Below are 133,419 nucleotides of genomic sequence, written 5' to 3'. Positions count from 1 at the left end.
AGATAAAGCTATTTTATTCTGTATTTTTAAAACTGTTCCGTACAAATAAAAGCTCTCCTGGATGCAGCTCTGCTGTTCACTCGCCTCCTTCTTTGGCTGTTCTTTAAGAAACTTGTCTTTAAAACAGGTCATCACCTAGGGGAGGGAAATCGACTGATAAAAAATGCAGTTTATCAGGTTCACAGACGGTGTTGTTGGGTGCCTGGGAGATGCTTGGAGAAAACCACAGCAGGCTCCTTGGGAGGATGCCTGAGGGACACTGAGACCGCAGAGGATGCTGGACTTACGAATCTCTCATTAAGGCAGCAACATCTGGAGATTGGGGATCTTTCAGGGACTGGTGATCAGAAAGGCTATCTGTCCGCACAGTGGAATCAAAGGCTCTGAGAGCAGCCTGGGCCACACCAGGCGCACTGAGTGTTTAGGTGGGTGGGAAATGCCGAGAGCTGAGCCTAAGAGCAGCCGGTGTGAGCAGTCAGAGGTATGGGTGGGGTATGAAGGTGAGTCCAGAGGAGCTTCGGTGTCCTTAATTTAGAGGAGACTTCGAGCTCCCCATTCCCATCTCCATCCCTGATTCGTCTCTGGCAGTTTGGGCCATGAGTGACCACCACAGATACTCCCATGTTCCCAATATCCCTACCTGTGAGCCATTGCTAGACAACCAATCACAAAGTGAAATGTTTATTTTAAAGTATTTTTAGAATAAGAAGACCCATGTTCCCACCTCCACCTGGGACAACGGCACATCACCAATACCTCAGACACCCTCCACCCCATCCCATGGGCCTCTCCTGTTGCATCCCATCCCGCACAAAGAGCCACTACCTGGATTTTGGTCCATCTTTTCCTCGCTTCACAATTGTGCCATATACATATCCCTAAACAATTTACTGTTTCATTTTGGTTTTGCATGTTTTTGAACGTTATGGAAAAGGCACGATACAGTGTATGTGTGGTCACGTTCCACTCACTTGTGAGGTTCATGTTGCTACACACCTAGATGTAGTTCATCCAGCTTCACTGCTGGGTAGTGAAATTTGAGGTTAACGAAGATGAAGATCACTCCGAAAGCCCCCGGAGAGAGGACGCAATGGACGGCAGGGTTTCCAGCAGCAGCCCTGTCTGTGGAGCTACATGTTTGAGGACTGAAGGGACAGAACTCTGAATTAGAATTTTATGTCCAGCCACTCAAAAGCCCCTATTTACATACTTTGGATGAAGTACTTAAATAGGAGAAACAAACCTGGGAAGTGTTGTAGGAGATACTGAGGGAAAGGTGAGCAAGAAATACCTCGGTAACCCTGGTTCTTGGTCTGTTCTGTTGCTATCACAGAAAACCATAGACTGGGTGGCTTAGAATCAACAAACATTTCTCAGTTCCTGAGGCTGGAAGCCCAGGCACTGGCAGATTCGGTGTCTGGTGAGGACCTGCTTCCTGGCTCATAGATGGCCATCTTGAAGTGTCTTCACATGGTGGAAGGGGTCAAGGACCCATCTCTTTGGGGCCTCTCATGAGGACTAGACCCATTAATGAGGGCTCTGACCTTATGACAGAGTCACCTCCCAAAGTCTCTACCTGCAGATTCCATCACATTAGCAATTAGGTTTCAACATATGAATCCTGGGGGACGGTCAGTAGCACCTGGTCATAAAGAAGGGAGGGCCAAAGGAAAGAAGAAAGTCCACGGGGAGTGGGTGCGGGATGGGAGGGGCCAATGGGGAAAAAAGGGGACATCTGTAATATTTTCAACAATAAAAGATTTTTTAAAAATCCATAATCTCAAATTATAATCCAAGGCCATATCACCTTGGTGATGGGGAAGGAGAGGAGATTTAGAGATGAGAGCAGGACCAAGTGTGCCAAGTGAAAGATAGATTGTTAGAGCAGGTGGCAGAACAAAATCCTGGTATGTGGTGTTTACAACACTGGTGTTCAAAAGTGTGGCTGTGATTGTTGAAAGCTGTAACACCTATGAAGTTGGTGATCGTGTCTTAGAAATGTTATAAAAGTTTATGAAATTTTCTAAGCAATTTGACAATTATATATATTGAATCTAATACTAAACTATCTGGCTTGTACTTTAATTGTAGCAAAATAAAATTCCATAATTTTATTATTTAAAAAAATATTTTATAGAAGTCTTAGAGCCTATAATGGATTGGAAAAAGCAGAAACAATTCACCCTTCACCACAGGTGTGTTTAGAAGCGCTGCTCACGTAAGGATAGGTCAAACAAAGTGAAAAGGGTGGGGGGAAATCACATGGGGCAAATTCTATCACATTTTCAGACAAAATATATCCTAAGACAAAAGGCATTGTTAGGGATCAGGAGGTTCATGATGTAATGCTAGAAAGGTTCAATTTTCAAAGAGGAGTCAGTTTTTAAATCCATGTACCCCATTAGATGGCCTCGAAATTCATACCGTATAAATGGATAGAACCATGGGAAGAAATGGATAGATCCCCTGCCAGTGGGAGGTTCTGACACCCCCCTTTTGGTGTCAGGCAGGCAGAAACTAAGCAAGGTTTAGAAGGGAGCGAGGGCACGTTCGGAATTCTGCATCCAGCAATTAGGACACATCCTTCGCAAGCCTTGGAAAGCTCCTAAAAGCTGTTCCTGGTGTAAGCCGTAGAGCAAGCCTCAAAAGTTTTCGAAAATTGGTGCCATACGGAACATGTTCCCTAGCTATACACAATTAAGTTGGAAGTTAATAATAAAAAATTAAAAAATCTCGGCATATTCGGATGTATAAACTATTGCTGAACGACTCAGTTGAAGAAAAGAAACCAGAATGGAAATGTTCTTTAGGGGGGACTTTTGCTTATCCTGTTGCTTTGCTCACGCCTCCTGGAATTCTGATTTTACGCTCACGCTGCGTCTCCTGTCTTAGTCTAAGTCTCATACAGTTTCACTCATACTGTCTTTTCCCACTTCCTCTAAGGTCTGGGAGAATTCCTTGAGCAATAATCTTAACTCACCGACTGGTTTTCTAGAATATCCAACCTCTTGCTCATGTCATCTAGTGCAATTTTAAAAAATTTATTTTCGAACACACGCAAAAGTAGAATAGTGTGATAGCCCCCCAGGTGCCCATCACCCAGCCTCACAGGTATCCACTCCTGGCCAATCTTGTTTTATCTTCACCCCTCAACTTTCCCTCCCCCATTGTTTTTGATCAAATCCCTGGCATCTTGCTTCATCTATAAATATTTCAATAGTTACCACTAAAATATATCTTTAAAAAAAATTATCATATCTTAAAATTTCGACAGTATTCGGAGACGCCGTATCTTTGCCCGAATCCGGGGTGGGGAAGCACTCCTGTAAGTGGCTGTGGCTGTGTGTCCCTCCGTCAGGCAGCACATGCTCACGCGCTCTGCTGTGCTGCTTACAGCCAGGGATGCTGAATTCCCAGATCTAGTAGTTTATTGGGGACATTGCTTTGTAAAATTTGTCTTGGTAACTATGTTTCAAATCGTAATCTCCCACAATGAGATCTTTTCAAAGATGCAATACCTCTCAAGTCCCGCTGAAAATATATCTCAGGGACGTTGATTAAAAGTTTTCTCCCATTTCATATTTTTGTTTCATGGGGGAGTGTTTTTTCCAGTTCCTCAGAATAAACCCTTCTTTTGGACTATTGAATCTTTTCGCATATTTGGTGATTTTTTAAAACTGCTTATACTAAAGAAGGTCTGTGTTGGTTCACTAATAGGATTTCCTGTGGATCTGAGTGAGCACTTTCCCCGCAAAGCTCACGAGTTGAAATGAAAATCCTGTAGGCCTTTGAGTTGGCCTCTCCTTGGACTCTCCTCAGTTTGGTTTCGTCTGCATCCATTTACCGGACTCTCATTTATTCAGCAATAACTCATCAGAGATATTCTTCTGACAATTCAATTGTATTACAAATGCCTTCGTAGTTATATGAATGTGTGCTTAAAAGGAAGTAATGGAAATGTCCTCCACAACCTTTGATTATTACCTTTGGGGAGTGGGGTTATAGATTACATTTATTTTTTTCTATCTTTTTACTTTTCTGTATTTTCTAACTACTTTAAATACAAATTACTTACATAAATGTTTTTTCAAAGCTGAAAATTGTATCAGAAATTTTCCATAGTAGTACAGTTTAAGAAATAAGAAAGCCCCTGGTCTTCTTTAATACTAAAATAAAGCATTGTACTTCCTCAAATTATGCTTGACCTTAAAATAACAGTTGTAGCCAAATATATCTCAGCAAGACTATGAAAGTGCTAAAACTACCACACATGTGTTTGCTACCTTTTGTCCTGTATAGGAAGGTTTTGCCTAATAAATGACATAGCTTGGTGGGTGAAATTTTCCAAAACATTCTATCCTGGGCTTGGGGGCTGGGGGAACACAGTAGGGAGTGACTCTTAGGTGGAGAGATTTAGGCACCTGCTCCTGAGCTGTGCCCAGAAGTCTATAGTGACCACCCCTGCACCACCCCCCGCCTCCCACACAGGCATGCCAAGGCAGCCATCCAGACATATGCCTGGGCAAAGGGGACAACTCTTGTTAGAGCCCCAATCTTCCAAACTGCGGAGACGGTGAGCCTCAAAATCCCAATCCATATCACCTACGAAGCAACTGTATTTGGAGACTCGAAGATGTCAGAGGGCCGTGTGTGTGTGTGTGTGTGTGTGTGTGTTTTTACACATGCACCCATGTACCATTGATTTGTTTTGGGCAGTAAGTGATCTGTTGTGGCCTTGGGGAAATTGTGGGAAGGAGTTTGAGCAGGAAGAATGACCTTCAGAGAGCTCCTTGGAATGCTCAGAGAGATGACGGGTGATAGGTATCTACATGGTTATAGGAGTACAGAGAAATGCATGAATGACAGAGCATGTAGCTAACATGGATTAGTAGAACAGTGCAGGAGGATGGGCAGAGAGAAAGGTAAGTGAAAGTGAGAAGCAAGCAAACAGAAAATATGGAAACAAGAATGCACTAAAAAGAAATCTTGTGTGTCAGATCTTGTTTATGATAAATTATATCTTGGTGCATAAAATATTAGAAGGTAGACCTGCATCTTCCCAGCTGTAGGAATGCTGATGTTATGTCGTAAAGTGAAAAAAGCAAGTTACAAAGTGTAGTCTGCTATTACTCTATTTCGATAAAAACAAAAAGGCATACCCTTGGGTATGTGTATTTATGATTGTGTAAGTCTGTGGAACAAGGAGATCACTATGAAAGGACACACCAGCTGGGTAACAATGGTTACTGCATGGTGGTGGGAGTGGGTTGGGGATAGCTTTTAGCCCAACAGAAAAATAAAAATACTTTACCTCAGGTAGCATCCTAACCATGTTTGTGGTTCAGTGATTAGATACGAGCTTTGCAGGTAGACAAAGCCACGCTCAGGTCTCGGAAAGCTCTGGGAAAGCCCTCTTCCCACTGTGGCAGAGACCGCCAAGTGTCCCCAGGATCTAGTCTGCCGTTCTTCCAAGGTCGTGGAATTTCAGAAGGGCAAAGACTGCACTTCCCAGCCTTGCTTGCTGCTGAGTGTGATCGTGTGACCAGGCTCTGGCCAGTGAGATGTAAACAAGGCTGAAGGTGCAACTTCTGGGTTGTGTTCTTAACGGCAGATGTTTACCTGCACCCTTGCCCTTCTCCCTTCCCGTTGCTGGGAAGCAGAGGTGGCAGCCAACCGGCTTGGTCCATTTAGACAAGGGCAACACTTGAGGTGTGGGAGGGAAATACGAAAGCAAGAGTCTGAACTTCGGATGGCAGACAGCAGCCCAAACTTTGATGTGAGGAAGAAATACTCTTGTTTGAACCACTATTACCTGGGTTTCTGTTGTAACAGTGAAAACCATGTCCTAACTATTAGAGATTTTGTAGATCAAGAACAATCTAAAATTAGACCAGCAATTTATATGTTTCAACCTAACAACTGACCAGCTATATAGGCCTCAGCATGTTACTTAACTTCTGGTCATCTGTTTTCTTCTCTATAAACTGAGGGTAATACTCACCCAGAGTATTAGAACGGATTATAGGGGTTAAAGTAATGAGCCTCAGCAAGCTAGTTTACATTCCTCCTCAGTTCCTTGCCAGGCCTTGTAGGCACATGTAGTTATTTTTATAGAACCACAATCAGTGTATGTGCTTTGACTAGAAGAATTGTGTTGAGGTTTACACTGATTAATAAATATATGAAGAAAAAATTTTTTAAGCCTTCAATGGCATCCCAGTGCAATTTTTTAAAGATCAAGTAAAGTATTTTTAATGATATAGTCATTAAAGGGTTTAAGTGTGCAGATTGCAAAATGATAAAAGACAGATGCACTTACCAAGTAAAGAAGGAATTCAATAAAAATCGAGACAAAAAAATCCTATTCCATCACTTCTACAAATACGAGTTTTAAAAACAGCATTCAGAAACAATGCTAAGTTTATACAAGTGCATTTGGAATATTAAACAAAATCAGCATTGGAAAAAGCTCTTCATGTATGCTACACCCAGGTCTCTGTTTGGGACTCTATGGGAGCTTGTGCTGTCAACCAAGCTAAGCTGGAGTTACATTCCTCAGAATTCCCTTCACAGTACAGTCCAGGTCTGGGTTGGCCACAGAGAAACTTGTGCAAGATTTGGAAAGGGACATCAAGCAGTAGCAGCAAATGTTACTTTCAGAAGATGGGTCCAGGTGCCACTGCAGCTGCTCCCGTCCTGGTCCCTGATCTGCCGGATGGCCTCAGTGGTGGCGTGAGGCCAGCCAGGCCTCCAGCTCCTCCTCACGCTGGATTCCCCACACGTGCAGCTCTGAGGTTAGTGCTCCAGGTTCTGCAGGTCACCCGCAGACTGCGAAAGACAGATGCAGGTTCCGGTTTGTCCCCATGGGTTCTGATGTGTCTTTGGGTTCCCATTCGTCCCTGCTGTCCCCCACTTCCGTCCAGCTTTTCTTTTCAGCCTGCACCGGCTGACCCCCTGAACACAGAGGCAGCAGCCTCCTGTAGATTTCTTCATCATTGCCCTGCTTTGTGGTTCTGGTTTGTGACTTCTTTCTTATGTCCAACAGTCTTCTTCCAAATGTTACCTCACCGGCTTCTCCCACAAGGGAGTAAGGTCTGATCGCTTTAACAAATCCATTATAAGGGCATCCCATTGCTATAAAATGCAGCCCCAAACTCCTCACCGTGGCCTACAATGAAAGGCGTGGCCTGCCTCTCCCGCCTCACCTTGTGCCCATCTCCCCATGCCCTCCTCCCTGCTTGCCTGGGTACTATTTGCACCCGAACAAGAGCCAGTTGGCTGGATATGGAAAGTTACATTCTCTGTCTAGTCACTCAGCTGCTTCAAGATGGCCTGGGTCTGGAGAGGAAGCGGTTAAGGCTGTTGGGAGGCCTGGACAGCCCAGGCCTGTTCCCAATCAGGGGCACAGCAAGGAGGCGCGGGGCTGCTTGCTGCATCTGGGGAGGCTCCATAGCAGAGCGATTAGGTAGAGTGTGGGAGGGAACATGCTGAACTTCCATCTCTGTGCACGGAGAGGCTGGGGTGTGCCCAGACCGGGAAGGAGGGGTCGTCAAGGTCTCAAAGTGGTGACATTGGGTGACAGCCCTGAACATTGGCTTTGCAACTGCAGAGATTTGGCCAGCTCTGGGCGGAGGGCAGTGTCTCACGAGGCCTGGAAGAAGCCTGTGGACCGGTCCCGCTGGCTTGGCTGTCCTGCCCTCCCCTCTTTGGCTCCTTCCAGAGGTTTCTTGGCCCAGGAATCATGTCTGTCCTCCAAGAAACTTCCCCCAGCTGGCTCCTCTTAGCCGGGCTGTTTCTCCATGAGGGAGGTGGTATTGGCTCCCTCTCGGGCCTGCAGCTTGGACAGCCTCCACGCGTAGGGAGGGGCAGGACAGCTGTGTTCCTGAAACACCACAGGAACCGGGGACCTCCACTGGTCTTGCATTTTGTTTTTTGGCTGCAAAAGTGGAACAGAAAACACCTCTCACCTCCCACCTTCTGTTCCAGCCACACTGGACCACACGCTGTTCTCTGATGGGCCAGGCTTTTCATGGCTTTGAACTTGCTGTAGCTCTGCCTGGAATGTCCTTCTCCGTCTAAGCAACTCCTGCCCAGTCTCTGAGACTCAACCCAGATGTCACCTCCTTGCTGAGGGCTCTCCCTGTACACCTGGTCCTGCCTTCCTAGGTGCTCCTGTGTAGCACGTGAAACTATTAAAGCAGGGGGTCTCTGCCATTAGCATGCACACAGAGCACTTGGCCTTCTTATTAAACTTGAATGTGGCCTGAGACCTGGTTCTGTATTTATAGCCAACTCTTAGATGATGTCGATGCCCCTGATCCATGGACCACACTAAGCAGCAAAGATTTAAAGCATTTCTCTCATTCTCTTACCTGAATTTTTAAGTCAGATTCTCTGATATACTACACATGAAATTTAAAAACAAACATTAATCTCTACTCGCTACCTTCATTTGTCTAGAAGCAGAAAACATTTTGGTTAATTTGTGGTAAACTTCATCATTTTAGGTTAAATTAAGTTAATTCTGAAATGTTCCTTTCTGCCTGCCCATCCCCACCTTCTCCCTGGGGTCTCATTGCAGTTTTGCTGCTGCTGGTGGTGGCGGTTCTGAATGATGGTTGTTCTCCCATTAAGCTGTAATTTTGATGTGGTGTGGGATGCGAGTACAGCGTCTACCTACGCCACCATCTTGACTGGAGGTCCCAAAGTGGACTCTTAATTAAGATAGTCCTTCCCCAGGAAAGATAAACTTGAGGTCAGTGACAAAAATCTTTGTTACTCAAATTTTCTTAGATCTCTCCATTTTATGAGAACAAGTGGGGTCACATTAATAGCCATAAATATAAATTGCATGAGCTTACTGAGACTTCAGCTGTCTGAAAATACCTCTACACTGCTTTGGGAGGTGGGGTGTATTGGGGGGTGGTTCCCAGAGGCATCTCTCAGAAGCTGATAAACAAATCCAGGAGGCTCTAGAGTTGTGTCCACCAATACTGCTCATGTCAGCCATGGTTACTTTATCCTGTTAGGTTTCTTTTTGCCCTTTGTATTAAAGGTTTATATATATATTTTTGTGTGTGTTTCTTCCCCCCCCCCCCATTTTATTGAGGTATTGTTGACATATAACATTAAGTAAATTTAAGGTATACAACATGAGTAGAATCACAATTTTACCTCTCTTTTGTCAACTAAAGCTTTGTTACTGGACCAAAATTGCTTTCTTCTTTCCTTAGAGTATAAATGCTCTCCCAGGAGGGCCTTTCTTCCACTTCTCAAACAAATACATTTTTAGCCAGCCCACCATTCTAATGTGCCAGACATACCCAGATGTTTTCGAGTCCCAGTGGCAGATCTCACTTATGTTTCCTTATTTCTCTATAACTCATTAGATCTTCCTTATATAGCAGAGGAAAAAAAGGACCTGATGCACTAATATAAACCGTCCTGCTGGTGTACTAATTCTCTCGAGTTCTTCCTTTCTTCCCAGCTCTCTCTGATATGACTCTTTGGGGGGGTTCTGTCTTCTGTTCTCTTGTGTTGGCATGCAAAGATGGTGTCTCTGGGTCACCCTGGACCCCACTGCAGAGGGCCTGCTCCGGACCATCCCTTGAAAGCAGGATGCTGAGGGGTGATGGCTGCCTGTGTATACTGCGGATGCCTGCAGCTTGTGTACCTCATGTTCTGGGTGCTCCATGCTCCTTCAGAGCTCCGCAGGGCTCCCTGGCTCCTTGACTTTAACTGGGTCCTCGCCAACGTTCCCTCTGAGTCCCCATCATGTCTTCCTGCCAGCGCCTGACCTAGTCTCCATGGTCAACATGCCCTCTCCATGCTGGATCTTAGAGCCAATGATTTGTGTCTTCTGTGTCACATCTCAGCCCACTTCTCATCCCAGCATAGCCCTGGTGGGAGGCTCCATGCACAACGACTAGCCCAACCTCAAGTGCCAATGACAGGGGCTCCTGGAGGCCAAAGACGTCCACACAGCCAGCCGTAAGAAGAGGTAAGTAAGCATTCCCAGGAGTAATCCCCAGCTGGCGAGGGATGAGAGTCAGTGGGTAAATGCCCCAGCCCCCTGACCTTCAGAGAGGACAATTCTGAGGCTCCTTTTACACAGTTCCTCAGAGGGGCCTCAGAGGGTCCCCAGAGAGATGGAGCCCCAGTTGCACACCCTTTATTAGCCGCCTTTCCTTGCCTGTCTCACTCTCTTGCTTTCTGTGATTAACTCTTAAGTAAATGACCTGCACCCAGGTCTTTGTCTCAAGTTCTGCTTTTGAGGGAACCCAAACTAAGACAGGCCCCGTGCAAGGCCCATGCTTCACAATCTAGTTTCCTTCTGAGGTCCCTGGTCCTTCAGAGGAAGGGGGAACTTCTGCATCATGTCTGTGCCATGCAGGAACTGTGAAGTGACCCCAGAAAGCTAAACCCAGACCCTCCCTCTGTGTAGCCATGGTGATCCACTAAGTTGACTTTAGTGAGGCTGCCCCTCCCCTTGGTCAGTGCCTGAGAACAGGATAGAGCAGCCAGTGTGGCAGTCTTCTCCCTTCTCTCCCCAGAACTCCCTTCACCCCTCAACATACATTGTCACTCTGGTCAAAGGTCACAGACCGGGTAGATGTGGCATTTCCAACTGTGTCTCCTGCTTCCTCCCTTCTCTCAGAATCTGCTGGGAACAGAAGAGTGGCTTTGATACCCACTTCTCTGCATAGCCTGCTTCTACTCAGGCATAAAGCAGAACTCAGATCTACTTGCAAAACCTGCCTCTTGAGATGTTATAGGGGGACATAAACAGTGATGTCCTTGCTCCCTAAATTTGTGCTGGCCCAATATGGTAGCCACTTAGCCACATGTGCTGTTGAGCACTTGAAATGTGACTAGTGGAATGGAATTTTAAGTTTATGTAATCTTAATTAAAATTAAATTTAAAAAACTAATACTCAATTCAGATATTGAGAAACTTCTTTTTCAAGTAGAAATTTTATAAACCTAAATACAGGTCAAGTATTTTTGATGAAAATTTAATTGTCCAAATTGAGATGTGTGTAAATTCACACCTGATTTTAGCCTTGGTAGGAAAATAGAATATAAGATACCTCATGAATAATTTCTTTATATTGTTTACACGTTGAAATGGTAATATTTTGGATACTTTGGTTTAAACACAATACGTTAAAATTAATTTCACTTGTTTCTTTTTACTTTTTAAAATGCAGCTGGAAAGTTTTCAGGTACTCCTATGGTTTGCATTGCATTTCTATTGGAGGACTGGTTCTAGGCAATGCTTCCCTGCTGCTTCCCTGAGGCCATGTGCCTCCTGGTCCAGTCCCTGGGGGTGGAAGTTTACAAGAAACAGGGTTTAAGTGTGTGTGTGTGGGGGGGTTAGGGGTGTCTTTAATATGTCAGTTTGGGAAATATTATGCCTATTACACATGTATTGTCCCTATACTGCCTTGAAGGATAAGGGCCTATTCCTTTCTCTCCTGTGGCTCCCATATGGGGAAATTGATGAAAAGACAGTTTCTGGTGTCTTGAACTAATCAATCAATCAATTTATTCACGACCGTGGGGAGTACACGTGGAGAGGAGTGGATTTTGTTTTAAGCAGGGTATATGGTTAGGGTTCTTGGCAATCTATTTAGGACAAGGTAAGCCTGCCCCTTGCCCCAGTTGATTGGGCATAGGATGGTCACCTGACTCAAGCTGGACCAATGAGTTGCTCTTCTGGGAGACTGGAATAGAGACTCAGGAATTCTAGCTTCACCTGGTGGCTTTTTTCCATAGGGGAGCTCTAAGCCCCAGTGATGCAAGCAATTGCCACCCTTTGTCACGTGTCTGCGTGCAGGAAAGGCCAGTCTATGATGAAAGGGAAGAGTTGGCCCCTAACAGAAGACTTCCTGTGGTGCTGGAGGCTGTCCAGGCTCTTGATTTGCCTCTTACTGAGCTTTTCCTGCAGTTCTGACTCTCAGGCTATACAGAACCCTCCATGTCCTCAGAACACATTCCTCTGAGGGTGCTCATGTTACCTGCAAAGAAGCCTAACTCATACATAGTAGTGGCTCTAGGGGGGAATTCATGGGAGAGCGTGGTGTTCATAGCTCAAGGGGAAAGAACCAGAAGATAATTTTTTTTTTTTTTCCTGTAGAAAAAACTGGTCAGTGGCCTCCTTGTTCCTGGGTAGCTGACACAGTTTTCAGCACCACCCTACAGCTGCTTTGGGTTCAAAAGACTTTTGTGGCTGGCCCGGGAAGCAGATCACCATTTATAACATTGTTTCTAAGGGAGACACATTCCAAGATCCAAACAATGAATTTAGTGAAGAATGTTTGGCTTTTAGGAGGGATGAGCTTTTCCTGCCGTATCTTCGGGGTTGGCTACCCATTTACTGTTAGGTCCCCTTCCCTTTCGGCGTGGGGACTGGCTCTTCAGAATTGGGGTACGTACGTGGGAGGAGCATTCTGAGAACAGGGAGGAAAGCAGGTGACCCCCGCCGCTGGGGTGCTCTGGGGCTTCCCGTGCACCGAGAGCCCCTGGAGGTCCAGGGATGGATAAGAGGGGGAGGCGAGGGGTGGACAAAGACTCTCGGCCGCGTTCACATTACTGTCACGTCTGCCAGCCCGGGAAGTCCAGGGGGCCTGGCTTCGTTCCCGCTCAGCGCAAACCCTTTTTGGAGTCAGCCTGTGTGTTAGGATGAAAAAAAATATCCTACATCGTCTCCCTGGGAAATCCGGGGTGCTGGAGGTGGCTCCCGGGCGGCGTGGCTGTTCCCTGGGAGTGGCTGTCGCCACGAGGGGCGAGCCGAGGGGCTTGGGCCCGGACTGCACGGCTCCCGCAGAGGGCAGAGGAACGGGGTGAGGGAGCCAGCCCCCCCCCCCCCCCCGCACTCTTACCCCTCCCCGCACTCGCCCGCCCCGCCGGGCCCGGAAGGGGCTCTGACAGTTCGCGCCGGGACCGGGGGCCGGGAAGGAGGCGCGGCTGGGCCCCAGCTTTGTCTGCGGGCGGGGAGGAGCTCCGCCCCGGGGAGGGGGAGGGGGAGGGGGAGGGGGAGGGGGAGGGGGAGGGGGAGAGGCGCGGCGAAGAAAGGGAAGGGGAGAGGGTGTGGGGAGAGGGGGAGAGCTAGAGAAAGCGGGGGAGGAGACGGTCAGGCCGGATAGGGGAAGATAGAGGCTTCGGGGCGGGCACGGGTGCGCGGAGGGGCGGAGGGGAGCGGGGAGGGCGGAGCGTCCAACCCCCAATCTCGCGGCCGCGGCCAGCCCGACGCGGCGGGATTGGATCCGGACCCGCCGGCCGCGGACCCAGGCGCAGGCTGGAGCCGCCCGCGGCCGCGGCGCCCCGCTTTCCATCTCCACGGTCCCCGCGGCGCGCGCGAGATGCAGCCGGCTTGGAGCGCAGGCAAGGCGCGGGGCGCGGGCGCGGGGCGCGGGGGGCAAGGCTCCAGACACGGCGTGCGGGACGCAAGGTGCGGGGCCCCGGCGGTCCTCTCTCCCGAACCTACCTCCCGCCTCGCCGAAAGTTCTCCCGCAGTCCCCTGCCCGGTCCAAGGCAGCCTCTCTCTCCTCGCCCCGCTGGGGTTCCCACGGGGTTCGGGGGATGCCGACTCGCCGGGGGCTGCGTGGGCGTGGAGCCGCAGGCCACCTGCCCTCCGGCCGGAGAAAGTTGTGGCTCCAAAGTTGGTCCTCCCGCCCCGAGCCCTGGGGGTCCTCCCTTCTCTCCGCGCCCGGGGCGGAGGCAGGAAGGCTCCCCCATCCCATCCCGGGGTTCCGGGGGCTCCCTGGCGAGGCGGGGCAGGGCGGCAGGTGCAGGATGGCGGGTCCCGACAGCCCTGGTGAGTGCCCGGACTCCAATCCGGTCTCTCCTTCCCGCCCAGGGAACAGTTCCCCAGAGGCGGGTTCCAGCCCCCCCCTCGGGCCCCCCCTGCCTCCACAAGGGCTCAGGGCGCCCGGGGGCCCCTGGTCCTCGGGTCACTTCCCCTTTGCGGTCTTCCCGGCCGCCTCCGGAGCTAGTTTGAGGTAGTTGGGGACCTCGGCTTTTCGTGCTCTGAGCCCGAGAGAGGCAGGTGTCTTGGGCGCACGCGGCCCCTTCTGCATTTCGAGCGGCTGCTTTGCATTCAGCTTCTAAGCTGGGAGGACCTGGGGCCCGCACAGAGGCGCAGTGGCCTGACCGCGAGGCCGAGGGCCCCGCCTTGCCCTGGGGCGCTCGGAGGGCCCTGGGTTGTTCCCAGCACCTTGCGCCCCCGTGGCTGGGGGAACTGAGCGGGATGCTTCTCAACGCTGCCATGAACTTTATTCCCAGGGGATCGGAACCTGGGTCCCTAGAGCCTGTGCTCCCAGGGGACAGAGGCTGTGTCTAGAGCCGGTCAGGTTTATAGTGAGTACCTTACCTGCAATGAATGAATGTTTGAACCAGTGAGCTGACTAGTAACAATTTGTCCTGAAGCGGGACTCAGTTCCTGCCACAGTTCATCTTGCTACAATGGGAGGAAAGAATTAGAAACAATGATTGTTTTAAACAGCTGCCTGTGAGCCAGAGCCAGGAGGCTTCTTTCCAGAATATCTGGATGAGGAATCTGGGGTTGGAGTTATTTTACTTACCAATCCACATTTATTTACTGGGAACATCTTCTGCAGGTGGTCTGAAAAGTTAAAGACGCTTCTCATATTGGGTGGTTTGAGGAGAGTTCATTCTTTTTAGCTTGTGTCCAAAATGCAGTGTCCTAGGGACTAAGTGTGGAGTTGGCCTGGGAGGTGCCCATTTGGGATCAGAGACCCTGGAGTGGGGCCATGAGTCTGCGCACCAGCTGTGCTTTCTCTTCTAGGCCGGTCAGCTGACGCCTGGGAGCTGGGGCAGGCCGGGGAGCCTGTGGGGGTGGGGCGTGGATAGAAGAGGGCCTCAGATGATGGCTGAGCTCAGGCAGGTGCGGTAGTTTTGGAAAGCGAATAGTTCCTGCCCTGGTAGAAGGAGGCACAGCAAGCAGCCTGTGGGGCGCCTGGGAGTCTGGGCAGGTACAATTTTGGGTTCCCTGCGCTGGGGAGGCTGGAGGTGACTCCTGCTCCTCCTTCAGAAGATGGGAAAACAGGTGGAGTATTGGGGAGACCAGATCATCTTTTGGTACAGCCGAGACAGATCCCACGCGCCTCTGCCCTCATTTTTATGCTGGTGAAATTGGTTGGAATGATGAGGAGCACCTTTGGGGAGCCTGGCTGAGAGGAGGCCGGGGGACCTGGGGCCCCAAGTCGCACCCTCCTCCTAGGAAAGGTAGGGGTGCACCTTCTACACCCCGCTGAGTGGGCCAGGGCATGTGCAGTACCTGCACCTGCTGCACCTCCAGCTGGCAGCGTCCCCGCTTTCCTGAGGGTGGTCTCCCTCTGCCCTTGGGGCTCCAGAACCCACCTCTCAGCATTCCTGATGGCTTCTGTTTGGGGGTTCAGGCCTCTTCTCCAGTTTGTGTTATCTTAGGAGTCGGGAGTGGTAAGCGACCCTGCACTTGTTTTTGATCCCTCAGTCCTCACTCTCTGGTGCACTGGCCCACCTGGGACTTTTCAGTCATCTGCCGGTTTTGCCTTGATTTCTTGTTCTATTTCCTCTTGCCCTGGAGCCAAGCTTTGTGCCTGCCTTCTGTGTGTGAACTGCTTGGGAATGGCCGAGAGAGTGGGCTAGAGAGATGCCCAGGGGCACACACCCTGGCGTCTCTGCTGGAGTGCCAAGGGCGGGACTGTGGAGCTTGCTAGAAAGGGGTCCTGTCACCAAAGCACAAGAGAACCTTGGCCTGATTATTGCTTTCAGCCCTCTCTGGGATACTTTGGCAGGCAGTGTGCTCACTGGGAGGTGGAGTGTGGAATCGGGACCAGATTGCCAGAGAATCCCATGGAGAGAATGGAATTCGAACTGGGTGATCCGAGGGCAGTTCCAGGACTTGCCTTCTCTCCCTCAGCGTGAAAAACGGGGCAGTTCTCCACTGCGCAGTTGGAATAGGGCAAGACATCCAGTCTCTTTTTTTATTTTTATTTTTTTAATCTTCACCTGAGGATATTTTTTTCCATTGCTTTTTTAGAGAGAGTGGAAGGGGGCGGGCGGGGAGAGAGAGACACTTTCACACGTTGATGTGAGAGACACATCGATTGGTTGCCTCCCACACGTGGCCCAGCCACGGCATGTGCCCTTGGCCGGAATCGAACCTGGGACCCTTCAGTCTGAGGGCCAGTGCTAACCACTGGGCAAACGGGCTAGGGCTCCAGTCTCTGTCTTTAAGCCATAGTTGCTGAGAACTGCTACAGCTGGTTTATAAGGCCAGGGCAATGGTCCCCTCCCACCACTGTTCACAGTATGGTGCAGTGATTTACCCCAATGACACACTGTCCTGTTTAAATACCCCCCTGCCTCTCCAGAAGAACTTTAAATAAATCCTTAAGGTGGGGTTAGCTCCCACAGATCTGTGATTGTGGTTTTATTTATTTGGCCTGCTTACGGGTTCCCACGGAAGACATCGAGGGGAGGGGAGGGGGCAGAAGGCAGAGGGAGAGCAGGGCACCGTAAACGGACAGTCTTCAGACTCGGCCAGCTGAGTAACCAGGAGGTCATTTTTGGCCATTCCTGGGATGGCAGACTCTAGAGCCTGTAATCACAGATTGATGCAGCTGCTTGGGATGACAGCTTGGGGCTGCAGGATCCTGCCCAAGGCAACTGTGGCTGAACCAGAGAGGGCAGCCTCTCGCAGGGGACGGGGCAGGGAAGCGTATTTGGCTAATTCCTGTGGGATGAGCAAAGTAACTGAGAAGGGCTTTTTCCATTATTTCTATTGATAAAAATTGTTAAAAAGATACTTTGTGCTTTCCTTGGACATGTCAACCCAAAGTGACTTGACAGAGTAGGTTTACTTCACCAGCATCGTGCTTTACCCATAAATGGCACTCATTTAAGTGTTTGATTAATGGCTCATTTCTTTAAGAGTAATGAAAACAGTATTGAATCTGGAGTTTGAATCGTATCCTATTTTCTAGCTGCGTGACACTGAGCAATGTCAGCAGGCCTCAAGCAATGAGTGATGGGGGAATGGTGCATAAATACTCCAGCCCTCTCATCTTTGTTGGGGTAACTGTGGGGAGTGTTCTCTGCTGTCTCAGAGGTAACTGGCTCCCGTCACTGGCTGCCTCCCCTTCCCCGTTCACTTTCCCACTGCCTTCCACAGGCACTTGAACCCTTCTGTCAGGGTCAGCCTCTGGGGGTACCACCCTAAGAGAGGCTTTAGTCCATAATTAAAAAGTCATTTGAAGTCTCTTGAGTTTCACTTTCCCCAGCTGTAAGACGGACCTGGTAACTCCCTCACGGGACGTTGTGCTGTGTGCTCAGCCGGGGCCTGGCAGGCAGCAAGCATCCAGGCAAACATTTGCTGGCTCGTTGATCAGTACAGAGGGGCTGTGATGATTTGGGGGTGAAAATTGTGATAGACCGTGGAGAATTATAATGCTGTCCTTAGGTCAGGTGAGGAAACTGAGGTTACCTCTTATGATTTTCACATCTAGATTGTGACCTGTGATGTGCTAATAAATGTTTAACAGCTGGCTCTGCAGGGAGGGAAAAAAGCCCTGTTTTGTAGCGTTTGCTGGTTTCTGTAGCTTAAATTTACCCACCGTGGCAGATTTCAAGCTACTAACGTGGCATCGCTCAACACGGGGTTGGAATGAGATGTGCCCGAGAGCCCTTGGGAGCCGGTAGGAGCCAGCCTCGGCCCACACCTGGCCGTGCCCGAGCTGGGATGTGACCTCAGATCTTGATTTCCAGTTTTGTGCACAGGGTGAGGAGAATAAGAATTGTACTAGGCGTCAAAATTTGGGGCATGTCCGGCCCTGTCCTGGTGGCTCAGTTGGTTGGAACGTCATCCCATACGCCCAAAGGTTGTGGGTTCGATCCCCGGTCAGGGAACATAACTAGGTTACGGATTCGATCGTACAGGAGGCAACCGATGGATGTTTCTCTCACACTGATGTTTCCCTCTCTCTCCCTCTTCCTCTCTCTCTAAAATCAATTATAAAGAACAAAACAAATCCTCAGGTAAGGATGAAAAAAAATTCGGGGCGTGTTCAACTCTGCCCTGAACTGGCTGATCCGCTGTGTGTGAGACACTTCTGGGTTCATTTAAAGATTATTGGAATGTTTATGCTGTGAGTCTTTCTGGGCCTCAGTTTGCCTATCTCCAGGGCACGGGGTTAGGTGATTCCACAAGTCCCTTCTAGCCCTTGGTCTCTTTAGGAAGAGTCCATTGCCTTCTTCCTTTGTCCACACAAGAGCAAAACCTTGCACAAAAGAAAACCTCTCATGTGTCCACACGTATGTTGCCCACCATGGGGCACCCAGCTGGGCCATCCTAGAGTTTTGCTTTAGTCTTTTCCTGCTGGCACAGTGAGTTCAGTGGGCATTAACCCAGTAAAATCCAGCCTTCCTTGTGTACCAGTTTCACATCATGATAAAGGCATGGTGTGTCCCCAGAGGAAGCCTGGGGGTTGGGGAGGGAGGAGATGATTTCTCATGGAAAGGACAGTCCCTACTTCCTCGAACCAGCCAAGTGGAATTCAAGAATAGTTCACCTGGCGGGCCGGTGTGGCTCAGCGGTTGAGCGTGGACCTAGGATCCAGGAGGTCTCAGTTCTATTCCCAGTCAGAGCACACGCCTGGGTTGTGGGCTCAGTCCCCAGCAGGGGGCGTGCAGGAGGCAGCCAATCAATGACTCTCTCATCATTGATATTTCTCTCTCTCCCTCTCCCTTTCTCTAAAATCAAGAAAGATATATTTAAAAAAAAGAAAAAATAAAGAATAGCCCACCTGGAGAAATAGGCTTTTATATGACAGAATTCAATATCTCTGCTTTGGTTTTTTGTTGACAGTCCTCCCAAGGGAGTCCCGGGCTCAGCAATTCCTCCTGTAGAGATTCTTATCCTAAGGATACAACTGGACAAGTGCAGAAGAAAATGTGCACAGGGACGTCCTTTGCAGCATTATTTATAATCACCACCACAACGAAAATGGAGACAGAATGTCCAATAATAGTAAAATTGTTAGTTACGGTAGATCTATATACTTTGGAATACCATGTGGCTACAAAAAATATAGGCCAGACATGTATATATATTAACATGTAAAAATATATATTTCTAAAGAGCTGGTTCTCAAATAGTACTCTATTTTTATAAAATGTACCATACTATCCATTTATGTTTGCCTCTGAAAGGATATGTGGCAAAATGTTATTCCTGTGGAATGTCTGATCCCAGGGTTTGTGTGTGGTGGGGGGAGAGAGTGTGCTTGGGGCTCACAGCTGTCCAGCAGTGAGTCAGGTCCAAACGAGGTGAAGTGGGTGGTTGAGACCATCCTGCAGACTGAAAACGAGAACCTCAACTTTCTATTTCTATTTGTGTGTTTCAAACTCTGCTAAATACCCGCATGCTGACTGTGGGTGTAGGTGCTGAACATTTCGTGCACAGGCAGGGTCCATCTGGCTGGGGTGCGGGGAGGACTTCAGTTGGTGGGGCCTGGGGGACCCCCAGTACTCCAGGCAGATGGGTAGTAGCCTCAGATAATGGGTGCACTCTTCTTAAAGCTCACGTAGGACCTCACAGTTGATCATATGGATGTTTGGGACAAGGATTGCTGTTCTTGTGCATGTGATGGGTTGTGTATGTGACGGGGCAGTCGGACACCTGCTGCAGTGGGGCTGGGGGGGAGGTAGGCAGGGCGGGTGGTGTGTACACTTCAGGTCGAGTCTGAAGTGAGAGAGGGTTGGGGAGCTTCTGAACCCAGAACCAGGAAACCAGGCCATGTGGCTCTGTTCAGGGGTCATGGGTGTGGGCCAAGTAGCTTTGCTCTGGGGCACCTAGTTCTGTGGAAGATGCTTTAAGTTCCTCATTAAGTGAGGGCCTGCGGGCCTCCACTGAGCTGATGAGAGTGGAGGTCTGGGAGGGACACACCCACCCCTTGGCTCTCCAGAGCTTTCTTTGCCAGGCTCTGCCTGGTTTCTGTCTGCCCAGCAGGAGCTGCTCTTTCACCCCCAGAAAGTTAGGGAAATGTAGAGTTTCCAGAGCCCGGCTGGGCGTGGCTCAGCAGCTGAGCATTGACCTAGGATCCGGGAGATCGAGGTTCGATTCCTGGTCAGGGCACATGCCCGGGTTGTGGACTCGATCCCCAGTCAGAGGTGTGCAGGAGGCAGCCGATCAATGACTCTCTCATCATTGATGTTTCAACTGCCTCTCTCCCTTCCTCTTTCTGAAATCAATAAAATATATTTAAAAAAAGTTTCCAGAGATGGCCTCTGAAGGCCATTTTGAGGAGAAGTTCTGTTTTTTGTGGTGCTGGTTTTCTGTTACAGTTAGTCAGCTGGGTACAGGGCAGGCAGGGGAGGGTGTAAATGTGATTTTGTGGGAAACTTCCCCTCAGCCTCCTGGAAGTGTTCTGGAAACCCCCAGATGTGCCATCTGTCCTGACAGTACCAGGAGGTAAAGGATCTGCTGCGAGGGTGAATTGCCCTGTGCAGCTGTAGGGTGTACACGAGGTTAAGGGGGCTGGTGTAAGATGCCCCCCAGTGGCTGCCCAGGGGAGGGCTCAGCACATGGGGACCCCTCCTTCGCCCTTCCCTCCCGGCTGCTTCTCAAGTGCAAGGAACCTCCGCTCTGGGCCGGAGGAGGCCAGCGGCCTTGGCTCTTGGGTTTCCAAATCTGGCCCCGGGTAGCAAGGAGGGGAAACCCCCAAGATCTCAGCACACAAAGTCAGTGTCAGCCTATAGCACCAAAAAAGGAAGAACTGCTGGGGTTCCCTGAGGAAGGGGATGTGAGGTCAGAGATGAGTCTCAGAGAAAGCGCTCAGTAAACAGGAAGTGTGGGCAGAGACACCTGTGCTGGTAGGAAGGGGGAGCCCCCCCCCCCGCGGCCCCTCCACACCTGCCCCATAGGTCTGCGGGGTTCCTGCAGAGCTGCGACTCTAACCCACAGGCCGCCGGCTGGGGTTTGGAGCACATGGGGTGATACAGGCCTCTGGCCCGGTCAGATGGGGCTTCTCTTAAAACCCAAAATTACTGGGCTGGAGAAAAGCTTAATGTGCCCTTCCCGAGTTAGGACATGACACTGCCCAATAAAACAGCCCTCAGTTTTGAGAGATGCGGGTCAAGGACCGCTTAGCCTTATTTGCCCCATTAGGGCCAGTGTTGCCTCCCCCAGCCTCCCATTCTTGCCTCTCCATCTCACGGAATTTCACACTTTGTCGTTGGCTTTTGGCCCAGGCGTACATCTTGGCAGGGCCCCTCTGGTTGAAGGTGATGTAGGTGCTGCTTTAGGGAGGCAGCTGTGACCATGCCCTTCCCTGGGGCTCTGTAGATATTATTAGAGAGTTGGCTTTCTAGGTCTTTGGTTTCTCTGAGCCAGAGTCTAAATTGCACACACGGGCACACACACGCACGCTCTCCATACACTGTCCCGCACACAGTTGTATTTACACATTCATGCACACATGCGCAGCTTTTTCTGTCTGGAGATTTTACTTCCTTTATACATTTTTTTGGTCTCACTCCAACAGCCCAGTTCTCTGACATGAGGCTAAGGGCCTTTGGGTTTCCTTCTAAACATCCATCCGGAAGGTGAAAAGCTTGTGGACGCTGTTGGGACTGCCCTATAAACAAGTAGCTGCTCATCTGGGCCTGTGCCGCAGTTGCTTGGGTGGGTCTCAGTGGTGACTTCCCAGGTCACTCCCCTGGCTACCTGGCCGGCTGGCGCGGGAGTAGGAGGCAGGCCTTCCGGCAGGAATCCCAGGACCATTTCCTCAGATCTCCCCAGTCCCACTGGGAATTCAGACCTGCGTGTGGAGAGCCTGAGCAGGAAACGCCCTAGGAAAGAGCAGGGGCTTCACAGACCAAGCAGGTGGGGGACTCCAGCGGACCCCAGCTCGGCCACCTGTTGAACCGCAGTCCCTCACCTGCCTTTTGAGAGGGGAGTGAGGTTTCCGGGGAGCAGGGGCCTGCCATCAGTCAGGCCCCCAGGCTTTCTCTGGGATGCGGGAAGGTGTAGGGGTGTAGGCCGTGTGCGGGTCCTATGAGTGTGAGGGGTAGCTTGTTCTTTAAGCAGAGGGTGAGACGTGACTGAGGTCCACGGCTCTGTGACATTGTAAGTGCCCCGGTCTCTGAATAGAGTCTCTATCCCTGGCCCCTGAAGGACCTACTTTTCTGACCCCTTGTCCATCCGGCCAGTCACTCGCCTCCCTTCCCCAGGACCTGGGCCTGCTGTGCTGGCGGCTGAAGCTGGCTGCACCTGCCCGTCTTGCATGGAGCCCTCATGTCCAGCACTTAGCTGGACACCGTGGAAGGAGTTCATGCCACGGGTTCATGTCAGCTCTGCGACCTGGGATAAGCCGCCTGACCTCTGGGGTCTTCTGTTTCCTCATCTCTGCCCCTTCCTGGCTGTGTGCTTTGGGCAAGTTACTTCGATTCCTTGTGCCTTAATTGTTCCATCTGCACAATGGGAGTGTTGGGCTTTTGTTCTTCCTGGGGTGGTTTGTGGGGATAGTCGAAGCAGGTAATAGTAGCCCGTAGTAAGCTCGCATTTATGGCAGCTATCTATTAGTCACATTTATTGTCTTATTATGAGCACAGTAATAACACTGTGATTGTTCTGCTCCTGACTTGTGGGGGAAACAGGTGTCCAGGGCCTCCTGCAGCTAGTCTTCTGCTAGATCTCTTGAGCTAAGCCCTTTCTACCCGCCTTCAGGTAAGTGCCGTCTTTTCAGGCAGGGCAAGCCAACTTTTTTCACGGGCCCTTCCCTTCCTTCTTCTATGATGTTTAACATTCTTTAGGGCAGGGAGGGGCAAAGCTTTTTATTCCTAGTCACAGTAAAGCTGAGAAAGTGAGGTATGTACACCCAGCATGCTTGACCTTAACTTTCCCTCCGGTGGAGTTTGGTGCAGACCCTTTCCTGAGCAGAGTGATTGGGAGACTGTGCGGGTGGATTGCGGGGGCCTGGACATCCAGGTTGGGAAAGGGGATGGAGGTACATTTTGGGAAGGAAGATCAGGAATCACCGGAGTGAACAGGTCTCAGGGCGGACAGGGGCCTGGCCAGTAAGTGGGCCCTTTGTTGGATAACGCAGGCAGTCAGGAGGCAGATTGTGTCCTGTTTCCTTCCAAGGCAGCCTGAATTTTGCCCGTGTCCAGGAATCAGGAGGTGGAATCTCTTGTAATCTCTAGATCTTGGCAGGGCCCCAGGCCACAGCTCAAGTCTCACTCCTCGTGTGGCGCAACAGGGCTGGGGTTTCCTGTTTGCCATCTACACTTCTTCCTGCCCCGATACCAGCGGACTGAAGTGCAGGGGGGTCAGCACTATCTCCTCTGTCAAAGCTGCTTGGTTGCAAAGCAGTCTTTTGGGAGACCTGGTGGGGCAGTCTTTAACACTGTAGTATGAAGCACTGTGTCAGATAAGTTTCTTCTCCAACCTGGGAGATATAGATTGTCCCTAGAGGGCAGAGCAGGGTTCAGAGAAGAGGTGGGGACAGGCCCCAAAAGGGGAAGTTTCGGGCCTCCAGCGAGCATTTCCTCTGCATCTGGGCCCGGGGCTGGCTTCCTGGCTTCTGTGGTGTGGGGCCTTGCTTTGCGTGTAGGGCCCTTTGGATTGGCTCTGTGCCTGGGGACACTGGCCCTCTCCATTGTCCCTTTACTCCTTTGAAATATTAGTTATGGGGAAGGGGGCGCTAAAGACCAAACTCAATTTGCTTTTAGAAAATTCTGTTTTCTTCACTCTTGAAAAACTGCTTTGAGAGGCAGGTGTTGGTGTCTCAGTCTCTGTTCCTGTCAGATTTCACACTGGTTCTCTGCCCTGGATGTACATTGGCAGGACCGGGGGAGGCTGTGAAAATGCTCATGCCCGGGCCTCACCCTGAGGGTCTCATGTAATTGGTCCGAGTTACAGCCTGGACGTTGGAATATTAAATCAACCTCTCTTACCATCCTGCCTCCCCCCACTCCCCACTCCACCCTGGGAGAGTCAAAAGAGCATCCAGAATTAGAGCCTCTGAGATGTCTTGTGGTGTCTCAGGCGCAGCTGTTCCTCCTTCCCTTTTGGTTTCAGCTGAGGCCCTGCCAAGTGCACAGCCCTCTCACTGGGCAGGGGGTGGCTCTGTGGGGTGACCCCCTGGATATTTTCTGTGGGAAATAACCCCTCCCCTCCCCGAGCCTGTCTCTTTTCCTAGCTATACTTTGTGAGACACTGGGACTGCTTGCGTCCTATAAATTAGCTGTTGTCCCCACCTTCCTTCCACCCTACACTGGGAGCTGAGGTGGGAGTGGGGAGGGGCCTGGCTCCTGCTATACAACCAGGAAGACAGTTTAGGAAACAAAAAAACAAATAAACCACCAAAGTGAGGGGGGGTGTTTCTTCATCTCACCCTGGACTTTCCTGCCAGGGTTTGCATACCTTTCTGTTCTGCATTTGCCCCCGTCTCTGGGGACTTTCCAGTTGATAAATAAGCTGAGAGACACTTTGTCTCTAGGCTGGAACTATAGAGCTATTAGCCCGAGTCCTGGGATGCTCTGATGCCGTTTAACTGCCCTGTGTTCTCCAGGCTCCCTGCCAGAAAGGGAGTGAGGGCACTGGAGCTTGGAGGAACCAAGAGCTAGGAACACAGGAGATTCTGCTCTCTTTGGAGTGAGCTTTGGATGGCTTTTCCCACCTGCTGGAGCTTCTTGAGGACCTGATATTTGTCCTGGTCACAGGAAGCTGAGCTCGTGAATTTCATTTACTTGGATGGCCTGGAGAGGGAGGCTGGAAGCACCTGCGAGTAGGAGGGTCTGTGAAAAGGAAGGGGAAGGGATCCTTCCTGCAACAGCTTCAGGGTTTTGACTGGTCCAGAGCTTGGGCAAGTCTATTCCCCATTCTTACAGCTGAGCCCTGCACTGCCCCTGGCGATCCTCCCAACCAGAGGGTGGGTGGGAGAAGGTGACAAAGCCAGGAGCTGCCTCAAGCCCAGACATGGGGCAGGTGTAGTGGACGATGCTGGTACCCACCAGGATCCCCTTTATCTATTGTGTGTTACGGGCGTTGACTGTGGGGGGTCTTAGCTGCTCCCTAGTCCTGAGAATTGCTCTTGCAGGGAAACGCCTGGGAGCCCAGCCCTCCTCTGTGGAGTGGCCTGTAGTCAATGACTGATGGGCACAGGGGAACAAAGGCCTGGCCTGCTTGTCTGAAGGTGGGACAACTCTGAGTTATTCACACCCTGCAGCTCCCGTGGGATCAGGCTGCCCGGACTCCAGCTGAGCCCCATCCCTCCCGGTCCTGCTTCCCTCACTCCCTTGGGGGTTCTCCTGAGAGCACGTCCTAGTAAGTCACGTGCACAGAGTCCTCATTTCGGGCTGTGCTTCGAGGAATCCCCTGACCTAAGACCCCCAAGTTAGCTTTTCCTTGGAGGGGCTGTTGAACCCACTCCCTCCCTCAAGGAAATAATGATGAGCGAATAGTATTTGCAGGAGAGAGGCTCAGTCTGGGAGCTGGGGGGTCCAGAGGGAGGAGGCTCCAGGTCCGGGAGGGAGAAGAAAACCAGATGGTTTCTGTGTGGTGGGAAGTGCTGGGAGCATACAGGCTGAGGTGTAAGCTCCTGTCCCCCCCAACACAGCCAGGGGCAGCGGGGACAGTTTGTAGGGAGACCTATGTTTTGCATCAGGGTTCAGAAGACATGTGAGTGTGCTTGGGTGTGAGGCGGAGCGTGGGCACACTCACAGCACGTGAAATGCAGGCCCAGGAAGTTCTCTGGCTGGGATGTCACCATACCCAATGGCTTAGGAGTCTTCCCTTTGTCAAGACATTCTCTTAGGCCTTAGGGAGGGTTGTGGTAAAGGGTCTTTGAAGCAGTCGGGAAGTATGGATGGGCCTCCACGTGGGACATATTAGAGTCCACTGACAGGCTGGACGGCATCACCCAGGCATTTAATGGAGCTGAGCAACATTCTGCCAGGTTGTGAAGTTGGTTCCAGAGACTGACTGGTTGGTGGCCCCAGCGTGTCTCCAGCATGACTAGGGCCTGAGAAGCTCACATTCTGGCTTGGCACTTGGAAATGATTTTTAAAAAAATACGTCTTTATTGATTTCAGAGAGAGGAAGGGAGAGGGAGAGAGAGATAGGAACATCAATGATGAGAGAGTCATTGATCAGCTGCCTCCTGCACGCCCCACACTGGAGATCGAGCCTGCAACCCGGGCATGTGCCCTGACTGGGAATTGAACTGGGACCTCCTGGATCATAGATCAATGCTCAACCGCTGAGCCACACTAGCTGGGCTCTTTGGGCATTTTTAGGTGGTTTACCAATCTTTAGTATGCCCCAGTAGAATCTGAGCCTGCCCTGTCAGATGAGTCTCTATTCTGTGTTGTGAAGGTCCCCTCAGGGAAGACTCACTGGTTATCCTTGGAACCAGGTCGGGTGTCAAAATTCTCTGTGATAGGGCACTTGTTCTGGAGCTGTCCAAGGGTTGTCCCCTTTCCTTTGGGTGTTTTTTTCTCAGAGGCTGTGGCAAGCAAAGGCAGCAGACAGCAGTGTGGCATCTGACTAGCCCCGGGTCACCGCTGTGCTGCCCAAGCTGTGGATCTGGAAAGGGGACAGAGAGCCACGAGGCACTGTCGCCTGGCCCGTTCTGCTCACTCCTAAGGATATAGCCTGACTCTTTTGTCTTCTCCTTTCAAATACAGGTCTCTCCTTCTGATAAAAGGAGAAAAGAAGAATGGACTACAGTCACCAGACTTCCCTAGTCCCGTGTGGAAAAGACAAATACATTTCCAAGTAAGACTTTTGGCTGTAGTGTTGTGTCCCCAGTGGCCTGTCCCATGTGGATGGAAGCCACTGGCAGAGATGCCTCCTCTGTATATGAGAGAGCTGGGCTTCTTGTGTGTGAGAAAGAGCTAAATAAGCAGCTGAGCGTGGACCAGTAAAGCGTCAGCTAGGTTGCTGCTCTAGATCACATGTCCCCAGAGCCTGGCCATAGAGAGGGAACTAAAGGGGGCCTTTAACATATGGCACCTTTGAAAACTCAGAAGAGATGGTGTCCTAGAGGGCTTCCAGGAGGAGTTAGCGGTGGCTGCTCACTGTCCTGTGTGTGGTGTCTCCTGGGGAGTGTCAGCTGAGTTGCATCCCTGTGCTGCTGTGGTTCCGTGAACAGGAGACAATGTCATTGCTTTACGGGCAATAAAATCTCTTGAACTCAGCTTTTTGCTAATGTGACGGGGCTGAGCCCAAATGGACTTTTTTGAATGATAAGTTTCAGGATATATCTTTATATCCACCACAGGGATTTGCACAGTCTGGATGTTCTCTATCTTAACTAAATATTTAATTTTTCTGAGTACAAATTGTATTAATTCTTTTAGACACCCTTGGCCATCTACAGACACATGTTGTGTGAGATATGGATGATTCTTATCACTTCATCGAAGGATTTCCCCAGGGATTTCTACTGACCAGTAATTTTCCATCCTAGTTTCAGATCTGTGTGTTTAAAAGTACCAAACAGTTTTTGTTTTAGGTTATTTGGAATCACATTTTTCACTAATTCATTTTGGCTTGAGTAGAATTACTCCAATTTATCTGGATTTAGCTTGTCAAGAGCTTCTTAGACTTTCCAGCCCCACATATCCCCATTGAGGGGCTGGATTTAGAGGGACCAGACTCCACTGCCCCCGTCTGGGAACAGGCAAAGCACAGAGCAGCCTCCTCCAGCCTCTCTCCCTCCCGGCCCTCGTGTTCTCGCTGCCACACGGTTTAGACAAAACGCCATCAGACTGTTCTCAGGTTTGAGGAGGGCTCTCCCCGATCACAGCGGGATGAAGCCCCGTCACTCTCCCATGTTCAGCAGAGCTGGGCCCCGGGGGGAGCACCTGGAAACCAGTATTTAGCAGCTAAGAAGGCCTGGTACCAGTCTTCAGAGGGGACTTGTAAGTTAAAAAAAATTTTTTTTAAATGAAAAGCACCTAGAATAGAATATTGCCAGGGCCCAGAAGCCCCCGCATGCCTGCTTCTTGTCACTGCTCCCCAGTGGGATAAGGTGAGCCCTACCCTAATTCTAACAGCCACTTCGAAGTTTACAGAAATGGAATCATAGAATATGTGCCCTTTGTGTCTGGCCTTTGCTCGGCCTGTTACCTGTGAGGCCCGTCTGTGTCACATGCAGTTCATTCATATTCTCGCTGCCATCTCACATTCCGTCGTGTGACTGTGGCTGCCTTTATTCATCCATTCCACTGCTGATGGGAGTTTGTAAGGTTTTAAACACATGATAAGGTCATGTCCATGAAATGAAAGTCCCTTTTAACTTTCTCCAAAGCCCGGAAGTTTCTGAGTCTCATGAAAAAAGCCCGTGGTGATTGCCCTCTCCTGACCCCCAGCATGCACAAGGGAGGAGCCCTTTCTGTGGGCTCCGGAGTGTCTGCCTCTGTGAACCTGTGACTATTAAGAACAGGTCACTGAGCTCGGGTTTGAGGAGTGTGGCGAGAGCTGCCCGCCTTCGTCCGCAGACAAGGCCTGCTCTTGATGGTCAGCCTGCTCTAGGTGGGGTTTACTCATACTCTTGATCCTGGGGGAAGATGGTGTGGGAAGGTGGTAGGGGTGTGTGTGTGTGTGTGTGTGTGTGTGTGCGCGCACACTCACACGTGTGGACAAGCCCCCAGACAGGGGTGACTGAGGCCAGGTTAGAGGGGAGAAGAGGAGGGAACGTTATAAGTGGCTTCAGCCAAGAATGATCTACCTCTTGTATTTTCCCCCCAAAGGAATGAACTTCTCCTGCATCTGAAGACCTACAACTTGTACTATGAAGGCCAGAATTTGCAGCTCCGACACCGTGAGGTGAGGAGTCCCCAGGGAAGGCCTGTGAGGTTCCTTCTCTGGTGGGCCAGCCTAGTCTTTGTGTTCATGTGTCTGGGGTCTGAGGGGCACTATGTCCTGGCTCATTGTCCCTCCTGCCAAAGTGACTATCCTGTCATTTAGGATATTAGTGGGAGATCCTGGAGTTCTTTGGCAGGAGACCCCAGGTCCAAAGTTGTTCCAAAAAGGTTAGCTTTTCTGTTCCAGAGACATTCCTTGGATATGTGGCTGGCTAGCACCAGCCTCACTGGGGTGAATCCTCCAAAGGGAGCCTTTTATGAAATGAGCCTTTCAGATGGTTCTCAAGCAGGCTTCTTCACTTTGGGCAATTCAGGTACTTCCCAGCCCTCTATGTTTACACATTTAGGGTCATGTCTTATGTTGTGGCAACCCGGGCAAATCACCCAACGCTCTGGTTGGTGCCCCTCGCCTTTCTCCACAACTGCAGCAGCCTTCCTAGGGTACCTTCCTGGAATGCCATTTGTTATCCACCTATCTTTCCCCAGCCCCCATCCTGCATCTAAGCTTACTCATCCTGTATCCATTTCTGTAAAACCTGCTATCAGATACATGGCGAGTTATATAGGAGCCTGGCAGAGTAATTTATACTCAAGTGTTCTTGACTGATAAGAAGGTATGTGTAATACCCTTCTGAACACATTTTCAGCTTATCAAGCCATGGTGATTTAATCCATAGAAAAAGATATCAGATGGTAGAATTTCAGCTACTAAGGTAGGCTGGTTGGGGGTAGTATGTGGATGCAGTGGCCTTTTCTGTGTCCCTCAAATAAGTCCACTTAGGCAGAGCCTACTTTGGGTTAAATTCTGTCCTATGAGAATGTATTGTAAAGTAATGATGTCAGCCTTGGCCATCTAGAAGGCCATATATATAGCCTGTACTTAAAGCCTTCTTCCCAAGATCCACAAATGTCCTAAAGTTGCTCAGCTCTTCTCCTGCGTTCTTTTATTCCCCCTCCCTCTCAAACGATGATCCTGGGGCTCAGGTTACTTGTCCACTGGACAGGTGTCATTTCCATCCATGGGGCTTGTCCTGAAGTTGTGTCCATGGCTCGGATCTGATGTCTGTGGGCCCTGCCCCCAAAAAGATTTTTCTGAGACTTAGAAGAGAAGACCTGACCCTTTTAGGCACTGATCTCAAAGCTTCTACTAATTAGTGGTTGGGCCATTAACAAAATTTTAGTCCTTAAACAGCTTTTTCAGGGTGTGTCCTATAGAATAAATTCTCAAAATGCTTGGTGATTAAAGAGTTTCATGATCATGAATGAGATCCATTTCTCTGGATCATGCAAATGCCCTTAGAAGGTTTTCACATTTAACTTCCTATTAATGAACAACCCTTGAGTATAAATTTGGAATTCTTGCAAGATTCACTGCTTGGATAGTCAGAATGTCCTACATTAGCTTATTATAGGCTCAGGGAAGTTCTGCTGTTAAGAAATCTGATTAACACAGCATCTCCCAATGCATGATCACGTGTCAGCCTTTTAAAGTTAACAGTTGATCTGCTAGAGGATTCCTTATTCTGCTAGGTATTCTGTATATTCTATAGAATAAACTTGGGGAAATGTTACTTTAAATCTCCTTCAACCAGCAGGTGAGATTGCTAAACATATATTGTAGCTAAAGACATCATTTTCCCTAGTAGGGGAGGGGAAAATAGCTAATTCTGTTAGCAAGGCTAGTCTCACTTTAAGAGATGTATTCTTTCTTTAAAGTTGTTGGTATAAAAGAGCGCCCCATTTTTCTAATTTGCACGTGTGTACTTGAATTTCGAGGCAACTTGAGTGCTGGCCTGCGAGGTCACCTTCAGGGCCTCAGGGTGGGGGAGCCTGGGGGCTGGGGTGTGAGCATGACTCCTGCAGGGCTTTGCTTCTGGACTCACGGTGCCCATTGCTTTGCGCAGGAGGAGGGTGAGTTCATCGTGGAGGGGCTGCTGAACATCTCCTGGGGGCTGCGGCGGCCCATCCGTCTGCAGATGCAAGATGACAACGAGCGCATCCGCCCCCCGCCCTCCTCCTCCTCCTGGCACTCCGGCTGCAACTTGGGGGCTCAGGGGTGAGTGAGGAGAGGCGGGACCTGGGCTGCCTGGGGTGTCCAGGGGTTCTATGTGTTCTTGAGCAGGTAGATGCCACCTTCTTCCAGCCAGCCTTGACCCCCGCTCCCGTTCTTACCTCCTCCACTGCTCAGCTGCTCTGCTCTGGGGCCATGAGAAAGGGGTGACGTTGGTGTGATCAGGCTTCCACGCCTGTCACCACAATTACTGAGTGACAGTCAGAGGGAGGAGGGAGGTGCTGAGTCAGAGAGAAGCGCCAGAGCCTGGGTGAGCAAAGTGTTCTCCCTCATGGACAATTCCTGGGTCTCTGAGAGGTGTTGGCAGTGGCCAGCCAGGCCCCGCCTGCAGATTTCTGATGCCCCAGTGTCCTCCCCACTGGGACCACCTGATAGAGAGACCCTGCTTGAGGACATTTAGGCTTCAAACTTTCTGACCAGAGCTTTCCAGGCCTTGGGGGACCCTGGAAGAGAAAAAGAGCGTCAGACCCTGTGCAAGTCAGCCAAGAGAGGTGGGTGGTGGCGTGACGGTCAGCAGCCTGGGAGGTCCCCTCCTCTGAGCCCCACTGGAAGATCTATGGAGACCGAGCCTGTTCCTCGCCTCCCTCCACCGCCAAATGAGTAGCCAAGTGCATCTAGTAAGGCACACCGTTCTTGCTGTCTTCCTGGGACTTCAGTTTTTAGGGTCAAGTGACCAGCCTTGTTACATCTTGAAACTTGCTGAGGCTGGCTGCCTTCTGGCCAGAGCATGGGTGGAGCATGCCAAGCTCTCGGCCAAAACCACAGTGATGTTTTTTCTATTTTAAATGAGAACCAAGCCCTCTCTGCTGGCCATGTTGAACGTTTTGTTAGACAGCTCAGCTGAAGCTATCTTTCTCTAAAGTTGAGAGGAACCTACATTGTGGCCAAGCCCTGGAGCGGATCTGGTTGTTTTCCAAGGACGTAAGGAGGAAGGTGTTTGCCCGTCCCATCAGATGCTGGGATGTCTGGTCACGGCTCTTCAGTTTCGTCTGATTTTGCTGGTTTACACTCCGCTTTGCATCCAGCACTTTCACTGTGCTTGATTTCCAATGGGCCAAACCCTCTCCACAGCCCCACCCCGACCCCTAGATGAGGTTACATTCCGTTCCCTAAGTGAGATGATTTTTGAAATTCTATCAGACCGTGTGGCCTTTGGCTGGGCCTGCTGAAGCGTCCTTCGCTCGGCACACTTGTTTCTTTTCCTGTCCCTGTGGCATCAAGCTGGTGTTGGCTGGTTCTTCAAACCTGCAGCTATTGTGAAAAAGCTTTAAGGAATGTAAATAATGTTATCCGAGATGCCTGCGATAGTAAAGTGGGTGCCTGGACCACTGTGTTAAGAAGGATGCTGAGGCCAGTTTCTGCTTCAGCAAGGAAGAGGCCTTTGAATGAAGGAGGAGTGGGGGCTGAGTGTTGACCATTCCCGAGAGGCTCTGACCAGTTCCATTCTGGGGTCAGAAGTCCACAAGTTATACTACAATAGGAAGTTCCTTTAAATTTTTAATTTTAATTGGCTTCCCTTAAAACTATCATTCCCTGACATGAGTCCTATCTGTCTACTGGGTCCCAGGGAGTGCACGCTCTTCTCCATGGGATTGTCCTAATTGTTAAATATGATTCTCCTTTCTGACAAAATCCTCTGTTGATTTCGGGCGTGTTTCTTTCAGTTGCTCCCATTTCCCTTTTTGGCTTTGAGGAGTTATTTGCCAGTTATGGCAACACCAGGTCTCAGCTCAGACTTCCTGCTTGTGGCCCTTTCTCCAGTGTGGCTCATGAGCACTACTCAGTCCCTGCAGCCTGGAGAACACTGTCATCAGCGCCCCTTCCAAAGCTGCCCTGACCCTTGTGGCAGCCAGCCTGTTCCTTTTCATTCCTTTTAGATGCCAGAAGCAGTTCCTAAGTTATTCCTCCAACAGAAGTGGATCAGAACTGGAATCTTGTCCCGAGAAATAAATGGCGATTATTGGGGATTTCCAAATAAGCCATGGAACCCACACTTGTTTAGAATAGATACTCAGAACAGGGAACACCCGGATTTTGTTCTTTGCTGTTATGCATTCTGGGCTTGATGAATTGGCTGCTTATGTTGCTGCAGCTGCTGGGAACAAGCATCTTCTCCGTTCAGACCCCCTCCTCCCAGCCTGGAGCTGGGCCAGCCTCATGGGACACTCAGCACAGCCCACCCAAATCCTTTATCACCTGATGTGGGCTGGTCCCCAGCCTGGCACAAGCAGAGTGTTTCCTGTGCAGGGGTGGGGTGGGGTCGGGGTGGCGCATCTCCCCACAGGGGCTAAACCAGCCTCTCTTCTGTTTGTTTTCTGCTCCCAGCACCGCTCTGAAGCCGCCCCTCACCATGCCCAACATTCAGATCACAGAGGTGGATGCTCCGGCTGAGAGTGACCAGACTTCAAGCCCCACAGGTACCTGCATGGTGGGAGGAGCCTCCAGTTTGGGGCCAACTGCGAGAAAACTGATGTGATAGATGTTGCAAACTGTTATTTATTTTTTGAATAATTAAAATCCACATGGTTCAAGATTCAGAAATACTAAAAAGAATTAAAAGTTTTCCATTTCATCTACTCATTATTGCAGTTCCCTCCATAGGAGCAACCTTAAGGCATTCCCCCTGAGATATTTTTTGCAAATATAAGCGAAGACACACCCACAGACCTTTATGGCTGGATGTCATTTCTTTTCTTCCCCTTTTTATATAAGTGGTAGCATTTGTACATCAATGTTTCTGTTTATAAGTTTGTCTTGAGGATTGTTCCATACAAATCCAGAAAGAACTTCTGTGTTCTTCATAGCTCCGCAATATCCCATTGTATGGGAGAATGACCATTTCTGTAATCGTTCCCTATTGATAGACGCTTAAGTCATTTCCAGTCTTTTGTTATGATAAACAAGGTTGCAGTCAGTGGCCTTGTTGATGTGTCATTTCACACATTTGTCTGTGTCTGTGGGATTCTTTCATTGGGATTGCTGGGTGTGAGGCTATGAGCGTTTTAATTTTGATAGTTTGCAGTATCTTGCAAGTCCCTTTATCATTGCTTATCCTATGTCAGGCACTGTTCTAAGTGCTTTACATGAATTGACTCATTTAAACCCTCACAACAATCCCATGAGGTGGGTGTTATTATCCCCATTTTATAGATGTGGAAACTGAGGCAAGAGGGGTTAGTGATACATATAGCAATGGTAGAGCTGGGATTTGAATCTGGGAGTCTGGCTCTGAAGTCTGGGCTCTGAACCTTGTCACTATATTGCATCTCAGTAAGTTATGCATTGTGTTTTCCCCCCAGCAGGAAATACTGATTTTATAAAATATATTTTTGGGGAGGTGGTAGGTGCTGTAGAATTGGCCACCAAGAGCGTACCATGTGCAAACTGCCACATGCTGGGCCCAGGCAGACAGAGCTCATTTCCCCTTCCCCCTCAGACTCCAGGGGCCTGAAGCCCGTGCAGGAGGACACCCCGCAGCTGATGCGCACACGCAGTGATGTGGGGGTGCGTCGCCGCGGCAATGTGAGGACACCCAGCGACCAGCGGCGAATCCGACGCCACCGCTTCTCCATCAATGGCCATTTCTACAACCACAAGGTAGAGGGGACAGGGTGGTGGGGGCAGGGGGCAACCTAAAGGGGGGCGAAACCTCTTCCTAGGCAGCTGCCACCTCAGGGCTATAGACACCGGGGAAGCCAAGTGTTTGCTGTTCAGTCTTTGAGTTGTGTGTGGGCTGCTGGCTCTGTGAGGAACAAGGGATCCCAGATCAGGAGACCCCCCAGGTGGTGGGTGAGATGACCCCGCAGACACCCCTCGTCAGATACCAGCAAGTCCCTGCGTTACCTTCTTCGTGCACCATGTGCCTCCCAGCTGCTGTGTGGTCTGACTTTTCCATGAGCTAAGGGCAGCCCCCGAAGCAGAGCTGTGGGACTCAGATCGAGGGCATTAGGACCCCACCCACCCCACTCCAATTAGCTGGCCCTCCTTCCCTCCTGATGCCTGGTTCAAACCTGGCCCCAGAAACAGTGCATCATGGGAGAGTGGTCAGAGTTCTCGTGTTGAAGTCACAGTGGAGGGGACTTTGTGTGTTTTATTGGGAGAGAGGGCCTCCCTTATCTAGTCTGTTCCCCTCCCCAGCCCTGCCACTTGGAGATTTCAGACCCCTCGAGCTCCTGGGTTAGGCACAGCTGAGGCTCTTTGCTGACAACAATGCTTGTCAGGTTATTTGGGGGCTGTCAGGGAGCACAGGTTGAGTGTGACTGTCCCTGTGCCCTTTAGCCCAGGGAACAGGTGGGACTCCTCAGTTTTAGACCCTGTCCTTGTACCCATTCCCACCCTGAACGGGACCCCTCTTTTGACAGACGTCGGTGTTCACCCCGGCCTATGGCTCCGTCACCAATGTCCGCATCAACAGCACCATGACCACCCCACAGGTCCTGAAGCTGCTGCTCAACAAATTTAAGGCAAGTTCCCTGTGCTGGCTGGCCTCAGATGGCAGCATGTGTGCCTTGGGGACCCCAGAGGTGTAAGGTGGGGGTTGTGGAGAGCGTGGTGAGGGGGGCACCAGGCAGAAGTTTGGGCTCTTTAGACCCCAGGCATCAGCATCACCTGGGAGCTCACTAGAAAAGCAGGTTCTCGGGCCCCACCCCTGAATCGGACTGGCTGAATCTGAAGCCCGGACGTGAGGCCAGGGAATCCGTTCAGCAAGGTCTGCAGGGAATTCTAGGGACACAGAAGCCCAAGAGGCACCAGCCCGCAGGTGCTTTATGGGCCACTGGAAGGGCTGCGGTCCTGACAACTAGTTTGGGGTCCTGTGCACAGATCGATTTCTGGAACATAGTTGGGGAACCTATGTTGAAAATGATCCTTCAGTAGATGTGCAAATTATAGCACATGTGTATTTTTAAATTCCTGTTTCTATATGTTTTCCACAGTCGCCTTATGGTAAATCTTTGGGAGATCAGGTACTCTTATTTTAGTGGAAGCCAGTGTCACCCAGTGGCCTAAGGGCACGGGCTCTGGGTTCAAATTCCTGTCCATCACCTACCTGCTGGTTGGATGAGTTGGGAAAGTTCCTTGAGCTCCTTGTGCTTCTGCTGCCTCATCTGTAAAATGAGGATAACAGGACCCCATTACAGGGTTGTCGTGTTAAGTGAGTTAAAACGTAAAATGTGTAGAAACACCTCACCTGGTCCAATAAATGTTAGGTCTTATCTGTTATTACTTGATAATTAATTACCTGCTGCCCCATTTCCTTATCACTTCTGAAAGCTGCAGATGAATAGCTCTCCCCTCAAAAGAGCCTACAATCGATTTAGCTTTGCAGCGATGAGGCAGGAATGGCTCAGCTTCGATGTGTAATAGTGCTTTTCAGCAGGCATCTTTTGCTCCCCATGCAGATTGAGAATTCCGCGGAGGAGTTTGCTTTGTATGTGGTCCATACCAGCGGTGGTAAGTCCGAAGAACACAGTGTGCTTTAAGACTTTTAATTAACTCAAAATAGCAAGTTTAACAAAAAACAACCACACTCTCTGCCTCACTTGCCTGTTGTTTATCATTTGGAAACTTTCAAATGCTCTTTGCCTCCAAGGCTGGTGGAGTGCCAGGTGTGGTCAGTAGTCAAGCCCTAAACCTAACTGCCTATTAAAAAAGGGACTGGGTTTTCTCGAGAGACAGATAAAAACAGTTCCTCCATTGTGGCATCTTCCAAAGGGTTTGAGGCACGGGAGTATGGTTGGGAGAGGAGAGGAAACACTTGCTTTCAATACTGTTAAATTGTTCATTTGCAAATCAGACCCCTGACTTGTATGGCCGCATCTCCTAAGATGCCTGGTTTATTTGGGCCCCTGAGTTGATCCCTGCTTATGGTGACAAAGGCCTCAGGCCGAACTCAGGGCTGTGTGTGGTTCCAGAAAAACAGAAGCTGAAGAACACCGATTACCCGCTGATTGCCCGAATCCTCCAGGGCCCGTGTGAGCAGGTCTCCAAAGTGTTCCTTATGGAGAAGGACCAGGTGGAGGAAGTCACCTATGACGTGAGTCCCCTGCAGTCTATGGACTGTCCTCAGGAGCGTGGGGGTTTGTTTGGGTTACTGCAGCTGGGGTAGAGCTTGACTTTTTGATCAAGGACCATGCCCCATTTTGTTGCCACTCCTCAATACGAGTCTTTGTTGATGGCCATGGGGCTCGAAGAGTGCATGCGGAGACCAGGTTGAGGGTGTGCCCTGGGGGAGTTGTTGGAGGAATGTTCAGACACAAAGTGATTTCCACAGAAGGAATAAACCCTTGAGCATTTCTGGGGGTACTGTAAGAAGGCGGAAAATTTCTGCAAACCCTCTCTCTTAGCAACTTCAAGAAGTTAGCAGTGATTTTTACCTTATCTTGTGTATTAGTCAGCTTTTGCTACAATAAGAAACATCCCCAAATCTTGGCCACTGACAACAGCAAACATCTACTTTTTGCTTAGGATTCTGCAGACTGGTAGCAGCAGCTCTGCTCTAGGCTGTGCTTTGAGGGTCTGCACTGCATGTCTCATTTAGAGACCCAGGCTCAGGGGCCAGTGGCTCCCTGGGGTATGCTTTTCATGGCTGATGGCTGGGGTGCAAGAGACCAGGCCAAACCATGGAAGCGCATCTGAAGCCTCTACTCAGATTTGCTCTATGTCATGTCCATACACATTCCATTGGCCAAAGCAAGTCACAAAGCAAGTCCGTTGGCCAAAGCAAGTCACAACATGAAGAGGGCAGAGAGATAGACTTCTTCTGTGGAGAAGAGCAGGAAGAGTTGGGTGGGGATTCTGGTGGGGGAGGAAGGAATGGTTGCTTCAGCTTACCTGGGAGCTACCTCATCCCCTCAGCCTCTCAGGATCAAGTTCACATTTGGATGCCTGTTTGAGACCTGAGACACAGTCATCATTCTGAGTCATGGTTCCTTAAATTCTAGGGGAGAGCAGAGGGGTGTGTGAAATGTCATGGGTTCAGGTCTTTCTCTGCATCATGGAATCAGGAGAAAGTGCTGTTCCATGTTTGACATCACCTCAACATGGATTGGTCACATGAGACGAGAAGTGAGAGGTGATATGTGTCAGGTAAATGAAGGGATCTTCACTGCAGGCTCTGTACCAGCCTTGAGAAGAATTAGGCTTGGCTCCTGCCTTGGAGGAAATCCTGGTTAAGCCAGAAATAGACACCCCAAGGCTCTGGGCCTTACGTGAGAGATGCCCAAAGGCCTTGGGATAGAGCTGGGAGGTGCAGGCACCCAGACTTCTTCCTCCCCAGGTGGCCCAGTATATCAAGTTCGAGATGCCTGTCCTTAAAAGCTTCATTCAGAAGCTCCAAGAGGAGGAAGATCGGGAAGTAAAGAAGCTGATGCGCAAGTAAGCTTGGCCCCGGGTGGCTGGGGGGCTTCTCCTGGGGCCTCAGTGGGAGGGCTGTCTGTTCAGGTGCCTTTCACGGGGCCGAGCTGCTGTGTGGGCCGGGGTCTTCTCGACCTTCTTCAGGGGCCTTCCCATCGATGAGTCCACATCTCAGATGGGGACATGAAACTTCAGTGTCTTAGTCTCTCTGCTTCTCAGGCCAGCTTCTCATTTTGATGTGAGACATAAAAATGTTCTGGAGCCCAGCCAGTGTGGCTCAGTGATTGAGCATCAACCTATGATCCAGGAGATCATGATTCAGTCCCAGTCAGGGCACATGCCTGGGTTTCGGGCTCCACCCCCTGCAGGGGGCAGGGGGCAGGGGCCAGGGGCCAGGGGCCAGGGGGCAGGGGGCGTGTAGGAGGCAGCTGATAAATGACTCTTTCATCATTGATGTTTCTATCTCTCTCTCCCTCTCCCTTCCTCTCTCTGAAATCATTAAAAACATATTTAAAAAAATGTTCTAGAGACTTTAGGAAGGTTATCTTAGCAGTGACAAGTAGCCTGAGCAGCCTACCTCTAAAGTCCTTTCTTCATATCCTTCCTCCCTTGTAACATTTCTCCTGTGGAAATTGCATTTGGGTTGACAAGTCCAGGAAAACTTCTCTCTGGAGAGGATTAAATTTATATATATATATATAAAATATATATTTGCTCTGCACTGCCATAAAGTAGAATGTGTTTATGGATGCAGTAGAACAATTGAGTGATTTTTGTCACTAGACAATAAAGCCAATGCCGTATTTGCTGTATCGATGATAATAACAGGTGCAATAGTTAACATTCATTGAACACTTACTATGCACCAGACTTTAAAAATAGCTTTTGCTGTGCAGTGCCAAGCCCTGAACATGAGCAATGTCCCCTTTAGCCCACTGCAGTGTCTGCATTGCCGTAGTTCAGGGAAGGGGTGGGCACACTGCGCTCACCCGCAAGCCATGGACCTCCAGGCCTGGTACTTGCTGTGGCCTTTTCTGCAAAATGCAGGAACCAGTATCAGGTTGAACCACATGAAGTTGTCATTTTCTGTAGCCCCCACCCCCTAATAATAGTCAATAATGGTGATTTCATATGGTCCAGCCTAGGGGAGGGTTATATGCTACTGTGTATAGAAAGGACTACGCACAATGCCTTGGGCCTAGTAAGCGCTCAGCTAATGGGACCCTTACTATTGTTTCTGTTGTTATTTCACCCTCTCATCTTTCTTTGCCAGACATTCTACCTGTAGTAAAATAATCTGGCTTGGAGTTAGCCTCTTCAGTCCCTCTCCTCCTGTTGTGGAAATGAACACAAGCAGCAAAGGGACAGGCCAGCTACCCCCGCGGTGGCCTGGGTTGGGTAGCGGGGTCGAGAGGCGGTGTGTGTTGCTTTCTGCTCTCCACCGCAGCTGTTTCTGTCCCCCAGGTACACTGTGCTCCGGCTGATGATTCGGCAGAGGCTGGAGGAGATAGCCGAGACCCCAGAAACAATCTGAGCCACAGAAGAAGGGGATCCAGACACCACAACAGCCGCCGTTCACCTGAGAAGACCCACCGGAAGCTGGGTGCCTTCCTTCCACACAAGCATTTAAAAACCTCTCCAGCTCCTGACAAGCCACCGTTTGCTGCCTGGATGGAGAAGCCAGCAGACAGCTCCCCATCCTTGGATCCCTGCTCTTCTCCTTTCTTTCATTCACACGGACTTTTGATTTTGTTATAAGGAGGACCCAGAATGTGTGCATGTGCATGGGCATGCACGTCTGCACACACATACATGTCCATGTGCCTACCTGACATAGTCACATGCAATTAAATTCCAAGCAACCAGCACAAGTGCCATGAGGCTGGCGGATGTGCTGCCGTGGGCAGAAAAATCAGGGGAGTCACTAATCTGAGGAAAAAGTTCCTATGCAGAGAAAAAGTTTCTCCCCTCAAGTGCCTGGGAGCAGCCACACATAATCTGCCCATGTTTAGAAGGGGAAGGGGCTCAGCAAGCTCCCATTTTGGGGTATTTATATTAGAGATTCTCCCTATATGCCTAGAAGGATCTGTTAATGTGAGATCCTTGGAAATTAACAAAATGGCAGCCCCATGTACTTGGGGCAGGTCTGGTGGGAAGGGAAAAATAAACCATCAGTGGGGTAGATGCAATAAACCCACAAGTTTTTACACTGGAATCTTGGATTTTAAGTAACAAAGATGTGTGTGATGATCTGTGGATGCCTGTAGAGAAAGGAGCCTGCCTCTGTCCTTGCCTCCATGGCTACCTCTAGGAGATGGGAGGGGAGCCTGATGTCCCCAACTCTTTGGTGCCTCCTTGAGTTGAAGGAAGGATCTCATGAAACAGGCCTCACTGGTTTGCACGTGGCATTGACTGGCGAGTGTGACCCCGGCCTGGGCTTGCTCTGGGGTGGTGGCCAGAAACTGCCTCGACAGGGAAATGGAGAGGCTCCTTGCAGCCATGGCAGGAACCTGTGAGCCCAGCCCATTTCACATCATCAAGGGGTCTTCCTGCACTTGAAGCTGCACTTCTGTGTGTTTGAAGTCAAGGCTTTATTCTTTCCAAGGCTGGATTCTTGCACGCTGCCCTCGCCTTGTAGAGATGGACTCTAAGAAGGAGGACTTGTCCTGCTGCTGACCGAGTGTGGGGTTCCGGGAAGGCGTTTGGGCTGCCCTGTGAAGGTGCAGAGGGGGGGTGGAGCCTCTCTTTCGCTTCTCTGAGCAGCCACCTTGGTGATCTTTAGAGCAGAGACCCCACTGTGGGGGGGAAGGGCAGGCACAGTCTGTTCCCTGTAGCCCCCATTGGGAAGATTGCCGGCAGCTGGACACCAGTGCGACTGATACTGTTTGGAGCGGAACAGGCAGATGCTTGGAGAAGGGTGCCTGGCTGTGGGATCAACCAAGCAAGGCCAGGAGCTCCTGGCAGCAGGCATGTGAGCCTTGCTGGGGTAGGGATGCTCCCATCGCCAGCTGAGGAAAGGAGAGCCACTGATCCGTCCCTGGCAGGAAGGTGGAGCTTTGCAGCAGAGCCGGTCCTGCCCCAGGCACCCTCCTGCTCCCTTCCCACCCCTGTGGCCTTCGAGGCTTCTCTAGATGGCTCACAGCTGTGGTCTTATTGTTGACTTTCAAAAAGATGGCATGCTGCCACCTGGCATTTTGCCAGGGGTCCCTTAGCAAGCCTGCCTCTGTTGGGGCGGCACCACCGGCCCAGTGGGGGTGGACTGGAAATCCGGAGGGCCTTAGTCTCAATCAGACACCTCTGTGGGCTTTGCAAAATGCACAGAATTGGGGAAAAGGGGCGGAGGGGAGGCTTCCTTTGTTACTGATGAGAAAGAGGTTTGGTGAATGCAAACATACCGACTGAGTTTTGCATTTGAGAAAATGAGTTGGGAAACTCCAGTTATTTTTATGTTGAGTGCACAAAGCCTTTGTTGGCCCCAGTAATTCTCAGAGGGCCAGGGAGAAGAATTTCCACCCAGCAAATACTAGCCACTAACTTTTCTTGGACAGCTTTTTCTGGTTTATAAAAGTTCTCTTTTAATTTGCACTAGCACTACGATAGTGTTAAATGTGGAAATGCAAAATGTCAGATTCGCCAGATCACTTTCTAAGAAAGTGCAAATATAGACTTGGCTCTTTAAAGACAGGGGTCCGGATGGAAATGAGGGAAAACCGTATTTTACACAATACATTCCATTTAATGCGGGCGCACATTTTTGTCTTGGGTCAGCCTGTTTCGAGATCCTTTCTCAGGCCCTCGATAACCCGATCAGGAGTTTTGGAAAGGCTCCTTGGAGCAGCAGCAGCTGAAACAGACACTTCTCCCTGGTGTGGAGCTGGATTTTCTCATCGGTATCACATGGCCCTGCAGTTTTGAACTTCTCCCTGATTTGTGTGGGTTTATGTAATTGCGTGCAATGAGCCTGAAATCGTGTGAAGAACAAAGGCCAATTTATAGCGTTTTTTCCTAACTTGTGAAAAGCAGTATAGCCACAACTGCTTTCTTCTGCCAGGGGCTTATGTTACAGGGTGACCAGGTGAAGAAAAACCTGAGTCCATCTGGCTGGGAAGGGGGGTCCTGTTCCCCAGGTGCTGGTGGAGTTAAGCACAAGGCCATATCCTCTGATCACATTAGTGGGAAGGTGATGGGTTACCTGGGGAGGGACTGAAAGGCACAATGGATGGGTGTGGCTGTGCGGTGAGGACTGTGCCCACCGGGCTCCAGGCTGGACAGGCTTGAACTGGGGGTTGAGGCTGAGGTGTGAGGACCTCAGGTTAGCCACCTATCCACGTGAAAAATGCCAAGACCTGAGGTTGAGATTTTGGTCTGAGACTTCAAGGAGAAATATTTTCACCCTTCTCCCTACTGGAAAGAAAACCATACTCCTGGAAGTCTCCAGATAAAGACATTTTATCATCAGGGTAGATAAGACTTTGGCATGAAATGACAAAAAATAATAATAACTGTTCTCTGATGCAAAAATGTCTTGGCAGGAATTCTTTTCTGCGGAGTTGCGAGGTTACCTGAGTGTCAGGAGGGTGGAATGGGCCACAGAAGGGCAAAAAGTTCTTTTAAGAAAAGAGCTGTCTTTAAAAATAAACAAAAACCCCCAGTTATTTCAAAGCTCTGTAGCACAGAGAACGTGGTGTCATAGATGCATCTCCAAGACATAAATTTCTATATGAACAAGGGAATGTCAGTCTCATAGTGACCAAACCATGGTGGAGCTGAGACAGGAGACAGAGATCTTGAGAGCCCCAGATGCAGCAGCATGAATTTTCCAAAATCTTAAATTGTTTTACACAAAGTCTTGCTTGAACCAGATGAGATGGGAAATGATTTTCTGTCGAGGCAGAAGTGAAAAATAATTGTGGCACCCCTTCTTTCAGATGTAACTGAAAGCCTTTACCTTGTCACGGGAGGTTACAGTGCCCCTGTGTTTTAAACAAGCACAAGACATGGACAAGCTGTGAAGGGAAAGCCTCCATTTACTTATGAGTCTTCCCAGCAGATCGCAGACCTGTTTCCCAGGCTGATGGTTTCCCGTGTTTTTGCTAGTGTTTCTGAAGGGTTTCCCACTTGTTTTAGCTTTGTGAAGTGTTCTTTCCTTAATCATAACTTGACTTTTAGCAAAGGTACATGTCCTGGTTTAATGTTTGGTTCTGAACTTATAAATCGATGTGTTTAGGTATCTTAACATAATTTGACAAGGCCTAATAGGGAGCCATGAATTTCTGTAACATTTTGATATGTTTTAATGTACCTGACTTAGAGCTTGTTAAATAAAGCACTTTTCAGAGAGCAGTCCCTGTGGATGGGTCTGTGTGTGTCCGCTGGGTGGGGAGCTCTGTGCTATGGGAGGGTGTGGGAGGGGAATATGAAAGTGCACCCCGGAGAAAAGTTGATTTCCTTGGCCTAGAGTTTATGGTTTGAATGGACTCAGACTTGGCTGTAATATTCCAAATAAGTGAAATGAGAACGCCCCTGTGTAAGTCTTCAGTTCAGCCCTGGTGGAGGCAGGAGTTATGGTGGGAAGAGCTGGGAATGATCATTCAATGAGGCTGGATTTTTGTCCTGGCTTGTTGAGAGGAACTCATTGAATCTTTATCTAGAACTTGGTTTTCTCATCTATAAAATGGCCTTGTGGAGGTGTGGGGACCTGGGCTTGCCTCTGTTGGAGGCAGCCCTCTAAGAGTCACCAAGTGTAAGACCTCCGACTAGGGTGCATGTTCCACCCTATGGCTGGAACCTGTCACCTTGGCTAGGCCATGGTACCCAAGTATTTGGTCAAACACTAGTCTTGTTTTGCTGGGAAGGTATTTGTAAAGATGAGATTAACATGTAAATGAGTAGACTTTGAGTGAAGCGTATTTGCCTGCACAATTTTAAAGGCCTTAAAAGGACTGATCCCCTGAGGGAGAGGGATTCTACCACCAGTCTGCCTTTGGACTTGAGCTGCAACACCAGTTCCTCCCTGAGTCTCCAGCCTGCCAGCCTGCCCTGCTGTGTGAGCCAATTCCTTAAACTAAATTTCTCTATATGTATACACACCCTATTGGTTCTGCTTTTCTGGAAAACTCTGGCAAACAGAGGAGTTACATGGTTGGTCTATAATATTTGAATATGTGATTGACAGTTGTCTTCCCAGGAAACTGGCCATGGAGCATAAACAATGACCCAGATAATTTGATCTCTAGAAAAAGGTAACAACCAAGACAAGATTTTGAACAATGCCTTCAAAAAATGCTTATATGTTTTTTCAAAAGAGAAAAGTTTAGATAAATCACTATTCCCTTTAAGTGTTGTTTTGATTTCCTACATTTAGAGTTTTCACTCTAAGCAGTTGCTTCTTAGTTGCTGAATTAATGAAGCTGTGTGCAACAGAAGGGCAGATGGTTGAATCTTCCAAAGGCAGGGAGATCTTATACGTACAGCATGTAGATGTAGATATCTATGTAGGTGACAAAGACAAAATATGATATATGGTCCATTTGGGGGCCCCACTGAGACCCCTAGTCAGGCAGTAAGTCATGTAGTCATATAGAAGTTAGAGTGTCCAAAACCGTCCAACAAATGCTAAACCAGAAATTCTTGCCTTGCTTTATAGCGACAGATTCCATGAAATAATTTGGTGTTGCTTATTTTAGATAATGAAATTTTTACTGAGTAGAGTTTGCTGTGAGCACAAGACTTTGCCGTGAAGTTTTGAATACATTTGAATAGGTTTGGCTGAGATGCTTAGATGCACACAAACCTACTGAAAATGGAACTTGCTCTTTTTATTTTAAAACCATGCAATATAAAAATTATTACTTACGATTTAAATGAAAGATATGTTATATAAATAGGTAAGTTAACTTTATATAAGTAGGTAAGTTAACTTTAAGAGTTTCAAAACTACGGGCCCAATGGTAGGGGCTGTAAATCTTAGTTTGGCCGGGACAGTTCCAGCTGCCTGTTGTTCTGGTGTAATTGTCAACAGCACCCCGTTGCTCTCAAAACATCCCAGGGTGGGTGATGAACGTGTGCTCTACACACTGGCCAAAACGCAGCTTATTGTAATTTTCCTATGTGAGGTTTTTAAGATGAAGCCATAGGTTGGAAAAAGTTCAAGTTTTATAAAGTATAAAAGTTTATAAGGTTTAAACTTTTTAAAGGGTTAAGTTTAAATCTTAGGATATCTAAACACATGTTTTGATGGAAGGCAGATAATAATATGGATATATTATATGTCAGTGTTTTGATAACGCTGATTTAAACATTCTTGCATTAGAAATTCATTTTTCTTGGTGGAGTTTTAAAATTGGGTACAGTAGTATTAATTTGTGACTTTGAATGTCACCCTGCCCATGCCCGCAGAACCATCTAGGGGTCAATAGCACCCAGGTTTGAGTCTTTTGCAAATATCCGCCACTGAGAGAAACCTGGGCTCCCAGGATGGTAGTTGGTGCCAAATTTGGGGAAGAATGAATGGAACAGCGTGGGTATGTTTTGCCAGCATTATGTCTCAGAGATAGATGTCTGGGGTATAATTTCAGGTTCAAACTGCCGATGAGAACTCCCATGCACAGCAAATATTGAATGTGTGGGATTATGAAAAGTCTGGAATCGAAAGTGTTCCCAAGGAAAGATTCTAAAGGTAGGGGACATAATTACAGAAATGTAATGTATTGTTCACTTATTATGTTCAAGTTCCTTAACCAAATTTTGGCAATAACACGAGTTGTCGCAAAAATAAATAGTTTGGCCAAAAGCTCTTGTGCTAAGCAAAAAGAGCAAATTATAACATCCATGACCCATTAAGAGGAACCGACAAGTAAAACTTGAATTTAAAATGGTCATAGTAATCTAGAGAGAAATGATTAGAAATACTAAGTAAATTGTGCAAGGTTGCTAAAACAATGTGAGTATATACACATTCATGTTATTTGTATGCATCAGCAATAAAATTAGATTAAAAAATAAAATGAAAAAATGAAAAAGCATACCTCATTTGTGGATTACAAAGATAGCAGCTCCCCAAACTGATGTAAGTAATCCTAATAACAAGCCAAGTAGGTATGCCTCAATTAAAACCAAAAAAAAGTAGGACTTTTTCATCTTCTTCCGTCTTTTTCTGATAAGGCTACAGGTAAAATAAAAACCATAATCATGAAGATTATTAAGCCATTAAAAGTATAATATAAAGTTTATTTGAAAACTTAGAAAATATTATTAAAGTGAAAAAAGTTACCTGGGAGTGGGGGGATTATGTTTTCCTTATGTTTCTACCTAGCTTTCTTTTCTTTATGTTTCCACATTGGCTTTTGCATTAAAATTTCCTGCTTAGTACATCCAAAAATATTAAAGTTCCAAAAACACATATATATGCAAAAACACACAAAAAACAAAGATTAAAGCCAGCCAGGCTTTCATTTCACTGTTGGGGCCAATTTCTTTAAGGAAAAGGCATCAACATCCCTGGAGGCCCAACATACAATTGAAATGCAGTCCTTATGTGCCCAAACCATGTGTTTGTGCATGTAATATACAAACACATATGTCACACACACACACACACACACACACACACACACACACACACACACACACACACACACGGATGGGGGGATCACATCCATAGCGCCAGAAAACCAGTCACCCTGACGTCTTGAGTGCCCAGCAGCCTGAAGGATGGAGTCTCCCTGTGAGAAATTGAGAAATTCCTTGTGTTTAGACTCAGTCACCCTGGACACCAAACCCACTTTCTAAATTGTACTCTCAATGCTATCAGGCATTGGACAAAAAAGCTTTCAAAAGGAGAAAAAGTACCTATCATATTCTGGAAACCCGAGGTTAGCCAGAATATGTCGTCAGACTATCCTGCTTTCAGTGTCTTAGACTCTGGAGTTCGCTGGGCTATGAGTTCGGTACCAGACGCGGCGCCTGCGAGGCTAAGCAAGGCCTGGTGCGGAACATTCTGGATGTGTGCTTCACCCTGCCTGGGCACACAGGACACTCACTATTCCCCTTCCCTGCCTCGTGCACCTTAAAAAAGATAAACCCAAATGTACCTGTTTAGTATGTTCCTCATGGGCTCAACTGGAGACAATTTAAAAAACAGAAACCAAACAAAAATGACACCACAGCTTAAGATTCAGAGTCCTGTACAGAAAAGGAAAAACAGGCCACCTAAGGACACGCTGAGACGACACAAGGAGAGAGGCTGGCAGCCCGGGGCGGGGCTCTCGGCTGCAGACCTGCTTTGGGTGGATTTCTTGCAGGCACTTCTTTAAGGCTGTGGGGTTTCTTTCTTTTTCTTTTTTTGGTTTTGAAAACAATGCTCTTTATTTTTATAGAAAAAAGGTGGATACAGAATTACTGAATTTCTTATGAATGTGAAGTTGTCTAATAAGCTCGGGACATATGTAACACGGGACTGTGGGGTTCTTCTAGAGCTAGGTAGCATGTGTGTTCAAAGGGCTGTACCCCTAAATGACCGTAACAATTGAAAAAGACCATAAATAACCTTAAGGACGTCAAGACATAATTAAAAAGCTCTAAATGACACCAAATGCGAAATAACCTTAAAGGGTTCTAAGGAGGAGACCTTGTTCTAGGACTAGGCGGTCAGGTTGGTCCTGAGTCCTGGCAGCATCGGCCCTGGGCCGCCAGTCAGTGGCTTTAGGGCGCCCCCTGGTGGTGCAGACGCTGTGCTGCTCCCACTCTCCCACTTCTGAGCTGTGGCTGCCGCCAAAGTGGGGTGGGAAAAGACTACAACTTCTATTTTAATGAAAATAATTGAATTTTTAAAATCTTAAAAATAGTGACCCTTGACTTTGGCGGCTTGTGTGTCAGCCCCGTATCACATTGCATAAGGCAAAGGGGGAAGGGGAGCCCTGGGGACCCATGAGAGCCTCTTACCTTGGAGAGGCTGGTGGTGGTTTGCACATAATGCTTTAGACACGTTTCTGATGTGCTCTGATGATTTCTGGGCCACCCTGCTCAGGTTCAATTCCTTGTTCCACTGTTGTGAGCCCTGGATTACTCTCTGCCCACCTTCATTTCTTCAACTGTTTAATGGGGAAAATATTAGGACCCATCTCATGGGGCTGCTGCAGGGATTAAATTCCTTTAAAACATTTAGAAAAGTGCTTTGGTGGGGACTATATAAGTGTCAGCAACTACTATTTTTTAGTTTTACTTAGACTAAAACCCTCATAAAAATCCTAAGAAGCTTAACAATTACTGTAAAAATATAGGTAAAAAAATAATGCAAGTGCAAGAGGTAGAGAAGATAGACCAACTAGAACTAATGACATTTAAAAGTACATGTGTATAATTTATAAATATATATCAGCACCTATTAAGGATGCTCACCGAGTGGGTGTCCATCTGAAAAGTTTGAGGACCGCTGGTTCTGAACCTGGATGGGGACAAGTGATCCCCAGTAGAGGTATGGGCTTCGCCCTGTGCACCTCCCTGGATTTGCTCAGCTTTCCCACATGATGAAGGGAGAGGAGTGAGAACAGACAACGCTCCTGAGGCTGGAGAGAACTTGTGTGTCAGGAGCTGACAGAAGATTTGAGTGGCTAAAACAGAGTCAGTCAGGGAGAGAGGGGCCAAGATGAAGTTAGGAGCTTGGGTTTTATTCTTGGTTCAACAGGAAGCTTTTAAAAGGAGAGGGGATGGGGGGAGTTTTATGTTTTGAATAGACCACCTTGTTCCTAAACAGAGGCAGGAATATCAGTTAGGTGTCCGTTGTAGACATCCAGAGGAGATGATGGCAGCCAGGACCAGGTGGTGGCAGAGGCGGGGTCAGTGCTGAGAAGCGAGTGGACTAATAATACATTTTTAGAGTAGATATTATAGGGTCAACATTTCTGGTTTGGGGTATGACAAAAACTATCATCAGCTAGCAATTCCTCTCCTCCACAAAACCGTTCCTGGGAACCGGGAGGAGGGAAAGGAAAGTAGATGGTGAGTGTGCATGTGGCACTGGAGTGAGAGTGCAGAAGCAATAGCAGCACGTAGTCGCTAATGCTTGCTGAGTGCTCCCTGTGTCCTAGGCACTGGCCTAAGCCCTTGGTATTCTCATACGAACCCCAAGAGGTAGGTCATTATCTACACTTTATAGAGGGGGAAACAGAGACACCGCGAGGACCAGTGACTTACTTGCTCAAGGGCACATACAGCTGGTGAGAAGAGCAGAGGGAGCTGGGACTCGGCACAGACTCTGTGCTGGCCAGGCCCCAGAGGAGCACCCCAGGACAATGGGGTTGGAGTTTGCCTTTTAAGGCCTTCAGAGGCCCCTCATTTAGATGGGAGCAATGCTCCCCCTACACTGCGGCACCACAGCTAGGACACCTGGATGCTCCAGGCCCCTGAGCACTTCACACGTCGTCTCATCTCATGTCAGCAGTGTCTCCGGATCCTATATCCCCACCCCCACCCCAACTTGCAGACTCATCTTCGCTCCCATCTCTGGATGGTGGCTAATTCACTCGAGCAACCTCTTTCTTGGCTAGTAATGTGGGTTTGTTTGTGGGGTTTTTTCTTTTTACTGAGTTTTGTTTCAAATACATAAGGAAAAGGTGCAGTTTTTTAAACTATAAGTCTCTTTTGAGACCTGTAAAGTCATATTCTGGTTTAGTGGTGGCAGCACTGGCTCTCCCGGCTTTTGGGCATCTCCAGGGCGGTGGTCTGTTCTCACCCAGGTGGCTCCCGTCCCCTGCAGTGAGCTCCGGGGGGCCAGCTGTAACTTCTCCGCAGGCAGCCTCTGGCTTTCCTCTGGCCTTTGTTCATCGAGCTTCCCTTCCTGCCAGCTCTCCTTCCCCCCAGCAGGAAGAGAGGACAAAACCCGGAGCTGCTTCCTTCAGCTGCCCACGGGGCTCCCGGGACACCCCCGAGCTTGCAGGAACAATGCAGCTCTCGCCGCTCAGGAGCGCCTGCGGCTGCTCCCTCTGGACCATCTTCATGCCTTTGTGCTGGTGAAGCTGTTCAGGTCCATCCTCATGGGACGTTGCCTGTTGGAAGTGCCCTGGGAGTGGGGTGGGGTGGGGGCGAGGTGCCTCTGCATCGTGGCAGGTAAGAGAGGCACAGTGCACTAAAAAAGGGAAGGAAAGTCCGTGAACTTGACTCTCTCAGCTTCTATGGCTCCATGGTTCCTCATTTCCCAAGTGAGAGGGCAGAGCTCAAGGCAAGCCAACTCTTGCTTTCCTCTCACATGTGCCTGCGGACCTCCCTCCCTCCCTGTCTTTTCTCCCTTTCCTTCCTTCCTTCCTTCCTTCCTTCCTTCCTTCCTTCCTTCCTTCCTTCCTTCCTTCCTCCCTCCCTCCCTCCCTCCCTCCCTCCCTCCCTCCCTCCCTCCCTCCCTCCCTTCCTTCCTTCCTTCCTTCCTTCCTTCCTTCCTTCCTTCCTTCCTTCCTTCCTTCCCTCCTTCCAATATATCTTTGTAGATTTCAGAGAAAGGAAGGGAGAGGGAGAGAGAAACATCAATGATGAGAGTTGTCATTGATCAGCTGCCTCCAGCACGCCCCCTGCTGGGGATCGAGCCCAAAACCTGGGCCTGTGCCCTGACCAGGCATCGAACCTCAATCTGCTGGATCCTATGTGGTAAATAGAAACAGGAAAACCAAGGGGCAGAGCAGGGAGAAGTACTGTTCATATGACCCATAAGCAGAAAACCTGATTGCAGACCCCAGGATTTCCAAAGCTTTTGGTGGGACACCTGGGACTAGGAATGCCATCCCCACGTAGTCTTGCTTTGGGGGGGGTATTATGATGATACAGAGCTAGGAGGATGCACCCCACCTCTCCTCCCTCCCCCTACGGGAAAGCCATGACCTTCAGCTAAAACTCCAGCAGCAGAAAATGACCTCTGATCTTGTTTCTGAAACTCTAAAAATACTAAAATTCACTGGAAGGAGGGAACAAGATGTGGAGGTTAGAGTGTGAAGCCAGCCTCTGAAGCCAGGCTGGCTGCCTGGGCTCCCCGCTTACTAGCGATCATGCCAGTCCCTAAGCCTCAGCCTCCCCTTCTGTGAAATGGGCATAATTATCGTGCCCACCTGGGAGGATTGTGCGAGTTAAAGCAGCTGCAGGTGACCTCTTGAAACAGGGCCTGGCACACGCTAAGCACTCCACCAAGTGCTCACCCATGTCTTTGAAATGAAGGAGGAGACAGACACTTTTCCCCCTGGTACTGATAAGGCAACAGAAATGTGCACGCTTCCAGGCGGCTTGCTTACGCGATCTCAGCAACACCTTCAGTAGCCAGAACAGCTGAAGCTGTAACTTTAGAGCCAAAATAACCTGATTTTAGATTCTGTGGATTCAATAATAGCATTTCTTAAGAAACCTGCATTGTGGTGCAAATGGTTAAACACGGAGAATTTGACACTTTCCCAGCCTTAGATAATTCTTTTCATTCATCAGAGAAAGAAATCTATGGAACCTTTAAAATCATGTTTAAAAGACATGTCCAAGCACTCCAATAGGGTAGGAATAAGTGCTTTCTAGAACTCAGAGAGGTTTAGAAACCCACTTGTTTCTGGGGCTGAGGGTGGGGGAAATAGTCGGAGAGGTTGGTTAAAAGGGCACAAACTTTCAACTATAAGATGAATTAAGGTCTGAGGAGCTAATGGAAAGCATGGTGACAAAACTATTGTATAACTGAATTTTGCTAAGGAAGTAGAACTTAAATGTTCTTACCAAAATAAAAATAAACAAGATAAATATGTGAGGCGATGACGTGCTAATTAACTACGCGGGGATCCTTTGACAACGCATACGTGTAGCAAATTACCACTATGCCCGCTTCCAATATCTGACAATTTTATATGGCAATTACCTCAGTAAAGCTGAAAAAAGGAGGCCACTTAGCCCCAGCCTGTTTGGCTCAGTGGTTAGGGCATCGGACTAAAGGGCCCCGGGTTCGATTCTAGCCCAGGGGCTCATACCTTGGTTTCAGGCTGAGAAAGGAGCACACAGTCGGGGTGTGTTTCTCTCACGTTGCTGTTCCTCTTTCCCTCTTTTTCTCTCTCCCTCCACTCTCTCTGAAAAGCAATGGAAAAATATCCTTGAGTGAGGATTTTAAAAAAAGTAACCCATTTGTCTTCATCTCCCAGCTTAAATACAATATTCAACATTCCTACTTTTGCATGTGACAGGCAAAAAAAAAAAAGTCTTGCTGACTCTGATCTGATAACACTGAAAGAAAGCTCCACAATAATTTCTGGTCCATATTTTTTTCTTTTTTTTGGTTAACCCTCACCTGAGGATATTTTTCCATTGATTTTGTAAATAATGCTGCAGTGAACATAGGGGTGCATATATTCTTTCGATTTAGTGTTTCGGGTTTCTTTGGTAACCTAGAAGTGGAAGAGCTGGGTCATAAGGCAGTTCCATTTCACAGAGAGAGAAACCATCAGGGAAGATTGTCCCTGGAAAAGGGCCTAGTTTGTGTTTCTGCACTGCCCCCTGATGGCTGATGCTGGAACATTGATTCCTCCTGTGTCTCTAGGAACACCTAAGAAGGTGCTATATTGTTGCTCTTGAGAGGTAGGGAAGCCTCAAGGCAAGTGTTGAGCCAGAGGCAGTTGGATTTGGCTGAAGCCCTCCCATCAACAAAGGCCAGCCCTGGGACGTGGGTTTGAACAGCAGCAAAGGAACAATTTCTCTAAGGCATGTTAGAGCCTGCTAGTGCTTCCAAGACAGAGGCATAGGATCTTAGTGGAAGAGATTCAAGAGCAGTGGGATTCGGGAGTCAGGCAGAGGGGCATTGAGGACCCCATCCTGAGGGCTCCAGTCCCTGCAGATAGTCTGGGGCAGCTGCTGTGTAGAGGAACACAAGGTGACCAAAACGCATTGTTGGGTTTGGGGGTGCCCGCCGTACGCTATGGGAGATACATATGTAAATGAATAGTTATGTCACAAAGTGGCAAGGAAGCTAGTTATTTCACCCAGAATCTTAAGACAGGTCCTCCGGAGGTCATGTCTGAGCTGGTCTGTAGGTGTGAGCAGGAGATCCGCAGGGTGGGGAAGGGCTTGAGAGGGTTTGGCACTAAGGCATGTGTTGGGGATTATGGAAGGTGAGCTTGGAGAATAAGGCAGGCTGGTGATAAAGGACCACCTGCATTTCATTGAGGTGTGATGAGTTTCTGGGCATGGCCGAATACGCTTAAAGGATTTTGAACTGATTTGGAGGACCCTCAGAAACAAGAAACAGCAGATGCAAAACAGACCACAGGGAGCAATTTATTCTGCTTTCCTCGTAGAATCAGAAGTGTTTGCAACCTGGATTGTTTCTGATGCATCTGAAGGATGTTCTCACTAATCTGCCATACCTCCTTTCAACAATTTTGTTCTTTGCCTTTTTTATGGTGCAGGTAAACTCTGTAGTTCTTGGACTTTTGTAGGGGTGGGAAGAAAAAGACATTCATCCCAGTGCCTAAACCATCACCAGCTCTGCTCCCTTGAAAAAAATATACAGGGAGCAGGAGGCAAAGGTTGGTGGGATTTTCTCAGCTTTTGGCTTACATGGCATAGCCAAAGGATAGAGGGCCTCCCGCCTACCCAAAGTTAAGGGTCTCTTCTGGGTTCATTTTCACAAAAGCAGAGCCTAAAAAGTTCCTCCTAGAGTTTCAAACTTAGTGTGGTTTGCAAACTTGTTCCCTCTCAACTGGAGGATGCTCAGCTGTGCGGACAGACGTTTCCAGAAGTCCAGATTCCAGACTCTCACTCCGGGCAGGGCCTGAGCCTATCTGTGGGGCCTCCACATCTGTATTTCAAGGTCATTCGCCCTCTGCCTTCGCAGATGTCTTTACTTAGAATTGCAGATAATTTTTCCTCTGGACACTATTTCAGCTCCTAACTTATGTTCAACATTTTAGCTAATGTCCTTCTTTGCCTCATCTTGGGCATTTTGTGGGTTCATCTATGCTTTCATTCAGCAAACAGTTATCCAGTTCCTACTAAGTGTCAGTCTACTCCGTGCTGAAGCTACAATGGTGGGCAAAAAAGGCGTGTGCCTGCTGTTAGGGTGTTTACGTTCTGGTGGTGTGCATGTGCGTGCGCGCGTGTAGCAGAAGTGTGCTAGTGTGCTGCTAGAACACCTCAGGGGTGGGGAGGTAAGTGTGTGGGGGAACCCTGATTGGTAACATTTCCCAATTCCGATGATATAAATAGTAACCTGGTATTCCATGCCCAGATCTTAATTTATAAAGGCGACTGAGTGATGACACAAAGGGGTCAATGCTATTGAAAGAAAAGTTTAATGTTCTTCAGTTCCCCTAGAAATGAGAGGCATGACAAGTCACCCAGGGCCAGGGAGAGCCTGGGCCAGAAGACTTTACGGGGGTTTCCATGGGGAGGGGGAGGCAGGGTAGTGTAAACAGCTCAGGATTGGCTAATTTGAATAATTTCAGTCTCTGGTTTTCTGGTATCTGACCCTTTAGAGGACTGTTGCCTCCTGGGGTGAATATACTTGCTATTGGAGATCAGGCTCTGGATTGGCTAGTTTGCATATGAAAGGCTCCCAGTGAAGCCCTTTGCTCTCTAAATATTGGCAGGCCCTGAGATGGGTAGTCTCTTCCCAGCCAGAAAGATTTTTTAAGATGTCAAAACATCACAAAATACAGAAAATAAGAATCATGATTAATACACCTGGCCAATCTCAAGTCACCAACGTGCTGTGGCTGACTGGAGGTGGCAGCTATGTGCACAATCCTTTGGGGAGCTTGTGTGATGGCCCCACCACTAATATAACTGTTTACTTTGTGAGCTTTTACTCAGACTCATTCATTCAATACACAGTTTTTTTAGACTTCTCCCATCAGAGCTGAGGTCGGAGGCTGTAGATGGACTGAAGATTGCCCTGCAAATCTCTCACCCCGCATGCAGTGACTTGGGTGGACACCCAACAGTATGTGGCCCCGGGAAGAGCCAAGGACAGAGCAGAGAAGGCGCCTGGGGCTGCTGCTGGTGTTCAGGATTGGTTAGCAGTAACCGAGATTGACTTTTTATTACATGTCTGAGCATCCAGGCTCTGCAGATACCACAATGAATGAGCAACCACCAGGGCCTTCCGAGTGCTCACAGTGTGATGGGGAATGTATAGGTTACAACTGTGCAGTGTGGGAGCGAGTAATTCTCTCTGAGCATGGGCTCCTCCTGGGCCCCCCTCTCCATATCCTCCCACCCATGTCCACTTCCCTCCATCCAGGGAGACCAGCTGTGTTAGGTCCTCTGGCCCTGACCCGTCCTATTTCCAGCTTCCTTGAGTTCCTCTCTGGCCCTCTGCCAATTTCCTTTCACAATTATGGCCAAGCCTGTTGGAGTTAAAACAATCTGTATTGTTTAAGAAGGCAGTGCTTTCCCACAAAAATGTTTGCATTAAAATAAGATCTGGGAATTCCAAGGATAGACTGGGTGAGTGGGTGGATGGAGATAAGAAATTCAGACCGGAGTAGAGGGAAGCACCTTGGGGACGCAGTGACACTTAAGTGTTGGAGGATATGTTCTTTTGTGGGGTCAGCTCTGGGCTGGGTACAGCCATCAGGAAGGCTCCTTTAGAAGGGGTGTGTTCAGTGCATGGCACCTATTTCAGTATGAGGCCTCCCATGGGCCCAGGTGAAGGCTCTGAAGGGGTTCAGAACAGGCCTCGCCCAGGTGTGCTAATTTGGCATGTGGATTAGTTTGAGCTGAAGGCAACTGAGACCCTGCAGGCTCATGAAAACTTTTACCTCTCTCTCAAAGACTTTAAATTTGGGGCCTTGTTCATAACAATGAGTTTGGGTTCTTGTCTCCTGATATAAAAGAATTTAGACTAGGGACACTGATAAAAGCAAAGGCAAATTTATTGAGGTTCTGCAGAGGGTGAGAACACTGAGATAGGGCCTCAAACCTGTGCCCCGAATGTGGGGCTTAGGGGTTTCTATCCCTTGGGAACACAGAAGTTACTGGGGTTAATCAATCAGGGTGTAGGTTGGCTGGCTTCTTCCTTTTTTGGAACACTGGTGTCCTGGTACATGTCAGCCAAGAGAGAGGTTCTGGGATTGTACAGCACTTATTATGGGATGCAGGACGGGACATGGCTTGGCTTTAGATCTGCAAAACAAACTTAAAAGGAGTCAGATTAGTTCCTGGACCATTGTTTTATAGCTACCTATTGATAACTGTCATAGTTCTGGCAGGGTTTGACTCCATGGAGCAATTTTGGGGAACATTTTATTCTACCCATTTCATTATCACTGGAAATAACTTTTAATCACCTGTCCATAGGGCAAGGCAAGCATCTAATTACTGAGCGTCTGCTTTTCTTGTCATCCTGCAAATGACCTTCCTCCTCTCTGAAGCCCCAAGGCACCTTCCCTCACCCTTAGCTCAGAATGTCTCATATACTTCATTTTCTCTGTCTCTGGACCTCTTATGTATGTGGGATCTCTAACTTTCTCATGTAAGTGGGGTTCCCATACATACAAATGTAATTAAATTTGGTTATGCTCTTTTGTTAATCTAATCTCTCATGTAGAAGAACTTAGAAGGGTAGAGGAAAATTTCTTTCTCCCCCACAGCTCTCATTTGCCAAGGGAAACAGCTGAGTCAGTTTTTCTGGAGCAGGTTTTCAATGGTCTGGGGTGAGCTTACAGATGCCTCAGAGACACAGCACTTTATTCCAATTTTTCAAGGAATTTCTGATTTCTTCCTGTTTTGCAGGTGCTTGTCATTCCCAGTGGCATAGGAGTCTGACTCTCTTCTCTTCCACCAGGGAATATGGCACCCAACCGAGACCAGGTCTCCTGCCAGCAGTGAGAGTAGGAGAAAAATAAGCCCTGTGCTGAGTCTGATGGCATGGTCCTGGGGCAGACAGAGCAAACACACAGCTGCTGGCATGAGCTGTTTGCCAGAGACCTCTTCAACAGAGCAATGTCTAAGCTTTCAGTTGGAGAAATTAAACCTGTCATGATGCCATAGCTGTGTGTCATCTCAATCACTTGCCCAGCATGTGTGGTCTGCCAGTGTGTTATCACTGCCTGCATGTGGGCACATGGACCCTGCTGTCAGCATTTCAGTTGATACCCTGGCAGACTCTGGAATGTGCCATGTAGCAACATGTGGGCAACTTAGGGCGTCTCTGTCCAGCCATACACAACACATGAAGGAAAAGTGTTGGGTGGAGATGCAAGATATGACCAAACTGCAGATGTGAAGTAGGGCCAGAGGTCCCTGGCCCAATGGGCCACTGCTCCAGGTCAGTCTCTTGTTATCAGAAAGCTTGAGGTAGTGTGGGCAGCTCAAGACAAACTAGTGGCCACTACCTGGGATGTACCTCAATAGGACCAGAGAGTGAGGTGTCTAAATGTTACCAGGTGCATCCTAAGCAAGGTTGGGGTACAAGGGGCTCCAGGGAGATGCTGGCTCAGGGGCAGCGTGGGCTGCTTTAACCAAGTGTGCTTGATGCCTGCTCCTTTGGATCTTTATGACCTAGAGGACATTCTCACTGGCAAATACTTGCGTGTGTAATTTTACTAAAGATTCATTTAAAAACACAAACTTTATGCCTCCCCTGGCCATTGGGGAGTGTGGAGTTGTACAAACACACCACCCTCTGAGCAGGAAGATTGCACACACACTGCCTGCTTTCCAGGCTTCTCATCCAGATGTTTTGGGCCAAGGACCAGGTTTAGAATGGGAATTGCTCACAGTTTTTACCGCCACACACTGCAGGTGGCAATGGGAACTGCTCCACCCGCGCGAACATAATCTAGTCATGTCAAGAAAAATTTAAATTACACACAATTTTGTTCCAGAAATTCTGCCTGTATAAATATATTCCATGGAAATAAAAGTAACAGATTGCCAGGTTGTATGTACAAGGATGTTTATTGTTTGCAGTGGTGAAAAACTGGAAACAACCTGAAGGTCCATCAACATGGAAATGATTAAATTAACTAGGGTCCATCTGCACTATGCAATATTACACAGCGCTGTAAAAAAAATGAGTTAGCTGGCTAGCAAGCTGCTGAACTGGAACGAGGGTCTTGATGTAGGGTTAAGTTACAGAGGCAAATTGCAGTGAAATAAATGTGATATGTATGATTATAGTATTTTGTAAAAGAGTTAATCAAACAAAAACTCTCCTTTGTATATCTGAGCACCATAAAAGTGCAGGCTACATCTCAGGCAGGAAGGAGGGGAGGCAAGAACAAAAAATCATAGGAAAAAATTTTTAAAAAGCATACAATAAAGTTGAGGGAAAATTTAGAATATAAATGCTCACCTATACTATTATTGCAAATATGCACATTTGTATATGCAAATGGTAAGGGCTAGGAGGTTATAGGAAAAAATAACACCGATTTAATCAGATGCTAGGATTGTGGGAATAGTTTTTAAAATGGTCATCACTCAGAAGGAATAAGAGCGATGGTTGGTGAAATTATTCAAATTTAAAATGCCTCTCAAGGATAATTCAGAAGCTCCTCATAATGTCGTCCACATAGCAGGCACTGGACAGCCCTTTGCTAAAATGAAGAACCAGACTCACAGGGCCTTGGCTCGACCTCAGAACTCTTAAGCATGAGCAAGGATGTTCAAGTACACAGTTTTGATTAAAAGCTCCATGAATAAAGTTCGCATCTGAATCACCATGTACAAGTTCACTTCACTCCCTGCTTAAATCTGGTTTCTGAAACTATTAAAGAAACGAGAAATGACAGCAGTTTTAGAAAATGTACCACATATGGACTAAGTGGTTTCATATCAGAAATGAAGTGATTTTGCTTATGTGGCTGTGTGTGCCCTTGTAATTAAACTCGGGAGAGCCAGGGCCTGAAACTTCAACATCCACTTATAAGTATTTATTCTTTCTGCCTGTATAGCTGTTGTTATTATTTAGAAAATCAAAATCAAAAATTGACATGTAAGAAATAACCTCCATGTGGTCTGTACTTTAATTTTGCTCTGCGAAAGAATTCAAAAGGACCCTGGAAGTGGGCGGTGAGCGAGGTGCTGGGAGCATGAGAACCAAACCCTCTGGGGGGGTGCCCTGTGCTGTTCCAGGGCAGAGTGGGCATCTCCCCATGGACCTAGGGGCAGGCTGCTCCCCTGGAATGGCCCGCTCCCAAGCCCTCCACCCCCTTTCTACGTTAAAACCTTCCAGTGTATCCTTGAAAAGAACATTGATAACAGTGAAGGATCAGAACAAGAGGTACAATTATCAACATTCATGTTCTAAAGTACCTCGGATAAATGTGTGATAACACACTTTTTTTTGTCTTATAGACTCTATAGGAGAATCGAGCAGCTGTTATCTCCAAATATGGTTAAATAACTCCCATGGGTCTCTGAGAGTGCCCCAGAGGGCCTGGGGGGGGGGGGCGCATCTTAGAGCATTGCATTCATCAGTTTTATTTAAACTGTATTCATATTTTTAAATGCATATTTTAAACTAAAATTAACAAATAATATTTTGTAATATATATTTTAACTAATAATAAACAGATACGAAGTGGTGTATCTCTTCTTGCTTATGGCATGGATTAATTATTATTTTTAAAATTTTATTTTTCAATTACAGGTTACATTCATTATTGTTTTTTTATTAGTTTCAGGTGTACAGCATAGTGGTTAGACAATCATATACTTTACAGAGTGTTCTCCCCTGATAGTTCAAGTACCCACCTGGCACCGCACATAGTTATTACAACATTATTGACTCTATTCCCTATGCTGTACAGCATGGATGAATTCTTTATTAGTTCTTCCTAAAGACAGTTTCTTTTTAACCTTTTTGGCTAGTAGGAATTAGTGATAAGTGGTTCACAAAAATGATGGCCAAGCCCCAAAGTGGTGGTAAAAATACTGCTAGAGATTGTATAGAGTCCCTGGGTAAAGGAAGTGTATTTAAAGATGCTCAAATGCAATGTACCTAAAACCATGCACAAAGAGTTAGGAGAACATTAGAAAGCAAGCACGCCATTTAAAAATATTTCCTTAAATACACGGACTGTTTCAGAGATGGGAACAGCAAACATTTATCCTTCTAGTGAAAAAAACAATAGACAGATCCTGCTCCAATCTGCTCTGGGGATCAGCGTGGCAATATTTCCTTACAAGATAATTTCCAGGCCTTTGTCTAGCTTTATTTCCATTTTAGTTTAATCCCTTCTTTATATTTTAGTTTAATTAGAAGAACTAAATGAAGCCTCCATGTAACAAAGGTGTCAGACTACATGGCTATCAGCTCAGGTCTTTTCATATTTCTAAACATGGAATTTCCACAGTTTCATCAGAGATACGTTTGGATTTGGCCTTGAGAGCCATCAGGGATCACAGGCCAGCTCTGGGGTTGCACAGAAGCGGACAGTCTGGGCTGGATTCCGGTTCTGCCACTTTCTAGCTACTCAGAGGTGGTTCTGCTACTTTCTGAGGCTCCTCTGGGAGCCTCAGTTGTCTCCTCTATACAATGGGCATGACACCTACCTCTGAGAATTGTTGGGAAGTATTGTGAAGTGCTTGGTGCGTTCTTTTATCGGTTCACCAAACATTATTGTGTAGCAGGTGTGCCAGGCACCCCACCGGGCACACGCGCCCTCGGGCCCGGCCCGGCCTGCGGGGGACGCACCGACGAGCCGTCCCCTGCGGGCGGACGCGGCGGGGCCCCGGGGCGGCGCTGCGCGCGGGAGAGGCGCGGCTCTTGGGTACCTCGGGAACCGGGAGGGCTGGGGGCGGGGGCGGGGGACCGGGATCGCTCTGCGGTGTGCTCGCCGCCCGCTCGCGGGCTTATTTCACTGCGAACCAAACGCAAGCGAGCAGGCAGAGCGCCACGGACTGGTCCGCGGTGGCCCGCAGGCCCGCTCCGCTTTCCGACCAGAAGTCGCAGTGCTTCACGGAGCAGAGCTCGCGGATCAGCCGCCACACGATCCGCTGGTAGAGCCTGTTGTCGGGCTTCTCCTGGGACAGCTCCTCCCGGTTGGCAGCCTGGGTGGCGTTGATGCAGCTGCTGACGAACCGCTCCTTGGTCACGTTGGCCTCGGAGCAGCCGTCGTAGAGGATGTCGTCGGGGAACTGCCAGTAGTTGGCCTCGTAGTACCTGTTGGCCTCGGCGCCGAAGTCGATGTTCAGCTTGCGGCCCTGCTTGATGAAGGCGCCGGGGCGCGCCCGCACCTCCACCCTCTGCGCCTCCGTGACCTGCGCGGGGCTGGGCACGGCCTTGCGGCTCCACTTGACCCGGTGCTTGATGCCCCGCGCCCTGGCGGCGGCCAGCTGGCTGGCGAGCAGCACGCAGACCACGGCCAGCCAGCGCCCGCCCCGCGGCTTGCCCATCGCGCCGGGACCTGCAACGGCAAAGGGCGCGGGGGGCGGCTCGGTGCGGTGCCCGGCCCCCCGCCCCCCGCCCCCCGCCCCCCGCGGGGAGCCTGGAAACCGGCAGCCAGACCCTCGCCCCCGCTACATTTTGCGAAGCGGAACTGTTTCCCGGCCCTGGGCTGCGCGGGTGGTGGGGGTGGTGGGGGTGGTGGGGGTGGTGGGGGTGGGGGGGGTGGGGGGGTGGGGGTGGTGGTGGGTGGTGGGGGTTGGGGGGGTGGTAAGTCAACACCAAGTTCCCGCTTTGCTGGAACTAGAGCCTTTCGCGGCGGCGGCCCCGCCTTTCTCAGACAGATAAGCCGCAACCCGCAATTACACAGCCTTTGAACGCGCGTGGGAAAAGCAGCGGGTAATGACTTAATACATACAGGTTTTCTTCGGTGCTCCCGAGTCTTTCAAACCACGGGGTCCCCGGGAGGCCAAGACAGTAGGAGAGCTGGAATCACAGGCTTCCGGGCATAGGCTATATTAAAAAAATAAATAAATTTGTTAACCAGTGTTAACACAAAAAGTGAATGTATATATTGCCAATCAGGGCAGCTTTACAAAATGCATGGGCTGTGTTTTTATTTATTATTTTATTAATTTATGTATTCTTTATTATTTTATTATTGTGGACACTATTACATAGGCTGAGTATTAAATCTTCCCTCTCTTTATTCTTTATTGCTCTGAGCTGGCACTGTCTTGGGCACTTTCTGCCATCTATTCTAAGAAAGTCACTGGCTGCTGATCTTGAAGGCCTTTAAGGTAATGAGAGGGAGGGAGAGAGAAGTGGGGAGAGAGAGAGATGGGACGTATAGAGAGACTCCTGCCTCTCCCTGTGTCCAGGAGTAATCCTTTCATGTTTCACCTCCAGGGACAGTGTGACCTCATAGGCCTCTCCCAGCTAGCTTCTCACTACAACTCATTACACACTTACTACGTGTCAGCCACGGACATTGCCTAACTTACTTTTCACATGGGATAGACATAATATTATTTCCATTTTATAAAAGTTGTACTGGGAATCAGAGAAGTTAGGTAATTAGCCAAGGCCACACAATGGCAGGTGTCAGATTTGAATGCCGCTCTGTCTGACACTGTTCCCGCCAAGTCCCACTGCCCTTCTGGGCTGCAGGAGGGGATGGCGCTCGAATTTTGTGCTTTTGACTAACTGGGCATGAAGAGCTGCCCCTAAGGTGAGCAAAGCGCTCCGTAGACATTTCAGGGGACATGAGATGAAGAGGAGGACAGGAGGGCCTGGGGGCGCGCTGAGGTGACCCTAGGGCATCTGGAGGGCTGCAGATGACATCATGGAATGTCTCTCCCTTCCAACCCCACAATCCGGGAGTTTGTCACATCTGGCTCCTGAAACTACAATAGTTATTGTGGCATTCCACCTCCCAAGGCCAACTGTTGGGGGCATTCCAGCACCTGGACCTTTGTCCTTGCGGATCAGGGATACAGGAAGTTCTAGCTGAGCAAGCTTAGGCGGTCTCTAGATGAGGTTTACTCTAAGTCCGTAAGTGCCAGAGCTGGGGAAGGTTGGCCAGTTACCTTGCTTAGCCCCCAGCCCGCCTCCATCATTCCCTTGCAGTGTTCCTAAAAGTGGTTAGTACACCTCTGTTAAAACGTTCAACTCTAGTGAGACACTGATTCTTAAGTAGAAAAACAGGGAAAATGCAACCTAATTGTATTTCTAGTCTCCTCTGGGCACTAGCAAAGAGGCCTCTACTAACATTTCTTAACGTGCAGGCATCACCTGGCTGCTGCCCCAGGGTGGGCAGGAATTTGCCAGGCACCCAGACTTTCAGCACCCCACCCCTCACCGCCCCCTGAACACAGTGAGCTCAGAGCAGCTTTCTCCAAAGAGTTTCAAGCAAACACTCATTAACCTCCTAAGCAGGGGCCACACCCCATGTCATCAGCCCTTACTCCTTGGTGGGAGAAATCTTAAATGAGAATAACAACACCAATTACAGGCACATCAAATTAAATAAAAGCATAGAGATCTTGAGAAAGAAATTAGTCTTTCTAGGCAAGGGCTTAAAAGCAAGAGAAAATCCCCACCAGCCAACCCTAAAATAGCATTTTATTATAGCACCAAAACATAGATGTGCAGCACCAGGGATGACTAAACACTCACAAGTGTCCCCTGATTTGAGTCCCACCCCAGGAGATGAGAGTCAAGTAATCATTGCGTGGTTTGCAGTCTGATTAGAAATGAGCAACCCCAGCCACAGAAACGGACTCCATGCACAAATTCTGCCTCCCCGCATACCTTGGGCTCTCTCTGGGAGCGTGCCTCTGGAGCCACGGGCCACACTGTCCTCCAGCACACACACCCTCTTGGCAGCCAGGCCTGCCCAGCTATGTAGGAGCAGGAGAGGGAGTGGCATTCCTGCTTCTCCCCAAATACGGCAGCCTTCCCTCCCTGGCCGGACCAATCAGGAGCTCCCGGGCACTCCTTTGTCCTGAGAAGGATGGAGCATCTCATCACTTTTTACTAATAAGCATCACGTGAAGATCTTGGTGAAGTTCAGCAAAACTTGAGTTGCCTTTTATTTTATTTATGCATTTATTTAGTTACTATTGTCAGTTTATTATAAGGGATAGAGGTAAACAGCCAGATGTAGAGAGAGGTGTAGAGGGCAACGTCTGGAAGCATTCCAAATGCAGAAGCCCCAAAGAGTTTGGGGTGCACCGCCCTCCTGGAATGTGGATGAGTTCACCAACCTGGGAGCTCTTCGAACCCCACTGTGCCAGGAACTGGGGACAAAACCCAAGTATTATAACAAAAGCTGCTCCTATCACCCCTACCACTCAGGAAGTTACAATGTTGTAGAAGCTCTGTGCCAGGGACTGAGGCTAAAGATCAGACATATATTTCTTACTATATGACAGTGTCCCAGCTGGACAGATGGATGGGTGCATCTGTCTGAAGAGTCCAGTTGGGGCTATTTTTAAGACTGGTATTTTAAGAGGTGTCCTTTAGAATGGAAATGAAGTGTTAGAAGGGAAATGCTGTCTCATCAATATCTACAACAGAGGGTGGTTTAAACAGGCCCTGCTCGATATGCATACTGACCTGCACCTTACGACCAGCTTCAGAGAGCAAAGGGGCCTTTTCTGGGCACCCATTGTGGGAAGGGTTGCGTCAGGAAGAGGGCGAGTGTTCAGCTGGACCACATGCCGGGTAACCTGAACTCACAGGGAGCAAGGGGCAGGGCTTTCATTGGGTAGTGGGAAAAACAGGGCCACTGGTGGGTGGAAGGCCAAATCAGAGGACTTCCCAGCACTTTGGGCTGCTGAGGTCATGTGGGAAAGTTTGAACCACTGAATTAGGTCAACAAGTCGAAGATCTGTGGCAACCCAGGGAACAGAGACAGATGGAGATGAAACCAACACAGTTTAAAGATGGAGGGGGCTGAGAGTGAGTTCCTTCAGGGTGCCTCTGTCTCTGCGTGATGCCTTGTGTAACCAGGAGGTGAGCTGGGGAATCAGTCCCTCGGGACATAGGGACTGTGCATAGATATGGGGTGACCACTCCTTATAAAAAGGGTCTTGTTTAGGTGTCCCTGTTACGATCATTACTGCAACTCGAAATAAAAAGTGAATTGTGGAGATGTGCATGGAGATTTACCTGTAAACAAAATATGATCTTTGGCCCGAATGTGGCTCCGTTTATGTCTCCAGATTTGCCTCAAAGCCCTTTTGCCAACCAAATTAAGCGACTGCTTCTGGGCCGACCAGCAGATGGTGCTAGAAGAGCTTACAAAGACTCTTCGCCCAAGAGGTAGGAAACCCCATAGCTAACGTTGTCTTTGCAGAGCTGCTGTGCTCTAGTTAGATTTGGGGCCTCCAGCTGGAAATTTCTTTCTCCTCTGCCTTTACTTTTTCCATTTTATTTCGTTTTCCTCTTCAAAGAAAATACACACGCCACTTTACCATTTTTATCTAGAATCAGATTTTTGGTCTTGTGAACACATGCACAAACACAGTAGTGCAAACTTAGTATAAACTACTTGCAAAATGCAGAAGAAAAAGAAAAAAGATCTTTTAATATTTTGCCATCCAGGGACAAGTGTCAGTACAATTTTGTTCATTGCGTAGATGCTTAGGGTCATAATTAGGGTTTGGGATGTCCAGAGCTGGAAAGGACTCAGAATCCTCTAGTCCAGCCTTCACACTGTGAGGTCATGGGACCCAGATAGGCCCAAGGCCACCCAGCCATGCGAGCAGTGCTGTCCCTGTGGGCCCATTGCCCTGTTCTGAACTGTGTGTCCCCATCTGCTACCATCACCTCCCGGCCTCCTCTACCCCTTTCTTTCCGAGCAGGACTTTGCCCAGAGCGCGGTGGGAGGTTGGTTTAGAGCTGATGAGGCCGCAGATTCTTCTTGTCAGGGAACAAAAGGCTGTTCTCAGAGGCACAGAGGAGTGTGGAAGACTAAAAATGCTCAGAAGAAGGGAGGAGCTCTGGAAGCTGCAAACAAGACAAGAAAACTGTTAAGCAGATGCAGAGAGTGCAGAAGTCCAATCCCCCCTGCAAAGAAGGACAAATAGCCATGGAATTAGTGTGAGAACATTAGTCTCTCTCTCTCTTTTTTTCTGCAAAAAGCTTTATTGTTTCCATTTGGTCCAATGCATGGGAGAGGACTCCAGGGTGGTTAAAAGAATGGCCAGGGGCTTCAGGGAGAGGCTCAGGTAAAAGCCAGACACCAGGGGAATGCAGAGAGCCCCTCAAAGGCCTCTGGGCTCCGAAGGCTCCTAGTCATGCTTGAGGGTGAGCCTTTCAAAGAGATACTTGCCCAGACCAGCTGGGGGCCAGCCAGCTGCGGAGGTGAGTCAGGTGTGACCCATCTTCTTGGTTTCCAGGAAGCCACAGAGATGCGGGTCTGTGCGGGCAGAACCTGGGGCCTGCAGATCCACAAGGGCCTGGGTCAGGTTCCTCTCCAAGGCCATGGTGGCTTTCATGGCGCCCTGAGTTTTGCCCCACTCATCCTGAGAAGGCTTCAGCATGTCCTAGAAGAGAGCTCAGCCACCACTCACGCCCTCCTGAGCCACATCCTCTCGGTGGAAATAGAAGCCCAGAGGTAGGTGTAGGAGGCCTGCAGATGCAGGTAGGCCAGGCGGCTGACAGCAGCTTCACCTCGGTGATGCAATTCTGACGAATTTGGGAGCTCACGGTTGTTCGGCAATAAGGAGTTAAGGTCGAAAAGTGGTGTTGGCTGGTCTCGGAGGCTGAGGACGGCTGAGGTGGTTCCAAAGGTGGTGACTGGAAAAGAGCTTGGAGGGTGGTTGGAGGCTGGAAAAACGGGCGCCCCTGGGTCTGTCCAAACACTGTTGAAGCAAGAGACTGATCTGGGACTGCCGAGGGCACCACCACATTAGTCTCTTTAAATGAGCTGCGAGTCTAGGGCCCAGTGGATTGTGTCTTCTGGGATCAACAATTATATTAGGAATATAGTTTAATGTTGATCATGTTTGTGATAACAGGGAGAAAGAGACTGATTCCATAGGGCTGGGTGCTCCATGATGCAAAGGACTATGGTATATTTTGCACAAGTGGAGAAACAGTAGGAAATGATGTGGATTAACCAAAAAGCAACAGGGAGAGGCTGAGTTCTAGAATGCACCAGTAGGTCATCATTGTACCGTTTCTAGTTTGATTACAACTCGAACCTTTGGAGAACATTTATAAATAAATATAGTGATTGTTAAGATACAATGTCAAACTGTACCCAGAAGGGTTGGTGTGTGGGAAGATCACTCACCATATCTTGGCTTTTTGAAGATTTATCAAGAGTCTGTTATGTGCTTGGGACCATGTTGTGCCAGGCAAGGCAGAACATAGAGATGGATAAGACAGCTAAAGGAGCTCCTGGCCTAATGGTAGAGAAATAATTGAAATGTGTTTTGTAAAATAATACTGATTAGAAAGCTGTGTAGCTGTCCAAACAGCCATATTCGTGCCCTGACCGGGAATCGAAACTCGGTCTCCTGGATCGTAGGTCGACACTCAACGTTTGAGCCACGCCGGCCGGGCTGTACTGTGCTTCATTTAAATTAAGTTATATAGAACATAATCTTTTGTGTCTGTTTTGCTCAAATTACATCTGTGAGATTCCTCCACATAGTGTGTCATTATAGACTGTTCATTCCATTGTGAGACTATCCACAACGGACATCTCCATCCCCCCGCTGGTGGGCATTTGGGTGATCTCTGGCACAAACAGTGCTACTGTGAACATTCTTGCACGCACCTTTCGGTGGACACAGGATGGCTTTTCTGCTGGATGTGCTCTCTGAGAGGTAGCCTTGCTGGGTCATAGAATATGGCTATGTTCAGCTTTCATAGTCTGAGAATTTTGATTATTGCTTTGTGCAAATCTTAAGTGCCACTATCCTCTACAGCATGCCCACACTTCTCTTCCCAGGACTGTCATAGGCCTCTAGGTAGGGCCCCACAGCATTTGACATACCTACTGTTCACACGTCCAGCTGAGCTCACAGAAGTTGGACTGTTTCATTTGTACCTGTCTGCCCTCCACCTAGCCCAGTGCCTAGAATCTAGATGCACCCAGATTCCCTTTTTCCCATCTTTATCAGTGACCTGGTTGAGGACAGTGTTGTCAGAGCTGCACATGGATCAAAGCTGCCAAGGTGGGCTGTGCACCAGATGGCAGGCTCAACACTGCAAGTGGCAGCAGGTCCGGATATATAAAAGCAGCCTAGGAAATTAACAGGGGTAAATGCAACAGTTTTGCTATTAAAAAAAATCCAGGGCAGCATGGTGGGTGAAGACCTGTCATAGTGGTGGCTGCAACTGTGTGGCATACAGTTGTCTGGAGGTGTAACGTGAGCCCTCCGAGCAATCACTGCTTAGAGACGCGAATGCTGTACTCATTGCAGGTCATTTTTCCTTCGGTTCTGTTCTTCCCTGCTCAGACCCAGCTGGTGTTGGGAGCTGGGCTGTGGGCGGTTGATTCAAGTCAAGGAGGTGGGATGGAGTGCGAGGAGGGTGGAAGGTGAGACATCTCCTCCTCGATTATCAGGGACCACTGAAGGCAGTGACTCATCTTGGGTGTCACTGAACGTTTGTGGAATAGGACGTTTGTAATTGAGAAGATAAGGAGCCATTGAAGATTTAGAGCCGGGGTAAAGGCAGAATGTTGTCATTTAAGTTGACCCAGAAAGGAATGGACTGAAAAAGGGCACACACTCCCTCCTGAAGACCCTAAGAAGGGCAGAGATGCCAGACTCACCACCAGGTTGAAGTTTCTCATTCAGCCTCCCGCCACGTTTTTCATCATCTCTGATTTTTTAAAAAAGCCTCATTAACCTGATCATTTGATCTGTGGGTTTCTTTTCTCCCTAACATGCAGGAAAATGTCCAAAAGGAGAAAGGCCTTCCCTAGGGTGGGGTTACTGGGAATAGGTGAGGCGGCCAGCTACTGTGTCAAAGCAATGACACCTTTGTTACCCATGGTGGCTTCCATTCCAGGGGAGGCCCTGGGGATGCTGCAAAGAGACAGAGTGCCGACCAGAGACCCAGGTTCTATTATCTGCCTCGAGCAACTTCAGTTCTCATCTGTTGGAGGAGGGCTTAGCCTTCTCTGTCACGTAGCTGCCCTCCGTCTCATACAATAAATGGTCTACCTAACAGGCATCTTTGGGGGAGGTGGAAGTACACGCTAAGGATCAGTTTTCACATCTGGACAAGAGGTATCATGCCCCCCACCATTCATAGGGCTTACCAAATGTGCCTTGGCACTGTTGGAACCATAGGCATCAATACAAGTCCTTCCTCCAAAATATTATAAAGGGAAGTACTCTAAGTTCTAAAAGCTGCTTTGCGCATACAGGCATGTGTTAACATGTTAATTACTGGCTGCCTGAATCGCTAATGGAGGATTTGCCTTCGTGATGGCAGCTAGCAAAGGCTGAAGGGGTTCATGCCAGAGGCTGGGTCTGTGATGGCTTCAGCCAGGAGAAAGATTGGAGCATCACCAAGACAGGTCACAGTTGGTGTGGAAAGTAGTAATCAAGTTCTAGAGCCAACAAAACTCAAAAATGCAGGGTGAGGTCGCTTCTTGATATTGATGGCTGCAGGAAGGAGATCTGGCAGCAGATGGGAAAGGGGGACCCAACATTTTAAAGAAATGCTTTTATTGAAATATAACTAACACGGGGAAAAGTGCACTTACTGCATGTGCACAATTCAGTACATTTTCACAAACTGAACCACCATGTTACCAGCAAAATACTTCAAACTCTCATGCCTGCTCCCCACCCACCCAAAGGATGCCTACTGTCCTGACTTCCAGTGTCCAGGCCAGCTTCACCTCCGTTTGTATTTTATACAAATAGAATCCTGCAATATGTGCTCTTTTGTGGCTGGCTTCTTTTGTTCACTGTTATGTTTGTGAGATTCATCAATACTGTTGCCTAGAGATGTTATTTTTCCAGCTCTCATTCCTGTACAAATAGACCATATTTATATATCGATTAAATTAATCACTTGAACATTTGGGTGGTTTCCTGTTTGAGGCTATTATGAATGTAGTTGCTATGAAAATTCTTATGTACAACTCTTGGTGAATGTAAGCGCTCATTTCCATTGGGCAAATCCTCAGGGGTGGAATTGTTATTCAGCTAACTTAGATTCAGCTGTAGCGAGGGCGCCAATGCTCCCCACCCACCTGTTGCATGTGGCCCCTCTGTATTGAAGACTTCTTTGAATTTTTTTCAACCCTCACCCGAGGGTATGTTTATTGATTTGAGAGGGGGGGGGGGGAGAGAGAGAGAGAGAGAGTGAGAGAGAGAGAAACATTGATGTGAAAGAGAAACATCAATGGGTTGCCTCCCCTTATGTGCACTGACTGGAATCGAACCTGAAACTTTTTGGTGTATGGGATGAAGGCCCAAACAAATAAGCTACCCAGCCCGGGCAAGACTTCTTTTAATTTTTAAATGAACAATGACAACAGCTCGCTAAATTATAATAAAGCGAAGAATAAATTATAAAGATTAGGGGAGATTAGGCCTAAATTTGTCCCACTAATTGCAAGGATTCTTAACCTGGAAGGGGGCTGTCCATGGATAACAATCAGCCCGGGGGCACAATTCATTCATAGTCTCTAGTAGCAGTTGATAGATTACATCTACTGCCACCATGAACGTACCTGATTTCAAGGGTTGACTGGATCCTTTTGCCCCTTCACTTTAGCTGCCATATGCAAACATTTTGGATTTTCCAACTGGGCTTGAACCAATGCCCCTGTCCCAGCTTCTCTGATCTCCTGACCCCAAGTGGAAGTGACACATTCGTATGAGATGACACACAGGGAAGGAGGATCAGGTATAAACACCTGAGGGAAAACCAGGTGGAAGGAGAACCAATGGAGGGAAAGCCAAAACATCACATGTGTGATGCAGATAGGGCATCTGGTTCTCAAAGGATCCAGCAAGGCCTCTAAACAGGGAAAGCAGGTCAAGGTGAGTAAAACAGGGATGTAATATGGGCAGTTCGGAAGCTAAGGCTCAAATGAAAGCCTCCATTTTTCAAGGCCTGGTGTTCACACAGCCCAGGCTTGCCAAAGACTTAGCTCATAGCAGGCAAGGGCATGTCCTTACTGCTCTGCCTAACTTTGCTGTGAGGTGGGCAAGGAATAGCTGGGGCTACCTCCACTGGACAGGCTGAGAAATTAGGAGAAATGCCTTCTTTGGGGCAAGGGATAAAGTTTCCACTGGGTGGATGAAAGTTGTTGAAATAGCCTGTATGCTGAGTAACCTGTAATCTAGTAGAAAAGGTAATAACAAAGCAATTTCCCAGAACCCCCATCCATCCATCCATCCATCCATCCATCCATCCATCCATCCATCCATCCAAGATCCATAGCTTTTTCTGAGGAACCTTTGGTATTTAAAGCTGAGTAAAGGAGGCTGAATTTCTGCCACATATGGCTAACACGTCTGTTCACCTGGTCACAATTCCATCAGCTCTTGATACCAGCTGGTCTTCTAGTATGTCTCAAAACAGGCAAGCAGGTTTTAAACTCAATGAGTCTGTGGCTAAATAGTTTTGCTGTGGTTACCTTTTTAAAGGCCAAGAGTGTCACATTAGTTTTCAGCTTTCATTGATTGTGTTGCGTGGTGAGTCTTTGGGCCAAGTGCTTACAAACATGGTGGACATGAGGCTATTAGTGCTTGTGTACATTTTCCTGGAACACCTGTGAGAAAAACAAGTGGGCAGAAATGTTCTTGTAACAAATTAAATCTCAAACAATGCCTAGACTTCCCCCTACCCTCTCATCTCTTCTATTATTAGGTAGGTAATTCTCTGCTTTAAAAATAAAAGCTTCTTTGAGATATAATTCATATACCATGAGATTCACCATTTCAAAGTGTACAGTTCAGTGATATTTAGTATATTCATAAAGTTATTCATTGATTAGAGCATATCTTTACCACACCAGAAAGAAACCCCATACCCATTAGCAGCCATTTCTTATTCCCCCACCTATCTCCAACCCTGGACAACCATGAATCTACTTTCTGTCTGTATGGATTTACCTAACCTGGATATTTCATTTTAAGTGAATCATACAATATTTACCTTTTTGTGTCTGGCTTCTTTCACTTAGCATCATTTTCACAGTTCTACCATATTGTAGCATGGATCAGAACTTCATCCAGCCTCTTTATGGCTGTATAATATTGTATGGTCTACCCTCTACCCTGAAGGACACACATGCTCTCTCATTTGATGTGGTGGTTTTACTTTCACACACTAGGAGATGGCTAATAAAACTGTGTTTCTGCTGTTCAATTACTCTTCAGGTGATGTCAAAAGCAAGATGGTGGTTTTCAGTGGGGATTTTCCATAACTTAGATCAACAGAGCAAAACAGCCTGTCCTGATTTATTTCATGAGTTCATTTCCTATCATGTTCTGGGGAAGGGAGCAGCCAAAGCTGGTGGATATTAGATGTGTAGCAGAGTCATAATGGGCCTCTTCTCTGGGTAGGAGAGAAAAATCTTCCTTCTAAAATTCTCAAAGCTAAGAATGATCCCTGACAGAGTTTATGGGGTTGGGTGGTGGGGGGGAATCTGGGCTTGGCTGAGCATGTAACCATTTATTCATTCTTTTCTTCATTCATCAGAGGGCAGAATAAAAGGAGATTCAGAGATTTGCAGGAGAAAGGAGGAAATGGGCATTGGCTAGAAAAACAAATGTCTCCTTCCTCATTGGGTTCTCTGGTCTGTGAGTCTCAACGATGGGCAAGGCTACCTGGGACACAGCTGGGAGGGCTCTCCCTGTTCATTAGAGTTGGGGACTTGGGAAGGTGAGCCGGGGCCATAGAGAAACCTGAGTGGACACATTCCATGTGTGGGCAGCTACTGTGAGCAGGGTAATAGGCATGCCTAGCATTTGGAATTTGGCAGCATGATAGGATAGGATCTTGCCAGTTTTCTATAGCACCCACAGAATTACAGCTAACACTCAGTTTTATGTTAATTAACTCAATCAGTGTAACTCAAAGCCAGGTGAGTTTGCAGTGTATTTGTGTGTAGGAGGTACATTATCTGGCTTAGGGTTTTAGATCCTCCTAAGTAGAAGCCAAACTAAACAAATTTGATCATGAAACTACTTTGTGCCAGCCATGGGGGTGTGGTGGCCAGATTTCAGGTGCTGGACCCAGAATGGAAGCATTTCTCTTTGCTCTACAATGGACACTGAGGTAGGCACCCTTGCCAATCCTAAAGGGCAGTGGTATAGTCTGTTGAGGACACAGAATAATCCAGATGGCATTTTTATTAGGAGAATTCTGACAGTTTGTGAATGTGGGGTCCCCACAAGGCACAGTCCTGGGAATGCCTTTGAACTCTGCTGAGAGTGACACTGCCACACTGCCACACCATTCCTAGAAAGATGGTATTATGGGCTGAGTTGTGTTCCCACAAAATTCTTATGTTGTAGTCCCAGTCCCCAATACCTCAAAATAACTCTGGAGATAGTACCTTTAATGAGTTAAAGTTAAAATGAGGCTGTTAGGTTGGGCCTTAATCCAGTATGATGAGTGGTGTTCTTATAAAAAGATTAGGACACAGACATAGAGGGAAGATTATGTGTAGACACAGGGGAGAAGACGGCCATTTATAAGCCCAGGAGAGAGGCTTCAGAAGAAACCAACCCTGCCAACACCTTGATCTCTTACTTCCAGCCTCCAGAACTGTGAGAAAATAAATTTCTGTTCTTTAAGCCACACATTCTGTGGAACTTTGTTATCGCAGCCCTAACAAACTAACAGAGATGGTATGTTCAACAAGGAAGGAATGAAAATGAGGTCCTATAAGTTTTTCTGAAGTCACTGCGTCAAGTAAGGGTGCTAAGGGTTGGAGTTACTGAAAATTGATCTCTGCCCAATATAAAATTTAAGATAATGACTGTGTGTGTTTATTGCTAGTTTTTAGAGAGGGAGGGAGGAAAGGGGCAGATCTGCCAGGACAGTTAGGGAGAAAGGGCCCCAGCCCTAAGCACCCTGGTGGCCCCAAGCACCCTGGTGGCCTTCAGCAAACTCCACAGAAGAGGCTCATCTCAGCTCCTGTTTAATTGTAGTCAGATATTAAACATTTATAAATTTTTATACAATAAAACAAGTACATGCAAAGTTACAAATATAGAAAATATAAAGTACATGCATATTTCAAAGACCACTTTGGATCCTTATACAAAACTATTCAGTGCACACTGTAAGCCTAAGGACCACGCAAAAGGGGTTCCCACATATTTAGTACCTTATAAAACCAGGCAGCGCATTAGATACTTCAGCTGTTAACTGCTCTAACCAAAATTTCTAAGTTTGTCATATGCAATATATATATATATATTACATAGAAAACCCACAGAATGCAAGCCAATAACATTGCAGGATAGTAATATATCTGCTAGGTGACAATATTGAATGATCCAGGGAATAATTTTACCTTACTTAAATAACAGGAACAGAATTTCTTCTCTCACTCCGAACAGGTCATATTTCTGTCATCTACAGTCTAAGATTTCTTTTTCTGGATTGATTCCTTATTCAATTCAAAAGCCAACTACTGAGATGAAGGACTCAACCCGATTCTGGCTTTTGACAATTATGAGGCAGCAGTGAACAAACGCAAACATTTGTACACTAATCACTTTCTTCATTACGTAACCTTCTACGATAATGGTGTTTTTACAGCTGCAGCTCCCTCTATATTAAAATCTCCTGGCTTTACCCAATGTCAAAATTATTCATTTCCAGGTAAATGAACAAAGGAGAATTTTGTTCTTAGTGTCCAAAAGGTAATATATTTTTTAACTGCCTTAATTATCTACGGTTTATGTTACTAAAGAAAGGAATGCAACATGTAGGTACCCTCCAAAGGCACCACTCCCAAATGTTGGATAGTTTTAGTCCCAGAAGACTTTCCTATTGTTACGTTCATTTCCTATGAAAATATCCTCTGCCCAGAGGCGTAATGTTGCATGAATATTTTCTCTTGATGCAATAGCTGTGTAGCCTGTACTGCAAAATGTAAAACATTGTCACAGTTCTCTGCAGACATAGGGCACACACTTTCCAGCAGGCTGAGCCTGGGCTCAAAAACTAAGGATTTCTAGTTCTGTTTTCTGAATGAGTATCCTTCCGAATTTGGCAGAAATACTATTTAAACAGGAAAATGTAATCAGCTTTTCTTAAAATGAATGAGAAAATGTGTCCAAATTGCTACAAAGTCACTGCTAACTAAGATGGGGAATTAGTGTACTGAGCTCTAGCTGGGCAAGGAGCTGGAGGTATGTAGGCAAAGGTATTTGAAGACTGTAGAATATTTTAGCCTCAATCTTTTGCACTAGACAAAAAATAAGCCTAGATCATGGAATGATTATTTGCTGTTACACTCTTACCAGCCTGGCACTTACACTGGCCCATGAAGGACTCAATCAAACAGGGCTGAATACACAGTGTGCCAGGCCTGCTCTACATTTCCCTGTGCCATCAGTGCCAAGGGTACTAGCCTATGGGTGACAAAGGGAGAAGCAAGAACGAGACACCACCACTAAAGGGTTGCAGGTGGATACCCCCTTCCCCAACCTGGTGAAAACAAAGCTGCCCTCATCCCACTATTAGGAAAATAAGGAAAGAGAGGAGGAGGATCAGAGGAGGGGAGGAGAAGAGGGTAATGCTCATTCCATTGTAAGACCGGTAAGCCTGGTACTCCTTCTGGTACTGGGTGGTGCACATCTCCTCTACCACGCGCTCCATTATCTTGACATCAGTCTCGGTGAAGTTCTCCCCCTTGGTCGTGGTGGTGACCGTGTGTTGTTTGACCGTGATGTTGACACAGTCACGCACAAAGTTATTCTGGTTGTTGTACTGATCCACAGGCTTGTAGTACACTTGGTTGGGGAAACGGTTCATGTTTTCACGATAGTAACGGTCCTCATAATCATTGCCAAAATGCATGAGGGGCCTGCTCATGGCACTCCCCAGCATGTAGCCTCCCAGGCCCCCCACCACTGCCCCGGCCGCAGCAGCTCCTGCCATGTGCTTCAGGTTGGTTTTCGGCTTACTGGGCTTATTCCACTGGTTATGGGAGCCACCACCTTGACCCCAGCCTCCACCACCATGGGGCTGTCCCCACCCACCTCCATGGGGCTGACCCCACCCACCACCTCCCTGGGGCTGACCCCAGCCACCACCGCCCTGGGGTGGGTAACGGTTGCCTCCAGGATATCCCTGCCCTGGGTATCGGCTCCCTCCACTGTTGCTTCCTCCTCCAGGCTTCGGTCGCTTCTTGCAGAGGCCGACGTCACTCCATGTGGCCACAAAGAGAACCAGGATCCAGCCGCCTACTTGGCTTTTCACCATGATGACTTATCTGCAAAATGAAGAGGGTGTCAGAGTACTGTGTCTATGTTGAAACCACTTAACATCTGCAGAACAAATGACTGCACAGCAGTGGCATCAGCACCTCAGGCATAAATGCTCTTCACTCTGTACTTCTTTGAAGCCCCGATGACAGAGTGACTGTTAAGTAAAGGGTTAACACACCACTTTCTCCTTCTCTAAGGACAAATTTGACTAAGATAATTTCTGGCTCCGTTTCCTGGAAACTTGATAAAGGTGGAATGTCAGCAACACTGCTTATGGTAAAAATAACCTCTGCTTTATAAACTGCAACCAGACTGGGAAAACCTATAAATACCTGATGGGTTTGCCATCAGTTTGGGCTTTAGAGCAGTGATCCCTGCACCTGGCACATCCTTTTGGGGAACCTTGGAAGCTGTGCCCACTGGACTATTATAAGGAACATTGGCTCTTGTGGGGCCTGGGGCTTCCATGCCAAGGGGAACCTGTTATCCACCAATATGGATCTCATGGCCATAAACCTGGGGGTGGAGACAAGCCCACGGCTCCTGGGTGGACCCCTCAATGATGCTGGTGTGGCCTCTATGAAGTCTTGTGAGTCTAATGTCTAGTTTGGAAGACCCCCATGGGTGCTGCTGTAATGAAATAACTTTGTAAATAGCTGGTTTCTGTCTTCTCTGTGAGACTGTAAGCAGGAAAGAAGTCTTGTTTGCTGCTATTTCCTTCGGGGCTAGGGCAGTGCCTGGCACAGAGCAGGCACACAATAGATATTTGTTAGGGGCAGGAATTAATATCCCCTAAACATATAAATGCCAATAAGAATTTCCTCAAAGGAATACAATTTTTTTTGAAACAGGAAACATGCTGGATTTTGCAAGCCCACTTATAAATTCATCTTTCTCTTTATAGATGGACAGATGGAGCTGTCAAAGGGGGGTAAGAATGGCTATGTTCACAAGATCTGTAGTCACTCACTGGCTGAATGAGCTTAGTTCAGCAGGTAATGGTTTGAGTGACGTATTTTCTTCTAATTTTTGGTACAAAAAGACATGTCCTATATAAAAGGGCTTAAGAAAAAACACACCACCCAAATATCCTGAATAATTTATGCCCCTTTGCAGAATGTATAGTAAATCTCCTTTCAGACTAAAGATCTCATTTATCCTGGGTGCTTGGGTCCAAGGGCAGAGCTCACAAGCACATAGTAGAATGATTATTAAGCAGTTTCTACTGTACCCCACATCAAACCATATGCTCTAAAGTAGCATTATGTGCCATAAAACCCAAAGGCATACACTGTAATGCTGATGTTAACCTTATCTCCAGCACTGTTTATCTTCAAACAAAAGTGGCACCAAGTACTAGAAAATTATTTTTCATAACCGGCAGAGCTAAAGAATAAATTGGATAATATTCTGAAAGAAGAATGAAATAAATTAACATCCTGTTTATGTTTTTACTATCATTGAACTGTCTTGGAGGTCGGAAGTAAATAAAAGTATATTTGAGAGTCATGAAAATTGAGGTTTCTGGATTGGGCCACTGTGGGGACAGAATGCAGAAGGTAGAGCAGGTCTGGAGGGAGATTAATGAGGGATGTGGCTTTCACAGTGCTGTTATCAAGCTACATGTGGGACAAAGATACCAGTAGGCAGCTTGGTGAGTCTAGAGTTGAAGCAGGACCATGGACTGGAGAAAAAGGCAATAGGGAGCCAGAGCCATGGCTTGTGTTGCTGATTAGTACTTTAAAATTGAATACTGAATAAAGTTGGATAGAACAGAGAATATTCTATATATTATTAATATGGTCACATTATTGATACATTCATAGAATATATTAAGACTAGGTCATTTTAAAATTAGTTGAGAACAAAAGCAACATTTAATTATGAAAAGCATTAAAAATAGCAACTACATTTTGAAGTAGAGAATCAATGCTAAGGTTAAATAAAAGGGACTCAAATCTTACATGAGGGACTCAAAACTTACATGAGACCTTGGGGAATCTCTTTCTATTTGTGATAAAATAAGGAAGATCTTATAGTATTTACCCAAACCTCTTACTCTACAAATTAGACCACCAAGATTCAGAAAGGTCAAGTGTTGGCTAGTAAAATTGCTGGGAATGGAGACTGGGTTTCTGAATCCCTGGCTATGCTATGACACTAATCATCTAAGATACTCTATGTGAAGGGTCAGGTTGTGGCCCAATCCTCTGGTACATTTAAGGCATTAAGTATTTGACAAAAGTCAATACCTATTTATCACTAAGAAAATTACTCTCAGCATAGTAAGGATAGGAGGGAACTCCCCTAATTTGATAAAGATTATATAACAAAAGCAGCAAACATAATGGATAACCTCTGAGTATATTCTCTTTAAATCAGAAACAAGACAATGAGTCCATTGTCTCAGGACACATGCAAAGACAAAGAAGTAACCAGTGTAAGAACTGCAAAGAAAGAGCTCCAGCTGTCATTATTTGCAATTAATTTAATCATATGCATAGAAAATCCACCAGACTCAACAGAGGTAACGAGACCCAGTACTAGAGCTCAGAAAGGTTATGGGATACAAGAATGGCCTACAAAAATCAATAGTATTTCTCTACACCACCAATAATTGACTAGAAAGTTTTGTTTTTAGGAAATAAGACATTCATAATAGCAACCCAAACTGTAAAGTATCTAGATATTGACTTTACTAAGAGAAAAAAAGACGGGAAATGTTTTAAAACCTCTAATAAAGAACATAGATGATCTATAAGAATGGAAGGGTTTTCCATGGTCTTGATCAAGATAACTTAGTATTATAAAGATGAACCTATAATTTCAATAAAATGCCAATAAAAATTCCAATTGGATTTTTTTTTGAGTTCTATAAATTCACAAGTGGAAAGAAATGTCCATGAATAGCAAACTCAACCTTAAAGAGAAAAGAGGAAGGAATGTGCCATGTCAGACGTTAAATTCTTCTACAAGGCATAGAATAAAGACCATACGGTCAAAGTCTAAGAACAGACCAACTGTGGAAAGCAAACCCTCGGATAAGAGGGGACCACTATATTTTAATTTTATTGAGGTCACTGCCCTTTACAGAATCTGATGCACACTATACAGATTTTTGCAAAACATTTTGGGGTGATGGGTTTTCACTGCTACTCTGAGGCCCAGTCTGGACTGAATAGGGCAAAGGGCCCCCAACCTGATTCATCTCAGTATTACTTGAACTTTTAAAAAGCAACATTGCAGGAGCCTATCCCAGGCCAGCAGCCTGGCAGTGTCTCTAGATGGGATTTGAGAATCTATAATAAAACTTCCCAGGGAATTGCACTCCTAGCCAGGCTTCAGAGCTAGGTCCTCAGAAGACCAACACTTAACATTATAATGCTTTTCATAAAAGGGCACACCTTCCTTGATGTGATCACAGAATACTATGATAGTAATAAGCAGACTACCAGGGGAAAAAAGACAAACACACTGAGAAAAAAAATTCTCCCATTGTAAGAACTGCTACATATACTATTTACTCAAGGACGACTTTATAATGCTGTAGCCATCATCTCATTAGACACAGGCGCGTTCTGAATGTTTAATATGCAGTAGTTCACAGCTGATATAGTTGCCTTGGAAGAGGAAATAAGATCCGAAAATGGAGAATGGAATAGGTAAGTTAAAACTACAGCTTAGAAAAACTTTCCCCTCATAAAACTGTTTGTCAGTTGGTTGATAGTCACTTTCAGTGTTAATTTGGTGCAGAAATGTTTATGTTATTGTTTTACTGTATTTTTTAAATGGTTGCTGCCTTATATAAGTCAGCATGATTCTAGAGAAAACTGTGGCCCTTTCTCTGCAAAATCAAGCTGATTTTCCAAGAAAGGATGATGCAATTGGTGTGAGTTACACATCTAGGCCTCCAGAGCAGGAGCTTGTGATCATAGCCTTTCCAGACCCTTATTTTCTGAGACAACTGGTGACTATCAACCATCACAAGACCAAAGAGATTCCACAGGGTACGTACATCTGTCGTGGCTCAGCTAAGCTGGATTTGTGCCTCCAGGAAGACAATGCTTCGGCTTGGCTGAAATTGTTGTCTTTAAATATATTCAGGAGACCTTAAAAACAAAAAGAAAAAACAACAACTAGAATTGATAAGTAAATCTAAGATATGATTCATTAAAAGAAAAGCTTACTATATAAGTTTCTAAGCCACTAATAAACCTATTTCAGAAAACAATGAAAAACATTTGAAAAAAGAAATGAGGTCAGCTAAAAAAGCAAACAACTCTGAGCTCCCTCTCTTTCACACACAGAAAACTGAACTCACTTCATTTTAATAATTACTTATTTAGAAAGGCAATACATCATCAAAATTAAAACCACCTATGATTTCTATTAACTTTCTTGTTTTTGCTTTTCCTTTCAGATTTTTCACATATGCATTCATTATGAATAAGTAGATAGTTTAGTAACCTGCACTTGGACCAGTCAGCTTCTTCCCATGTACCACAACAGGCTCTAAATCATGACTTCTGATGATTACATAAGTTCCTTTCAGTCATGATTTCTTAGCTACTGCTCTGCTGTTACACATTCAGGTTGTTTCCTAGTTGGTTCTAACTTTAGGTAATTCTGCCCCAAATATGTGCCTGCATAGAGCTTTTCATTTTATTTTTCTCATTTGGTTCTTCCATTGCAAGTAAATTCCCAGGAATGGGATTTCTGGGTCACGGCTTTTAACTTCTTAATGCATGGCCTGATTGCTTTACAAAAAGTTTGTACCGATTCACAACGTCCCCAGTGGGATGTCACCAGGAAAAGAATAAAGGTATATATAACAATGGTCCATTTTGCATAGATGGTTAATCTTTAACAAGCTCTGGAAGTAGGTATCATTTCCTCTATTTTATGAATGGATAAAAGAAGGAGTAGGAAATTAGGTAACCAAAGTCATGAAGCTAGTTGCAGAGCTTTGTCACCTCAAAGCCCTGCCACCTCCCCTGATAACTGGAATATGCAAATTTCAGGGGTTGCAGTTATTGTTGTGGTTGACATATGTAAAATGATAGTCCAGACTTGCTTTAATTTGTATTTTATTCTGTAAATGACTCATCATTTCACCACTTATCTATTATAATCTTGGCACTTTCCTTTCACAAGCATGAAAAACTTGTGTCAGGTACAAATAATACACAAATCACATCCTAGCTCTGCTTTCTTTCCCCTTCCAGTTAGTACTTTTTCATTATAAGAGCTCCTCAGTGTTTGTGTAGGTAAAAACGTTCCTTTTCACTGATTTTCTTCTTTACATCTGAGCAAGTGGTTAATTTTTCCAGAATTCCGACATTTTTATTCAATTTTCTGTTCTTACTTGGATAATTTGATTTGTGAAAATCGTTAATCCTATGCTATGTGGAGTTTTTCGCAAGGAAAGGGAAACGTCTCAAATGTTCAGCATGCAGAGAACTGCGTATTAAACCGTGATGCTCTGAGTACATCAGATGATCCTGGATGACCAGGAGCAGGGCGGGGCAATTGCATTCTGTTGTGTATGAATCTAAAGATAAGGAAATGAAACGAAAACCAGACAGCAGATGCTTTGAGATGGTTAGGGTGGACGTGATGGCGGTAGGTTTACAATGAAAAAAATCTGTTTGCTATTGCTATGGCAAAGAGTCAATGGAAAACAACAAAAAAAGGGGCAGTAATGACAGATTTCTCCCCATTGTTTAATAAGCAAATGTGAAGGCACCTCTCGCACAGGTGGCGGAAGATGGTTGTTCCAGGGCCGCCGCCAGGCTCGGATCCCCTCCCTCGGAGCCCCCCCCCCCCCACCTCAGGTCGACTTCTCCCCTTCCAGATAAGCAGGAAAGAATGAAAAGCGAAGGCTGCGGGTCAGCCACGCCTGGGGCGCGTAGGAGGCCCTTGGTCCCCGGGGGCCTGACGTCCTCCGCCAGCAAACGTAGGGCAGGGCCGCTCCGCCACCCCTCCCCGCCGAGGCCCCAGTAGGTAGCCTGGCGGTTGCCAGAGCCCCACTGGCAGAGGCCTCCCCGGGGACCGCCCTGGCCAGGTGAAAGGCTGGCGGCGCCGCTTCTCCGCGGCGGCTGGGGGCGCCCAGGCCCTGGCGGCGCCCCTCCCCCACCCCGCGCACCCTTGGGCGTCTGGAAGGCCGGGGCCTGGCCAGGGGGGATCCCAGTCGGCGCCCGGGCCTCTGCCCTCCGGCTCTAAGGGGCGGTCACCGGGCGCGGAGCAAGGAGCCCCAAGGACCCCAGCGCCTCTCCCTGGTTCCCCTCACCTGGTGTCCCAGCCGAGGCTCGGGTTCCCCGACCGCGTTTGCGCGTGGTGATCGCCCCCAATTCCCCGGACCCGCAGCCCCTCTAGCCCCGAGTCTGGCCCATCCCGCTCCCGCCGTGGACACGCCTGTGCGTGTGTGGATGTGTGTGGGCGAGCGGGGAGGCACCCCGGTACCACCCACAGCCCTCCCGAGGGGACTCGGCCGGCGCGCCCTCAGCCCCCATTCGGAATGAAAGGGGCTTTCCTAGCCAGAAAGGCACGGTCCAGCTGCGTCACCGAAAGCGAGGCGCCCGCGGGCAGGCCCGACGCGCCGCGCGCCCTCCGCTAAGCCCCCCCGCCCTGCCCACGGTCAGGGGCGGCCTGCGGGTGCCCGGTTCTCACTCCCGGACTCCGCGGCGCGCCCGCGCATCCCAGGTCTCAGGCCCCCGGCCCCCAGTGCCCCGCCGGCAGTTCAAAGGATGCCAAGGCCGTTTACCTGCTTCTGCCCGACGTGGAGCTCGCAGCGCCGCGGCTGTCAGCGACTGGCGGGGAGGGCGGGCGGCGCGCAGCGCCCGGAGGAGGTGCGGGGGGCGGGGAAGGCGGGCGGTGCGCGGCCTCGTCACCGCGCGGCCCAATCAGCGCGCGGCGCTCTAGGGGGCGGGCCGCCGGGTGCCCAGAGAAGGTGCAGCTCTGCGGGGGGGCCGCGGGCTCTGAGTCACCTGAAAAGCAACGAGGTTGCGATTCGTTTGCACCTTTCTGTGAGCTGATGCTCCTCCCAGAGGCGTCGCTCCGGGACGCTGCTCCTGGACTGTAAGAGTCACCTTTCAGGGAATTCTGCCCAAGGCCCCAAGGCCCCCGTTCCCTCCTGGAATACTCGAGGGGAGGGAGCGTTGGGGAACGAGAGCAATTTCTGGAGCTTTGGTCACCAGAGATTTCTGAGGAGGAATCATTTTTGCTGCCCTGGATTGAGCCCGATATTTACAAATTTTCATATAAATCATTAACATCGGAGGCCTAGGGAGGGCTCTAGCCATCACCTGTTCCTTCATTCGCCGCTTCTGCCCCTTGTTACATGCAAAACGGGTGGCTTAGGTTACGGTAGTCGCGAGTGAGGACCGTGCTCGCGTGGAACAAGCCCCCTCCGCGCGCTACAACGCTGTTGTGGTCTTGCTATTACCCCTGCCGGGGAATCAGGGGAGCGGCTCCTGTAGAGGATGGCCGGGGGTGAGGGGACAGAAGGACAGGCGGTAAGGTTGGGGGGGACATGTATAAATTATTATCCAAATTGGGGTGCTTTTGAGAGTGAAAGGGGCAAAAACCAGCACTGTCCTAGGAAGAATGGGACATCGAGTCCCCTCATGAAGGGCCAATGGCTTCAAAATGGGATTTGGGTGAGATACGCGTCCCCCGGGCCACCGCTGCTGGGGCGGGGCCGCGTGGTGCGGGGGCGGCGGCAGCAGCCGCGGGGGCGGCGCCGAGAGACCCGCCGGGAAGCGAGAGCCCGGACCGCGGCCGCTGCGGGGAGAGGCCTCCGTCGCAGAGAGCTGGGCTTCTGCCGGTTAGAAATAAGCGTTGGGCAGCCATGCCGGCCTGCGTTTCTCTCCATCCGTCTCGCTCAACGGTTATGTTGACAGGACTTTTAGAGCCTTACGGCCTTTCCTCAGGGATGGCTCGCTGGGAGGCGAAATGGGGGCAGCGCAGCCCCCGAGTCTGGAGCTGGAGCGAGTGAGTGAGCAGATCAGACTAGATGAGGGGCTGCCTTCCAAACCTCTGGAAAAACTCAGCTTTTTTCTCAAAAGAACCGTGTGCCTACTGGCTGAACGCTCTGCTTCCTTCCTCTCACCAGGAAAGGGCTCAAAAAGCAGGGAGGGTTTCAAACAGGCAGGGATGAAGGAGTCCAAAGAGATGGCCCTATGCCCGATTCTGGGTATTACTGCTGGGTGGCAGCCCCCCCCAAACAAACAATACTTCCTTCTGCTGGCGGATTGTGTAGGCCCGGGATTCCCACAGGCACAGTGGGGACCTGACTCTGCCCAGGATGCCTGAAGACTCTGAATCTGAGGGTGACTCGAGAGCTGAGGGTCAGACTCACTTGAAGGCTCCCTTGCTTGCATGACTGACACCTGGACTTGAGGACTAGCCCTGCTGATCAACGTGTCCCCACGTGGCCTCCCCACGTGGCCTCCCCGCGTGGCCTCCCCACGTGGCCTCCCCACGTGGCCTGGCTTCCTCCCTGCCTGGCTGCTTCAGGTTCGATGGGTTTCTTACATGGCTTCGTGGGCCTCTGAGTGTGAGCTTCAGCGGACAAAAGGGAAACTATGTTGCCCCTTCCCACCTGGTCTGAGAAATCACATAGCCTCACTCCCACTGTATGCTGTTGACCAAAGGAGTCACGTGCCCACCCAGATTCAAGGGCAGGGGACATAGGTTGAATCTCTCAGCGGCAAGAGTACCAGAGAATTTGTGATTTTTTAAAAACTGCCATAATAGGGTTAGTGGTCTGGCCTGCAGGTCCTTAGGGGCTTCCACTGACCTTATGGACGGCACCAGGGTGGGCGGCCCGCAGAAGGAAGCTTTCGCAAATGGCCCCACATCATTCCTCATCCCAACCCCACTTACAATCTCCTCTCCTGTCACCGTAACCACCGTATCCCAGTATACACAAGGCAGGCCATTTTCTGGACTTCTGGAGTAGGCCTGAGGGTTTGTCCTCTGGGGCCTGTCTGACGGCCTTGTGGTCAGCTCCACATCAAGCCATTCTCTGGAAGACTCACTTCTCATCTCCTGTGTCCTGCCTCAAAATTATTTGTCAACGTTACCTAGAGTCTCCTCAGCAAATATGAAGAAGCTAAACTAGTGAAACTTGAAATTTATCTTACCTACCCACAAAATGAGAATTATTTCATTCAACAAATAATTTATTGAGCACCTGGTGTGAATCAGACAGTTCAGTCTGACCTCAGACATCAGAGGGAATATAGGAAACCACATAGAAAGTGACCAGGTCCTAAGAGCCTATGTCAAGGTGTTTAGAATTTAATTAAGTGTGATAGGAAGCTCTTGAAGCTTTCAGCAGGGGTGACATGATCTGATTTGCCTTCTTAAAAGACCACTCTGGTTGTTGTATGTGGCAAAAATGGAAGCAGGACCTGGTAGGTGGCTTTTGCAGTGGTCTAAGGAGAGGAAGTAATGGTTTGATCTGGGGTGGTGGTGGTGGTGTGTGTGTGTGTGGGGGGGGGGGAGGTGGATTCTAAAATGGTCAAAAATGGAGCAAGACCAAGTTTTAGAGGGAATAAAATTTAGGGAAGTTCCTTCCCTTTTGGATATGTTGAGTTTGAGATGTGTATATAACACCCCAATGGGTGACCTTGGGGGTTCTGGAACTCAATATAGAAGGTTTCGGAGGGATGGAGGGAGGGTTGGTGCTGAAGATGTGTATTTAGAAGTTGTCAGTATATAGATGGTTTTCAAAATCGGGGCTTGGATGATAACCGCAAAGAAGAAAGTGCCATGTTGAGGCTCTGCTCAAGTTGTTTCCTCAGCCGTGAATTTCTTCACTCTGTCTCTCTTCTGTGAGGTTCTAGCTCAGATGGGTCCTCCTCTGTGAAATCTTTCCATATTGTGCCACCAAACTCAACCATCTTACTCCTGCTCTGGCAGCAACTGGCTTGTACCATCCAGCCTCATTTTGGTTGGCCCCATTATTTATCTTTCAGTCTTGAACTAGGTTGTAAATCCTTGGGAGGAGAGCTCTGCAGTTGGTAGGTGCCCAGGAAAATCAGTAGAACATGTCCTAAGTGTGGTTGCCTCCCCCAGCCATTCGCTTTACTCTTGTACCTATTTTCCCCTTGGCTCCACCAGGGTTTTTCCCTTTTCTCTGTTTAGTTATGTGTGAGGTCATCGAGAATCTTTGCCACACTGGGGTCTTTTACTTGCTTTCTTCTGCATCACAGATTTTATAGAACAAACTGATTTTTATCAGCATTCCTTTGTCTCCCACCAAGGCTTGGCTTCCGACTTGTTTTATTGTTCTGGAAACTGGAGCTTTCCTGTATTTAGACTGTCAGTTCCTGCAGCATTAGTAATTTTTCTTGTCATCAACTAAAATGATTCCAGCACACCCAGTTCCAACATGGGTGTGGTGTGGTTTCCACCACCACTAAGCAATGCTCTGATGATAGCTGGATGTCCTATGATTCAACTCAAGTCTGACATCAGATCCCATAGGTTAAGGGTTTAGTCGCCCAAGACTTTGCTCAGCCCTTCCCCCACCCCATTCAGATGTCAGTTGCAAATTCAGGTTGTTACCTGTGCTTCCGACCAACTGCTATAGATCAGAGGTTTCATTGACACCCCTCCCTTCTTGGGTTTGATTAATCTGCTAGAGTGGCTCACATAACTCACAGAAACATGTTACTTACTGGTTCAATGGTTTATTATAAAAGGATATAACTCAGGAACAGCCAGATGGAAGAGATGCATAGGGCCAGGTATGGGGAAAGGGTATGAAGCTTCCATGCCCTCTCCAGGCATGACACTCTCCCCAAATCTCCATAGGTTCACCAACCCACAAGTTTCCTGAATCAATCTCCAGTCCCCTCCCTGGAAATCAGGGAGTGAAACTGAAAGTTCCTATCCTCTATTCATAGTTGGTTTCCTTGGCAACCAGCTCCTATCCTTAGGTGCTTTCTAAAAGTCATCTCATTAATATAAACCCAGTTGTGGTGGAAGGGGGCTTGTTATGACTAATGAGATACCCATTTCACCTTTATGGTTCTGAAATGATTTTAGGAACTGAGGCCAAGAGACCAAGTATTATGATGAAAACTGCTCCCATTGCCTTATCACACAGGAAATCCCAAGAGTTATGGGAGCTGTGAGCCGGGAACCATAGATGAAGACCAAATATATATGATACATATATTTTGGTCATCTGAATGAACAAATATATATTTATTTTTAAATATGTACATATATTTTTATTGATTTCAGAGAGAGGAAGGGAGACAGAGAGAAACTTCAGTGATGAGAGGGAGTCATTGATCGGCTGCCTCCTGCATGCCCCATACTGGGGATGGAGCCTGCAACCCCGGGCATGTGTCCTGACCCGGACTTGAACCTCAATCTCCTGGATTGTAGGTTGATGCTCAACCGCTGAGCCACGTCAGCCAGGCTATATTTCTTATAAATCATAATATCTCACTGGTGAACAGTCAGCTGCCACCCTCACCCCTCTCCTGGTGTGTACAGCTACGTTCCTTTTACATCGATTCTGCATAAGGCATAAGAAAGCAAACTGATACAGCTTAGGGAGGGATGCTACTGGGGAGAGGCTTCTCCTCTCATGCTTTATTAAACCCAAATGCATACTAATATATGAGGCAGGTAACAGCTTTATCAGGTACTTCAACACCTGGTAGGAGAAATATCTCTTTGCTTGAGAATCTGATATTTTTACTGTGGATGTAAGAAATGTCCAAGCCTATAGAGAATCTATGACTTTATTTGAGCCAAACTGATGACAATTGCCAGGAAGCAAAATCTCAATGGATTGAGAAAATTCTCCAGGGAATGGCAGATTTGCAACTTACTTTATACATTAGAACAACAATTTTCAACCTTTTCATCTCATGAAACACATAAATTAACTACTAAAATTCTGTGGCACATCAAAAATATATATTTTTTGCCAATCTGACTAGAAATATCAGTATACTTTTGATTCACTCACACAGGATGGCTATTGTGTTGGTGGTTGCAACTTTTTTATTTGACGATCTAAGGGAAAGGAGGTCAGTCCCCTGACTAAATAGTTGGGTATTGCGTGTTTAAACACTGGCTGAAAATTGCTGCATTAGAGTAAATGGAGAAGATGTAAGGAGGGTTACACAGAATCCATTAATGCTAGATTAAGCAGACGGGACAAAGCAAAGTGGGGAAATCTCTGGGACTGGATAAAAAGGCAAAAGAGAGAAACACATACTTCTTTTACATTGGTGGGTACAGGATAGTTAATTAACAGTTATAGCATGTAGAGATGGTCTGCGGGAAGCAAGATAACAATGAGGGGTTCTCTTATCTCCTGCTCTGGGGCAGGCAGCTGTGCCTCAACGGGCCTGGAAAAGAACCACTCTGACATTTCAAAGGTATGTTATCTTAGTGCGAAAAGACAACAGGCAGGCTCTGTTGTCTTTTCTTAAGGTAAAGATCCACCTTTGTCAAGGAAGCTACAGGCCTAGGACATACTACCTGCCACTAATCTGGACCACCCTATGTGGTTACTTTAGGTCTTTGAGTTTGCAAGGCCACCATGCAGGCCTCCCCTGAGCTTGTCAGGTTTAGTATGTGGCCCCTTTTTCCACATTACTCACTTCACCTTCCAGATTAATTTCATAATTATGTTGAATTCCAAGAAACTCAATGGTTAGGGTTTTTATTGGAATGGCATTGCATTTATGAATAAATGTGTGAAGGATTGGGAGAGAGAGAGAGAAACATCAATGATGAGAGAATCATTGATCAAGGCCACAACCTGGGGAATGTGCCGACAGGGAATTGAACCTCAATCTTCTGGATCCTAGGTTGATGTTCAACCGCTCAGCCACACCCGGCTGGGCAAGATTGGCATCTTTATGTGCTATGGGACTGAATGTGTGTGTCCCTCCCCACCCCAATTCATATTTTAATTGGGGATTGGTTTAATCCCCAATCCCCAATGTGATAGTATTTGGAAGTGAGGCCTTTGGGCGTTGATTAGGTCACGGTGGAGCCCTCATGAATGGGATTAGTGACCTTGTAAGAAGAGATGTGAGATTGATGATTGCTCCCTCAGACAAGTTAGGACATAGCCAGAAGGTAAACCAGGAAGACAGCTCTCACCAGTAATTGGATTGGCAAGCACCTTGATCTCGGACTTCCCAGCATCCAGGTCTGTGAGGAATAAATTTCTGTTGTTTAAGCCACCCAGTCTGTGGTGTTTTGTTATAGCAGCCTGAGCTAAGGCATTACGTAAAATACATTACTCCCAAATCAGGAAAATATGAATCTGTTTACGCAGAAGGTTTTGTGTACCTTCCAATAGAGTCATGGCAGATGCTGTTCATGCTCCATCCTACATCCATTTGGTCCACCTGAGTTCACCTCTACAGGTTTTCAGGATGCATCTCTCTTCTCTGCCTAAGGTCTTTCTCTGGTACCATGTCAGCTTGCCTTGCCTTCAACAGGAGCACCACCAAAATGTAGGGAGTCAGGGCTCCCAGGGCAATTCTCACTACTGGAAGATGTGAGTTGGTGGGCCAATGCTTCAGCTTCCCCATCCTGTGTTTTGGATGATCTGAGTTGTGTGCCCATCATCTCCCAGAAGGTCCCCCATTGGATGTAGACCCAGTAGCCCACAGGGGTAACTGCCCCACTTTTCCCGGCTTTTCTTCCTTCCCTGTCTCATGTTTCCCACTTCCTCATTATGCTTCCTGAAATTACCTCCCAAATAAACCACCCAAATATCAGTGTAGACTTTTGGTGAGCCCCAAAGTAAGACTGGTTTTGTAGTTTTCCTCTCTTATTAAGAGTTGCTATTTCAAATGCCCATGGTGCTTCGACATTATACATACAACAGGATATTTGGTTACTGACAGCCTTGAACTAGGCAAGACTCTGTTGTACTCCTGGAAAGGATGCAGTTAAAAATCACATAAATAATTGACTTGTAAAAAAAAAATTTGATTTGTAAAAATGGCACATTGCAAAAAATCCCCAAACACTGCACAAATAGAATTAGAAGCATGATAAAATACTGAACTGCTTTTTCCCTCCCTACTTTTCTTTCATTTATGCCTCATAAATGTCTGACGCTTGTAGAGAGAAGGAAGAAAGGCTGTAACTCTGAATGATAGTGTGAAAGCAAGCACTAGGAAAGGAGAAAGTCATCTGAGCATTCCCCAGGAAATACTCAAGTGCCAATTAAGGGAGGAAGGTACTGTAGCATGTAGTTGTGGGAATAAATGATGTCGTGGCTATCTGGGATACGGCATGGGTGTGGTAGGGAGACACACGGGGTCCCACTGCAAGTGTGAAAGGATTTCAGTGTTATTTTGCTTTTCTGAGGCTGTTCTGGGAAATGGTACAGAGCAGGGTGTCTGGCCTTTTGTTTCTAATCTGTTCATCTTTGCCAAAAACACCCTTGTCTTGTTTTCAAGACATATTCTGTGTCACTCTGCTCTGAGAGCAGCACTTTTTTCTCAGCTGCAGCCCAAGAAGCTAGCCCTCTGACGCCATGCTTGCTTCTTTCTGCCAGGTTCCATGGGTTCTCATGGTCCTGGGTTTAACTTCGACATGTCTGTCCAGCTGGGGGAGGGCCCTGTGTTGGAGGGCAGGGCAGGGCAGGGGATGGGGTGTATCACTTTAGCCTGGGCTGTGTCCTGGTCTGATCACAGCTGAGTCCATTAGGGGCCTGACACCCTGGTGGGCACTGCCTGCCAGGAACCCCCAGGGAGAAGGTTTGTCTGAGGGGAGAAATGCCAACCAGACAAGTTTGGCCTAGTAGCGCAGGGAATTTGTCCCTTGTATTTGTCTGTCTCAGTTCTGTGTTGGGGGTGTTATGAATGGTAAAATGGAAAGTATTTTTACTACATGAACCTTAAAAGTCTCTGGGATTCTAGTGAAACAGAGGCAAAAGAACAGGTATTCTTACTTCTGCTTTGGGCACTGCAGCCATAGTGTTGGAAGGCCCTCAGGCATCCTATGGCTTCCAGAACCTCAGCAGTGGGGACTGAAGTGGCCCTGGAGGAGGCCCCAGGTCCCACAGCCCTGGAGCCTGAGAAAGAAACTTGATCATCATGAATGCACACAACATACCTCCTGTGTTCCTGAAATCCTTGGGCAGGCGAAGGTGCTTTGCAGGGGACTAGTCCTACATTAGTAGACAAAGAACACAGATGTTCCCCTAATCTATCTTCAGTGCTCCAACTTTTAACTCACATTCAAGACCTTCAGCTCTTTACTTGCCTAAGTGGGGCCAATAAAAATAAAGAAGGATTTATGAAGGAAGCATATTTCCTCTCTGGTTTTCTCCCCATCTCCTCTAATAATAACACATTTTGCTTATGCTGTCATCATGTGGAGGTTATTTTCAACGACACTATGAGTGGACCTTGCTTTTGATGGGTTTCTGAAAATTTGCATTGCAATTCAAGATTTTTTATGTGAAAAAGTGTGAAAATATGTGAAAATATGTCAAAATGGTATTAGCTTTTCAAACAATCATTTTGTAATATGTTTTGTAGTGTCATTTTCTCCGATGTTGGGTTTGGGAAGCATATCTTCAAGCACTGTGCATGCCACCTGGCAGCCCCCTCTGTGCCTTCCCGGTCAGCTGGAACCTTCTTTCTGCTCTGAGGGCTGCCAGCCAGGGCCAGCTTCCCCGCCAGTGGCTCTGAACGCAATGTTCCTTTCCTTAAGGCACATTGGTGACTTACTGTCAGTGTCTCACGCATTAGAATTCTAACTCTCCCAGCGTCTATTCACTACTCTGTTTTCAGGAATTTTGTGTACTCCTCCTGTGGTATTTTCTTGAGAGGCACAGAAAGAGCTTAATTGTTTTCATCTTCTGATGGACTGTTATTTCTTTGACTGTGATTTTATGCTAAGACTGAACTGGAAACAGGACTGGCTTTTTTTTTTTTTTAATAAACTTTACACTTTATTTTAAATTACAGTTTACATTCAATACTATTTTGCATTAGTTTCAGTTGTACAGAATAGTGGTTAGACAATCATATGCTTTACAAAGTGATCCCCCCGGTATTTGCAGTATCCCCCTGGCACCATACAGTCATTGCAATATTATTGACTATGCTCCCTGTGCTATGCTTTACAGCCCCGTGACTGTTGTGTAACTGCCAGTTTGTAGTTGGTAATCCCTTCCCCTTTTGCACCCAGCCCCGGATCCCCTTCCCCTCTGGCAGCTATCAGTCTGTTCTCTGTGTCTATGAGTCTGTTAGGACTAGCTTTATGTCAGTTATAATTGCTTGACTGGGGCAACAATGGAAAATGCCAGAACATTTTTTAAATGAGGGACAAAAGACACAAAACAGTTCTGGCATACAGTGGAAACAAAACTGAGTGGCAAATTAACAATTTGAAAGTAAAAATGGTTGGAGGTCGTGTCACAGCTCCTACTCAGGAGTGTTAGTTCTTATTCTACTGAGTAAGTGAAATGAGACAAACCAGGATTGGAAATGCTGCATGTAAAGCAATCTAAAAAATCATTCTGAAAACTCTGGTTTACGCTCGGTCATATTTGGCTTCTGATTTTTCTGACGGGGAGAAGTACCTTGAGAGTGAAAAGGAGAAGTGATCCCTGGGGTAGGAGGGGCCCAGAGACTCAAGGGTTAGAAAAGAAAGAGTCAGAAACCATCATTTGTGTGGAATGAAGTCAGGTCTCCAGACCGATTTAAATCCTATGTTGGGGAAGTAAAGACTTGTACATGAGCGTGGAGTGTCATCCCTGTGGCTCAAACCCAAACCCACACCTCCGCTTTCTTGGCCATGGTCTGAGATGGCAAGGAGGCCCTATTTAACCCTGCTGCACCAATACTAGAAGATGGTCTTAACCAGTCCAGATGTTGAGAATTTGAGTTTATCCCTGCAAGTCTTAAAGCTTCAGATGGTGGAGGTGGAGGTTCTGGAACACTACAAATCAATCTTCGGTTTTCTTTGGCCAGTACCCCCAGATGATGCAAAGTTGAGATAGAGTATTAGAGACCAAGGAAAAGAAACCCAACTCAGCCCAGCTCCACTAAAAGGCGGTGTGTTATAACGCAGCAATAGGTGACAACACCCGCACAGGAGGCAGCCAGGCCTCGTGCAGCAGCATTTAGAACAGCTACTTCTCCCTCTTCCTTTTTATGATCATAAATTTTAAAATAGTTTTTAATAATAATTTTTTTGGCAAAAGCAATAATGTTCTCTCTATATTATATCCATAGAAAATATAATTTTTATAGGAAATATAGATAAGCATAAAGAAAATAAAAATATTAATAATTCTACCCCTTTCAAATTACTTTTATATATATATTTTTACTTATCCAAATATAACCATAATTTTGCCCTAGGAATCACCCCCTGCCCTACATAACAAAATATTACACAATACCACTTGGCATAGCATTCTGTTATGTGGCTCGTAGAACATTCTTGCAGCTAAATAAGTTGCCAGGGGTAGAGCATGCACAAAGGATGGGCACCCCTTTTTAAGTAAGCTCTTGAAGCATGCAGCTAGAGTGGTTTTACCAATTTATACTCCCAGTAAGTTCTGAATCTCCTCACATAGTATTACTTTTTTCTAATCATTGCAAATTTGATCAGCGAAATGATATTTAATTATTTTAACTAATGAGTAAAGCTTATTGATAGCTATAAAATCAAAATGTGAAATCTTGGTTTTTACAAAGAACCTCAAGAGACAAAGTGAGAAGAAGCCATTTCCTAAAACTCTTTCAAGTCATTGCCTATTGGTTTCTTGGTCTCTTTTCTCTTGCTTACTTGTATAAGAAATCCAGCTATTCCTATTATTGATTTTAGCCCCTGTGTTTCTGGTAATCTTGGTGAATGCTGTTGTAGTCACCTGGAATAGTCTAAAGATATTTTCCTTTGTAAATGAGCCAGGGAAATATGTGGAATTATGATAGAAAGAATGGAAAGTATAGAAAGTTGATAATTTTTTTCTGGTCAGAACTTTATGAGAAATTGTTTTTATTCTGTGGACTCTGAGAAAGAAGATACCTACCAAGAAGGATGCCCTCGTGGTTAACTGGGCTCAAATTTATCTTTTAGCTAATTACTTTTGGTATTTATCCCTATATTCCTAATAACATGCTTCCATTGCTCTTCCTTGACTTTTCAGTTATAAACGTTACCTTTTGATATCTCATTATAGAAAATGAACATTTATCTCTTTGCCCTTCCTCCTTGCCAACCCCCCATATTCACCCTTACTCTTCCTGACTCCACTCATCATCCCAGTGAAGATATAATTTTATAATATTTACAATTAAAATTACCATAATCTGAAAATGCCATTCACAACTGAGCCATGTAATAAACTATGATTGTTTTTCTTTTCCTGTTCAACTTTTTGTTTTCCAAGAGTTAATAATTGCTTTATTATTTTTTGCATGTATTTCTTGTATTATCATGAATCCAACCCCTTAGTGTTCTTCAGTTGTCTAAATCTGTCAATGCATCCAGGTACAACTGGAACTCATTTCCTTCTTTCTGAAAAAGACTCTCCTGCAACTTTCTGACTGCTCCTGTTTGCACAGCCATTATCCCAAATTCTCCCTCTTCCACCATCCTGAGGATGCCCTGGGCCTCTTCCATGCTGGGCTCCTCTTTGTGGTGCCTCTTGTTTTCCTCTTCCTTGGTTTATGCTCTCATTTTGATGGAGGACATTATAAGGACAAATAAAAATTTTAAATAAAAGGCTAATCCTATCTATTGAAAATAAGAGACTCTCTCCCTTTTCTCTATTATATGTATGTAATTCGCTTTATAAACTACACAAACCTCTTGTCAGCTTTATGACCCAGGAATGTCTTCACAATACATGAGACCCATCTCTTTGAAACATAAATATCAAGGGAGATAGCACCTCTATCTCCCAGTTTCTGTGGGAGGGCAAGAGCCTAACTTCTGTGGGTGTCTCACTCCAAGCTGCAAAACTAGCACTTGCCATAAAGATAGGACAATTTAATTTTTCCTCTGAATAAACTAATTAGCAAACATAGATGGCCAGGCCAATTACCCTGTGAATTTAGGATAAACTATGTGTGACAAGGGGTGCTGTCAAGTGCTCTTACGTGAGAATTACTGTTTATCTTGAAAATATGTATATAACAGCTTGCATCTCTTTGGCTACTCCCCCCCCCCCCCATGCTTCCCATTTGTGTTTTCTCCTCTACTTTCTGGAGATTTCTTCAACTTTATCTTGCATTTCTTCTCTTTTGGGCCTCAGTTTTGTTGTTGTGATTTTAATTTCTAAGTATTCTTTTTGTTCTCTGAAACAATGCCCTTCATAGGATTGTGTTATCATTTCATGGATAATATTATTTTAAAGTTTTTTTCTCCTTGCACAGTTTCCATTTCCTCCAGTAGATTATTTTGAGTCCGTTTTGGTTTGTCTCTCGTGGTAGATGCTTTGCTCAGATGTCTGGCTGTCTGCTCACATTTAAGAGTGGGGACCTAGCAGCTGACTGGAAGCCCTGACCGTACAAGTGGGGCTTGGCGGCTTCAGCTGTCTGAGTCCTTTTGCTGGGAACATTTCTTGATTTGGCTGGTGGCTGGCATCCTGGGACCTGAATGAGGAACAAGGCCGGGCGAGGGCCATCTGGGCATTCCGAACGCCCACGTTCATGTTCACATACTTCCTTTATTTTCAGTGTGGGAACCCTGCTGTCCACCGAGTTTGGTGTCTCCTGACGGACCCTCTGGTCAGCCTCTCCAGGAAATAAATGTCCATCTCCTGCAGGGGAGAGGTCAGTGATCTGGCTAAACAGAGTAGGGAGATCTGGGGATCTGACCGCTTATTATGTAGTATTTTCAAATTTCAGCTTTTCCTTCATCTCCAGTGCCCCGGGGGACCAGGTATCACCAATTTCTCAGCCTTTGGGGATTCAGCAGTGTAACCAGGTAGCTCTGTGCTTTCCCCAGTGTGAGCTGAGGATTCCACTTAGGATCAAAGTCTTTACTTATATCTCATCCATCAGCTTTCTAGTTTTGAAAATGTTATCCTGTGGTCTCCTCCCCCAGTCACCCTGTGTTTGCCTATTTGTGCAGTTTTTGCTTCCATGCGCTGATCACTCTGGCCTTCTCCAGCCATGCTCTTCCCGTGGCTTCTGGAGCAACACATGGCTGGTTCTCTCATCCTCATGGGCCTCTCTGCCTCCCTTGCTGCCTCCTCCCTACTGTTCATGGATCCATGCCCAGGACGACAGCTAAGGCCTCTGTTTACTCTCCCCAAGTTACCTCACTTAGACTCATCGCTTTAAACAATATCTACACTTGCTGGTGTCACCCAAATGCACAACTCTAGCCAGGACTGTTCGTCTCTAGAAGCCGTGGGGCTGTGTTTGCAGCCTGCTCTGGAGAGGAGCCTGTACTTGTGAACATTTGCCAAGCAGGTACAAACAGGGCACAGGAGGGCTAATGCCTCTGACCCTAATTATGCTATATAAAATTATTTCTTAATTCCCAAGGAATTTCCTCTCCTGTGTTCCCTCTCCTGAAGGTGACATATTACCCCCGATGTGTGAGGGGGTCTCATAAAATTACCGTGCTAGAGAGAGGTTCTAAGAAAATCCTCATTCCCTGGGGCTCCTTCCTCCACCTTGCACATGGTTATGACTGTTTCTGGTCCAGACATGCCAGAGTGCTGGAGAGATGGGAGGGGAAGCCACACCCTGGGTGATGTTCTGACACCTGGGGAGAGTCTCTGGCCCCTTCTTTCTTGTCATGTGAGACAATCCCCAGTCAAGGTGACAAACCACCCAAAGGAGCATTTCTGTGGCCCCTGAACTCAGGAGTGGGCGGTGTGGGGGGGCTCCTGCTCACCCCCCTTCTGCCCACGAGTCCGGACCAGGTGTGGGTTTGCCTCCTCCCCTGGGGAGCTCTCTTGGGCCCTCTTCCTTCTCCTCCCCAACCCTTTCACACAACCTCTCACTCCTACATTTTACTCTTGGTCCTGAGTAGTCTTGTAGCAAAATCAATGGCCACCAAGGAAATAATTAAGAACCCGAGTTTACATGTTTGAAACTCAAACCCAACAGAGCTACCTACTTTTGACTTAGAATTATTTTCACTTTTGCCAAAGGAATCCTTTAAGGCACAGATTTATGTGGTAGTGAGGTCAAAGGGAAGAGGGAGAGGGAACACAGGAGAGGAAATTCCTTGGGAATTAAGAAATAATTTTATATAGCATAATTAAGGTCAGAGACATTAGCCCTCTAGATGAAAAAATATATTTGTCAAACCTGAATAGCAATCTGAGGCCCTTTCTGTCACCAAAGCATCAAGTTTCTACAGTTTGAACTTAGAAGTTAGAGGGGAACCTGCAGCAGCAGCCACCTCCTAGTAGCCTGTACGGTGGGAGACCAGATGGTGAAAACAGTGGGATTGGGTGCAAGGATATAAGAGGTCAATGCTAAGGGCATGGCAAGGCTGTGGGGCCTAGCTGTAGGAAATGAGAGTCAAGGGAGTGATGCCTACAGGTTCAGTGAAGCCAGGTCTGCAAATAACCAGACCACAGGTAAGAAGTAGAGTGTGATAGCCTTGCTACTCAAACTGTGGTCCATGGACCAGCAGCACCAGCATTACCTGGGAGCTGTTAGAAATGCAGAGTCTCAGGCCCATCCCTGACCACATCAGCATTTGCATTTTGTCAAGATCCTCAGATGATTCATGTGGGCATTGAAGCTTGAAAAACGCTGTTTTAAGGGTTCCAAATAAAGTGCTTTTGGGCACTCAAGAGGAGTGTGTGTCCAATATTTATAAGTTGCTAAAGATTTTCTACTCATACTTTGAAAAGGTCTATATGTTACTATAGCTGATCATGGAGATCTGAGGAACACTCACGCAGAGTGTCAGGGATGTGTTGCTGGGCCTTGTGCTAGGGTGGACCTCAAAGTTTGGACCAGGCGCCCCTCAGGTTCCTCTTCAACACCAAGGTTTTACACTTCCATACAATACCCCTCCTCGTTCACATAGCTTTGCCTGCTTGTGCTAGTGTTTCTCTTGGACAAATCCTTACAAGTGGGCACACTTAAAATTTTAGTAGCTATTGTCAAATTTCTGAACAAAAAAGAACCCCCATTTGTATTCCTGCTACCAGTGTTGAGAATACATGTTCTCCAGCCTTTTGCCAACATTACTTATTATTAATCTTTTAAACTTTGGTATTTGGACACACACAAAAATTATATTTAGTAGCTTAAATTTACATTATTGGAAGATTAAACTTTTTCTATTGTGATCGTTTGTATTTTTTTCTGTAATTAATCTCTTCATATATTTATCTAAATTTTTAATGAGATGTTTTTCCCATTATTGATTTGCATCAACTTTTTGTATGTTAAGAAGTTAATTTTGGTCTCTTTTATGTGTTACAGATATTTTCTTTTGATTTAATTTGAGACATGCACACCTTTGCTGTATAGATATGTAAAGTTGTTATGTAGCCATATCTCTCTTGTCCTTTGTGGTTTCTAGATTTCATGTTCATATTCAGGAAAGCTTTTTCTCTGTTCCTAATTTGTAAAAATATATGCACCCATGAAAACAGTGCTTTTCTTTGCATTTTAAAGAGCTAAATCTTTGCTTCATGTAAAAGAAATTTTGATTAAAAGAAAAGAAGTTAAGAATTCTTTCGATTTCTTTTCTCTAAATGGTTAAGAGATTATCCCTACAGATTTTCTTATATAACATTTTCCCCATTGGTTTGAAATGCCACTTTTAAATAATGTACTGAATTCTCATACGTACTTGAGTTTAGTGCTATACTCTTTATTCCATTTATCTCTGCTAATTCAACCTCTTCTTTTAAACAACTATTATCATAGCTTTACGGTTTATTTTAATATCTGGTAGGACTAGCTCACGTACATTGCCCTTCTCTCCCCACCCCAACCCAGAATTTCCTTGGTTCTTCACATATGTTTATTCTTGTAGGCAATAATAATAATAGAGCTAACATTTACACACCTGCTCTCTGCCAGGTGCTGTTATAAATTCGTGTGTTAACTAATTTATTTTTTTATTATAAGAACTTTTATGATCTCCATTTTACATTTGAGGAAACAGGTGCGGAGATGGTGAGCAACTGGCTGTTTTGGTTGGGGTTGCATTTAAGACAGTCTGTATTAGGAACGATTAACTCTTTTATAACATTATGTCTCCCCGTGATGAGCAGGATTAACCTGCTTCATTGGCTTAATAGGAGGATTACCCGAGACAACCCCCGACAGAGCCTCGCAAGTGCCTGGACCATAATTACAAAAAAGAGGAGGTTATTAGACTGATAAAGTTTAGTGGTGACCTTCATAAGCAAACCAAAATCTTAGCCCGTAAATGCCTCAAGGTTATGAAATCAAAAGCTAAAGACAACAAATCACAAACAGCCAACTGTGCTTTAAGCTATAGCCAACCAGTAATTCCCTTACTTTGATTTCACCTTTTCTCTGTAAGTCTCTCCCCTAGCTCCCTCAGTGCAGCGCTCCTAACAACTTCCAGTTTGGAATTGCCTGATTCCAACAGATTTTTTTCACAAATAAACTCTTAAAAATTTTTAATATACCTCAGCTTATCTTTTAATAATTATTAATACTATTTTTTATTCAAATATTTTCTGTGTCTCAGAGTTTTTATAGTTACATTTCTCTGGATCATGTACATTTCATATCAAGAATTTGCCCATATAAATGATGTTTGTTTTTATTGCTCTCGTATGGGGGATATTTTCTTTCATTGTATTTTAAACTGGTTTCTGTTTGAGTATAGAGAAGCCTTTGTTTTTTATAGGTTAATTTCATAACCTGTCACCTTACTAAGTTCTCTAATTGTTTCTGAAACATTTTCAGTTGATCCTTTCAAATCCAGGGAATGGGATCATAGCACCCACAAGTTATAAGAGGGCCTCCTTCTTTGTGTATTGGGTTTGTCATTTGGATCTCTTCTCATTTGGATTGTGTCAGGCTTTAGAACCCTGGTGAATAAAGTGGTAATAACTGCCACTCTTGCTTTTCCTTGCATCTAATTGGGGCTGTTTCTAGGACAGCATCATGAAGCATGGGGCAGAGGGATATGTTATGGGAAATATCTATCTTTTATCATTACTAAAGATTAAAAAAACACCCAGTAGGAATGGATATTGGATTTCATCAAGTACTATTTTGTTGTTTATCCTTTTATTAACACATACTTTATAATACCTTTCCAAATATTGAGCCAATTAACAAATAATGTGCTATTGTCTTAATGGTTGCTGGATTATATCTGCTAATATTTAACTTGGAAATGTGCTTCAATATTGCTAAGAGTGCCTGAGTTGCAGATTTCTTTTCCTATATTGTCTTTGGCAGGTTTCAGAGTAGGATTTTGCTGCAAGAGACTAATTAGCGTGCAAAAGGAATGAATTCACTGCCAGTACTGGCAGGGCTGGCTGTCTTTGACAGCTTTCTACACTTCTGTGGTTCTTGGTCTGTTTTCAATCTTGAGTCAGTTCTGATCATCTGTGTTTTCATAGGAAACTATTCTTTTTTAAAAATCCTCACCTGAGGATATTTTTTCCATTGCTTTTCAGGGGATGGGGGAGAGAGAAACATCAATATGACAGAAACACACTGATTGGTTGCCTCCCGTATGAGCCCTGACCGGGGCCCGGGATGGAGCCTGTAACTGAGGTACCTGCCCTTGGCTGGAATCAAACCCAGGACCTTCAGTCTGCAGGCTGACACTCTAACCACTGAGCCAAACTGGTCAGGGTGAAAACTATTCATTTTAAAGAAGATTCAAAGTAGTTATATAGAGCTGTGCATAGTATGCTTCTAATTCTTTGATTTTGTTGTTGTTTATAGTTTATTTCTCCTTATTAGTCTAATTTTGTATATCTGTGCTTTCTCTGTTGTTATTAAGTTAGCCAGGAATTTTTCTTTAACAGTAACTAACTTTTGGGCTTACTTATGGTTCTTTACTTCAAATTAATGTCTAACTTTTGACTTTAATGACTTTCTCCAGATTTTGTAGTTGTTTTCTTCTGTCACCCTTAAGTTTATTGCCTAATTCATTTTTATTCTTCCTGTTGGAAATGAAAGTGTTAGATGTAGTCCATAGATTTTTGATACATAACATATTTATTTCCTAGGTAATCTGAGAATGAAGCTTTTCGTCCTTTTTCTTTATTGAGGTACCCCTACATACTTTAAACCTCACCAATTTTAATTGTATGGTTTTGATGAACTTTGGTAATTGTACATAACTGTGTCAACATCATCACAATCGGTCTGTAGAACAGCCTTTTACCCTAAGAGGCGCCCAGCCAGGTGTGGTTCAGCGGTTGAGCACTGACGCGGGATTCAGGAGATCCTAAGAGGCTTCCTTGAGCACTTTGCGCTGGGTCCCTGCCCTCTACCCAACCCCAGGCGACCGCTGATCTGCTTTCTATTGCTGCTTTATCCTACTTGAGGCTTTCACATCAGTGGAATCACACAGGACAGGCTCTTTTGTTTTTGACTTCTTTGGCCTACCATGCTGTCTTTGTGATTCATCCACGTTGTTGAGGTCTGTTAATATTTTATTCGTTTTTGCTAAGCACTGTTGAGACGGTGTGAAACTCGGTGCTTGGGAGCCCAAGAGGGATTAGAATGCATTAGGTTATTTGCTGTGTGGAGCGCAGTGTAAGCTCTCCCTCCATCTCCCCACAAAGTCTGGTCTACAATCTATTCCTTGCCAAAGCTCTGCAGAGCATTTACTTTTCAGTAAGTCGCCAAGGTACTGAGTCTCGCTTTGAAATTTGTGCGAGGTGAAGACAGGCAGGTCCCAGGAACATAGCACCCTAGTGCTTTCCTTTGTTTTCTTCGTTTTGCTCTGGGGTCTATATTTTGCTTTACCTTTTGTCTTCTTCCTCATTATTTTGAAAAATATAAGCCTGGTTTTAGCTCCACTAATGGCTGTTTATGTATTTTAAAGTAATATCTTAAATCTCGTTTAGTTTATCTAGTTTAGTGAAGGGGAGCAGAACACACCTGCCCAAATGTGCCACTTTGGCACGTGGATCACTTTGACTAAGGCAATCAAGACCCAGCAGACTCAGGAAAAGCTCTTTACCTCCCCCTTTAACTGCCTAAATGAGTTTAGATAGGGTGCCTATCCACCAAACAGAGCTATTACCAGGGAGAACTTTTTTATCCGAGAGACCTGCTTGGCAGGGCAAACATCTGATCACGGAACATCTGTTCTTAGCTTCCCGCGAGTGGCCCTCCTCCCCTTTGCAGCCCAGGTCCTATTCCTTAGCTCAGGATAAAAGCCCCAGTTGCCTGACTGCCTTTGAGTCTCATGTCTTTGTGGGATTCCCATATATATAAAATAAAAATTTCTTTTTCTCCTGTTAATCTGTCCTATGTCAATTTAATTATTAGACCAGTCAAAGAACCTGCCTTATATGTTCAAGGAGTAACACAGAGGACCATGAACCAAGGCAGGGAGTCAAAGGTGAGGTCAATGATTACGGGATGAGGGAAAGGGTCAGGTCAGAGTTCAGGGGCCAGAGCAGGTAGAGCTATTGTAAGGATTTTTTTGGCTTCAACTCTGAAAGAGACAGGAAACTAACTATTGGGGGATTTTGAACCGAGCAGCAACATGATGTGACTTGGTTTAAAAAGAATGGAGTGATTGCCCTGCAGTGAATAGGCTGTGAGGGGTGGGGGAAGCTATGCAGGTGAGAAATGATGGGGGCTTGGACTAGGGTGAAGTGGTAGATGTGGAGAGAAGCTGTAGAATTCTGGGTATAACTTTAAAGTAGAACCGACAAGAATGGCAGAGGCATTAGATTTAGTGTTAAAGAAAACAGTGAGTCAAGGATGACCATAAGGGTTTTGGCCTGGACACTTGTAGAAGGTTGCCTTTTTTTATTTCAGAGACACTGAGGGAGGAGCAGATTTGGGAGTGGGGGTGAGGGGCAAGAATTCAGAAGTTCAAGTTTGGAGCTTACATTTGAAATGCCCATTAGACAACCAGGTAGAGGTGTCCAGTAGTCAGGTGGGGGTACATGTCTGGAGTTTAGAGGGGAGGTCCAGTCTGGGGATCTAAACATGAGCACTGTCAGCATGTAGAGATGGTATTATAGTCATGAGACTGCATGATGCGGCCACCAAGGGAGTGAGTGTCTGGACTGAGTCTTAGGGAAGATTGGGGGTTCAGGGAGATGAGCAGAGCCTGAAAAGGAGTGGCTGATGAGCAGGAGAAAAATTCCAAAGCCAAAGGAAGAATGTGTTTCAGGAAGCTGGGAGAGATCAACTGTGCCTAATGCCACTAAGTAGAGTGAATGAGGTCTAAGAAATGGCTGTTGGCCTTGACAACATGGCCTTGATTACTGGAGACCTGGGTAAGGGCTATTTGGGAGGAGTATTGGGACCCAACCTGACTGTAGTGGGTTCATGAGAGGACAGGCGATGAGCTGGAGACACATCATGGACATCTGAAGGGTTTCCTTGTAAAGGAGGGTAGAGGAGTGGGGCAGTGGCTGGGGAAGGGGACAGACCTAGGGTCTAAGAGGGCTTCTCTTAATAGCATGTTTGTCCACTGATGGGAATAATAATGATGCATGAGAGGGATGTTCTTGAGAAACTGAGAAGGAAAGAGATGGAGCATACAGATAGGGGGGCTGGCCTTTGCTAGGAGTGTGGATAGTTCATTCCGATTAATAGGAAAGGAGACAGCACAGGCTCAGGTGGAAGCAGGCTGGCAGCACATGGAATGACTCTTTTGTTTGCTTCTGTTCTCTCTCTGAAGTGAACACAAGGCCCTCAGCTTGTGCAGAAGGAGGACTTGACTCCCAGTGAATTGGTTTCTGGCAAATTGACCCAGCGTCCAGGAACCAGCTCTTGGGTGGATTTATTAGTTCACATATTTTTATTTTATTAATCATGAGCTTCTGCTTTTATCATTACTAATTTATTCCTTCAATCTTCTTTATCTTATTTTGCTGAGTACTTGGGTGATTTTTCCATTTCTTCTCATTGAACAACGGGAGCATTTAGAGCTATAACTTTTGAGCATAGCCTCCATCTGCTTCTCCCCCCCAGTAAGGATGTTGCAGTACAAAAGACCTCATTCAGCCTGGACTCCAAAGTCCAGATTCTTACTGGGTAATGTAAGGTCTGCTGCAGTAATAAGGCCTGGACCTTAGGTTTCCTCCTTTTCTATTTCTGTGGCTTTCCCAGAACCAGAAAATGTGTTTGTCACACAAGCTCTGCTACCCCACAGAACTCAAAACAATAGCATATACTTTACATTCCAGTGTGGCATATAGTGGCCAAACTATTCAAACCTCAGGGACTAACAGAAGAATTGCTATGTTTATCCTATGAGCTCTTGCACTTTAAAACTCATCCTGAGTGGTCTGAGTATTTGGTTTTATTAATTAGGAAAGACTATTGAATCACTTTGTGCAAACCATCTATAAGCCTCTGTATCATTTACCATCTAAATCTCCAAATGTTCAATGTTAGCTATGTTTAAGAATTAGATTATACAGTGTAATTACAGCTGTAGATAAAAAGGCTCTGAGGACATAATCTCAATATTAATTGTGGTTAATTCTGAATAAGTAGATTCTGGGTAAACTTTTTCCTTCTTCATAGTTTCCCTCTAGTTTTCAACTTTCCTGCCATACTATGACATATGAATACTATGTATTCATTTGTTAATTAAAAAAGTGTTTAAAAAATATAGAAAAATATAAATTCATGCATTCCATGTAAATCACTATTATGTAAAAAACATCGTGCACATTAACAGAACGATAAAAAACTATAAAAATGTTACCAGTGTTTCTCAGAGTAGTGGTACAGTAGATGATTTTTATCACCTTCCTTTTGTTAATCTGAATTTCCAAGAATATGTTTGCATATTCTTTATTCTTTTTATAATGGGAAAGTTAATTTTTTTAAAATAAAGTAACCAAAATTCTGCTAGGATGTCCTAGGTATGGAGTTCCTTTTTCATGGTGGTTTCCTGTGATGTAGAGAGTTCTTTTCATTTAAATATTCAGATTTATTTTTTCCTGTCTTGGCACAGTTGGGACAGTTTCCCTCAGCTATGCCTGTGTTCATTCATTCTAAGCTAACTGTTCTTGCTTCTCACTCAGGAGCCCTCTATTCTTGGGTTTGATCTCTGGTCTCTGTCCTTTTACATCTATCATCTTTCTCATCTCTTTGTTTTTTAATTCTGGGAGAGCTTTGCAAGTGTACCCTCCAGGTCAGTACTCAAAGGGGAGCTAGTTTCATCTGAGAAACGGGGTGTTGAGAAACTCATGCCTGTTTAGAAGGATTGAGAAACAGGCTTCCAGTGCAGCCCGATTATAGGATGTAAAGTAAGTGTGGCGTTTTCATGATATTCAAGAATTCTGGTAGCTGCTGTTGGACTCAAATCCTAAGTCTGACCTGCCAGTGTAGCATGGTGGGACAGGTCAACACAGTGTCCTTATGGGAAGAGCCAGGAGCCTATCGGCTTCTAGGGAGGGAGACCAGAAGGAAAACTGATTCAGAGGACAGAGCTGCTGGGACCAGAGCTGCTAATACAAAGTGAATGAGCTGTTTCCTGAGAGCACAGGTACCTCTGCTTCTCCCTCCAGTGTCCTGAACGGTACAGGTACCTCATAACATAGTAGCCCCAATTCCTATTTCCCATCCCTGTGACATCAGTGTCATTCATTTCACTTAGCCTATGCTATAAGGACAAAATACAGTATTACTATGATTGTTTTAAACAGTTTTCTTTTAGAACATTTGAGAATAAAAGTGAAATATTTTATCTTACCTTCACTTATTCCTCTCTGATCCTCCTTTCTTAGTGTAGATTCAAGTTTCTTTTTTTTAAATATATCTTTATTGATATCAGAGAGGAAAGGAGAGGGAGAGAGAGAGATAGAAACATCAATGATGAGAGAGTCATTGATCAAGCCCACAACCCGGGCATGTGCCCTGACGGGGAATCGAACCCTGATCGCCTGGATCCTAGGTGGACGCTCAACCACTGGGCCACGCCCGGCCGGGCTAGATTCATGTTTCTGACCTAAACCATTTCTTCTGAAAAACTTCTTTATCATTTCTTCCTGCATTAAATACCAACAGTTTTTGTTTGTCAGAGGAAATATTTATTTCTCCTTTACTTTTTTTTTAAATTTTATTTTTGTTTAAAATATTACAGATGTCCCTTTTTCTCCCCAATGACTCATTCCACCCCGTCTCTTCCCCTTCCCCAGTCCCTCTCCCCACCATTGTCCGTGTCCTTGGGTTGTGCATATATGCATATAAATTCTTTGGTTACTCTCTCCCCCTCTACCCACCCGCCCTCCTCCATTCGTCAGTCTCATCTATGCTTCCATGTCATTGAATCTATTCTGTTCATCAGTTTATTAAGTTCTTTAGATTCCACATGTAAGCGAGATCATGTGATACTTGTCTTTCGCTGCCTGGCTTATTTCACTTAGCATAATACTCTCCAGGCCCATCCATACTGTCCCAAAGGGTACTAGATTCTTCCTCTTTACAGCTGCGTAGTACTCCATGGTGTAAATGTCCCACAGCTTTTTATTCCCTCATCTACTGATGGGCACTTGGGCTGTTTCCAGATCTTGGCTATTGTAAACTGTGCTGCTACGAACATCGGGGTACATATATTCTTTCTGACGAATGTTTCAGGATTCTTAGGATACATTCCTAGGAGTGGAATCACTGGGTCAAACGGCAGCTCCATTTCTAATTTTTTGAGGAAACTCCATACTGTTTTCCACAGTGGCTGCACCAGTCTGCATTCCCACCAGCAGTGTACCAGGGTCCCCTTTCTCCACACCCTTGCCAGCACATGTCGTTTGTTGATTTGTTGATGGAGCCATTCTGACAGATGTGAAGTGATACTTCAGTGTGGTTTTAATTTGCATCTCTCTGATGATTAGCGACGTCGAGCATTTTCTCATGTGTCTCTTGGCCATCCGTATGTCCTCTTTGGAGAAGTGTTTATTTAAGTCCTTTGCCCATTTCTTAATTGGGTTGTCTTCCTCTTGCTGAGTAGTATGAGTTCTTTGTACACTTTTGAAATTAGCCCCTTATCAGATACATCCTTGGCAAATATGTTTTCCCAGACCATGGGGTTCCTTTGTATTTTGAGGCTGTTTTCTTTTGCTGTGCAGAAGCTTTTTAGTTTGATGTAGTCCCATTTGTTTATTTTTTTTGTTTGTTTCTCTTGCCCTAGGAGATGTATCAGTGAAAAGTCCCCTACGTGGGATGTCTGTGACTTTACAGCCTAGGTTTTCTTCCAAGATTTTTATGGTTTTGTGACTTACATTTAAGTCTTTTACCCATTTTGAGTTTATTTTTGTGTATGGTGAAAGTTGGTGGTCTAGTTTCATTCTTTTGCATGTATCTGTCCAATTTTCCCAGCACCACTTATTGAAGAGACTGTCTTTACTCCATTGGATACTCTTGCCTCCTTTGTCAAATATTAACTGACCATAATGGTGTGGGTCTATTTCTGGGGTCTCTGTTCTGTTCCATTGATCTATATGCCTGTTGTTGTACCAATACCAGGCCGTTTTGATTACAGTGGCTTTGTAATATAGTTTGAAGTCTGGTAATGTGATCCCTCCCACTCTGTTGTTTTTTCTCAAGATGGCTGCAGTTATTCGTGGTCTTTTTTGGTTCCATATAAATTTTTGAAATGTTTGTTCTAGGCCTGTGAAATATGCTGTTGGTATTTTAATAGGAATTGCATTGAATTTATAAATTGCTTTGGATAGTATGGACATTTTAATGATATTAATTCCTCCAATCCATGAGCATGGTATATTTTCCCACTTGTTTAAATCTTCCTCTATTTCTTTTTTCAGTGTCATGTAGTTTTCCGAGTACAGGTCTTTTACATCTTTGGTTAAGTTTATTCCTAGGTATCTTATTTTTTTAGTTACAATGGTAAATAGTATTGTTTTTTTAGTTTCTCTCTCTGGTGTCCTTAGGTAGATGGTTGATCTGAGGCTCTCCATGGACCACCTCCTCTTGTCAGCTATTTTGCAACCTTGTAGTTGCCTGGTCTTGCTCCAGAGTCTTCTGTAGAGTCTTTAGGGTGCAGGGTGGCTAGTGTAGCCCAGGGTGTCACTCCCCTTAGAGGTGTCGCTGTCAGGCGCTCACTCTGCGGGAGTTAGTCTCTGCTCCACTGCCAGCTCCTCAGTCCCTTCCCTATCCTCTGATTCTAGGTCCCCAGGCTCTGTCCTGCTGCAGCTTCAGATTGAATTCAGCCTGTTGCCTTTTCTATATGGGCTGTTTCAGCAGCCTGGGCTCAGTGGGTTCGATTAAGAACACATTCTGGAGAGCCCTTTGCCTGCCCAGCCCCCAGCAGGGGTTTTCAGCATTTCCTCCAGCTCCCAGACAACAGTCCCTGAGAGTCTTATTCCTGTAATGTCCTCCTGTGAGCTGCTCTCCCTTCCCCCTCAGGACTATGTCTGGGGCCTCAGTGAGCGGGACCCGCCCCTTTCCTGTTGGGGGCGTGCTCCTGGCTGCAGGAGAGGCCGGCAGGCTCCGCCCCTCCCTGCTCAGCTCTGGTTGGCTGGTCGCACCAGGCCCACCCCTCATACCATCTTCTGCGCAGACCCCAATTCCAGCCTCCGCTGGTCCATCCGCGCAGTGCATGCTGGGGGGGGGTGGGAACCAGTTCCGTGATCAGGCTCACAAACACACAAAGCAACACACAGGCAGAGAGTCTGCCCTGCAAGGTGGTCCTGCCGCCTGGGCGCCAAGGTGCCCAGCGGGAGGGGACCCAAAGTCAGCTCCACGCAGCTCCCGGCACCACTGGTGTCAGCAAAGCTGGGGCGACTTCACGCGCCACCACGGTGCCCCCAGGGCTGGTCACAGATCCCAGCCTCTCGCCACCAGAAGCTCAGGGTGGGAGGGCTCCTCCCCTCCCCCGCGCCACACAGATTCCGTGCTTTCTGGGGCTCAAAACACTGCCCCACAGGGAGGCAGAGGGTCCCCGTGTGCGGGTGCTCAGCACAGTCCTCTGGTCCCTTACTACTTGGGTGCCGCAGATCTTGGGACAGCCTTCCCTATGGTCAGCACCCCGAACACCAGACGCGGGTCGCAGCCGCCATTAGAGGCTCTGTTCCCTAGGAAGGCGCCGGCCGCCATTAGAGGCTCTGTTCCCTAGGAAGGCGCCGGCCGCCGTTAGAGGCTCTGTTTCCTAGGAAGGCGCCGGCCGCCGTTAGAGGCTCTGTTCCCTAGGAAGGCGCCGGCCGCCGTTAGAGGCTCTGTTTCCTAGGAAGGCGCCGGCCGCCATTAGAGGCTCTGTTTCCTAGGAAGGTGCCGTCCCCCTGGGACTCACCGCTCCCCTGGGCCCCCTGCCCTGTGCGGGGCGCTCCTTCCCCTCTCGTCGCTCCGGGTGTGGGATCCCCGCTTTTGGATGCCGTCCGCACTCCCAAAGGGAGGGAGCTCTGCAGCCTCCAAGCCTCAGGCTCGGAGCCCAGCACAGGCCTCAGGGGGGCTCCCCGTTCCTACGCCCCCTCTCTTACCGGGCTCCGTGATGTTTCTTCAGTGCTCCCCACTCGCACTCCATCCACTCAGGTATGTTTCTCTGGTTTTTCAAGCTGGTTACATAGGATTTTAGTTGTAAATTGAGTCCGTGGCTGGGAACGGGGGCCTCTGCTGCTTCTCACAGCGACGCCATCTTCCCTCCTCTCTCCTTTACTTTTGAAGGTAATTTCTCTGGATATAAAATTCTAGGTTGGCAATTTCTTTTTAACATTCCACATTCTTTTTGCTTGTTTGGCTTCTGATAAGTTTGCTGTCATCTTTGTTGGTCAAGGGGCAAGGTGGTTTTGCCCCTGTAGACTAGGCCTTTGTTAGGGATGAGAGCCTGGGCAAGCCTGGAGATATTTACTCTTGTCTTCTCCCATCCACACTAGAGAGGACTTTTCTCAGATTATCCCTATGGGAATATGTGGTTTCTGGAGTGACAGCCCATGTAAGCATGGTTTCCCCCATCCCATGACCACAGGTACTCACCAGAGTGTCTTACTGTCACACAGGTCTGCACTCAGATGCCTGAAATTCATCAAAACAATGATTTAAGTGCTCCTACCAGCTTATTGATTCCAATGGCTTCTATTCTATGTAAGCAAATCTCAGGAGCTATATTTCTGGATACATCAGTCTCTCCAGAGTTCAGGATAATGCGTCGCCTGTGACCTCAGTCCTCTGATGGTTCCAAGAAAAGTCAATTATCTTCCATTTGTCTAGCTTTTTCTTGTACAGATGGGTATGGCCTCTAAGCTCTTTACATGTTAGAGCTTGGTGTTTGTTTTTTCTTTTATTGTTTGAATAATAGATGACTAATTGTTTACTAGGAGGCTGGAGAGCATTGTGTGTATGTTTCTCAGGCTGAAACCCCTGTGAGTGGTGAGTGAGTTATATCCAAACTCTAATTCCAATTTGTTCAGCCTTGGACTATGTCTTCTTTTTTCTCCCAAGTAAGCATTGACATATTAATAGGCAGGTGAGAATTGGATAAAACCAGGGTTGGGGTTTTGCCAAGTGAGAGAGGGGCAGACAGTTGAAGGTGTGTGCAAGGGAGTGATTATAATGGTGAAACACAAAATCTAAGCTTAGTAAGTAGGGGAGTGAGGGATGTTGAAAAAAGCAATAGAACCTGTTGTAGGTCCTGGTTTCCCTATGTAGCTATTTCTTTGTTCAGAATCTATTAAATACTCATTATCTATTTAATATTTTCAATAGAAATCAGCAACTATTTTGGGACCATCACTAGGCAAGGCATTATATTAGATAATGTGGCACAAAAAAGACCATTTCCCATCCAGGGAAAGTAGGCATGTAACTCAAGGAGACTGAGTATCTTAATACTATACTAAAAAATAGTTGGTTCTGAAACGAGTCTAGACTCTTCAGTTGACCAATCAAAAGTCTCCACAATGAGGTGCTAAGCCGCTTTTTGGTCTTAAACAAATCCAGTGTGAGTCCATCATCATTCCATGAACATCCTTTCCCTTTCTCCCTCCTCCACACCTTTGCAAGCTGGTGATATTCTCCCTCGAATGCCTACCTGTGTGACCTCCCCCAACAAAACTCAGTCACAATCCCGAAAGCTGAGGTCAAATGAAGACTACAGGAAGCCCTCCTGATTTCTTTAGCAGGAAGTGGTCTCATCCTCTCAGCTGTTCACAGGGTATCTATCACAAACTGATACTTGTCTCATCTCTTCCAGCAGGCAGCATGGATATTTTCCTGTCTGCCTGTGTAGCAGTGTGCCTGCCCTTTACATCAAGTAATAAGTTAAGCCCTTGAGAAAAAAAAGGAATTTAAAGAACAAAGTTAGAAGCAGATGGTTAAAATCAGCCACTGCCTTGGGTTTTGTGGTTGTCATGGACAAGATTTCTATTGTAGATAACTCCGGTCTCTATGGTGAGCTTACACTTAGAGCTAATGGAAACATAAATGGAAATAAATGCTGCATCCATGAATTGGAAGTCTTAATATTATTAAAATGTCAATAGTTCTTAGAGCTAGAACCTTAGAAAGGCTAGAGATGGGGTTGAATGTAACTCACTTCATATTTCAATGAAGGGGGCAGGGCAGGTACAGAGAGGACAGATAAATGGAAAGACTAAAAATGAATGTGTGGCTTTCAAATGGCTTCCCTCCTCCAACAAATATTACATTTTAAGTTAAGTTAAATCTTGCTTCAGATCTGTTCCCTCCGTTCCTGTTAAGACTGTAATCTAATTCTCTTCTTCATGTGACGCCCTCCTCGCCTCCCTGAAATCCATGGCATTTCTTGGATCAAACCAGTAGCAACAACAACCCAGGGTGGAGAGATACGGGATGTGGGGTGAAGAATGCCAGGCTGCAAGCTAAAACGAACAGGGCGTCATGTCTCGAAATCCGACTCTAATTATTGTTGGGAAAGATGAACAAAGCATGCTGACTAAAAAAATGATCCATTCTATGTAAGCTTAAATCTAGCAAAAATCATTTCTCTTGTTTTAGGAGACAAGCTTCCTTGTTGCAAAATCTGTGTAGGATTTCCTTGGTTTGCCAGTTTTCTTGAGAGAACAACATTTTTTGCATGCGTTTTTCTTCCAACCCCACATTTTTTAAGCTCATGGTGTTCTGGCAAATAAAAGCAAGACTGATTTGGTTTGATGCTTTTGCAGAGCCGAATGTCAGCTCTCTGGAAAAAATGCATGTTCCACCTGTAGGAGGACTATTAAAAGGCATAAAACTTTATAACCATTAAGAAAAAACACACTGGTAGTTATGCTTATTAAGGATAATTATAGCATTTAACCTTAAGGGCATAAATTGGTGAAGTGAGTAATTTAATCTGGCAGACATCAAAATTATATTTAAATATCAGAAAAAGGAGACAAAACACACAGAGATGATTGTTGGATGGGCTCAAAAACTTTTTGAACACCTTCCCAAAGCTCGTAAATATTTCCTTTCATTTCTTACTTTCCTCCCTGCTTTGAGTTAGGCTCGCCTGGGGATTGTGGCTTTGGGGAAAATTGAGGACTGTTTTCACTCCTGTGTGATGATAGTCACTTTGGTTCATTGCCATCCACTGAGAATATCTGAACTCCACAGCCACTCAAATTTCATGTGTGTTCTTCCTATAGATGAGCAAAGTGGGGAGGAATTAAGTGACTGCAGTTATTTCCTTGGTCTCTGGGTCATGGAGCTTGTATTTCTGAAAACTGATAAAATAAAGGATTACTCATCTTAGTAACACTGATATTTTCTTTGAGAAATAAGCTCAAGCTTAAGACTTTACAGTAGCTGGGCCTCATTTTTCTCGTACGTAACACAAGGAGTTTGAATTAGATATTTCTGTTCTTTGGAAACCTCCTTGGCCAGAATGTTCTCAGCAGGATGTTGGGTTCTTTTGCCCCCTAACTGTCCTTTGAGGCTCCTGAGCACACAGTTTAGCTGCCTCCAGGTGTGTGGGTGAAAACCATGTTACCAATGCATTGTTTCCCAGTATTTATCAAAGGCCTGGATGAAAAAAGAGTTGAGGAAGGACAAGCAAGAGGATGTTTGGGCTGGTCCTTTTCTCAATTTCTCTCTGATTAGGTCAGGAAGCCATAATTCTGGTTGTCTCCCCCCCTCCCCCTCCCTCCCTCCCTCCCTCCCTCCCTCCCTCCCTCCCTCCCTCCCTCCCTCCCTCTCTCTCTCTCTTTCTTTCTTTTTCTTTCTTTCTTTTTCTTTCTTTCTTTCTTTCTTTCTTTCTTTCTTTCTTTCTTTCTTTCTTTCTTTCTTTCTTTCTTTCTTTCTTTCTTTCTTTCTTTCTTTCTCTCTCTCTCTCTCTCTCTCTCTCTCTTTCTTTCTTTCTTTCTTTCTTTCTTTCTTCTTTCTGTCTTCTTTCTGTCTTTCTTTCTTTCTCCCTTTCTTTTGATGACTATTGCCTGTATGAATTCATGTGTGAACTTAAAGCTTATTTTGACTGCTCCATGGCAAGAAGCTTGGAGGAGGTGCGAGTGAAAGTTGAGGAGGCTCTGGTAGTTGTCGGGTGAAGGAGGTGGTGGTAGAAATAGGATGAATTTGAGATCTTTCAAGGCAGAAATGACAGGACTTAAGGATGGGTCAGATGTGGGGGATTAGGGAAAGGAAGGAGCCAGGAAGGACCCCCAGCTTCTGGTCTTAGTAACTGGCTAGATGGTGATGCTGCTTCTTGAGATGACTGGGGAAAGACCTGGTTTGAGACTGAAACAAAGAATCCTGTTTGAATACCATTTTGAATGTCACTTGTGATATCTCAGTGGAGGTGATGAGGAGGCAGTTGTATCTGCATCTAGAGCCCAGAGGAGAGGTGAGGTCCATATGAACATTTGGGAGACTTTAACACAGATGGTGTTTAAAGCCAAGCGGGTATGAGATCACTTAGGGGAAGTGGGGACATAGAAGGGAGGAGGTGCCAGGAGAGAGTAGCCTGAAGGAGCCACAGCATGTGGAGGGCAGGAGCAGCCAGCAAGCCAGGAGAACATGGTATTGGAGATGCTGGAGAGGATGACTGTCTAATGAGTGCTCAGCCAGGAGAAGTATGAGAGTCAGATGCGGCATGGACAGAGAAATGACCATTGGCCACTGTATTTGGTAGCATGGAAACCGTAATGAGCCTGCCAAGGGCACATCCTGTGGACTAGTGACACAGAAGCCAGACCGGGAGTAGGTAAAAGAGAGGAGGTGGGGTCAGTGTGTGTAAACAACCATAATTCTGATTGTCTCTTTTCTTTTCCTTCTTTCTACGTTTTTGATGACCATTGCCTAGATTGATGTATGAATTTAAAGCTTGTTTTGACTCCTCCGTGGAGAGAGGAGCAAGGAAGTGAAGACGGTGTGTGTAAACAACACCTCAGAGAAGTTTTACTATGAAGCGGAACAGAGAACATTGTATTCCTTCCAAGCAACTGGCCTCTTTTTATCACGTGAGAATGATGAATCAGTCTAAGTTACTGGACTTTGTTCTCGTGTTTGGCTTCTAGAGCGCAGCGCTAAATTTGTGGCCAATCCGTGACAAGAGCTTAGGACTTGACAGTGTGCGCTTTTCAACCCTGGCTCCATTTTAAGTCCATAGCCTTGATTTTCATTCTATTTTAGCTCCTGCTTTAACAAGGTCATCTTGTTAATTTTATACACCATGTTAAGAGGCCTTAAATATTTTCCAGAGAGACCTGAGAATATAAATACATTACTTAACAGGCTTGAAAGCACTGTCTGTATCAAGGACTGGCCTCACTGAAGTTCAGTGCACTTTTATTTATTTTGACAGGTAGTAACTAATCTAATTCTTAGTCCCAATTCCATTTTATATGATAGCAGAGCTTTCATACTTACATTGTCATTAGAAACCCAAGCTAGTTCCTGTTACAGCAGCGAGTGGGGTGGGTGGTGAGATGTGAGCGAGAGACCTGGCCCATTTTGCTATTTGAGTTGCACAAGCATCTGCACACATGAACACCCCCCACCCCCCGAAGCCTTGAGGGCTCAAGGCTAGTATCTCACAAGTTTTATCATATATCTGAGTTGCCTGGGAATCTGGTAAACAGTTTAGGGAATCAGAAGATGCCAACTCAAAATATGCCCCTTAGGCATAAGGATTATTCTGAACCGAAGACAGTTGAGAAACAGCAGATGCCAAACAAGCTCTCTGCCCTGCCTCCATTTGCCTAAGAGTAGGGTGTAAATTTCCATTTGTCAAGGTGTCTTCCTCTCCCGTAGCAGGAAGACGATGACTAGACTCTTATCAGCCAGAGCCAATGCTGAGAGGAATCTATACAACAAACACAACCCTTATCTTCTATTAGTTTCCCCCCATATATTTACCTTCCCACAGTTTGCCACCCCTAAAAGCCTAAACCCCTTTTCCTTTGTAGTGTCACTTCTCTAAAACTTGACTGTTGTTTGTTTAGATGTTATATAAGCTCCAGTTTCAACCATTTGAGTCATTCATCACTGAGTTTGTCATATATATATAGATACACATTACATAGGCTAATAAACACATTTTTCTTTCTTAATCTGTCTTTTGTCAGTTTAATTTTAATTTCCAGCCATAGATTGTAAGAATGTAGAGAAAAGGTTTTATTTCCTCTCTTACAAATATAAATTCTGGTTCAATAGGCTTGATGTGGGGCCTGAAAGTTTATTTCTAACAAACTCTCAGGTGATGCTGATGACTGGTTCGAGGACCATACTTTGAGTAGCCACAAGGGGTTACCTGCAAGACAACACACCCAACCCCTCTGGATTTCTCAAATATGCCTTAATCTCAGCTGATGGACCATAATCATCTGGGAGAAATGGAAGCCACCAAGGTTAACCTGAGAGCCCAACTGAATTTGTAAAAGTCTGCTCTGAATGAGAAGGGGGAGACTTATTTCTGAGAACTACGTAACTTCCAGTCTTGTTTACTTCAAACTGTGGGCCAGGTTCCATCTCGTGTCCCTTGGTTAGATTCGCATCACTAGCGTTTACCTTGAGTATTTTCCTTCTTTTAAGGAATCACACGCTTGACACTATTAATCTTTCTGGGCAGAGTGCTGTGAACCAGTTGCGTCAAAGGCTCTGCCAGCTAAGAATGGCTTGGCGTTTGCGGGGTAGGGTGGCTGTGAGGATTAGCTCATTAATTATTCAGAGATGCAGGCAGCATGGTAACTGGCAAAGCCTTGGATAAAAGAACCACACGGGTACCTTTCGGTGACAAGCTTTGGGGTTAGACGCTCCATTTTTAGAGGCAGGACTGACTCAGGGAGCCCAGAGCCCCCAGGAAACGTCATCCTGAAATAGGAGTGGCGGCTGCTCCACCGCTCCAGCTCCTCTAGGATCCACCGGTCCAACTCTGTCCGGAGAGGGCTGTGGGATTTGCCCTGTCTCCCTTAGGCAGAGTCTCACCTGGTTAAAGCAGATTGGCTCCAGGAGGATTTGTGAAATAATCTGTCGCAGGAGGATTTGTCACCATAGCAACATATTTAAGTCTCTCAGATGCCATGAATCCAGGGGGTCAGGATTTGAAACGCTGCCTTACCCGGTGCCCTAGCTAGTGATTAACAAAGGATTATGTTGTAGAACACAGGGCAGGCTGGCTGGTTCCAGGGCAAAGAAGGCTTAGGGACCTCATGTCCAGTTCTCCTTTAGAAGGGACTGAGACTCCATGAAAGGATTGGGGACCAGCAGACTCCTTCTGGCCTCCCAGGGACACTCAAAGAGAAAGCCAAAGGGACTGGAGAGTGTGCACTTTCATCCATCCCCTACAGAGCAGCGGGCTGGGGGAGCCAGGAGGCTGAAACAAGTGAAGAATGCAAGAGAGAAGTGGGGGAGGAAGCAGGGCTCTCCTCTCCTCTCCCCTCTCTTTCCCTCTCCCCTCTCTTTCCTTTAACAATTTTGGGGAGGCACCAAAGATGCGAAGAGTTGCTTCAGCTACCTCAGTTCTTGGGTGTGTGCTGTTCACACAGGGCCTCTCTCTCGTCTCATTGCCCTTTGCTGCCTGTCCCTGACCCCACCAATGTTTTCCTCCCCGTGATTGGTGTTTAGGTTGGGTTTCCTAGAAGCAGAGCTTGAGACCAAGATTCCTGTTCAGTGGTTTCCTAAGGGGCAGCTCTCGGGAAGGGCTGGTTAGGTGAGCAGGTTCAGGAAGGCGCTGAGGACAGACAGGGTCCGGGTGGCATCTGGCTTCCTCTCGATCCCATGGGGAGGGCTGGCGCATGAATGGCATCGCAGAGCGTTGCTTTCTCTTTCCTGTGCTGCTCACCTTACTCTGAGGCAGGGGGGCAGGCCTGTAATCTGGAGGCTGAGGGTTGGCCGAGAGCTCTCCTCAGCTTTCCTCAGCTCAAAATAATTCTCCAAAGGAGGGGGGTCTTTGTGCAACGTTAGCAGCTAATACTCACTGCAGTTGGTGGGGGGACTCTGCAGGGTAAAGGAACTGGGTAGGATGCCAAGGGCTACAGCGGATAATCACTCAGATGTGTTTAATAAATGTCCTTGTGGGTGTGCATCTGTTTATTATTATAAAATACTTAGTGTTCATTCAAAACACATTTATTGAACCCCTGCTCTGTGTCCAGTGCTCTGCTGAGAGCGTGGTTCTAGTAGTTGTGATGAGAACAGATAGGACGATTCCCCTCAGCTGTGGTTAAGTGGAGGAAATAGATATTAAGCAGCTATTCATACAAATGTGATTATTTCTGAGAAGGAGAAGTTCAGGAGTGTCAAGACATTATAACGTAAGGCCAGATGCATGCTGGGCTGGAGAGAAAGGCCTCCCTGAGGACAGGTATTTATGGCTGTGACTGAGAGATGAGTGGGCATTAACCAAGGAGCAACTGGGAGGGCGGGCGCTCCAAGCAGAGGGAAGAGCATGTGCAAGGTCCTGAGGCAGAAAAGAGCTCTGTGAGTTCAGGGAATGGAAGAAGGCCAGCGTGGCTGGAGCACAGTGAGCAGTGGGACACAGGGACACACAACATAGGATGACCTCACAGGTCACTTTGAAGACTTAGGTTATTGCCAAAGCTCAGTGGAAATCCACTAAAGACTTTGAGAGGGAAGGGGCATGATCACTATGGCAGCTCAGTGGAGGTGGCCAGTTTGGAAAAGGCAGGAGCGATAGGTGAGGGGCTCACAGGTGAAGTCCAGGGAGAGATGCCCATGACTTGACTAGAGTGGTGGCAGTGGACATGAGGAGAAGCAGCAGGGCAATAGACTTTGGAAGAAGTAGCCACACATTTCGCTGGTAATTTGGGGGTGGCAGGGGTGGTGGTGGTGGTGGGGAGACAGGCCTGAATGGATACAGGTGCCATTCTCTGAAGGGCAGATGTTGAGCAGGCAGTTGGGAGGATGTGTTTAGAGCTCAGGAGATTGGACTGTGCTGGAAATTTGTCTGCTGGTCATCCATATGTAGGTGATACTTGATTCCTTAAGGCCAACTCCATCCCAGCTGCCTGCACTGAGGGCTGGAGCAGGTGACCTGCCCATAATCCAATTGTGGCTTCAGCAGAGAACACCTCTTTTTTTTTAGTAGCATTAGTTTTATAAAAGAGGTATCATAGGCAGAAAGGCTCTAACAACCACTTTAGATGATTTGGTGCTTCTCTGGTTGTGAAACGTGGAAGCTGAGGACAGAGAGGCCTGTTGGAGCATGCCTATTCCCAGACTAGGATGTGAGAGGCCTTTGAAGTTACAACTATCAGATGGCTTTGATCCTTCCAGGGCCAGAGATAAAGACAAGACGAGGGAGATGTTATTAACGTTATTATTTATACTTAGTGTAACTTACATTTGGGGCGGTTTTGTAAAGTATTTAATTTATGTGTAATTTTACTTCTCATAGCATCACTTCTGGGCAGAGAATAAAGGCTTTAGGAAATAAGTCACTTTTCTCCACTTTAAAGTGCTCATTAAGCCAGGCCTAATGGGCATATGGGTTCCCTTGACAGTTTGGCTTTTGTGGGAAATTATGTCTTTGGCTTGTGGGCTTCAGTGACCTAGGATGGTGGTTTTTGAAAGATTTTTATCACTCTCCCCTACCAAAAGCTTATACAAGGAGAATGTCTGGGTGGGAGTCACAGGCAGCTTGGAAAAGAGGACAGTGATTTGGTGAGGTAGCCAGAGGGTCTCCACTAGGAAAGGTGATTAAAATACAAAATGTGTCATCACTATCACCACATTTATGGAGTACCACAAGTGGAGTGGTGGTTTTCAAACTTGAGCATCAGTATCCCCTGGGAGGCTTTTTAAAACCAGGATTGCTGGGCCCCAATATCATTTTCTGATTCAGTAGGTCTGGGGTGGGAAATGAGAATTTGCATTTTTATCAAATTACTAGGTGATGCTGATGTCTGGAAAAGATACTCACATTCTGAGAACCACTAAGTAGTACATTATCTCTCTAAAATCTAAGATTCTGAAAAACTCAGAACAGCAAGATTTCCCCAAATTGTCAAGTTTTTTTTTACTTTGATTAGAATTGTTTCAATCAGTGAGTGCAACAGGTAGACCAGAAGCCTTACTTGACAACCTTTTATTTGACAGATCCTGCCTCAGGTCTATTTGTGCAAATAGCACAGGACACCAGCCCCATGCTGACAGCAGCCCAGGGGTCACACCAGTCCTTCCATCCTCACATTGGCAGACAGAGGCCTGTACTCTGGAGCCTTCGTGGAGGCCTGGGCACCTTTGGGAGCCTGAGCCTGAGCCTGAGCCTGAATCCTTTTGATACTGGCTTTCTTTGTTTAGTATAATTTCCTTGAGGTTCACTCAAGTTCTTATGTGAATCGATAGTTCATTCCTTTTTGTTGCTAAGTAATATTCCGTGGTATGAATACACCAAAGCTTGTTAAACCAGTCACTCTTTGAAGGGCATCTGAGTGAAAATACATCTTCACTTCTCTGGGATATATGCCTTGGGGTGTGATTGCTGGTAAACCCAGTTTTTAGTATTAAAAGGAAGTTTCAAACTATTTTCCAGAGTCACTGTACCATTTTACAGTCTCACTAGCAATGTGTGAGTGATCCAGTTTCTCCTCACTAATACTTGGTCCCTCACCATCTTTCATTTTAGCCATTCTGATAGGCGTATAATGATATCTCATTGTGGTTGTAATTTGCATTGCTCTAATGCCTTAATATGTTGAACATATTTTCATGTACTTACTTGCTATCTATGTATCCTCTTCAGTGAAACGTTTATGTCTTTGTCCATTTTTTAATTTGATTGTTTGCTTTTTTACTGTTGATTTTTGAGAGTTAAAAAAATATATATCCCAGATACTAGTTCTCTGTCAGATATGTAGTTTGCAAATATTTTCCTCTCTTGTCAACCTTTTCACAGGGTTTTTCATAGAACAAAAGGTTTTCATTTTTAATTAGGTCCAATGTATCAATTTTTCCTCTTATGGGTATGCTTTTGGTGGCAAGTCCCAAGGAATCTTTGTTGGATCCCAGGTCCCAAAGATTTTCTCTAGTTTTTTGTTTTTTTTTTTTATAAAGTTTTATATTTTTATGTTTTACATTTAGGTCCATGATCCATTTTGAGTTAATTTTTATATAAGGTAAGGTGTGAAGTTTAAGTGGAGGTTCATTTTTTGCCAATAAATGTTCAATGCATCACTTATTATAAAGGCTATCCCTCCTCCATTGGATTGTTTTTGATACTTTATTAAAAATTAATTAGGCATATTTGTGTAGATTTATTTCTGAGTCTCTGTTCTGATCCATTGATCTATGTGTCTTTCTCACCAGTACCACACTGTCTTGATGATGGCAGCTATATAGTGAGTCTTAACATTGGGAAGAGTGATTCCTTTCATTTTATTATTCTTTCTCAAAATTATTTTGGCTATTCAAGGGCTTTCCCATTCCATATAAATTTTAGAATGAGCGTCTCTATATCTACATAAAACTTTGCTAAGATTTCGATAAGAAAGTGTTAAACCTACAGATGAATCAAGGGAAGTGACATTTTTACTATATATATATTGAATCTTCCAATCCATGAACATAGTATGTTCTGCAAGTGTTTAGATCTTGTATGATTTTTCATTAGCATTTTATCATTTTCATTATATACACTGTAAATGTTTTTGTTAAATTTACAATTAAGTCTTTCCTTTTCTTGGGAGCAATTCTAAATGGTATTAAATTTCTTAAATCAGTTACCAATTATGTGCTGTTAGTTGTTAGTATATAGAAACACAATGATTTTTGGAACTTACAACCTTACTGAACTCATGTATTAGTTCTAGAAGGTTGGGTGTGTGTGTTTTTGTAGATACATTGGAATTTTATACAAAATAATCATGTTATCTGTGATCAGGACAGTTTTTTTTTTTCTTCTTTTCAATCTGTATGCCTTTTTCTTTTCTTTTCTGTTTTATTTTTTTGCTTTACTTAAGTGGTTAGATCCAGTACCATGGTGAATAAGAGTGGTGAGAGTGGACACCCTTGTCTTGCTCACAGTCTTAGCCAGAAGGCATTTAGTCTTTCATCATCAGGTATGATATTAGCTGTAGATTTTTTGTAATGCACTTTATGAGACTGAGGAATTTCCCCCCTATTCTTAGTTGATAATTTTTTAAAAATCATGAATGGGTGTTGAATTTTGTTCAATGCTTTTTCTGCATCAATTGACACGATCATGTGATTTTTCTTTAGTCTGTTAATATGGTAGATTATATCCATTGATTTCACATATTAAACCAGCCTTGCACACCTGAAATAAATCTCACTTTGTCAGGGTTCATTATCCTTTTTATACTTTTTTTGGATTCAATTTGCTAAAATTTTATTGGGGAGTTTGTGTTTAAGTGTATGAGAGATATTGGACTTTTATTTTTATTTTTTACTATGCTTTCTTAGTAGAGTTTTAGTGTCAAGGTAACAATAGTGGTCTCATCAAATGAATTGGTAAGTTCCCTCTTCTATTTTTGGGACGATATTGTGTAAAATTGGTGTTAATTCTTCTCTGAATGTTCGGTAAATGCTCCAGCAAAACCATACTGGCCTGAGATTTCTTTTTTTATAGATTCAATTTCTTTAATAGTTTTAAGGCTATTCAGGCTATCTATTTCATCTTGACTGAGCTTAGGCAGTTTGTGGTTTGTGAGGAATTTTGGCCCATTTACTCTAACTTGTCAAATGTATAAATGTAAAGTTGTTCATATTGTTCCCTTGTTACCCTTTAATGGATGCAGAATCTGTTGTGATACCCTTATTTCATTCCTGGTATTGTTGATTTGTGATTTATCTTTACAAAGAACCAACTTTTTGTTTCATTTCTTTTCTCTATTGTTTTCTTGTATTCAATCACATCAATTTCTGTTCTTTATTTTTTCCTTCCTTCTGCTTGTTTTGTGCTTATTTTGCTCTTCATTTTCTAATTTCCTGAGGTAAGTACTTAGGTTACTGATGTCAGATTTTTTCTTCTTTTCTTGTATAAGCATTTAGTGCTATAAATTTCCCTTACAGCACTGTAACTGAATCCCACAAATTTTGGTATGTTGTGATTTCATATTCATCAAACACAATTTCATTTTCTCTTGAAGATTTCTTTATGAAATATTTTTAAACAAGATTTCATCTTTTCTTTAGGATTTCCTTTTTGATCCATGGATTATTCAGTATGTTGTTTACACCCAAGTTTTTGGAGATTTTCATTTTGACTTTCTGCTGTTGATTTCTGGTTTTATTTATTTTTATTATCAAAGAACATACTCTGTCTGATTTCATTTCTTTTATACTTGTTAAGGTTAATTTATAACCCAGGATGTGATCTGTCTTCCTGAATGTTCTAGAGGCACTTGAGAACCATGTGTATTCTTCTGTTATGGGGTAGAGTGTTCTATAAATGTCAATCCAATCCTGTTGGTGGAAGGTGTTGTTCAGTTCTCCTATGTCTTTGTGGATTTTCTCTCTAGTAGTTCTATCAATTACTGAGAGGTTAGTGTTGAAGTCTCCAACTATAATAGTGGATTTGTCAATTTTTCCTTTCAGTTCTATCAGTTTTTGCTTCAAGTGTTTTGAAGATCTGCGTTTTTGGGTGTGTGCTTATACACTTAGGATTGTTACCTCTTTTGGTGGATTGATCTTTTATCACTATGTAATATCCCTTTCTGTCCCTGGTAATTTTCTTTGCTCTGAAATCTAGTTTAATATCAATGTAGCCACTACTCCTTTTCAAAAGTTAATGCTTACATGATACATTCTTTTACTTTCAACTTACCTATGTTATTATGTTTGAAGTGAGTTTTTTAATAGACTGCATATAGTTGGTCATTTTTTAAATCCACTCTGCTGATGTCTATCTTTTAACCAGTATATTTAGACCACTTACATTTAAACTAATTATTGATATGTTAGAGTTTAATTTGTTTACTGCCTGTTCCCTCTGTTTCTTGTTACTCTGTTATCTTTCTGCTCCTTTCCTGCAGTTATTTGAACATATTTTAGAGTTTCATTTTGATTTACTTATAATTTTTTAATATTATATCACTTTGTATAGTTTCCTTAGTGGTTGCTTTGGCTCTTCTTGTATACATATGTTAAGTCATCTCAGCTGACTGGTGTCAACTTTTTATCACTTTGAGCGAAGCATAGAAATATGACTTTCTTTTCATCCTTGTACACCCATGCTTTAAAATTTTAATTCTTAAATGTTTTCTCTGTGTACACATCAATTGGTGTTATAACATTTGCTTCAATCATAAAGTATAATTAAAGAAAGTCACAACATGAAAGATAGTCTGTTATGTTTACTTCTACTTTCATCCATTCTGCTGTTATTTCCTTTCTGAAAGTCCCAGGCTTCTATTGTTATTATTTTTTCTGTTATAAGAGCTTACATTAGTTAGTCTTTAAAAATAGGTCTGCTAGAAACAGATTTTCCTAGTTCCACTTTGCCTGAGAACGTCTTTATTTCTCCTTCATTTCTGAAAAACAGCTTCATTGTGTGTAGGATTTGTGGTTGATAGGCCTTTCTTTCAGCATTTGAAAAATGTGCCACTTCCTTCTGGACTCCATGGTTTCTGATGAAAACCCTGCTCTTGTTTAAATTGATGCTCCTTTAGAGGCAATATGCTGTTTCTCTCTGCTGTTTCTAAGATTTTTCTTTCTTTGTCTTTAGCTTTCAGAAGTTTAATTGTGATGTGTCTTGATGTGACTTTTATTTGGTTTTTCTATTGGACATTTGTTCAGCTTCTTGTACTTGCAATTTTATGTCTTTAGTCAAATTTAGGAACTTTTTATTTCTTCAAATAGTTTTTTCAGTCCTGTGTTCTTTCTACTCTCCTGGGACTTTAATGATGTGAATGATGCATCCTGTTATCATCCCACAGTTCCCTGAAGTTCCATTAACTTTTTTTTTTTAATTTTAATTTATTGATTTGAGAGAGAGAAGAAGAGAGAAACATTGACCTTTTGTTCCACTTATTTATGCATCCATTGGTTGATTCTTGTGTGTGCCCTGACTGGGGATCGAACCCACAACCTTGGCATATCAGGGCATTGCTGTAACCTGAGCTAGGAGGCCAGGGCCTGTAAACTTTTTTTCAGTCTATTTTGTCTTTATTCTTTAGGTTGAGTATATTCTATTGATTTGTCCTCAAGTTCACTGATTCTAGTCATCTCCACAATACTGTTGAGCCCATCCAGTAAGTTTTAAAATTTTGATTACTGGATTTCTGAGTTCTATACTTTCATTTGGTTCTTTTTATAGCTTCTATTTTTCCCCCTGAGATTTCCTAGTTTTCATTTGTAATTTATTGTTGAAGTGTTTTTATCATGACTACTTTAAAGTCCTTAACAGTTAGCCCCATGTCTGATTCATCTTAGTATTAGCATTTGTTGTTTTTTCCAATTTAAATAGCAATTTTCCTGGTTCTTGGTGTGATGGGAAAGGTTTTTTAAACTGCATCCTAGAAATTTTGATTCTTAAGCTAGGAGACTCTTGATCCTAAATCTTCTCTTTTAGGGAGCAGTCATGTGCAGTCACCCTGTTTTGGTTTGGTGTAAAGTTTCTGGTCTACTTTTGTGGGCATTTGTATCAATGACAGTTTAGTTTTCTGAGCCCTTTGAATTCTATTTTTATCTTCTTTGTTCTTCGGAGGTTGCTGAGCCTCCCACTTAATCTTATCTGGTGCCATTTGTGGGGCTGGAGCACATCCATGAAACATCTGATGTTGTTTCACCACCTCATGGCTGTGAGCAGGAGACACAGAGCTCTGGTGGAACAGGCTGCTTCCAGAGGCTGTGGTTGTGAATTTGGTCTACTTGGATCTAGTTGTCCCCTAGGTCTCTGTGGGCTCCCCCTTTGCCCAGAATGCAGGCTTTTCTTGGTGTGTGTTGTCTAGGCCTGTTGGTGGTTCAGAGTTACAGGCTTCTCCAGTGCCCAGGCTGAAAGTACATGGAAGGTAAAAGGAAAACCCAGGGGACTCATCACATTGTGGTTCCTCAAGTCTTAAGGCTCCTATCCAGTCTGCCTTCTCACAGCTTTCAGAGTCCTTCTTTCATTGTCTGTTGAATACTTTCCAGAGCATTTAGTTGTGTTTAGAGGGGAGAAGCAGGGAAAAGAGCTTCTAAGTCATCTTCTGGAATTGAAAGCCTATTTGGATTTTTAAATCCCAGGAAAATGAATAATCACTAAATGTACTTTGTTTTGGTAAACAAAATATCTCAAAACCTGGGGCCTAATAGAGGGAAATAGTAAGAAAATCCCCAGTTGGTGTTATGGGTCAAATTGTATACCCAAAAGATATGTTGATGGTCTAATCCCAGTACCTCAAAATGTGACCTTATTTGGAAATAGGGTCATTTAAGATGTAATTAAATTATGATGAGGTCATACTGGATAGGATGGGTCCCTAATCCAAAATGATTGGTGTCCTTATGAAAAGAAGGAAATCTGGACACAGACACAGAGGGAAGACAGCCACGTGAAGAGACTGTTGGTAAAAACAGAGGGTAGAGGTTGGAACAATGCACCTATAATCCAAGGAACACCAAGGATTGTGAGCTATCACAGAAGCATGAGACAGAGCATCCCTCAGAGGCCTCAAAAAGAACAACCTTACTGACACCTCAAGTGCGAACTTCTGTCCAGACTATAGGAGAACAAATCTCTGTTGTATTAAGCCACTCAGTTTGTACTCTGTTATGGCAGCCTTAGGAAATGAATGCAGTTGGGCACTAGTGACCTAGAACGTATGCTTAAACACTAGGGATATAGACTCAAAGTCAGGACCCACCGTCTAGGCAAACGTTCTGGGACAGAGAATTAATAGCAAGGTGTGGTTGCTGACCTGAGGCACACCAGGGAGGCTAGACTGCAGGGACCTGGTGCCTGGAGACCATGGGCATCTCCCTGTAACTATAGTGGAGTAGGAAGAGGCACCCCCTTCTATATGCTGGGCAAACAATGAACTATAGTCCCCTTAGATTCTTGTACAACCCTCAAAATCTTGAGGCTGCCCCCCGCCAAATGGTTGGGATGAAATTTTCTACCATATGACGTCACCAATATCTCAGTGTGGGGTTATGGCTTAAGGCGAGTATTTCCTTAGTTAAGATGATTCACATGAACCAGTTTTGCTCTCTACCTTCCACCCTGTTTTGGAAAGTACCTTCAAGTGAAGAAATTGGGCAGGAAAAATAGCTCCCCTAACCACTACCAAAAACAGGAGAATGTGCCTTTATATTATACTTCACATTTTTTCACAAGTACTTTCATTTTGAATCCTCACTTTAGAAAGGAATACACTCAGAAGTTGGGGGGACCGTTTAGGGCCACTCTCTGCTGACAGCTGAGGATCTCTCTCAATTCCCCATGAAAAGATTCAAATGAATGCATCACAGATGTTCTTAAAGTTGCTACAGAACCAGGGCATTTGGGGGTCCAGTTTGGAGGGAGGAATTCAAGACCACAGCCCCTACCTTGATGTAAAACATTACTCACAACCTGCCTGGATCTGATTTGGGAATTTCCAGGGCCACCTGGGGCAGATGGGAGAAAGTATTTAATGAGTGCCTACTGTGTTCCAGGCCCCATGCTAGGTACTTTTTACTGAAATCACATCTGGTACCCTGCAGTCCTGTGACAGAAAGATGCAAAGGGAATGAATCATCCAACAGAAAATACCTAGTTAGACTACAGTGGTCCAAACACAACTGGAAAAGAACATGATATTTCCTCCTCATACTGGAAACACAGAGCCCACTTTCTTGCAGTCTAGCGAAACGAGCCCTGTTTTGGAAACACAGTGACTCTGGAGGTCTCGTAGGCAGGAACAAAATCCCGGCTCTCTTTAGATCTTTCATCCCATGTGACGGATTCCTTAGCCCCGCCAGCCAGTGGCCTGAGAGGCTTGCTCTCCAGACAGAGTTTCATTGTGTGCAACACTGTCATCTTCCTGCCAAAGAGCCCACAACTGCATCCCGAACAACACCCCTGCCCACACGCCCCCAGTCTGACAAACCCCCAGAACTTCAAGTTGGAAAGATGTTGGAAATGTGGGGAGAGGGCATCTTCTGAAGTTGCCTGACTCAGGTCCGATGCCTTGAGACCCACTGCTCATCATAAACAGCCTAAAAAAAGTGAAGGAATAGACATGGGGGATGTAAAGCACAGCATAGGGAATATGATCAATAATATTGTCATAACTGTGTATAGTGTCAAGTGGGTGCTGGAAATATTAGGGGGGATTACTTTGTAAAGTATGACTGTCTAACCACTATGCTGTACATATAAAACTAACACAAAATAATATTGAATATAAACTGTAATTGAAAAATACACTAAAAAGTAAAATAAACAGAGGCCTGGCTTTGCTTCCTCCTTTGGGATTAAGCAACACCATGCAGTGTCTTAAAAAGCCCTCGAATGTTGTGTCAGCCGCCCAGGTGGCAAGCTCGCAGGCCCCAGGTATTTCCAGTGAACTGGGCTGGTCATGACTCATCCCTGGTTGGCTCTCCTGTGATTATTTGAAGGATTCTAGTAAGACTTGGCGAGCTGGCTCCGGTGAGGTCATCTGCGGAGATTAAATGCTCAGCAAGCACCCTCCAGTGGTGGTTGTAGCAGGTGGCTTCTCAAAGCACAGTTACTATTTATATGTTCCCAGGGTCTTCCAGCTTTATTTATGGGAGCTTCGGGTAAGCAGCAAGGGGGCTCTCATGTGAAGAATCCCAACAGCTGCCTGGGCCAGGCTCCTTCCTACAATAGCTCCAGCCCACTCTTTGCCTTTGGTCCCCCCACTCCAGTTCGTAGAAGTGTAAGATTTTGAAGCTCTGCATAATCTCTTTCTCCCCCACTCTCTCCCCTTCTCCCCTCTCCCCCTCTCCCCTCTCCCCGGCACCCCTTCTCCCCCCACCCGTGTGTGTGTGTGTGTGTGTGTGTGTGTGTGTGTGTGTGTGTGTAACATAAGTCAACCTGAATTATTCAGTCTCTGGAGTGATTGAGTGGTTGAAATCTCAACATTGGAATTTTAGGCCCTTGCCAATCAAATTCTACTAATATTCACCTGGGCAGGTGTGGCACCCTGGCCGCAGATGCCCCAGCGGCCTGCTCCCTCTGCCTCACCCATATACATCATCCCAAACCAACACCGGGATGTCTCCTACTCAGGTTCTTCCCAGGTTGTGCAATTGTCTAAATATAAAATCCAGATTCGTCAGCCAGGCATTCAAACCCGCCTACTCCCTTCGACTCCTCCCCGCAGGTGACTCTAACTTACTTATCCAACTACCTTTCCCACTTATTCTTTATGTAAAAATCACACCGCTTCCTCGGAAGTTACTAGAGGTGTGATCGTTGCCAGATCCCGAAGTACTGTCCTCCTAGAGGCATCTGCACCGTCTGCCACCCATCACCCACCTGCCCACCAGTCCTGCTTTCCTGACCGTCTCCCTGCCTTGCCTCCCCCGCCCCCGCCCCCGCCCCCTGGTTTCCTTTAAACAGCAGCCCCACTCGATGTACCTCTTTCCCCAGCTCCTCTTCCTTCTGTGCACGTACCCCAGATTTCACGATAATCACGATGCTGCTAACTGCGCTTGCTTAGGCTCTGCCCTGGTGCTGGGCATTGTAATCTGGGCGTTACAGACACTAACTCATTTAATTGTCTTAACTCCCCTGTATGGCAGGTTTCACTGTCATTCTCTGTGTACAGATTAAGGAACTGAGACACAGAGAGATCCAGTCATCTACCCAAGGCCACACAACTAGTTAGTGGCAGAGCAGGGCTTAAACTCCAGTCGGACACCACCCGAGAGCTGTCTTTCCCTCTCTCCCCTCCTCTCTCCTTCTCTCCTCAGGCTTCCTTCCCTGCTTTCCCTTCCTCCCTCCCTTCCCCTCCCCTCGTCTCTCCCCATCTCACTGGGCCTTGGAGCTTTCTCCTCCTGCCCGAGTGACTGCTACTCAGAGCTCAGCCCTGCGGAAGGAAGAACATCCAGACCTGTAGGGAATTTGTATAAGAGTTTATCTGAGCCAACTGACGACATTTCCCGGGGAGGAAGGTGACAAATGCCCCAGAGAATGGCAGTTTTGCAGCTTCAACCACAATGCCCCCCTTCAGCCCGCCGCCCCCCTGAGAGTTTCCACGCTGGGCTTTCGCTGACACCAGCCCCGTGCTAAACTGTCCATCCCGCACCGCCACAGCCAGGCCACGCTCACCGGCCTGTTTCCTCCCAGGTGGGCAGAGCAGCTCGGCCTCCCCTGAAGGGCCATTTCCCCTCCTGCCCTCGCTCCATGCTCCAGACACCCCCTCCCCAGCATCACGGCGGTTTCTTCTCCTGCTTCAGCTCTGCCATTAGGTTCTGGGACCTAGGAGTTAGTCTGGGGCATCTGTGTACCCCCTTGTGCCCCTACCCTGTGCTGTCCACACACCTGGAGCCCAAGGAGCAGATGAGCAATTAGAGTTTGCTTTAAGAGTGTTATCTTGTACCACTTCACACACCCATTGAGATGGCTCTTATGAAATAACAACGAAATAACACACATTTGAGGAGATGGAGAAACTGGAACGCTCCTGCCTTGCTGGTAGACTTGGATAATGCTACAGCTGCTGTGGAAAATGGTACGGCAGTTTCTCAAAGCATTAAAAATAGGGCTGCCATTTGACAGTAATGACTCCATTTCTGGGTATACACCTGTGAGAAATGACAGCGGGGACTCGAAGGGGTGTTTTACGCCTATGTTTACAGTAGCGTTACTCATAATAGTCCAAGGGTGGAAGCAACCAGGTGTCTATTGCCGGATGGATGGGTAAACAAAATGTGGCGAAGTCATGCCGTGGAATGTGATTCGCCCTTAAAAAGGAGGGAAACTGTGACACCTGCACTAAGTGAAATAGGCCAGTCACCAAAGGACAAATATTGTATGACACTTACGTCGGGTACCTACAGTAGTCAGATTCAGAAGGACATAAGGTAGAGTGATGGTTTGCAAGGCCCAGGGTAGGGGGGGGGATGGGATGGGATGGGGGGTTATTGTTTAATGAGAGTAGTTTCAGTTTTCCAAGATTAAAAGTGTTCTGTGGATGGGTGGTGGTAACGGTTGTGCAATAATGTGAATGTCCTTAATGTCACTGAACTGTACACTAAGAATGGTAAAAATGGTCAATTTTACATCACATACATATTGCTGCAATTAGGAAGAAAGAGAATGTTATCTTCACAGCAGGTTGTATTGGAGTGGGGAGGCTGGGCAAGAGCGGCCACCCAGGGGGTGCTGCACACGTCTCCAGGTAGTGTGGAGCGGCCAGGCCATACCTGTGGTCAGTGATCATGGTTACAGACAAGGATTCCAATCCACTTCCGCCGTTTCCTAGCCTTGGGACCTTGGGCAAGTCATTTAACCTTTCTGTACCTTGTCTGTAAAACGGGTCATCTTAGTAAGAACTCTTAGCTCAGTGTCAGGCACGCAGCAAGGACTTAGTGAGCGGTAGCCCTCAGCGCCTCAGCACATCTACGTGTCATGTAGCTTAAAGCCTGGATGGAGGACCTGCTGCAGCAACAGACCTGGGAGCTTTCAGAATGGACATTCCTAAGTCCTGCCCCCGATCCACTGTCTCAGAATCTCCAGGGGTGGAGTCCAGGAATCTGTTTTGACAGGCCTTCCAGGTGATTCTTTTTCCCTAGTTGAAGTTTGAGAAGCCCTGGGCTGGCAGCACAGGTGTTATGGCAACAATTACTCAGAACCAAAAGAGAAACGAAGAGTCTAGGCTTATCAATAGCTGGTTGTTAGACGAATCTTCACAGACCCAAACTTGCCAGAGGGAAGGCCATGGCCCCCACAGTAAAACTGTGCCCTTGGACACAGACATGGTGTGTCTTAATCCTTCTGCCAGCTGGCCTTGTGATGGGCAACTAATAACGCAGTGAGGGAGGACGGTGCAGGGACCAGCCTCACAGCGTGCCTCAGGGCACAGGCAGGGTTCCTGCAGCTTGCCAAGCAGTCCAGTGAGTCGACTGTCCCCACTGGGGGGAGTGGGACAGAGATAGAGTGTCCATTCCACCTTTATCTCAGAGCTAGAGCTGTGATATGGCCCGTTGCACGGCCGAGGACAGGAACAGCCTGGCCACGGTGGGGCCGGGGCAGCCCTGGGAAGGCGGCTCGCGGCGCGGTCACCGAGTGCGCAATGTTGCCTTCTGAAGGAGCGCCTCGTCCCCAAGGCCTCCCTTGTCAGGGGTGTGAGGACGAGACGGCCGGATAGTAGAGACAGCGAGGTCACGCCTCTGTGTCTCGAGGAGAATCCTTACAGCTGCCCTGTCTCGGCGGCTGGAGATGCTGAGAAAGTGGGAAGGAGGTCACCCGGGGCCAGGCACAGGACTCCAGGCCACCATCCCCGCTCACTTAAAGCAAGGGGTGCGTGGCCCGCCAATGAAGGCTTAGGGGCAGACCCATGGTCACTGGAGGAGGGCCGGGCATCCAGCTAGGACCACCAGGACTGGGCGACTCCTGGAGGAGCAGCTTCTTGTTGGCCCTTGAGCCTTGAGCCCTCAAAATGCCAGGAGCAGGCCTGGCTGCAGCTTCCTCCTGGCTAGCCTGTGATGGACTGAGTCCTAATTTCCAAGATATTTTCTTTTTCTTTAGAGCCTGAAATGTGGTGTCAGAAAATCCTTATTAGGATCTAAAAACCTGAATGGTGAGCTGGGTAGGTGACAGCTGGCAGGCCTTTCCAGCTTCCTTTTCACCCTTCCCTTGAAGCACACCCTTGCTGCGGGCTGGGAATAGTGACTTTCATGTGCGTGTGTGTGCGCGCGCGTGTGTGTGCGCGCGCACATGTGTGTGTGAACAATCCTGCCCACCTCAGCCTAGAAACTGAGGGCTTGTGCTCTTATGTTGACAAGCTCTCTCTAAAGTGTTGGGGCCTCTAGAAATCTCTAGAAATCATCATCCAACTTCCCAGGGGACCCTGACTAACCATAACACAGTGAACATCATGACAATTGCTACACCATCACCATCTCAACCACTGTCACTTGCTTCCCCCCACCTCCATTGCCCTGCTTAGTCATTGCCAGGATCAGTACCATTGCCACTTCTAGCTCCTCCACCTCACCACTTGCAGTACCTCTCCCTTGCTACCAGCCTTCACACCATCATTACAAATATCATCACCATCACCACCATCACCACCACCATCACTACCACTGTCATCACTATCACCACCACCATCACCACCATCACCACCACCATCACCACCATCACCACCATCACTACTAGCATCAAACCCCCGTATTGCCCCCCCCCCATCACCACTCCCA

The 133,419-nt window shown here is 46.4% G+C and overlaps 3 protein-coding genes across 3 annotated transcripts; 1 reads left to right on the top strand and 2 right to left on the bottom strand.

Moving 5' to 3' along the window:
• Nucleotides 1–13,182: 13,182 nt before the first annotated feature.
• Nucleotides 13,183–43,645, top strand: RASSF2 (Ras association domain family member 2). Its single transcript, XM_081148282.1, has 11 exons — nt 13,183–13,386; nt 26,695–26,785; nt 28,765–28,840; nt 30,783–30,934; nt 33,275–33,366; nt 34,386–34,546; nt 35,311–35,412; nt 36,349–36,400; nt 36,862–36,983; nt 38,226–38,323; nt 39,767–43,645. The coding sequence occupies exons 2-11, from the start codon at nt 26,727–26,729 to the stop codon at nt 39,834–39,836; spliced, it is 984 nt and encodes a 327-aa protein (XP_081004408.1). The 5' UTR covers nt 13,183–13,386; nt 26,695–26,726; the 3' UTR covers nt 39,837–43,645.
• Nucleotides 43,646–59,902: 16,257 nt separating this feature from the next.
• Nucleotides 59,903–64,024, bottom strand: PRND (prion like protein doppel). The gene is made up of 3 exons (XM_081148828.1): nt 63,951–64,024; nt 62,056–62,150; nt 59,903–61,659 (listed from the first exon to the last, which is right to left on the bottom strand). Exon 3 carries the CDS (start codon nt 61,646–61,648, stop codon nt 61,106–61,108), a length of 543 nt encoding a protein of 180 aa, XP_081004954.1. The 5' UTR covers nt 61,649–61,659; nt 62,056–62,150; nt 63,951–64,024; the 3' UTR covers nt 59,903–61,105.
• A 10,240-nt stretch (nt 64,025–74,264) lies between these two features.
• PRNP (prion protein (Kanno blood group)) lies at nt 74,265–83,614 on the bottom strand. Its single transcript, XM_081148478.1, has 3 exons — nt 83,346–83,614; nt 80,598–80,691; nt 74,265–76,587 (listed from the first exon to the last, which is right to left on the bottom strand). Exon 3 carries the CDS (start codon nt 76,575–76,577, stop codon nt 75,822–75,824), a length of 756 nt encoding a protein of 251 aa, XP_081004604.1. The 5' UTR covers nt 76,578–76,587; nt 80,598–80,691; nt 83,346–83,614; the 3' UTR covers nt 74,265–75,821.
• Between the last annotated feature and the right edge of the window lie 49,805 nt (nt 83,615–133,419).

This window comes from Miniopterus schreibersii (genome assembly GCF_964146895.1).
Source record: "Miniopterus schreibersii genome assembly, chromosome: 10".
In the NCBI taxonomy this organism is placed as follows: Eukaryota; Metazoa; Chordata; class Mammalia; order Chiroptera; family Miniopteridae; genus Miniopterus; species Miniopterus schreibersii.
The sequence above is the reverse complement of the archived record's forward strand: the minus strand, read 5'-3'. Positions and strand labels throughout refer to the sequence as shown.

Coding starts and splice junctions, on each gene's coding strand:
- RASSF2 (XM_081148282.1), top strand. CDS start 26,727: ATGGACTACAGTCACCAGACTTCCCTAGTCCCGTGTGGAAAAGACAAA. Junction 26,786..28,764: donor AAAGACAAATACATTTCCAA/GTAAGACTTTTG, acceptor TTCCCCCCAAAG/GAATGAACTTCTCCTGCATC. Junction 28,841..30,782: donor TGCAGCTCCGACACCGTGAG/GTGAGGAGTCCC, acceptor TGCTTTGCGCAG/GAGGAGGGTGAGTTCATCGT.
- PRND (XM_081148828.1), bottom strand. CDS start 61,648: ATGGGCAAGCCGCGGGGCGGGCGCTGGCTGGCCGTGGTCTGCGTGCTG.
- PRNP (XM_081148478.1), bottom strand. CDS start 76,577: ATGGTGAAAAGCCAAGTAGGCGGCTGGATCCTGGTTCTCTTTGTGGCC.